Genomic DNA, 133,642 nt, shown 5'->3' with positions numbered 1-133,642 from the left:
CTTCTCTTATTGAGTGAAGCAAAAAGCCCTCGTGTGGCTGTTGTCTGGGATCAATGATGTGAATACAAGATGTATTGCTCAGTTCAACAAGCATAGTTTTGCAATCATAGCAGTTTTTTTTCTCCTTTTTTTGCCCTGATGGTTATTCGATGTTGGTACAATGAGGAAGTTGCTAAGAGGACTTTAAAACCTCAGTGTCAATTTAACTTAGTAAACTCAGTAAAAAATGTTACATTTCTACACTCTGAGTTAGATTAACACAATATAAGTTTCTGTGCATGGAAAGGTGAATAAATGCAATCCTGTTATCATCGTAATAACTAATAAGAAATCCATTGACTGTTGGTAGGGCATTCCACATTTTGGAGGCATAGCAGTAGAATTAATTTAACCCCTTGTTTGAGCTAAATCTGTGTACTGTGATTTCTGGAGCTCCCTCTGCTGTTGTGTTTGTGGACGTCTTTAATGTTTTTGAAGTAGTTTGACAGGTACATGGGTGTCTTCTAGTGGTGTAGTGTATCTTGTAGATGGGCCTGTAGTAGTAGTAGTAGTTAGTAGTAGTAGTTACTTACATACTTAAATAGCACCGCTCAAAAACATACAGCATCAGGGGGATTATTAGCATGATGTTTCCACGGCACCACTATTCCATTTCCAATTAAGTAACTCAACAGGTGCCACCGTGCCATCTGAGAAAGAGAATATAAAAAGAGTATAGAAGGAAATTGGCCAATATCACATTGATCATCGTTATTTTGTACAGTGAAATTCAAAGATCATTTGAAACAAGAAATCAGGACATTCAAATTAAATATCTGACAGCAGTGATATCTAAACATAAACACATCAATGTGCCTCCTAATCTTACTCAGTACCTCAGTACTGCTTATACATAATGTTCTCAATTAAAAAAAAAATCTTCTTCAAATAATCTATTTAACATGTAATAGCATATTTGTGTTGTCCCTCTGTGCTACTTTCTGTTGCACTGGATACGCTGATTGTACTTTGAGGCAAGATATTGTAGTCCACTGTCATACATCTCCCTTATGCTCTGTCTTGGGATTTCATCACTACTATAGTCGTTTCTAGGAAACTAGACTGAGGAATAGCAGAGAACTCTTGTCTGAAAGGCCCTCTATTCAAATCCATTACAAACTAATTGCAGTCTGGAGATAGGTGGTGTTATGACGGGAAATTGAACCGCACACACACACACACACACACACACACACACACACACACACACACACACACACACACACACACACACACACACACACAGTATGTCAAAAGTATGTCTGTAACAGGAAACCGAACTATAACAGAGATATATTATACAGCAATCCTACCACATGTAATGTAAATGACTTATTGTGTCACAGCAGTCATCCATTAAGCTGCGAATAAAACCGCTACTGTATTTGATACAAATTAAATATCACTATTGATCTCCTTATAATAGAAGAAATTTGTTGTTTAAAGTATTGATTGATATGTTTTATTTGATACCAAAGCAATAGTTCCAACTCATCACGATGGACAATGGCCAGCTGTAGGAGGAGTGTACAGCGTTGTTGACTTACTGGCAGCTGTTTCTTGTTATTGTAAGTTATTAAATCTCTTTCCCTCCCACAAGCCCACAGTATTTATAAATGACCGTATAAATGTGTATAATCTGCGTGAGTGAGTGTCCACCCAATCGAGAACCACCCGACAAATCGACTTCAAACTCGCGTGCGTATCACAGAGGAGAGGACCCGAGGGATAGGCACTTTAGGCAGAGTGGGAAATCGGTGTCATGGTGTCAATAATATGACCTCATAGTACTGATGTCATAGACTGGCCTGGCCTGGGACACACAAAACACTGAACACTGGGGACACAAACAGATGGGTACAATACCCATCTGTCTGTGTCCTAGGGTGATTCTATAGGTTTGTGAGAGATCGGGGGCTTAGACCAAGCCGTTGTGGTGGAGAGGTAGCTTGCGGCCGAAGGCTAAGGCAATGGAGTACAAACAAATAAAAAGTTGGCCAATCAGTTAAACTGATGGGTCGGGTTGGCCAATCACAGAAGCCAACACATTATGCTCGCCGAAACGCATCAGGTGTAGCCAGATGGTAGCCAGAAGGAGCGAAGTGAAAAATAAATAAATGAACAAGCGCCTCTGTCTGGATTCCAGGCTACATCTGGTGCATCCTCCATAGAATCGGTGCGTTCTCCCCAGGCCCCGGGACAGATATTCTTGTTTTTTGGTTCTCGGAAACCGTTGAGGTACCCAAATTGCCACTCAGCATTTATATGGGATATACACTCTGAGTTTTAGCCTGTTCGGTCGGATGGCGCACCCGAGGTATGCCTAGGACATACATACAAACATACATACACACACACACACACACACACACACACACACACACACGCACGTGCGCACAAACACGCACACGCACGTGAAAGAGAGAAATCAAGCGATTAATAGAATATGTGAATATGAACAGGTGAAAGTAATCACTGTCCATCCCTCAGATTCCATTCCAGCATCCTTTAAGCATGAATCTCAAATTGTCACTTGCCTTTTCGTCAAATCTGCCCAACCTGCCAGTAATCAGAGCTAACGTTCAGAGGCTAATAACATGTGACAGATGTCTGACCCTCAGTGCAGCATGTTGTCATGCCTGCCTGCACCCGTTACAGTACCTTTTTCCCTTTCGTTTGAGTTTTCCCTAAAGAAGAGCCTGTCCAGACCATTATATACAACATGTCTTTCTGGATTACTTTTTGTTTCCAATACAGCAGCCTCCACACTCTTTCTAGTCTGATAATTAGTTTTCAACCCAATTTAATTTCTCAACGCAGATGCTCCAGGGATCAGAACAGCAGACTAACACTCGTCAAGGGCATAATACTATGGGAGGGCTAAATTTAGCAGGGGCTATTTCAAAGGGGTGCTTATATTAAATTATGCAATTTGCATTTACTGGATACATTTGTGATAGTGTTTGACTGTATTAGGTGTTTCTGAAGGGTGCATCTGTTTAGGTCTACGTATTAGTTTAAACCCAGAAACAAGGAAACTTATTTTTTCCTAAAGCATGCAAGATAAATAGCCTATGTTGTCTTTCATTCAACTAAAATGTAACACACAGGTATCTTGTGAGAATGTATAATTTACAGAATTGTTTATAGATCAACCTCCTTATAGTTTCAAATCCATCTCTGGTGTGTGAAGGATTTGAATTGTAATCTCAGAAAACATGGCTTCCAAATGCTGGTTAGATTGACAGGTTTTCATTCCCAGTCACCCAGTGAGACTCATGCATTTCCCTCCTCTGCGTCTGGTTGATTGAAATGGCTTCCCAGGTGGAGGACATGTGACCAGGATGAGGGGAAATGCAAAAGGTTGATTTATTGAAAGGGACTCGATTACGTCTAGAAAATGTATTTTAGAGCGCACACCTATAAGTTGTATACAGTATGTTTTGTCAACACATTTGGTTTTCTCCATGTATTTCCTCTACTCTATGTAGTCCCTCATGGGGTCATTATAGGTTCAAGGTTCAAGGTCTTTATTAATGTCCCAGAAGGGCAATTAGGTTACATTACAATGTTTTAATGTTGTTATCTCACAGAAGGACAAATTGTCCTATCTGTCTTCCTGTAAGATCATTAGATGGCAACAGGCCCCACAAATGATTAATTGGAAAAGAGCTTCAGGGCTTGTATACTGTGAAATCAAGTCATGATTATGAAGCTGGCCAGTACTGAAACATACTACACAGCCCTATCACAGACGCTATCATATATAGAGTGCATTAATGCAGAAATCATCGGCTAGGCCAGTACGTTTTTCTCAAATGAGCTGTGAGTTGGTGGGTGTTTGAAGTCTGTATAAAGTATTTTATTTAATTGTAATTTATTTTTAGATTAGTTATGTATATCTTCCAAAAGACAACACACAAATTGGCAGCATCTGTTTTTGTTTTCCACTGGGTCTTGTTGCTGTCCTACGTTGCCATGTGAATGACCAGGTTATTTTTTTCCTACCATATCATTATTCACTTTCAGGAAACACATTATCAGAGAGAGAGAGAGAGAGTGTGTGTGTGTGTGTGTGTGTGTGTGTGTGTGTGTGTGTGTGTGTGTGTGTGTGTGTGTGTGTGTGTGTGTGTGTGTGTGTGTGTGTGTGTGTGTGTGTGTGTGTGTGTGTGTGTGTGTGTGTGTGTGAGAGAGAGAGAGAGAGAGAGAGCTGCCAACCGACCAGCCATTTCTAACCTGGAATTAGAAATATGCCATTTTCAGAACCCTGGAAATGTTTTTTCTACCAGCGACTTGAAAAGCGCTGGTCTATGAAAGCCAATGAAAAGTTGACGACTGATCGGCATGCTAGTCTGATGAGAATTTCGATTGGCTGCCTCGTCTCTACGCAACCAGACACTTTTAATATGCCATCGTTTAAATGCCATCGATGCCATCGTCTAAACGCCATGATGCCTCAGAATTCTTTAGGTTAACTCATGTCAGCATCAACAGTGCAGCACAGCAAAACAGTGACACCCGCTGATTTAATGGGTAACAGTAACACATTTGAGTCTCAGTCGAGACACTGTAACCCCGGACCCCCACGCAGACTACCGCGGACCCCCACGCCGACCTCCGCGGGGACCCCGTTGGACCATATTGCTCACATATGAAAGAGGATTTATGACCTGCCAAGCCAATGTCAATACTACAACCGACAGCTGTGCGTGAGGTGCGACATATAATGTTTTGGAGAATGTGCTACCTGACAGTGTACAAATACAACCAAATGGACCCATTTGTACAGTCTCAGAGTTTGTTGTTAAAAGGGTCCTTTGGTTCCATTTGTAGGCTAAGGCTACACTGTCACAGTTACAGAGTCACCTCGACAGATCCTCTTGTTGTGTCCGCACACACATAAATACAGATATTTACATTTCATAGCACAATTCTGGAGATAAGGCAGCCGCTGGTAATTAACTGATAATTGATCAGTTCTTGTTTTATCATGCATGATCAGCAACACAGCCTACATCAGCACATATGGAGACAAAGGTATCACTGAAAAAAACTCTAACTTCATATTAGACCCCACAGAAATAATTATGGTACAGTTGTCAATAGCAACGGGGTGGATCTGCTGCAGCATTGTGGAAACCTATACTAGGCCTGTATACTGTCAATGGTACAGTAGCCTCGGAAACCCAAAAATGCAGCAAATTAAACTGCACAAACAAAGCTTAAAACAAAGCTCAGAAAAAATAATAATTCATGTAAAAAACATCTGATGTAAAAAACATCAGATGGCCAGCTCAATGACATCTAGCTATTCCCCATTTTTTGGTCGTACGTCAAAGAGGCCGGCTTGTGAAGGCCTTCTGAAGGTATAGGGGGGCAGGGGCTAATTATATGTTCGGCAGTCGGCTCAAACTCGCCACACTGGCATGCTGCGCCCCACTTCTTCATAGATGATTTGAAACTGACCCCAGTCAACCAGAGTCCACAATCATCAAAGACAAGTTACAAAAACTGGAAGCAGATGATAGATAGCAGATAAAGCAGAGAGCGGCCCTAAATGATCTTCTCTTTAAAAAAAAAAAAATCTAAAATCCTCATCCACTCTCTCATCCATGTCAAATATCAAATTCTCATGGTTTTACTTTCTGGGGAATACATATTTACTACACTTTCCCATGTAGTAGTTTGAGCATGTTTTTGTCTTTCTGCTCCTTTTAGACAAGCTGAACCTTTTAAAGGCTTGCTACCTCGATAATAACCATGCAACTGACATCGTACCTCAGTCAACCTGACAATTTTCTAAATGCCACAAATTATCGTACTTGCTCCTAAAAGGTATTTGTGGAACCATCCAAACCAAATACAACACACCAGCACCGCAACGGTCCAAATACAGCACAGCAGCACGGTCCAAATCAAATGCAAAACACGAGTGGCAGTCAAAATGCTCCAGACCAATTGCAGAACTGTGTGTGTGTGTGTGTGTGTGTGTGTGTGTGTGTGTGTGTGTGTGTGTGTGTGTGTGTGTGCATGTGTGTGATGCGTGCATGTGTGATTGTGCGTACATGTGCGCACGCGTGCATGTGGTGTGAATTTATTCTCCTGTCCCTCTTGTGAATTTCTGCTTTTGTAACAGCAGCATTGTGATTTTGTGTGTGTGTGGTTGGGGGTGGGGCCACACACGTGTGCGTGTGTCTGAGTGCCTGAGTTGAAAGTGTGTGTGGGTCACCCTATATGTCCATCGCTCAGGGCTGTAGGAGTGAGTGACTGCTGTCAAAGGACATCAGTCCTGAGAGGCATGTACAATGAGAAAATCATAGTTCTTTTGAGTCCTACGATCTCTTTTATGTTGCTGTTATCCGTCCGTGTGTCCGTCTGTGGGCAGCTAATCTCCAGCACCGTTGGCTTGTTTGATCTATTTTGTCCCACATCTAATCTGTAGTGTAACAATATATACACTGTAAAATCCTGGAACATGTGACGTGTTTAAAACCAAAACATCAATGTGCAATAAATAAATGCCAAATGTTTGTCATAAAACTAGAACACGAGTACACCTCAAACAGCGATTAAACATGTACTGTATATAATCCAAACACTGTGACACGTTTAAATAGTGTTACAAATAAGTGTTCAGAACCTAAACCCTTGGATTTAGTGTGTATTTAAAAAAATCTCTAATCTCTAATAATCTTTCAAATGCACAGACAACATATTGCACGTGTCTGACATGTGACATGCAGCCAGACATTCAGCATTGCCTTATGAACGAAGGTAGCAGTTGGAGCACTGCATTCTCCCCCTGCCCTGGGGGGTCCTCCAAAGGAGACCAGCCCAGCACTGGCTCAGATGTTCACGCTGAGCTGGCCTAGCTAACAGTGTTGTGCGTGCTCACTGCTCATGAAACTGTTCTCTGAAACAACTATGAGTTCATTTGTCCACTCTCATTACCACGAGCTTCTGCTTTAGAGAGAAAGACATACTGAGCCAAGCATGGATCATTAATTATCTTTAGTTTAGGCCCTGTTTACTCATTGCAAATGTCACTGAATTACTGTGCCTGCTGATGAAGCCTGCCATTACTCTACTGTATGTGTGCCTCGATCTGGCTCGTAAAAGAGGGGTCTGTTTTGCCTGCTTTTAGCTTGCTGCCAAATCGGCAAGTCAGTTAGTGATAGAGTAGTGTTCCTCTCACTCGCTCTGTGCGTGTCAGTTAAATCTAACATATGACAAGGCAGTGGGTAGCTGCTCACAGCAGTGGAAAATGCCATGGATTTGTACATATTGATTTTAATTCTACCCTGCATCTCTGAAATGAAAACTGTGGGGATGAACGCGAGGGGCAGATATTGGCAATGTTGTTTGGCAGCGTGTGAATTTCAGCTGGAGTCCATACCAGTGACCACCCCAGGGATTGATTGGGTTTCTAAGCAGTCTCTGATTTGACGGCGGATGGATTCAGTGGAATAGGCTTTCAGACTTGGAGTTGGTGGCCATTTTTAGAAAGCAGATACTGTAACATTACATCGAGGAAGTAAAGACATTTCTAACAAAGTGCAGTACAAGTGGAGCTCTGTATAGTGTAGAGTGTACAGTGAGTCTACAGTGTTGACTGACAGAACAAAATGCTAAGTGAAATCTACCTTATTGCTGGACCGTGGACCGTGTAGGCTATGGGCAAAGTATGAAAGTGAGATCAGTGATCAGTGCAACTGAAATGAGAAGAATCACTGCAGATTTTGTTGAGCTGCTGGAGTTAATATAAATTGCCTTGAAGACGGACTAAAAGATCACATATTCGTCCATTATTCTGTTGTAGTTCACACTATACATGTATACATTATTGGAACTTCATACTGTGAACTCATTACAGGTTACGGACAAATGCTCAATTATTGCTGTTTTTTCTTTGTTCTAATTGGTCAGACAGAGAAAAGCATTTGGAGTGTAGATTGCCTGTAGATAGAAGTTATTACAAATCGGGGAGAATAATGAAAAAATGTGTCAGCGGAAAGGAGAATAAAATAATTAATATTAACGTACTTCATCTGGCATTAATGGCTAAATATCTGATCCTGATCTCATTTGCAAGTTGAAGTTGCTGTACTCTATCCTCTACCCTGAGCCATCCCACCTTGGCAAAATGAGCAGGTTGTAGATGTAAGGGAAAGGGAGAGCATCCATTTCACTGATGTGCTATCAAAACCGATTGCTTTAAGCTTATCAATCAATATGATTTACGGTGTAAAATGCTTTTTGGAGATCCAGCTTGATCATGCCGCAGTATTTGCCTGCATCCACCTCGTGTTTGATGTGGTCTCTGAAAAAGGGGTAGGGCATGTGTCAATGGAATGGGAGTTTCTGAAGCCAGGTTGGATTGGTCTGTCTGTCTGTCTGTCTGTCCGTCCCTATGTCCAAATGAGTATGGAAATAGCATTGCTTCACACTGTTGGGCAGCCTAACACACACACAAACACACAGACTCATTGACAACACACACACACAGAGAGAGAGAGAGAGAGAGAGAGAGAGAGAGAGAGAGAGAGAGAGAGAGAGAGAGAGAGAGAGAGAGAGAGAGAGACTAAACTAAGAATAGAAATAGGGCGGTAGCTTATCTTCGGGGACGTGTCCCTGTTTGATGGAGATGTGTATTATGTGGGCAATGATTGGAGCAATGGAGGAGGCTGTGTGGGGACATTCTCATGGTCAGTGGCCTTGTTTTGTTGTAGTGCTCCATTTTTTAAACACATCATCAGTTGTCACTGTGGTGAATTTGAAATCATCTTGCATGTGCTTTACACCATAAAGCCTAGAGTGAGAGGGCAGTTTGTTAACCAGTGTTGTGGCAATGGTTCTAACGAACATGTTTAAACAATTGTAGTAACTTCCAAAGCTCACATGGTTTGTTTATGTTTTTGTCAACTTCATCAGCAAGGTAGTTATTATTACCATTAAGACGCTGATGGCGACCCGTGCACACATCCGCCTGGGTGACAGCAGACTGCACTAATAACTTTGGGGCAGGCCCGTCTAGAGTTTAAATGGTATCAGTCAAAAGGGAGGCATCGAAGAGGAAGGATGGAAGGGGAAGGATCAACATATAGAATGTCAGGTCAGATCCATATATGGAGATCTAAGGGTTTGAGGTCAGATGTAGAGTTGCTGGCCGACTCCATATATGCAGATCTAGGTGATGATCCAGTCTTCTCCATGTATGGCTATCCAGGTTTTGATGAGGACAGTGCCATGATCTTCATATGGAGACGGCCATATAGGGAGCATGTCATGAGGCGTGATGGACTGACGGCCATATATGGTGACGTGACGGATCGACGGACGGACTGACTTTTTCAGGTTTCCATAGTACTTTTTATGGCATGGTCAGACTAATATCAAGGGCAATTCTTATTAAATTTTTTCCACTGGCAGATTCGTCTGGTTTCCAGGCTAGCCAATTCTACCAAAAGTGATAATGTGTGCAGTGAACTGAAACTGAAATAACTTGATTTGATTGATTCTATGAACAGTAAACTTGCATGTTACAAGGAGTTGCGTTGCAAATCATTGGTGTGGACTGTCTTTAAATAAGGCTTCTACAAATTCTCTGTTTTATGCATGCAATGTGTCAATAGCCACTACTTCTATCTAGGGTATTCACTGATGTCATTGATACTTGTCTGCAGATGTTTCTGCCTCGCTAGAAACATTACCATCAGCTACCAAAGGAGCTACAAATAGTGACAAACATGGGCAAATTGTGTTCATATAGATAGACGATGGACAAAGCTGGATGCGCCACGGTGGATTCGAACCCCCGGACTCTGTGGTGGTGGGCAGGTACTAGGTAGGCTACTTTAACACTCCTTCAAGCGCCTGACCTTTGTGACTAACCTTATTTCTAACCTCACATACAGTATAATGCCGGATTATGTGTGTACTGTAGACATTAGATTTTTGGCTACATGAGCCGATACTGACACCAATATTAGTTTATTTAGTTTTTGTTGTTTTTATTTCCCCCTTTTGTGCCAGGGAAACAAATACATCTTCAATACAATAAATAAATGTTCAGAATCTACAGCTTGGTAACAACAGATAAATATCGGCTATTGCCATCGGTTAATGTCAGTTTTATTTGCAGATACCGACATTGACTGATAACGGCAAATATGTGCAGATATGTGGCTGATACATCGTTGCATTCCTACCGACATGTTTATTATTATTTTTAATCCTTGCTCTCCCAGCCCCGGTCCAATACACTATTGGCTTTTGGTGGTCCAGGCAAAAGTGTTTCATGCTTAGGCAGTGAAGTGTAGACAGCCAGTTGTTGTGAAATGGATATATTTCACCTCAGTGATAACATTGCCCAGCCCAAAACTTCAGTGGGCCTGTTAAGGACACACACAGGACAGATGCTCCTTGTCGAGAACAGGAACAAGGGTAAAATGTGTGATGAGAGGTGTACTGAGAGGAGCTATCGGTCACAGGTGCAGCCCTGAGGTGCAGTCAGGGGACGGGATCAATTCTGCAAGTGGCACGGTGGAGGAGGTCATACTTGAGGTCGTCGAGGCAGACTAAAATGGCAAACGCCGGCTGCAGATGAGATGGGCTGTGACTGGGACGCTAAGATTAATGACAGCCGAGGTACTCTTACACCTCTCTCATAGCAGCCATGCCCTGCATGCCAGGTTGGCTGTCAGCACTCTAAGCACCTTTCTAACTGGTCTGTCACAACCACAACAGACATACTCTCCCTCACCACTCGCTCGCTTACTTAAAGGCATCTCTCCTGTCTGTGGTCAACCTCCCATGCAGTTCTTTTTGGATGCCTAGCACCTCTCCTTTTAGCGTTTCCTCTTTAATCACTGATCAGTTCCTCAATCAACCCTTTAAAGGGAGCTGGGGAGCTGTATAATCATTACATAAAGAGAGAAAATGAGCAGAGGAAAACATCAAAGCGTCTGTAACCCCAGCCAGTTGCAAAGCTTTGTGATGAGACCTTTTATCTGGTCAAGCCGTCGCCTGCAGCTGTCTGCACAATACTATAATTGAACTTCCTTTTTAATAGGCGATCCAAAAAAGGAAGTTCAGACCGTACACACCGTAAATACAAAAGCAGATGATCAATTCTAGATTGTAAAACATGTACCCGGTATGTTAGATAAATTATGGAACATATCACAGTTACTGTATGATTTACATACGTGTTACATAACACACGCACGCACACACACGCAACGCATGCATGGTTGCACGGTCGCACGCACGCTCGTGTGTGTGTGTGTGTGTGTGTGTGTGTATTCAGACAACCCGCTTGGCCATGACGTTCTTTACTGGGTTTTGCCATCCACTCGTTTACTGGTCATGTGAGGCACCTGACCTTTTATTCGTAAGAAGAATAATAGCTCTCAGGACAACAGAACAGCAGAGGTCTCTCTGAAGGCGGCTCCTGGTGTGTGGTGGGCTGGATGCTGATCCTTTATGACAGCTGTTGCGCTTCTAAGGTGTGGCCCTCTACTGAGCTGGGCTGTCATTTCTCACACACACACACACACACACACACACACACACACACACGCACGCACACACGCACGCACGCACGCACGCACGCACGCCACAAACACACAGAAATTACACCGTGTAAAAGCAGGGGATGGAGGTTTCACAAAACAACTGGAATCATTATTTTATCAAAGGAGACTAGTAAGTAAACCGCAGCTCAAAACCTCTGATCTCATCTGCAAACAAATTCTTAACCTATCCAGTATTTTGTGCTGTTGGGTTGCAAAAATAATTAATTAAATAAATGAAAATTAGATACGTATAAGATGCATTAAATCTCTGCGTATGTTCATGCGTGCATGAATGTGAGTGTATCTGTCCTCGTATCTCGAGAACCGTCTGACCACTCGACTTCAAACTCACCTCATGTATCGCAGAGGGATTGCAATGCCAACGGGTATTGCATAACCGGGTGGGGTCATGTATTCCCAAGTAGGCTGGTGATATGTATGTGTGTGTGTGTGTGTGTGTGTGTGTGTGTGTGTGTGACCAGCCTACTTGGAACGATTCATACATACAGTATATATAGTTTGTTCGTTTGTGTAGAGCTACACAGGCAATATGTAGCTCTACACAGCCAAGAAGTGGTATATATATATATATATATATATATATATATATATACGTACACACACACACACACACACACACACACAGTGCTTAGAAATATATTATGCATAGAGTGAATGATTAGCTAATTGCTTTTGCTACGTATGCATGTTTCTCTATTTTTGCACAGTGGCGTTTGAGCATGTCATTTGTCATCTTAAATGGTTGTGAGCTCACACTCACAGCATGTGAGATGGATGATTTTGACATTGAGTGACTGAAACTGTCTTTCCGTGTTAAGAATATATATTTCACATAGAGTGACTTTTTCTAATGTAGTCTAACTTTCGGAATCTTTTCCCCCTTACAAACTGTGTGTTATTACCTACCTCCCATTTCTTTTTTACGTCAGTAAAACCATTGATTTCTCCTCACAGTCAACCCACAAAGGGTTCTGTGTGTTCCACAAATCTGTCTCTTCAATCCAAATCTGAGAGTAATCGTTCCCTTCAAAGAAAAACGGGAAGTGTAAGGTGTCCCTATTTTTAAACGGTATCTCTTCACTTGACTCTACCCATTTTGTAAACAACATAATCAGCACACAAATCCTATCAGAGTTCAGTATTATTGCCAGCAAAACTATGGATGCCATTAGCCCCTACAGCTACCAACTGAACCTGTATCTGTTACATCTGTGTTGATGTGTTTATTTTGGGTCAGTTGTTTATCACCAACAACACCGTGGTTTTGTGTTGCTTTCTAGAAGTTAAGCTGCAGCATGGTTTAAATGGACGCCGACAGTGGTGTGATGGCAGGGCACCTGCAGACATTTCCAAGTGATAATGGAGGCGAGGCTTGGGAGGGGGCACAGCGAGAAGCAATCTGAGGAAGCTCAATAAGTCATGACCCTGAAGCGGTTTTATCATAGAGCACTCAGACAAACTTTCATGTGCTGTGACAGTACCAGGGAGCGCACCATTAGGCATGAATTCCCAAGGCCGTACCGCAGCTCTAAAACACAGGACACTTTGCTCAGCTGGCAAATCAGATTAGAGCTGGTATACCTTGCTTCTCTACGGTGTCATGCACTCAATGCTCCTCCTGTTCCGCTTATCTCACAGAGCATTTGTATTGCTTCCGCATTCTGTTTTGGAAAACAACAGAGTGGTTATTTCAGTTATCTCTTCTGTATTTTATCATTGCAAAAATATTTACTGCCCTAGGAAAATGGTCTATAGTGTAATCCCAACATCATTAGTTTGTACAGTCATTTAGCCATTATTTGTATTGAAGGAAGTTGATGTCCACTCCATAGGATAATAAGAGAAGGATATGTGGGTAATGGCAAAAGATGGTTTAGCCAAAGGTTGTTCATTACTGGTATAGTGACGGAGTGAAGCTGACAGCCAGGGCTCAGGAGTGCACTGTGGAGACAGCCAGGACACCACTAGTTGGCAGGCAGGTCCGAACTGTCACCAGCGATTTCTACGGCTGGGTCTGAAGAGAACACTATTCATCAGTGTATCTTTGCTCACCCAGGAGTTAATTTCTTCGGTACAGATGCTGGGGAGAAACATTTCATTGTTTTTTTCTTCTAAAAGAATTGATGTTGAATGGCTTTGTTTCGATAGGACAATGGAGAGAGAGACAGGTGAGAACTGGGAAGCAACATGCAACAAATCCGCTAAGGAATTGAACTCGGGGCATACTATCAGGTATCAAAGCCTACTGTATGTGGTACTGTACACGCGTCTTTAACCAGATGGGATTGTTCAGGAAGCATACAATCACACATCAACCATCACTTTTGTGTATAAACATGCCTTCAAATATCAACAATAAATGTGCCTTTGCTTTGCCAGAATTCAGCACTGAATTTACATGCAGCATTTGTAGTCATGTCTTACTCATTCTTTGGTGGTAGTCTGGGAACAGAATAATATCTTCCCCACATCAGGCCCCAGGAGAGCTGAGATGGCACTGAGATAAAGAATGTCTCTCTTGTGAGGATGGCATGGAGATCCTCTGGTGGCCTTCAGACACTGAGACAGCCTGTCAGAGCTCAACACAAAGAGCTCCGAGCACAAGGGTCTCAACGGAAGACCTTTTCAACGGTTTGATGAAAAATACATGTTCCAATACACTTGAGTCATGGTGGCAGGTCAGAAGACAATGTGCCACAGAAAGCTATAAAAAAGAGTTGCCAGCCGGACCAGGGTCTTATGTTCAAGTAGTGATCACTTGAAATACAAATGATAATGTGCACAGGTTATGAACAAAAGGTACTTCAAAATGTTGGTATGGTATGCCTCTGCTTTTGATACCCCCCCTCTGGTCATTCATTTTTATCACTGGTGAAGAAATGTTTTATTCCTGCTTCTGGTCAGACTGAATTAAATACATACATTTCCTTTAAAAAAACTAGCTCCATATTGCACTCAGCAATGGTCACTGAGTTATGGTGATGAAGTGTTAAACACTAATGTAACAGGGATGTAGTGCCCACTTTTTTTGACAATTCTCTTGTGTGCTTGTGGTCCCCAGCTAGGTGCTCCTAACCTGGCCCCTGGGGTGACTATATTGTCATGGCATACCCCTGTGACTAGTTTGGTGCATACGGATCAGAGCAATGCTGCACCTGTGGCACCCGGGTTGGTGCGTCTCCCAAGTCCGCATTATTACGTTTATGATGTCCACTGTCCACCCATTAGGCAATTTCAATCCAAATCCAAAAACGTAGGAACGTCACTCTGGAGTACATGGTCTGATTTGAAAGATGACAGCTACTGTAACTGTGTCTTTACTCACTTTCAGGGAAATGAAGATCAAGAGCGAGCTTGTAGAATATGTTGCATGTAGGTCAATCAAGTTTGTTATGCACCTTCAAAGAACGAATGCTGAGGGCTGTGAGAAGTGATGATGAAACATCTGACCCTATGGGAGACAATGTATATGCAAAATACGATAAGGTTATCGCAACAAGCCCACCTTTGCAAGTACTCGCTCCTGCGCCATCTGTGGGCCAGTGGCATCGCTCTCTCCGTCTCTCCTTCCCTCAAGGCACCGACGGGACTCTGCATGGCAGGGGCGTCCTCCTCCCTGAGCCAAGGCTATAGGCTTGACCGCATACCTCAACTAGACAGAGTTGGGTGGCTTCAGCAGGTTATCAAATGGGCACCCCCCTTCACTGGTGTTTCGTTGATTTAAGCCCATGACACCTCGGAGGGGCTCAACGGCAGATCCAGCATCCTGGCTCTACCCCCGTTGAACACCACCCAACTCTATGTCTTTAGTCCTTCAGTAGGTCGGCTCTGCACCTCTCTTTTTATCCAGATCCACCGTGATGCTTCCTCTGTCTGCTTAGTGATGTTGGCTACCAGACGTTTCCTAGCCAGCCCTTCAATCCCCAGCAGTCCGAGCTCCTGCAGCCCACCTCCACCGGCAGATTCCAGGCCTTCCATCCGTTTTGCTGGCTCTCGAGGATGAGAGCTTGGTATTTCTTGAGCTTGCGCTCGTACGATTCCTCCATCCTCTCTTCCCAGGGTACCGTCAGCTCGATAAGCACCACCTGTTTGGTACCTTTAGACCAGAGGACAATATCTGGTCTCAGGCTAGTGTGGGCTATCTCCTCTGGGAATTTGAGCTGCTTCTTCAGGTCGGCTCGCATCTCCCAGTCGCTTGCCGTGGCCAGGACCCCTTTGCTTCTCCTGCCCTGACAAAATGGATAAAGCGGGGCCCATCAGAAAGCTTTCTTGCCCTTGCCAGCTCGACACCCTCTGCCAACCGTGTTAGGATCTGATCGTGTCGCCACCGGAACTTGCCATCTGCTAAGCTTGAGCGACATGAAGAGAGGACATGCTCGAGGTTAGCTATCCTTCCGCAGAGTCTACCAGTCCCCATGTGTGGAGGTTTGATGGAGTAGGCAGGACATCATATACAGAACACAACAGGAACTTGATCCGGTGGCCTTCCATGCTCCAGATGTCCTGCCAGGTTAAAGCCCTCTCTCTCACACTCTCCCATCTTGCCCAGCTGCCTTGTTTGTTCATGGCTACAGCCTTGACATGCCGGTTTTCCTCCTCAGCCTTTCGGACCTCTCTCTGCACCATGCCTCGCCGCTCCTTTGGGTCAGCTTTGTTCCAGCTTGTTCTGGTGGAGCAACCCAGACTCAGCCTTCCCTGTTATATTGACCCAATGTACAGTATATCCATTAAAAGTGACCTGTCTGTCAGTGTTTACGCAGAATAAGCAATACCATGGAAAAGGCTTCACAGTCTCATGTATGAAATAAAGGCCTATTTAAGTTTATCTTAAGACCAACAGAGAAATGTGCCTTGAGGCCTGCCTGGGGGTGGGGGTGGGATTACCCTTGTAGTAATATTGTTTGTATCATTCCTGTGAAAAATAGAAAGGAAACATAAAGTTCACTTTCAAATGTTGAGATGAATCTGCATGATTACGAAGTCAATAAAGCAAGGATTTTAATGGATTTTGTGATCAATATCACATCATTACAGACACTAAGAAAAGCAAGTGACAAGTACTATTCCTGTTTTATGACAAAAAGACAAATGTACTTCTGCATGGATGTCTCTATTATATTTCAACAAGAGGACGATAGACTAACATGCCCAGAATGCATGCTAAACAATACAATATTTAGATCAGTAATGATCAAGTGACACTACACAGTTCTAATGTATTACATTACTGATGGCTTATTGTTAAATAAAGTTATAATAATAGCATGCACGCACACACACACACACACACACACACACACTCACTATGGGATTATGGGGGAGTTAACAAGAGTAGGACTGGATTGTTCAGATGTTATATTTCACCGTGAAACAATCAACAGTGTATGAGTGCCATGACTCATCCTGTGGCTGGAACCCAGCTGAGACGACAAGTAATGGAATTATTCTCCAAAACCAGTCCATGGAGATTTATCACAGCTTGAGCCCCCTGATTACTGATGCTGTCATAGAATCACGATGCCACATAATGCTTATTTTAGATCAACTACCCTCGGATCCCCTGATGGAAATGTCTGTGTTTCGCTGGTAAGTGCATGACCTGTGTCGGCTTTTTTTTAAATCTATGAGCTACCACCACTGAAATGTTCAGCTCCTACCGAGGTCAGAGTATTTCATGGCTTTGAAAGAAATAGCAAAGCAAAATCAATAGAATACATCAGATACAATTAGCTACAATAGGACTTGTTTTAATGAATACATTTTAATTTTAACCAGTCTTTAAGGTAGATTATATTATTTAATACAATATAACTATAGCACATATGCAGTGCTTGGAGGTGGTCTACCTACTCTTCCAATAACTAGATATAGATAGGTGCCACCATTGGGACATCATTACAATTACCCACCTGTTGGGAGAAGAAGACATAAAATGTATGGCCTGTTGCTTTAACACGAATAAATACTGTAAAAGAAAAATAAATAAAAATAGTATAAAATCCCATAAACGAATAATAGCCGTATGTAATTGTATTGTTTTATAAGCTAGGAGCATTGATTTGCAAAACCTTTCCTACGACTTGGCTGAAAGAAAAAATAGAGAAGAGTAAAAGCAGCAGAAGAGAGGAAGAGTTTGAACAGAAGTGAACTGGCCGAACAGATGATTGTGGCTCTGCCACGCATCTATCTGCTACTCTCAGTAGCTATCCAGTTCATCAACTGAGCTTCTACCAGCCAGCCAATCATAGGAAGGCAGCCCAGGACCTGGGGCCATTTTTAGTCTATAATCAACACCCTGCAGATGCTGTGTCTGTGAAATGGAGTTCACATGCAGTAGACACGGATAGGGCGTAATTTCATAATCGTAAAGTAGTCCTATGCTGTTTTGAGTAGTCCTATGCGATATAATACTACTGGCATGGGGTATAAAATGGGCTTATACCTACCTATACTGCAGATACATACTGTACTGATTAGGCTGCTTGTAGTTTTTTCTTTTTAAAAGAAGTGAAACCATTAAGCTTGGCTGTGCCATAAGAGGAACAATGCCTGTGATTACGGCACCTGCTGAATTCTGAGCAATTAGATCAAATCTCAAAACTCCCTCATTAATCAACGGCTCAGACTAGAGATGCAAGGCAGTTTCTCAAATGCCCATTGGTGGACTATATGTTTGTTTATAGTAAGAGAGAGTGCCATGGGTGTTTTTGGTGTTGTTATCCTCTCAATATCTAGGCAAGCTAAGGAATTTTGAGTTGTCTGTGTCTTCCACCTAGATAGGGAACTAAAGTGGATTTCACATTTTAAAGAAATCTGACGAAAGATTGCTTGCTATGATACAGGTCTCCTCCTATTCAGCGTCAATATTTTAGCCACCTTATGAAGGCTCTCCAAAATGTTAAAAAATAAGCAATATTTTTCCCCTTCTGAGACAAGTGCATAAGAAAGGGGAAGGAAAACAATAATGGTGTTATATATCACCATGAAACACAGTTTACAATGGTGCTGCTGCAGACAGAAAATTGTTCTCTGCTGGATATTAAACTGGCACAACACTTTCCTGGAAGCTATTCCCTTGCACTCCTTAATGAAACAATCACAAGGTGTACATGGTAACAGTCACCACCATGTACAGAATATAATTGTCTGCTGTTTGGCCTGAAATTGATCATTTCTGTCATAGCCATTGCATCATGAAGACAACCTACGTCAGGGGAATTAGATATGGGAATTGAGATTCTATTTATTTATATTATTTATACTGTACGTGTATACTAGCCTAGGTCCCCTGTATATTAGGTTTGGCTTTCATTCAAGCTTCAGTTCAAGCATGCATCAAACATGTATCACACACTCCACAGAAATGTATCTCAATAGTATACGTGTTTTAAGGTGCATTAAATTGTAAGCTACGTAACATACGCACGCAGACACAATGCTTGGTACTATTAACTATGCACACTTCGGACCTCTTCTGTGATTTTTACATTTATTACAATACTTTAGTTATATGCTTTTGCTTTTCCTTTTCTACTCCAGAATGTTCATTTTTCAGGAAATGAAAAATGCAAAATTTTCAGGAAATGAAGAAAACCATATATTAACAAAATAAATGCAATACTGCCCCATCAAAGTCTGACTTTATATATTGTCAATTAGACAATTGCATGAGAGGGGGAGAGGTGCATGGTGGAGTTAGCTGCTTTAGCAGACAGTTTGAGGGTCCAATGGAGTTGCGGACACAAACGTGAAGGGAGTTCAATAACATTGATTTATGAAAAAAACAAATCTTGAGGAATTTATTTATGGAGTGCTTTATAAGATGGTTCTACTATAAAAGCATTTTTTTATAATTGAACCCATACTTAAAGGAAATACACTGAACATGAATTTAAATCAATAATAATTGCTAACATATTGGAAAATTATTTAGGCACAATAATGTCATATTTTCATATCATTTTCATGTAGGCCTAACCTACTGTCCACTTTCCTTCCTCTGGTGTGATTGTTACTGTGTGCGTTCAAATTACAGTCAGTAATACACACTTAACAAATAATACTTGCATCAGCATAAGACAGCAGCCTCCATGTTGTATAATACATCATAGGACTAAAATACACTATTGTGATAAATCAGGTGATTTTAGGCAGGAGGAATTGAGACGGTGGTGTTTACCAGGTGTAAGTGGAAACAAACTGTATCGAGCACAGGTGGGAAATCAGACTGCAGCATATTGCAGTGGCTTCAGTTCATCATCCCTGGCTTGACAAGGCAAGTCATTTCTGAAGCTGTTAGTTTTACCCCCGGGACTTGGCGACCAGGTGAGCCAGGGGCAGATGCTTCCGCCGAAGGGAGAAAATATGCTAAATGCTTCATGGATCAACATGATGTACATTTGTATGTAACTTTGTACGAGCTTACTGTATACAGTTTTTGCTTTGCACCGTTTGTAATTGTTTTAATCTTGACCTGCCAAAGGGACTGCCGATGAAAATAAACTATAACTCTGGTACCGATAGTCCCTTACGAATGAAATCACAGAAAGAAAGAAAGAAAGAAAGACATGCAGTGTCTTTTTGAAAGTGTCACTTTCAAAAACAAGTAAGAAACTCAGTGAATCAACTGAACAGACGTGACCAGTAATAAAATCTTTCAGGAAATACATTATTTCAGGGATAATTGCAATATATATTACTATAACTTCAGTCTTCTCAAATAGACGGTGGACTGCATTCATTGGAATCTCACAAAACCTATGATTTCCTTGCCCATGCATGCTACAGTTGTCACTTTTTGTTTTTTTGCCTTTTATTTTCTCTTTTGCTTGCTCGCCTTTAACTGTGTGTTATATATTGTGCTGGTGACATTATGGATTTAAACTGTGGCCATCAAAGTATAGTCTAATCCATTCTCTTTTCTTATTCTTTTCAACTATAGGAAAATAGGTCTACTTAATTAAAACAAAATATTTAATGACACAATTAATTTATTCCAATTATTAGGCTACCAAGATACATGGGTATATGCTGGGCTTTATCTAGCTACTGCCCATGCTGTCAATAATGATTTACAAATGTCGCCAGGAATAGGCGAAATTACATTGATTAACATAATGCAAAAACACATACAAAAACACATTCATTATTTCCTCATTACTTTAGCAATATGCGGCAGGATTTAGCAGCAAAAACTACCAATTTATCACTGCTATATGGCAATAGGATGCTGCTAGACAATATAAGGAGTTCCATCTACTCAAAATTACAACAGTGATTGAATACTTTATAAGACCAGGTGTTTAAAACACACCAACTCATCATGGATAATTTGTTTGTCGGCATAGATTCATAGTCACGTCACGGAAAGCAACCTGTGCCTCAGACCCTCAGTCATCTGCGGGATTCAAAAAACACCATATTGACACGTTGTTCTAAAGTTATTTTCCAACAAGAAAACATGTTCATTTGGAATTCATCGCCGTCTTTTCTCCCGTGTCTTCATAGTAATGTGGGACGTCAGTTGCCGCACAGAGGCTACCGTTTTACACAACTTTAACGCCATATGGTCCACATCAGTAGGCACCGACAATAACGGCTTCCACTTCTTTCGATGGTCTCCTGTCCGTTACCAAAAAGTTTATCATTCCCTCTGACTTTATGAGAAGGTTGCAACCCAAGAAGAATATGCCAAACACAACTGTGAGCGACAACACGCACATGACGGCTATCTGGACAACCCTCATGATGAAGAGACTTCTCTCATCCGGAGCGGTTGCCACAAAGCCATTATCAGTCACCACGGAGGAAAAGTTGCAGCAAAAAAAATCCTCAGTTTTATTGAAGAGCCCAGCGTCCGTCAGGTTGAAGCCGGTCGAATTCATCTCCAAATCTTGAAGTTTAAGGTATCACCGTCCGATATGCGAATTATAAAATAATTAAGTAACACTTGACGCGATACCAGAAGAAAATGTCTCCAAGAAGCCTAAAGATGGAGTTGATGAAGTTTGATTTGATGCCGTCAAATCGGGTACAGCTCTTGTGCAGTTTATGAATCTGCTTTGGCAGCGCATTACTGTTGGTTTCATGCGCTCTCTACCCAGTTTCAGTGCAGTATGAACAGCTAGAGCAACCCGTGGTTATTATTATAGCGTAGCCTACCTGTTTGGGTGAAACCACATAGGGAGGGCTCGGAGGAGTCGGAGCTCAGTGATGCGTGAGTAGCCTACGGACTCGGAGCGCACATCAAGAGCGCCACCATGAGACTGCATGAACCTTTGGGATACGTTTTTCAAATTTTAGGCTACCAAAAAATGAAAGACAAAATAGAATGTTCATCACTGAAGAATCCTGTTTGTTCCTCTTGATACTGAAACATTTAATAAAATAATATTTAAAAAAAAAATATATATAGGCTATAGCCTATATCTTAAAAAAAGAATAGGCTAGTTTTTGGCTTTTCTTCCTTTATTGACAGTATATCAAGTGAAGATGGATATAGGAAAGAGGGAGAGGGGGAGCGATGCAGCAAATGTCGTCATGAACGGGTTCGAGTCCGAAAGCCTATATTTTCAAGTCAACTACATTGTTGCACTTTGCAGCTTAGTAAAATCAAATCAGTAACCTAAAGCAAAATATCATCAAGGGGTACACTGACATCTAGTGGACGTTTTCCATCCAACTTGCATTTTTAAGTGGTAGGCCCGGGGGGTTTGGTAGCCTGGTTAATAAACCAGACCGAATCAGCCGTTGGTGGTTTTGGTCCTCCTTGATGATGATATATAAATGTAAGATATGCAGCATGGGCAAAGAATAAAAAAGTGCATATAAATCACTATAGTTCACTACAAAAAGAAACGTTGTATAATTGATCATACAAATTTGATCAGGTTAGAGAGGAAACTGAAGATTCATAAAACATTTACACATTGAATAGTTTTTATCTGCCTGCACTGCAGTTATCATTACAATCTCTATGGTAGCAGTGATGGCAGCATTGTCTACACATGATGTCAATGATCCAACAAGAAAACATGATGACCGTCAGCAATGAAACTTCGATAGGCACATATGCGTCTCCTCATGCTGAACGTGTTCTGACCTCTGACCTTTAGATCACCCACCATTTTTAATTATGGGTGCGTTCAGAAATGCGCACCGGGAGCGCACTCGCCTATTAGTTTGCATTGCACAGTGCGCTCAGTGCGCTATTTCCGAACGTGCCCTAAATGAAAAACAGAAACACACAAATCTATCTACTCCTGGGATCTTTGATCAAAATTCACAAACAATTTCTACACACAAACTTTGACAAATATCTAATGAAAATGTTGGGCTTTTGTTTTTGTTTAGAAATGAAGGTTTTATGAGCCAATGAAAATTGCAGTTATGAAACTTCTTCTTCTGCCCCTAATACATACATGCAGAGTCACATGTTTATGAAACTTTACAGTATGGTAGAGTAGAGGGTCATGCCAAATAGCACTGAAACCTGCAGTCTTACTCCAATTGGCCAAAGGGGGTCGCTATAGCAATCGCGTGTAAATAAAAACCATGAACAGGCACAACTCATGTTTGGCCAAAAGCCATGGACCTTGTTTACACATGTGCCTTGACTCATGCGGAACACATCTGTCACTTTGACCAGTAAGCTCTGCCCTCAGATTTTTTACGCCAATATGAGCAGTTTGAAAATCCCTTAAACCTGATTTTCTGTCAGGATTTTTTAACAATTTGTGTGAAACGTTCTAATCTATGGACAACTAGTTGAAGAGAAGTTTGCACATTAAAAATTGTAAAAGAAACTCCTACCAAACCACTCCGTTAGCACACATCTCTCCATGCACAAAAACAACCTGCATGCCGCAGGAATTCCAATAGGCTACATTGCATCCATGCAACTGTCATATTTACTGTACAAATATTACTTTTGTCTGACACACTCTTATTTCACAACATTCCGCTGTGATGCAAATTACATCACAAATTCCCTATTCATCAACCCCTCCCCTTTTCACTGCACACACACACGCAGTACGATACAGTACAGTATGGTACAGTATACAGTATGTGGGCACCTTGGACAACTGGCCACCCTGGACAAGTGGGTACCTGGACAACTGGCCACATGGATGAGTGGGTACCCGGACAACTGGCCACCTGGATGAGTGCAGGGTACCCGGACAACTGGCCACATGGATGAGTGGGTACCCGGACAACTGGCCACCTGGATGAGTGGGTACCCGGACAACTGGCCACCCTGGACAAGTGGGCACCTGGACAACTGGCCACATGGATGAGTGGGTACCCGGACAACTGGCCACCTGGATGAGTGGGTACCCGGACAACTGGCCACATGGATGAGTGGCCACCCGGACAACTGGCCACCTGGATGGTGTAGCGTGGCACTAGAGTTCGACTGGCCTTGTGTACAGCGATAACATGTACTTTGAACAGGGATAACACATCTGTCTGTCTGTATGTGTATGCTTAGGGTACGAACAGCTGCAATACCGCTGGGTGACCTAAAGTGCAGTGGAGTCATGCTCGTAGAACGCAGTGCCACGGTGTGGTATACCAAAACAATAAGGGTCTTTCTTTGCCCCACCCCTCTCCAATTGTTACTTGCGCAAGCAGAGCGCGCAAGTAATAATTTCGGCCTATTAGCTGTTCTGTGCTCATGCCACGATGCACACATGTATAGGCACGTGCGAGTACTGGGGGGAAAATCACCATTACACCACTGCTAAAGTGGCAGCCATTTCTGAGCACTATAAGGGCCATTTCTGAGCACTATAACATAACTGCAGCCAGACAGCAGTGTTTTGAGTAGCCTGCACCGCTCAGTTCACACAGGTGTGATTTTTGTTATTGCTTGGCCCCGTCTTAACGCTGCTTGCAGCTATATTTTAGCATTTTCCTTTTGTCAACACACAATTGTAGACTACATGTATAACTGAATTAAAACAATAGTACTAGTTATAGTTTGTACAGCCCATAAGGGGTAAAAATAAATCTGCCTTACATGATACAAACTTAATTGCTTTAGGCTTTAACTGAATCTACCTAGAGATCAGTAAAATACTGTGTGTTAATAATTAATAAGCAATTATAATATATTTGCGACTATAGCCTAGTTGTGTTGGGGTTGGTTAGTGATGCTTGGCTTGGGACGGAGGTCCGACGACAGAAATGCCTACATTTACCAGATCCCCGACGCTTCGAGGGTTTTATGATCGACACCATTTACAACCAATGACAGAGGAGGTATTTTCTCCTCTCCATACAGTCTCCACTCGCTTCTATGTTCGGTGAGCTGAGGTTAGATTGTGCTAGAAGCATACAGTGTATCGCCTGCTGTCCGTTATAGCTACATAGATTATTCTGTCGAAGAACAGGTGCATACTTTAGACATATCTTTTTTGCACTGACTGCATAGAACTGGAACGTACAAAATGACGCTGTGCGGCCAACTCATTGAGATACTGTACGTGACGGGGCGACTGCAAAAGAACTAGGGACAAATTGTATTAAGGAGTGCATAAATAGCTTTCATCTAGTCGAACTGGACTATCAATTGACTGTGGACCACCAAGATGGACTGTCTGGCTAGTGAAACTGCGTGGTCGCTACGCTAATTTATTCAGTTTTCATTAATAATTGATGTCTATTATAGGTTATGTTTTGTTATGCCTATTCAACACGTTGTTGGAAAGCAAGACTGGAACAGGTCATTTATTCACTGCACCAGTATTTTCTGTAAGTAGGCCTACTTAAGTAGCATGTTGTTATTTTTGCTTTATCAAAACAATTCTTGAATTCATAGCCTATATGACATAGGCTAATATAAGTTATGACAGTGATGAATATGATGATGTTGGTGGTGGTGGTTGTGGTGCTGATGGTTAGTTTCAAGTTACCGGTACCCTTTTATCCAGTGTGGGCTATGTGTAGCCTACAACAGGTGAGTACCATACACGTTATCTCACCCCCATCCCACAGCAAATGATGAAATCAACATGCATCAACATTATGCACATTAAGTATAAATAAAATAGATGTTTGTATAAAAAATAATATTCAATGTTACACTTAGCAATGAGAATTATGTTGCAAGTTGCACATGGTTTCTTATTAAACAATATACTATTATCTATTGGTGAGAAAATGGTGTGAAGCCATGTTCAAGACACACTCATATGACACACCTGTACATTTGTTGTTGTTGTTGTAGTAGACTAGTGGTGAGCACTTACATTTGGTCTTAAGAGGATCATCCCTCGAGTCTGATAATCACCTGCTGTTCCTGCTGGTGGTGGTAGTAAAACTAGGGAAACAAAGGAAGCAAAGGAAGGTTGTTGGTTTGAATGCTGTGTTGTGGGTCGGCAAAAAGCACAAACCAACACATGCCTAAAGTGTGCCACTAAAGGCGCCTGCCTTTAGCAAGGCATTCAAACTTCAGTCTCCTCCATGGGAAAACTTGTTCACTGGCCATTTGGCCAACCATGAAGGTTGTTGTATTGGGACCACTCCCACGTGTGAATGTGTTACTGTATGAATTCTAAATAAGCTATTGGGGCGGCTGTGGCTCAGGAGGTAGAGCAGGTCGTCCATGAATGACCTGTGGGTTTGCGGTTCGAATCCTGTCTCCTCTTGTCTACATGTCGAAGTGTCCTTGGGCAAGACATTGAATTCCACGTTGCCTCCAGTGGTTGCCACCATTGGTGTGAATGTGGTAAGTGAGGACGCTGGCGTTGACTGTTCGCCGCTTCACCTCCAAATGTATGAATGAATGGACCATTGTAAAGTGATTTGAGTAGGCAGTAGAGTAGGCACATAGTGCATAGAAAAGCGCTATAAAAATGCAATCCATTATTATGATTATTGCTGGAAAACTGTTTAACTGAATGCATGCACAGCACAGCCACAGCACAACAAAGATGTAGGCAGTGGCTACTGTAGGCCTATACTATTCTAATCTAATTGGTGGAGAGCACCATACATTTCAAACACCTCTCTCATTAGGAAATTGGTGTGGATCTAGTTATGCATGTTTAGATTACTCAGGGATACTAATTACTATTGTTAGCAAAATCACGCATTCATTTTGCTGTACCATTGTTAACTAAATCATAAATAAATATATAAATATCACACTGGTGGCTCACGCACGCACACACACACACACACGCACACACACACACACACACACACACACACACACACACACACACACACAGCAGCTCTAGGATGGCATGCATTAATGACGTCTAAGGCATGTTGGTGTTTTCAGTGGGATATGTGGCTGGCTGGTAATGAGTGGAGACCTCATTGTAGCACACTGCCCAGTGGACAGGGAATATTCATTTGTACAGATGGTTGGACTAATGACCCAGGCTACTTCAGGGGAGGCCATGAGTGCGGCATCTTGAGCTGCCTGTAGTGTTGTTGTTGGTGGCACCAGACCTAAACACCACTCTGCCACTGATAGGCCAAGCAGATGGTCCAAGATCCAGACAGACATGGTCAGATTGCTGAGGTGGAATTACCATACAACTCAGTATGATGAGAGCGCAAGTGTTTTATACATTCATCTCTCACCATCATTTCAGAGTCAGACCAGAGTTATTCTGTTCATTTTCTCTCTCTACCTATATTTGCAGTTATAGTTATAGTATAAGTTCATAGTGCCCATGTTTGGCTTTCTTAATTAAATCAATTAGTTGATTAGACTGTGATACTTAAGAAAGTGTGTGTTAAGACTGAGCCCATTAAAGCATCCACTTATTTAGTGACATTGGAATACAGTATACATTTTTTATCTGTGATTTTGTCTGTGATCCTTCCTTTGTACAGTGTGATCTGAGCTCTTGATACGGACGGACAGACACAGTCTTGCTTTTGAAGGAGATAATGGTTAGCCCAGGGCCATGGTGACAGCTCTTGTGATGGACATTCAGACAGAGACCATGGTGTGTGTCAGTGTGTGTGTGTTTGTGGAGTGCAAAGGCAACAGTAGTATATGGTGCAGAAGTAAGATAAGGACATTTGTCAAATTCCCCTCAGGAGATGCTCAAGGTAGCGTGTGTTGATACGGAAGGTAAAGAGGAATATGGGAAGCTATTGCACACGCAAACACTTACATTAACACATCTGCATAGATACACACAGGCCACAGCATGATGTGTGTGTATATATCTGCGCAAAGCAACAAACAGATCTCACATGCACACACACACCCACACAGCAGGAGTTATATTGACTATTGAAATACAAATATCGATCGAAAACAGCCTTCTCAAAGTATGCATCTTAGACATCAGAAATTTGAAAGGGTTCTGAATAGAGTCTATTAGCCTGACAGAATTAATCTGAATGAATTTACTTTGCTCTGATATCCTTTGATATTCAAATCAGCATACTGGATCTTCAATTTACTGTTCTATGCACTTTATATTGTGGCCACAGTAAAATCCTCAGTGTTCATTTATCCCTTTAGACTCAGAGTGTATAAATGTAACGAAATGGACCCTAAAGCTAATTTGGTTACATTTGTAAACTCTCAGTTAAATGAACACTCCCTGATCTTGGTAACACAACCATTGTAGAGACAGAATCCTCCTAGCGAGAATTAGCTTTCTCTTTTTCCGTTAACCACTTAAACCCTATATACTTTGTTGAACGGGTTACCCCAGGGGTCTATACATGGTGTCGTGAGCTGTCCTCCTTTTCCCTTTCTGCAGTAAATTTCTTCTGCGAAAATAGCCGATTTACTTGAACTGTACAACTGCTATTCTTGCTGAATGTTCCTCTGTTATGACATGCACATAATTGGGAAGCTAGGGTAAATGTGGTTAAAAGGAAGTAATCCTTGAATGTACTGCAATGAATTACATAAAGTAATGGAACACACAAGGGTGAAGCAGACAATAATATTGATCCATTTTAAAAGTAGTTATTGTCAGACTTAAAGGACACATTTTCAACATATCTTCATATACTTATGAATATATAATAATATGTGTGCTCAATGCTCATACTGTACTGTAGCAGGTTGTACTATACCAGGCTGTAGTACTGTACTGTACTGTACCGTACTGTACTGCACCGTACTGTGCTGTACTGTACCGTACTGTACTGTACAATACTGTACTGTACCATACTGTACTGTACGGTACCACACCGGTACTGTAATGTACCATACTGTACTGTACCGTACTGTACTGTGCTGCTGCCCCCTGTGTGTGTGTGTGTGTGTGTGTGTGTGTGTGTGTGTGTGTGTGTGTGAGAAGACGAACAAAGGTGCACGTATAAACAGGGGCGCGCGGCTTTAATAAGTGTGGCAAGATAGTTCAGAAACCTGCCTACCAGTGACATCATCGGTAGGTATAGGTTTGGTCGTTTCAAACAAGAATTCAACTTTGTATTTATTATTATTATGTAAGAGGATAGAAACAGAAGATTAACCACCATTGACGTCCCATGACATCATTTTAAATCCAGCACTTAACTGCCAATGATGTCCCCAGACATCATTTCAGTGTTTTCATTGATTACCTTAGATTGCGCTCTTCGCCAACGTATGAATTCTGGCTCTAGGTTTCTAGGAAACCGATAAAATCGGAAATGACCCGGAAGCGAAATGTCTGTCTCCCATCCGCTTCAATGTAAACAGATTTACTGAAATACATCAGAGATAAGAATCAGAGATAAAAGCTTTATTCACAGCTCTTAACTAAAGAACCGATGATCGTGGTTACAACATTGATTTTTTCTTGTGAAAGAATATACGATTGTGCAGCATTTTACACAGTAATTGTTTACTTCTGGTTCTGTGACAGTGGCGGATTAATTAATTCATGAATTAATACCTGGCAGTCATGTGTTGTTAATAAAATAAAATAAAATACCAAATGTGCTTGCCAATTATATCACTGGTAGGGATGTTTCTGAACTGTCCACAGCACTCATCAGAGACACAAAGTGAATAGACAGAAATTATGCCATCTTAATGAACATTAGTGAGAGCCATTTATATGAAGTTAGGTTGAAAATAGGTGAAGTAGTCCTTTAATTGTCATGTTCCCTCATGCAATTGGCATGGTATTTTCATGTATGTAAATCATTTGTGTAGCAAGACTGAAATAATGATCAGGATCAGAAAATGTCCCATGGAAGGGGAATAAACACCTTAACCTAAAATTATATTTATTATTTTACCTTATTTTTACCCTCACTTTCTCTCTCTCCCATTCCACAGTGGGATGACGGCATGACGCCCATTCGACACCCACCTTCTCTCCCCTGTCTCCTCACCCTCTCGTCTCACTCCAAAACCCCCATCGGTGGTTGATACGCTCCTGAGCACTTCAACCGCCTGCCCTGCCCGTCTGTCTGCCCTCTCTCTCTCTTTGTCGGACCACCCAGCTTGGCTGACGTCCCAGAGAGGTGATGCGGAGGTTTGTCTACTGCAAGGTGGTTCTGACCACCTCATTAGTGTGGGTTCTCGTGGATGTGTTCCTGCTGCTCTACTTCAGCGAGTGCAACAAATGTGACGATAGGAAGGACCGCTCGCTGCTCCCCGCCCTCAGAGGTGAGTGCTCCTCAGCGAGCCTATTTCACCTCTGGCCTGGAGACGCAGAGACCCATAGGGGCCTAAATAGGGATCCATCCATCAGTGTCCAAACTCAGGTGGGAGAGATTCATTTCTCTTTCTCTTGAGACTGGCATTAGCAGTTCTATGATGACTGTACTGTAGCGTTGGCCGCATCTCCAAGGGTTTGGGACAGATCCAGGTCCTTTCCTCTGCCTCCTAGCGCGAACAAAATCCCAATCGACCTGAAACTACAGCAGTGTCCTTCCCTTCTTTAGCACTCAATTTCCTTTACATGTCCATTCAAGCAGGTTTCCAAGAAGCTTGGGGCAGAAACTTCCCGGAGACACACAAAACTCTACTGCTGCCGAAAAAGAGCAATTAGCATTACAAACGTCTTGCTTTAAGACAAGTTTAAATGTGTCAAATACTTGAATTCATGAGCTGTGTTAGGTCAATAGTGCAGTACTGTGATTGCTTTGAGGGGATTAACTCAAAATGTGTCCAATGAGTCTCAATTAGACATTCTGTTCAGGTTCAGGCTGCTGACAATTATGCAGCCATTCACTTCTTTGCTTTTTACATTTTCAGGCCATGGAATCAATTAACACCCACTTGATTATGTATTGAATGCAATATAAAATATTGTCCATTCAGTCTATTGTGTCTCTTAAGGCTAGCTATAGTAGTAGTAGTAGCTACTAAACAATTTTAGTTTGTAAATCCATTATAAATCTAATGTATTATATTATTGAGTTCAACAAATAGATTGAATTGATCAGTCTAAAATAGGCCCATTTAACCACATGGTCTGGACTAATGTATAAATACTATGCCCATATTGTATGTCATATGTCTACATATAAGCTACGGTGACCACATGATGTACTGAATATTCATTGAGATGATCAAATTACCATTGACACTGAGTGAGAATGTATTGTGCTTTCTACACATATAGATTTCAAAAGGATTTTGTTTCAAAAACCATTTAGTGGTTTTACATGATGTAGTTGAACTGTTCCATTCCATTGCTCTGGTAGTATTGCCATGTGTCAGACAAAGTGTTTTCTGTCACTGGGGCTGGTCATATCTCATATTATACTCACCAGGTGTGAAACAGTTTTGCCATTGAAAAAGCAATCATCAAGCAGTGATCAATGTGCTGCTATGGGGCTGGGATTTGCTTGTTGGCAGTGAATCCTCCCCTCTTATTCAGAATGATAGCTTCATGTACTAACAACGTAACATAATGTCACATTTAGTTTCTATAACTAAACCCATCAGCTGTATTATCTGAGTCTCAGCAAAGTATATGAAATGGGTTTTGTGAATTGTTTGTACAGGTGACACGATAGAAATTATTATGGTTTGACACCCACTACCCATGTGTAGTGTACTGATAAGTTCTTCAGTGGTTGGCAACCATTGTGACCCCTGAAATACTGTCGAAGATCTTTTTGGCAGGTGCGAAGCAGGCTGGCCTACATTTGCACGCACCACTACCGACGACCGTAAAGACTAGCAGCCTAGTCATGATTGGCTGCCGCCTAAGCCAATGGGAGTCTGAACGGCATAAAAACCCATACTCTGAACACCGCAACGCGGAGCGAGTGGCAACAGCAGCTAATGAGCTTGTTGCACCTGGCAGTTTTAACTGAGTAATTTTCTTGTTTTTTTTTACAAAACACATTTTGAATGTGTGTAAGAGGCCAGGGCCTAATGAAACGAAATGTGGTCAGCTTTCAGCTTGCCTTTAGTACTATACGTCTATAAATGGGAGATTATAGTGTAATGCTAAAGGAAAGAAGTCTTTAATTACCATAATCATCATGTGCAATGACTCCTGGAATTAATCTTTTCCTCATAAAAGTACAGATACAGAATTTGTGTACCTTCAGTTATAGAAAAGATAGTTGCAATGTACTCCATTAGCTATTGATTTAAATGTGATACTAAAGGGGTTACGTCACTATTAAGATGGAAAGGGGAGCTGAGGTGAAAAGATCATACCACTCTTGTAAATGTAATATCTGGGGTGTGTCAAAAAATCTGAACAAGAGAATGTATGCTCTCGTTATTCTCAGAATACAAAAAAGAACACCTCCAAAAACCTCAAACGCATGAATTATTTAGATACAGTACTGAGGAGAGTTGTGCACCACACAAAGCTTGCCCTCGTTCCACACGCAGGCACGCACGCAAACACACCAAACATACTTCACAACTGGTCGATCTACTGCAAATCATCCTTTGCCGGCAGATTTTGTTTGTACCCCGCTTTTTGTTTTTGTTTGTCGCTAGAATTCCATTTAGCACCAAGGGAGGAGCGGCATATGATGCAATTCTGGAGGGCGTTGAAGCCTTGGATTCTGATATGGCAGGGGATGAGTACGAGTTTATTTGATACTTGTATGTCATGCCAGCTGGGTCGGACTGGGAGGAGGAAGAGGTTTTAAGAGAGGATGAAAGAACAGGTTGCTGAGCTGATCCAGTCTATAAAGAAACCTAAAACTCCTAGCAAAGATTAAATTAAATCGAGCATGAAAATAGCCTGGAGATGCTAGAGGCCATCCTATGAGAATCGGATAACACAACGTGAGCTGCCTGCACATACTGTACAGACAGAAGTTTTACACTTGGAATGAATTTATTTGAACTTATTTTTTGATGTTGTTCCAGTTTTGATTTTATCCATTTTAAACCTGGCCTCCAAAAAGATCTAAAGCTCCCAACTAAGGATGTCCCGATACACTTCTTTTGTTTCCGATCCGATACCACAATTGCTGTGTTAGCTGATACCGATACGGAATACCGATACGAGAGAATAATATTTATAATAATACAAAAAGAAAAAAGATATTACCGACCGGGAATAATGTTTATAGATATCTAGCTGAATATCTCATGTTGTGTTTATAGCAGACTCCTCACTCCTCACTGTGCACTTGCAGTTTGGGAAACTCGAAAGCAAACTCCACATGTTCCAACATTTTATTTACCTGCCATAGTGTCAACCCCTTACCCCTGTGTCAGATCGGAGGTTAGATTGGCATATTTGCAGATACCGATATGACCTGATATGACCAAATAAGGGCCGATCCGGTACTTTTCCGATGCCGATACAGTATCTGGACATTTCTACTCTCAACGCGTCAGGATGGCTATTTCCACGTGACGTGATGAAGTGTAAAGTGGTTTTAAAGAAATGCATTGCTAAAAATCTCAATTCATAATAATAAACTCACAGTTCCAGACGCCTCCGCATGTGCCTCATCACATGAAAACACAAAGAAACGGGTGACGATGTCCATCTTTGTTTAATACTACACCTGGAAGTGATCATATCTCTACAGAGTGTCAGGGGGAAGCTTTTTGATGTAATGGCCCAAGATCAAGCAGCAGCCAGGGCCAATGAATTATGTTGGTAGACCTTAGGACAAAGCCACTGTTTTCTTCCCTTAGTTATAATTTGTGGTTTGTAGTCATCATTTATAATGAATGCTCTTTGTCACGAGGTCAGTAAGGGTGTGTTGGGCTGGGATTCCTTTTCCAAGGGTAGCCAACATGCGTTGCTAAGGGAAAACAGTTTACATTTTGGGCCTGGGGTTACAGCCTAGCCCTTGACCATTCATCTTATTCCAAATAGGCTTAATTTGATAGTGGCAGTTAAAAAACACCATGCGGTCACAGTGAAGGTGCCTGAAAATGAATATTAAGTTGGTTCTCTTCACATCTGAAATACATATATATTATAGACTACTGTATAAACATTATACCTCCCTCTTTATACACGCACGCACGCACGCATACACATGTGTGCGTGGCTGCGAGCATTTGTATGTATCTATGTACGTATGTATGTATTTGGTTAAAATGGGTAGGATTTAAAAAAAGGCAAGAGCTTGCTCTGGTGCACTGGCCTAAAAGTGGGTCCTTAAAAACTGCTAAAACTTCTGAAATGTATGTACGTAGGTATGTATGTATGTATGTATGTATGTATTTAAAAGGGGGGCTTTTTTGTAAAAAGCCCAGCCCACAATACCTTCATATATTTAAAAATAATTCAAAAATAGGGTTACCCAAAAATAATCATATTGGACCTGGGGACCCTAGAAATTTACAAGCTCACAATGCTTGATGGTTTACTGCTTTACACTGTAGCTCTTCCCTTCTCTTGTCATAAAACCTTCTAAAGGCAATAATTACATCAAATGTAGGCATTTCCCTGTAAACGGCTGATCTATGATGATCCGTCCCTATAGGATGATGGATTGGCGAGTCTGGTAAGAGCATGTGTTTGATGGACAGTTTGGTCAATAATTCCACTCAGCTCCGTAGCCAAGCACATCAGGTTAAAGCCTATGTCCTAATGGAGAGTGTCAGCGGCACCATAGAGAAAAGAGCTGGATCAGTCCAGGCCAACACTTCGACATACACCAGCCCGTCTCCAGGAAGGGGTTAGAGGGAATCCTCTTAACCTGAGGCCATGGCAGCCAGTGTGAATTGTGTGCCCCCTTTCATGGAAATAACTGCCTCTACTCTAAGAGATTATTGAAGAGAGAGAGAGAGAGAGAGAGAGAGAGAGAGAGAGAGAGGGTACTGTCTTATGTACGTGGGAGGTTATTTACCTTTGGTGCAACCCTGGAGTGATGAAATCAGATCTTATTTTGTTAGGGATCGATTCTACTTTTTCAATTAATAGAATAATCAAAAAAATGTATTAGATCTTATCTCGCATCTTACGACTGTACGATGACAGGTTTATTTTCTGTTCTTTCATCTTTCTCTGTGTTAAAGCCACACTCTCCACCTACAACAAGGGTGAGTTCATTCGGAGTTCATCCCATCTCCACTGGAATCTTTATACATTATATAGCACTCTTTCTAACAACAGTAGAACACCTACAGTCGTGTGATCTGCAATACCTGACCTCCGGCACCGAGAAGGAGGGTGAGTTGGCTTTCATGTGCTGCATGTAATATTCTCGTCCTTCCCCCCACCTTGTGTTACAGCTGTGATATCGCGGAGCCATGAGGGCCCAGGAGAGATGGGCAAATCAGTGAACATACCCAAGGATGACCAGGAGAAAATGAAAGAGCTCTTTAAGATTAATCAGTTCAACCTGATGGCCAGTGACATGATCGCACTCAACAGGAGTCTGCCAGACGTCAGGCTGGATGGGTGAGTTAAACCACAGTTATACTTAATCCATTTTGGGGCGGGAACCCCTTTTGGTGTTAGCATTATGTTATGCTTTAGCTATTGAAAAATAGCAGATCTACAAGCTCATAGCGGGCGCGCTACGAGCTTGTAGGTCTGCTATTTTTGAAAAATCTGAAAATCTGAAAAGTTCAGAAAACTGTCAGGATGTAGAAGACATTTTTAGAATCTGATCTCATGTCAAAATGGGTTAATGCATGCAGGTGTTTCTCACAGAAAGTAGCCAATCTACAAGCTCACAACACTTCGTGCTACAACGAGCATAAACGCATAAACTTAGGAGCATTTCCACGCACGCATGTGCACAGTACACGCACACAAATCCCCACTGTTCGTTTCACAGCCTCTTCTTCCATATCCTATGCTTTGATAGCTCAGTGGATGCTGTGGTGCCTTTATATTATAAATGAGCTGACATTTCACACAATGCTTTGTGCTTTTATGCTTTCTCACTACTTATATGTTTCTAGACTCTTGCCGCTTTAGCGCTTTTATGTGTTGAGAGACATTGGGCTCTGGGTTGGTGCTGGGTCATTTGTTTTCCGACGGCTCATTATTCTGACTGGCGCGTTATTCTGCTATCCCTAACCCTATCCGAACTCTAACATACGTAGACGTAGTCAGAGTAATGGGATGTCAGCGTTATAAAATGCTCCAGAATCCCATCTAGTTCATTCGACAGCTCAGCGTGGCAGCAGGGATTGGTGTTACGACAAATGAACCATTCTTACTGTCAAGATCTACGAACACATCTCTATACGTGTAAACCAGAGTCAGATTCGAATGTTTTCTGAACTGGTTTTGTCCGATGTTGACAAGAATGGACCAAACAACAACACTGAATAATTAATTACGGGTACTGGTTTTGACACTGGATGCATCAGATCCCTCAAGTGTATACATAATGGCTGACAGGTTGATGCGAGCGAAGCTTTGTTTACAGGCGTCTAAGATCCACTTGAGGCACATAATGAAAGCCCAAAGAGCAATTTGCGTGAAACATGAGCACATTCATCTCCAGCAGCTGATATGCACAGGCATTCTCCTCTCCTGGAGAAATGACCAAAGTGATTCATGTTTATGTATTCCAATCTAGCATGAATTCTCAACAGCGCTTTCATTAAGCACAGTCTGAGGTGTCTGCCAGCCAGCGTTGAGAGAAATTATGGAATAGCTTTATTGCACACCACCCTCACAGCTGCCCTTTACGGAACAATTTCGCTGTATGATGCTATTTAATTTTTCAAAAGTAAAAATGTTGATCATATTTGCCCATACAGTCGAAATGTTACACTACATTTGAGAGAGAATTAATTTGCATAAGGTACCCCGTATTTCCTTCTACTGGCTCGGTGGAAACATTCCAAGAGTGATATTACAATACACAGCTTGGCTTTGCAAAAATGTCACCAGTCGCATGGAGAAAACTGTCCAGTGGACAGTAGCCAGCAATAGCCAGCAACCACTGCCTCTGGATGGGGAATAAGACATTGTCAACTAGGCCATCCTCTTGGGCTAGTTTGTGTCATTCTGTCCTTCCTGTCACTGTGAATGGAACCCATAGTATGCTGCCTGCTTGGCCAAATGCTGCCACCCTCTGCCACCTCCCACTCTGCCACCACGCAGCTTCATTCTGTATTTAACATTGCTCCACTATAGCACCGTCACAGGCCCCTGACCTCAGTCATTGCTTTTAATAGACACCCAGTGTCACCCACCCAGTTCAGCTAAGGACACGCTGACATGACTATCAACCCTTTCACATACTGGCTACGATTTTTCACACCACATTTCCAACTAGAAGGGGAGTTGTGCCGCGAGGAAGAACCAAAAAGCCACTGACTGCGGTAAGACCTGCAAGGAGGGTTTGAACATCTGCCTCGACCCCGATCGTGGCAGGCTTTAGATTGACATGTCAAATAAATACAGACTGGACATCCATCAGTTTATTTCTGTGTTGTACTGTGCAGGATCACTCCCTTACCCAACCGGTGAAGTAATGTGTAATAATAATAGGACATGGACATTTGCATTATAATATGCTTAATTCATACGTGCCGGTGTTGCGCTGCAAGACTAGCCAATCTAGTACAGTGGTTCCCAAAGTGAGGCCCGGGGACCCCTAGGGGTCCTTGAGGGAGTTTCAGGGGGTCCCCAGCTAAATGATTGTTAGTGACCAAATGGACCCTTATGTGTCTGTAACTCAGAGAGTGTACAAATGGAAACAAATGAACTTAGATTTTATTTACGATATACATTGGCGTCTCAGAGATAGAAATGCCATTAAATAAGGGACCATAGCCTAATTCAGGTCAAACTGGGGGCCCTTGAAATGAAAATGGTTGAAAATCACTGCTAGAGCCGTACAAATCCTCTCTTATGGGGGTCCTTGGCATATATTTTCAAATGGGGGGTCCACTGAACCACTGATTTAGTAGCTTGTACAGTAACGTGTACAGTAGATCATGTTCATCAGAGATGTCCCCATGGATTCTACTCCCCAACATGATTCCATTACCTTAATGCAGCTCGCCTGTACTTCACTGCACTCAACCCAGTCCTTTTTCCATTGTTGATTAGATGTAAGGCCAAGGTGCACCCGGACGACCTCCCAAACACCAGCATTGTGATTGTGTTCCACAACGAGGCATGGAGCACCCTGCTCCGCACAGTCCACAGTGTCATCAACCGTTCCCCCAGACACCTGCTAGTGGAAATTCTGCTGGTGGATGATGCCAGCGAGAGAGGTAACTTGGTACTAGTATGCACAATAAATAAAGGGTCAATAGTATAAACACTATAAAGCTCACAAGAGCTATCTGCAGGGGTTGATTTTTTTCCCTATGAATTAAATTGTCATTTGCTTGTATAATTTGTTTCACTAAATTATGTATACGAGTGTTGTTATTCCTTGGCACTAATGAAAGGAGGGGGGCCTAGTATAGAGCCCCTCGGAATCCGGTCAGCTACAGTAAGCATAGGGTTTAATGTGGTTAATGTGTTTCTGAGGTGTAAACAAAGCACACTGCAACAACTGTTCAGAGAGCTTACTTCTGCAAAAGGGTGGCAATAGCTGAATGGGTAACTAGTAGCTACAATGTTGCAAACTTTGTATGCATTCATATTGTATGAATGCACAGCAGCACAAAGAGAAACCCACACCAGCATGCAGGTTTGACATCGCGAATGACAAGCAAAAGGAAGAACTCATTTGTCTTTGGAGTTTGGAGCCAAGCATGCAGTGATGCACACAAACATGTCGTCCCTGCAGACTTTCTGAAGAAGAAGCTAGATGACTACGTGCGGACACTTGAGGTGCCAGTGAGAGTTCTGAGAATGGAACAGCGCTCGGGTCTAATCAGAGCCCGACTGAGGGGGGCAGCCGCCACCAAAGGACAGGTCATCACCTTCCTGGACGCCCACTGTGAGAGCACCGTGGGCTGGCTTGAACCTCTTCTGGTCCGGATCAAAGAGGACAGGTGGGAACTGCATGTTACATGCCTGATGTCTTTTAGGGTACAGAGTTCACACCATTCATTTTAGAATTATTGAGACAGAGAAACAAATGAGGTTATTGTTATTGATGCAAATGTATCCAGAACCCAGTCTCCTGTGCTCTCTTATCTTCGCACAACACCGCATCAAACACACTACAATTACAATGCAAAGTTACAGGCTGTGTAGAGAGGCCAGAAGCACTTGTGACTAGTTACACAAACAATGAGATGTTTTATTTTGACATGGCTGAGGGCAGTACACACACAATCTTGAGTGCATCTTTGCGCCTTCTGAGTTGAATTAACACTCACGTTTTCTGTTTGCTGTGCAGTACTGCTGATAAGAGTGATTATTCATTCTGTTGTAGCTTCTGTTGCTGCCTCAGAGGAACATCTAACCCAAATTAGCTTTTTGTTTGGGTGAGCTGTGCTAGAAGTGACGCAAATTGCAGATGCCAGCTCCAATCCAGAGTAAAGAATAAGTGGATGTGTGATAGCTGTGACATCTGCTTTTTCAAAGCAAATGCTTTTCCAGTACAATGCTAAATCTGATGGCTTGTTTTGACTCTAGTCATGATGCCAGCTATGTCCATTATGATTGACAGGTCTTATATTGTGTATTATGTCTGTTGAGCATGTGATATATCACTTTAGTCTTGTTTCATAACTGTGCTTTGCAAGAACAGGGGGAAGGTAAGGTTCCTGTGTGGAAGTGTGACGCTATAATGGAGAGAATGATGATAATTTTGCAATGCCTCATCTCTTATCTGGGGTCAGACATTCATTTGCCGCAGGTGCCTGGCAGAAATTAGTATCATATTACACAGACTATTATATTATAGAACCATTAAACTTTTATGCTCCTGCACATGTATCGATGTGTGTAAGTATGTTCAAGAGCATAGAGGTGCACATGCATTATTTTAGAGTTTGTTGTTCATGACATTTGCTGACCACCCAAAATTGTTCAAATAAGAGACATTGACATTGACTTGAAATCTTTGGTGCATTTTATTGTTCCACTTGTCCAGAAGCCATGGTTCTGACAACATGGAAAGACAGAAAAAGTGTAGATCAGACAGTTTGCAATCACTTTAGCTCAAAAACCAAATGCAGTCAATTTAGCTCAAAACATTAAGGTATAAGTATATCCACTCATGATTCAGAGCATAGCATAATAAGTATAACACATAATAATATAGACAAGCTGCTTACATTTGGTCATGGACGCATGGTCTGGAGTGGAGAGCTGTGTGAGTAGAGTGACTGTGTGTGGGGTGAGTGTGTGTTTGTAGTGGAGCACACCTGGGCTGACGGTGGCAATCAGCCCAGATGGCAGATGGCAGACACCTGTGAGTGATGGGGGGTGCAGTGATGGTGTGTGTGGAAGGGGAGTGTCCACCAGGGGCTGCCATTTAGGTTGCCTTTGGAAATTCTCAACAGCCGCCCCCACGGCAGCCCAGCTGCTGTGACTAGCCGGAATTGTCCAGAGGCGATCAAGGTGGCAGCGAGGGTAATGGGATGAGGCGTGCCACTGGTCGGGTGTAGATCCGATCCCGGATGGCGACGTCTGCTGATCGGACCCGTCCGTCCGGACTGGGATGGACCTTTGTGACCTTGCCTATTGGCCAGTGTGCCCTAGGCAGTTGGGGGTCCATGACGAGGACTATTATGTCCTCTTTGAGGTTATCGGTTTCGGTTAGCCATTTGTTCCGAGACTGAAGGGTTGGGAGGTAGTCCCGTATGAATTGAGACCAGAACTGGTCCGCCAGGATTTGGCTCTGACGCCAACGCCGCCGCCCCATGGACTCGGCAGCGTACGTGACTTGAGGTAGGTGAGAGTCACGCCGCCCCATGAGGAGCATGTTGGGAGTCACAGGGTCCAGGTTAGCCACATCAGAAGATGTATATCCCAGTGGTTTGGAATTAAGGATTCCTTCAACCTCCGTCAGTACTGTGTTAAGTACGTCCTCCGATACGGATTGGTGCCCAACCGCAACCTGCAGTGCAGTTTTGACTGAACGAATCTCCCTCTCCCAGAGGCCTCCGAAGTGGGGGGAGTTTGGAGGATTGAACTTGAAGGTGAGTTGGTAGGCACAAAGTTTTTTCTGTAGTTCGGGTTCCATGGCCTGAAAGGCTTCCTGGAGCTCTCGTTCGGCACCACGGAAGTTGGTGCCCCTGTCCGAATGTAGTTCCATAGGTTTGCCTCTGCGAGAGATGAACCTCCTGAGGGCAAGGAGAAATGCATCGGTGTCCAGGGAATTGAGGAGTTCGAGATGCACTGCCCTGGTTGTCATGCATTTGAATATCACACCCCATCGCTTCTCCGTGCGACGTCCGATTTTGACCATGAAGGGGCCGAAGCAGTCAACCCCTGTAGAATGGAATGGAGGGCTCAATAGCCTGAGGCGAGCAGGTGGTAGGTCGGCCATTAGGGGGACTTTTGGCTTGGAACGCCAACGATGACAGTCTGGGCATGAAGACTGATGGCGTTTCACTGCCTGCCTCCCTCGGAGGATCCAGTAGTGCCTACGGAGTTCGGCAAAGGCTCGCTCCGGACCAGAGTGGAGCAGTCTCTCATCAAAGTCCTTGATGAGCAGTTTAGTGATGGGGTGTAGAGGGTCCAGCACAACAGGGTGCAAGGGAGACTGGAGGGGGCCCTGAACATTCCGGAGCCTTCCGCCAACCCTTATGAGGCCGGTCTGCCCATCAAGCTCGGGGGCAAGGGTTCTGAGCCTGCTGTTGCAAGGCAGGAGTTTGTTGGCATGTAGGGCTTTCAGCTCCATGGGGAAGCTCTCAGCTTGGCATTGTTTGAGGAGTTGGAGCTCAGCATCCGCATAGGTTGGGGCTGGTGAACTCCCAGGAGTTTGACTGTGGAGCTCATCGTAGGTGAGTTGTACCAAGTCCTTCCATGAGGAGTACTGAGTGGAGTTTGGGGGCAGCTGACCCGGAGTTTGGATGGTGGTCAGGCTGCAAAAGGTGAGACCTTTGACTTCCGAAAGATCTGGTTGGGTTGTGCTTGCAGGCCGGACGGGCCAATGGTCGTGTGGTTGCTTAAGGAAAGCCGGTCCAGTTTTCCAACGACTTGGCTGGGATAGGTCAGCAAGGGTTTTTCCTCTGGTAATGTCGTCAGCAGGATTGTTGTGGGAATCCACATAACGCCAGGAGTGGGGATCTGTGAGCTCTTGAATTTCAGTTACCCTCACGCCAACGAACACCTTGAAACGGCAGGATTCAGATTGTAGCCATTCAAGAACCGTGGTGGAGTCTGTCCACAAAGTTGTATGGCGAAGAGGGATACTGAGCTCCCTTTGTAGGAGATGAGCTAGTTGGGCCCCAGCCAAAGCACCGCAGAGCTCCAGTCGTGGCATAGACTGTTGCCTCTTAGGAGCAACTCTGGATCTGGCCATGACAAAGCTGGTATGAAGTTCTCCGTTGTACTCATCAAGCAGATATGCAACTGCTCCGTAGGCCCGTTCCGAGGCGTCACAGAAGACGTGGAGGTCTTGAGTAAGGACAGTGGGTCTATCGGCTTGTGTGTAGCATCGAGGAATGGAGATGGACTCAATATCGGGTAGCTCTGCCTCCCAGGCTCCCCAGGCAGCCCGAATGTCCTCAGGCAAGTCGGGGTCATCCCAGTCTCTCTGCTTTGACCATAGCTGCTGGACAAGGACTTTGGCTCTGGTGAGGTAGGGTGTAAGGAACCCTAGGGGGTCATACTGTTGAGCAAGCACTTGATAGATCCTCCTCATTGTTAAGGGGGATGATTGCAGGGGCTTGTGCCGATAGCTCAAGATGTCCGGGATGCATTTCCACTTCAGGCCCAGAGTGGATTCAATGGGTTCGACCCGGTCCTGCGAGAGCCAGAGCTCTAGGCTCTGTGACCGGGCTTCGGGAGGTAAGTGTTCGACCACCCCTTGGTGGTTGCTGGCCCACTGTCGCACCTGGAAGCCACCTGAAGCTAGGAGTCCGCAGGTACGATCCACCAGGCATTTCGCTTCTGGAATGCCAGGACAGCTGGTCAGGCAGTTGTCGACGTAGAAGTTGTTTTCCACAGTCGACTTGATATCCTCGTGTCCTTCACAGTGATCCTTGACATGTTTCTGAAGGGCAAAGGTGGCGCAACAGGGGCTGCTTGTGGTGCCAAAAGGCAGGACTTGCCATTCATAGACGTCAGGTGTCGCTTCCCGGTCCATGTTCCGCCAGAGGAATCTGAGCAAGGGCCGGTCATCCGGTAGCAGTCGGACCTGGTGGAACATGCCCTTGATATCGCCGCTAACTGCCACTGGATATTGGCGGAAGCGGAGAAGAACCCCTATGAGGGAAGGGCTCAGAGTTGGACCAGGGAGTAGTTGGTCATTCAAGCACATGCCCTGGAATCGGAATGAGCAGTTGAAGACCAGGCGATTCTTGTTGTTATGATGGACAAGATGATGAGGTAAGTACCAGGATTCTGTTGAACTGTTAATAGCCTTGGGAGGTACTTTCTTGACATAGCCAGCTTCCTCCAGCTTGGATATTTCCGTACTGTAGACAGTGGCCTTATCCTGGTCCTTTAGGAGCCTCCGTTCCGTACTCCGTAAGTTGGACATGACCGCTTCCATCGGGACTTTCAGTCTAGGAGCATCGGCCATGCGAAGGAGTGGGGTCGCATAGCGCTCAATGCCGTCGACATTCACCCTTTCTGTTCGGGCCTCCAGTATTTCAATTGCCTGCTTGTCCTGTTGCGACCTTGTGATGTGTTTCTCACTGCGGAAGGGTAGGACGTCCAGCTTCCATAGCCTTTCGACATGGCCAAGTAAGGAGTCAGCTGGGTTAAGAGAAGCAGTGAACAGGCATTGATGAGCTGAGGGACCGCTTTCAGGGAGACCCTCGTGACCTTGGAGGGTCCATCCCAGCTGTGTGTGCACCGCCAGGGGGCCTCCCTGAGGGCCTCTTCTCACCGGCTCTATAGGTGAGATCAAGTGAGAGTTGTCGGATCCAATCAAGACCAGGGGCTGGACCTTTCGGAAGGATCGGAGGGGGATATCCCTCAGATATGGATAGCGCCGCTTGAGGGACTGGATTGGGTAGGTTTGGTCGATGAGATCAATACCTTCGGCAGTGAATGCTTGCTTGAGAGGGTATCTGACTGATGGTGTGAGTATGGGCGATATCTCAAACTGCACACTTTTCCCTTCAAGGTGGGTAAGCTCTGATCGGATGGTGCGAAGAGCCAATACCTCCCTCTTCCCCTTCAACTGGAGATGTTTGACTGCAGCCGGGAGAATCATGGACCGGACTGAGCCATCATCCAGGACGGCATGTGTACTGAGTGACACATTGTTGTGCCATAGAAGTACTGGGACAACTTTAAGAAGTACACGGTCTGAAGGATTGATATGAGAGAAGTAGATCTTGCTTTGTGGGCGGGAAAGATCCGACCTTGGCTCTGAGTCGGCCACGGGATGCAAGACCCGAAGATGAAGTTGACCGCAGTCAGGGCAGGGCTTCTTCAAGGTGCAATCGCTCGCCAAGTGAGAGGTACGGCCACACTTCCAGCATCTCTTGTCCTTTAGTATCCATGATCGCAGTTCCTCCTTAGTCTGAGACTCGATCTTGGAACATCTGGTAATGTAGTGGTCGTTGGCCCGGCAGAACAGGCAGTGAATGTTAGGTTTGGTATTGGATTTTCCTGGGGATTTGGATTTCTGAAAAGACTGGGTCTGAGGGACATCTGGTTCCGAGCCATGATAGACAGCTGCTTGGCTCTTGTTCTTGGTTGTCTTAGGTGGCCTGGTATTGGGTTGCTCCTGCTGATGGCCACTGTGGTACCGCTGAACGAGACGGTTAGAGAGCCTCTGCTGTTGAGCCTTGGATTGCAGCCATCCGGCCAAGTCCCTCAGGTTGTAGGGGTTAAGTGTGGCGACAGTGAGTTTGCCTTGTAGATGTAGGAACTCGATGAAGCTCTCCCTCAGATATCTTGGCAGTTTGCTCAGCAGGCGGTCGACATGTGAGCAGCAGTTGAGCTCGTAGCCGGTAGGACCCTCAAGAGACTCGAGCATGCTGACGAGCAAGTGAACCTGGAGTGAGAAGTGCTGGACAGCTTGGGGGTCATTGGATTTGACGTCCGGGGCTGTAAGGATCGCTGCAATCTCACTCTGAGCCAGCTGGTGGGGTTGACCGTACTGCAGCTGCAGGGCCTGCATCGCCGCAGTGTAGGGCTCCACATGATGGCGGCAAGACTGGGCAATCATCTGAGCCTCAGGGAATTTGAGGTGCTCAAGAAGAACATGATATTTATATTTCTCACTCAATTGAACATGAGGATCGAGCAGGTTGTCGAGTGCCAGCTTCAGGTTGGCAAAGTCTCTTTCATTGTCTTGAATGAAGTCAGGGATTGAAGGCTTTGGGATGCCATACACGGCTGGCCCATAGGGATGATGAGCTGGTGGTTGACATGGTACCTGTACACAAGGCACCTGACCGGGAAGAGGTGGTCGAAGTTGGGCCACAGCATAGTGAAGAGGCGGAGGTGTGGGACATGAATTCCCAGGTCTGGCTGGCTGAGAGGGAGGCAGTGACTGAAGATGGCCAGCAGAGGGAGCCAGATCGTGATGAAAGGTTTGAAGGTTTGGTGACAGAAGTGGCTGGGAATAGGCAGGATGCGGCCGAGAGGGGGTAGAGTGGGAATGGACCACTTGGACTGGGGAGCGGATGATCTGCTGAACTGGGCGTATGGCTGGAGGAGGTTGAGTGGGGGGAGGTGAAGCTGACCGGTTCTTCTTAACTGTACTTGGAGGGAGGTTGTAGAGTTGGTAGTTGGTGAAGTGCTCCTCTGCAGAATTGTCCTCATTAGTATTTGAGGTGTGTTGAATCCTGACAGCCTTCTCCTTCCTGACGACCAACCGTCTATCCTCCGGTGTGGATGTTCCCACATGCTGAAGCCTGTTGCTCTGTGGAGCTTCTGGCCCCTGCCGGCCAGTGAGCCTGTATTGGTCTCCTAGGGGTAGCAGGGCTCCTCCTGGTGGCTCAGCCCCCCCTTCAGGCCGTGTTGGGCCGTGCTGAGTGGGGGATTCAAGGTATTCATTTGAATGCACAACCACCTCGTCGGGGTAGTCCTCTGCTTCGGAGTTGAGGGGGGGGGCACCTTCCCCTAGCTCCAGTGCACCTCCCTGTGCCCCAAGGAGGGGGCCAGTGGGGAGTGCTCCCCCCACCGCTCCAAGATGGTGGTCATCTGTCTCCTCCATTTGTTGGTTGCCACTCATTAGCAAGGTGCTAATGTGAGCTAGCAGGTTGGACCTCTCTCTCCCTTGCCTGCCAAGCTCCTCCATTTTCTTCCTCATGGCCTCCATTTCTTCCTTCCCCTCCATCTCTGCTCTTTTTAGAGCTTCGGCCATGCTGGCCAGGGACCCAATGGTCGGTGTGGCCTTTTGTGCGGGGGGGGGCTGTGCCGTCCCATACCTCTGGGGTTTCTGTCTATCCCTTCCAGGGTAGGTCTTGGGCACTGTTCCTTCACTTTCCTCTTGCAGCATATTTTCAATGCAATTTCAATGTTTTTAGTGTAGTATCAATCAAGTCAATGTCTTATTTGGGCAGTCAGCATCCGGTTAGAAGGACCATATTTTAGAGTTTGTTGTTCATGACATTTGCTGACCACCCAAAATTGTTCAAATAAGAGACATTGACATTGACTTGAAATCTTTGGTGCATTTTATTGTTCCACTTGTCCAGAAGCCATGGTTCTGACAACATGGAAAGACAGAAAAAGTGTAGATCAGACAGTTTGCAATCACTTTAGCTCAAAAACCAAATGCAGTCAATTTAGCTCAAAACATTAAGGTATAAGTATATCCACTCATGATTCAGAGCATAGCATAATAAGTATAACACATAATAATATAGACAAGCTGCTTACATTTGGTCATGGACGCATGGTCTGGAGTGGAGAGCTGTGTGAGTAGAGTGACTGTGTGTGGGGTGAGTGTGTGTTTGTAGTGGAGCACACCTGGGCTGACGGTGGCAATCAGCCCAGATGGCAGATGGCAGACACCTGTGAGTGATGGGGGGTGCAGTGATGGTGTGTGTGGAAGGGGAGTGTCCACCAGGGGCTGCCATTTAGGTTGCCTTTGGAAATTCTCAACATGCATACTGATTAGATTCTGTGTGTAGGAAACGTATAGTACTCTAATCTCGCGCGCCTGCGGTGCACTCTCATCTACCGTCACGCGGTCAGTGTTAACTTGTTGTTTCTCTGTGAATTTCGTTTGTCTGAGTGAGAGGCACACACAAACCGTACATTTTGAACGAAGACAGACAGCGATTTGGTGTTGTTCCGGGTTGTTGTTTTTTTCACGTGAATAAGAGAGACGGAGAGATAATCCAAGCGGGTCTGTGGTGTTGTTGTTGTTAAACCGCAGTTGTGGGAAAGCCCCGTGGTGGCGGTGGCTACTGACCATCTTGTGTCCGTGCTGGTTACCTTTCCCTTTTTCGACGGTATACAGAAAAGGGCTCTCTCACACGTTCACATTTTCAACACCGAGCGAGAGAACTGCAAAAGCCACACTGTGATTGGCCAGTAGTCACAGACCCCACAATGCTAGAGGCCAAGACAGTGACGTATCACGGCGACAAAGCACAGGTGTGAACGGCACAGAAGGGCCATTTCGCCACCCCCGCCTCGGGTAGGGAACACGCCCCCCAGCGCCCACAGCGTCCCCAGCGGGAATCGAACACAGGACCTTCTAGCTGTGAGGCGACAGCACTACCGACTATGCCACCATGCCCCAGCTTTTTCAAAGATGGCTACTTTATTTAAGATTTAACTCAACTCTAAATCAATAATGCAACAGCGAGATTCCACTAAGTGGATTTTCTCCTTAGCAGTCATGTCTGGAGAAATGACAAGCAGATGCCTTTCTCTGTGTATTGAGTTGGTATTAAAGCAGTGAATTATGCAGCTACAGCATAAAGCAATATGTGTGGTCAGCAGTTGGCAGTTAATTTCTCCTCTCACCTAAGGAAAGAACACTTACAAAACCATTAGTTATACAAAAGGTTTATTCACAGTCTGAGAATGAATAGAGGCTGCTGGCTACAGTCTGGGGAAAATAGATGTGAAAGGAGACATTAATAACTTTACAAATGTGTATGATTTTTTCCCCCTTTCAATGATAATGGCAAGTTTATTGTATAATACGCTTGACATTTACAGTAACGTAAATCCTTTTTCATAAGCTGTCAAAAACATTTTTTTTTTTTTTAACTCTTATGAATGTCCGCAGGAAAGCCGTGGTGTGCCCTATTATTGATGTCATAAGCGACGAGACCTTTGAATACATGGCAGGCTCTGACATGACCTACGGCGGATTCAACTGGAAGCTGAACTTCCGCTGGTACCCGGTTCCCCAGAGGGAGATGGATCGACGCAAGGGGGACAGAACACTTCCTGTCAGGTACACTTAAGGAAATGTGCCATCCTATGAAGCCATTTCCAAAGCGTTTTGTCCAAAGGTCTTTGTGACTGACCTGACTGTGGCATAATACCCAATACACCAATCAAGTGAGGTTACACTCAGACGTCAGAAAAACGATTTAAAGTCCAAATCGATGTTGGCTCTCAGTTAATCATCTCAGCTGAGATATAGGTTGATTGTAATGGTGGGAGGCTGCAACACAGACATGGCTGGTTTACACATGGTTTACACATGGTTGTGCATCTTGTTTCACACTAGAAATAGCTGATCTACAAGCTCTACAATGTCTCGCAGCTCGACGTGTGCCAAGCTTGTAGATTGGCTATTTCCGATGCACAACACCGGCGAGCAACTTTGTCTAAAAATCTTGATGAATTGAATACCCAGGACCACAATTGAAACTTTTTGTGTTATCCTTTTAACAATCACTAACATTGTACCACTGTACTGTTGTACAAACTACACAAAAATGTAATTAATCAGGCATTAGATTCATGCTCAAATTTCTCTGATGACCATGAAACTTCCATTTTCACCTGCAGATAGAAATTGATGTGTTTCCTCTAAATATAGTATACCCATCCAGTCTACAGTAGCAGCAAGCCAGTGACTAAAGCCCATCACACACCGTCTGCGACCGCCGCGCGTCAAAACAGCCGCCTCCATTATTTTCAATGAACCTATCGCACACCGACTCTTCTTTGCCTTTTTTACTATTTTGAAAAACATTTTTGACAACTAGCCAATCTACATTACAATTTACAATTTAGGCATTTAGCAGACGCTCTTAATCCAGAGCGACTTACATTAAGCAAGAACAAAAAAGCATGGGTATACATCACATAAAAACATTTATCATGAAACATGCGTAAGCTAAGAAAGTAACAGTGGAATATCTATAATGAAACTATACATATAAGCTATACATCTATACTACTATGCTATACATATGTACTATGACGTGCTATGACAATAGCACATACAATGCACTTATGCTGTCTACATAACATGCTATAAGACTGTATCAAATGCTATCTAAGTCTACAGAATTGCTATCTAAGGGGGTGGGGTAAGTGCTATGGGCCATGATGGAGTCTGAAAAGGTGGGTTTTCAGACTACGGCGGAAGATTGGGAGTGATGCTGCAGTTCTGACCTTCCGCCGTAGTCTGAAAACCCACATTGACACGTTGTGAGCTTGTAGACTGGTTTAGGGATAATGGAGCCCTGCAGAGTCTATATCATCTTAGATCTTACAAATATCTGGGGGTGATGATAGATGCCACCTTATCATGGTCCTCTCATATTGACTATATTTGTAGGATGTAGGATTTGAGGATACAGCAGCGTATCTACTCCTTACACAGTCTTAGATTGTTTGGTGCTAGCAGTCAGAACAGGTCGTGTTACATCTATCTATAGGCCAGTGCCCAACGGGCACCGCCGTAGAAGCCCCATAGGCACCTCTCTAGTTCCCAAACCAAGATCATGCTTAGACTGGCGAAGAGTATCTCTTCTGATCCCTTACATGTTTTAAATGATGAATATCAACTCATGCCCTCCTCGAGGTGATTTAGAATCCCTACATTTAAGAAAAACAGACGAAAGAACTCTTTTGTACATCAGTCTGTCTTGCTTTTAAACCAAATTAGTTAACCAGAGGATATGTTCTTGTTCTTTTCTGTTACTGTGATTTTTGTTCTGTAAAGTCTAACGTTTGTTTGGTCTTGCAACTCTATTGTTGCAAGACGCGATGCTCTTTTTCAGGTGTCGAAGCTTGATGTAAATTTGTCAACATGAGTGTTCCTAAAGGAGAACTTAGTGGAACATAAAAGAAACTTTAGGCATCAGCAAAAGGGGGTATAATGCTTTAAAAGACGTGCACCCAGGCAGCAATCTACAGCCCCAACTGATCTAGGTCCCATCCGTCCATTACCAGCTAATCTCCGGCACAGTTAACCCGGTCGATGCCAAGCTTGGCACACACACTCCCTGGATGCCAACGATGAACGGCCACAACGGCCTGTTATAGCGCCACCAACAGGAGGATTTTTTTTAAACATAATTTTGGAACAAAATACCTCAAATCATCCAATTGCCATCAAAGGCATAAGAACAAATGGCACCCTTTTCACATTGGCCTATTATAGCACCACCAGGAGGCCACAACCTGACCTGCCCTGGTGGAGACCTGTTAAAAAACATAATGGCATTGTTTCAAAGCATCCAACATACTTTAAGGTTTATTATATCCTAAATGGGTGCTCCTCGGGAGTACATTAAAATGATTTCTATAATCATTATGAGGAAATATGATACTGTATCGCAAAAGGCATTTGTGAAGCCAGTCTTTTAACGTGCTTTGTCTGTTCTGCAGGACCCCTACAATGGCTGGGGGTTTGTTCTCAATAGACAGGACATATTTTGAAGAAATCGGAACCTATGATCCCGGGATGGATATCTGGGGTGGCGAGAACTTGGAGATGTCTTTCCGAGTAAGTGACAGAAATGGAGAGACATCTTGTCTAGCATCCTCATACGAAATGTGTTTCTGAGCCATGCAAATAGTACTACCCCATATTGTCCTTAATCCCATTAACTCTGCTATAACTATTTTGGACATGCCAGTATAAATGAAGAGGTGAAAGAGTTTAAAATAATTTGTAGCAAGCTGGGCAAATCTTTGCAATTCGTTCTACTATGTAGTATGTAGTGCGATTCAAGGGGAATACCACGCATTTTCAACATTGAACTATATGTCATTAATATACCTTAGAGTTGTGTGGAAATAATAAAATCACACCCGTGTGAAGTGAGGGGCGCTCTTATCATCGTACATCATCATGCATCATCTCACACTGGCCAATCAGAATGCCTGTTGCCACAAATTTACGTCATATTTGACGGACATTTGACCTAATTTCTCCTTTCATTGTTGATGGCAAATATGAAACATGTGGGGACAAGATGACGTAAATTTTCCCTTCATTGTCAATGGCATTTAATGTAACTGTTGCAGACATTTTGTGGGGACAAAAGCTGTGACTAGCGCCCCTCGCTCTTATTGTACAAAATTTGCGTCCTCACTTTTGTCTTCAATGTTTGTGTTACACAATGTTTGTGTTTACACAAACACTCAAAATTGTCCTTTCATTGTCAATGACATTTAATGTTTGTGTTTGTTTGTGTTAGTACAATTTTTTTTGGGTTAGACACACCAAAAGCTGGACATAGGAGCGGCCATCTCCCCTCAAAGAAATAGCGTAGAACTGGAGGTCTAGAACTTGGGATCATGTGATCAATGATATCACATCAGTGTACTCTGCAGTCTGCAGGCCAAACAGTACAACAGTTCTAGGCTAAACAGAATGGATTATATATCCCACACAACAACTCAAATTTATATGAATGACTTAGTTCAATGTTTAAAATGAGTTGTGGTTAATTTGTGTGTAGATCTGGCAGTGCGGCGGCTCATTGGAGATTGTCACATGTTCCCATGTGGGACATGTGTTCCGGAAGGCCACCCCATATAGTTTCCCCGGAGGAACGGGCCAAGTCATCAACAAGAACAATAGGCGTCTGGCAGAGGTCTGGATGGACGACTTCAAAGATTTCTTCTATATCATATCACCAGGTACACCGTTCGATCAAAATACACTTGCTAAATGTACATAATATCTTAGGGCAAATTTGTTAGGACAAAATGGTGCTGTCACACGCAGGAAGCCATTCAGTCACTGCCATGCATCACTGTTGATATGAACCCATCTTTTCCCATTACAATACTAGCCTCCTGTCCTGTGCTAGTTATTATGCAGCATTATCTAACATCTAACAGACTGGTATGATAAGCAAAATCCTTGCTTCATTTAATCCTTTGCACTGTATGCCTCGGTCATTAATGAATCCAACTTTATTTTTTCGTCCTCTCCATCTTACATTAGTATTCAGTGGTGCTTTCAACACCCCAGCCTCTATATCTCACTGTACAGCCACACTTTCCTTCCCCTACTTGATCTTTTATTTATGGAAAACACAGTACAAGAGTATTTTTCTAAAGTTGAGCTCCATAAAAAATGGGTTGGTTTCGTATCACATTTTCACTGAGAAAACAGAGCTCGGTCAGAAACAATCATAACACAGTGTCAGAGGCGAGTGGCCCTCCAACCAGCTGGCACAATGCAATGAGTGGCAGGCCTCAGACGTAGTATACAGTAAAACGCTTTTTTTACTACCTTTTTGGAAGGTAGAACCTGTAGAAGCCCTGCTTCTAGAAGCACACTACTTTATCATCAATTTAAAAATGAATGGGACCATAATTTACAAAATAATAATAATAATAAGGGAAGTTGGGAGGAGACCCCGGGGCAGACCAAGGCGCAGTTGGAGGAAATACATCAACTCACTGGCCTTGGAACGTCTCGGAATCCCCCAGGAGGAAGTCACTAATTGCTCTGGAGAGGGAAGTCTGGAGCTCTCTGGTGGAGCTGTTCCCCCCGTGACCCGACTACGGATAAGCGGTTGAAGATAGATGGATGGATGGATAATAATAATAATAATAATAATAATTGAAAGACTATAAACTAGCGACTGAACGCATAAAGAATTTATGACAATGTCTAAGCCTAAGAAGGTAATAAAATCAAGTATATAGTTTGGTCAATTCTCCATTGTAATCAATGGCGTAGTCATTCTCCTGCAGCCAGCAGGCGGGAAATAGCAACATATTCTACTCTAGGCCATTATCAGCTTCATATCCAGCAGAGCTTCCTTATAAATGCCTGATATAAATTTCATGGCCTACCCGTAATTCGAACCTGGCTCCCATGTGGGAGTTCAAATTCATACAGCTCTTCTAATACAGAATCCCCGCTTGGCCATTGGGCTCATGAGCTCACTCAGGCAGTATTGTCCTATACCCGACACCATGGTCTACTCTCAATGAAAGAGGAGGGATAGTGCTAGTTACAGTATATGTTGTATTAACATACTCATTGGATACCATACAGATTGGTTAAAATATAACTGTATTCATTAAAACAATTGAATGAATAAAGCTTTAAATGAACAGTCGTGATTTGACACGGTCTCTGGCTACATGTGGAAGGTGCCTGGCCACCTACAATATAAGGGATCGTTCATGATCTTACGGTATGACAATGACCTCTTCCTTTGACCACTAAAGTCTTCCTCAGAGTGGCAGCCAGGTGGGATTATCTGTGGGCGGTGCCGAGGCAGTGATAGATGAGGCTTTCTGTGGACCATGGCCCGACATCGACAACCCCGATCCGCCAGGATATTAGGAGGAATTATATGGGCCGTGCTGATGCTCAGCCTGTTCCCCATATTGGCACAGAGGAATACAGCGTGGCTATCAGGCAGAGCACAGTAGTATTGGCATCCAGTGACGCCATTTAAAAAGTGTATCTCCCTCCCAGTCCCTATTTTGCACTGGCGATTTCACGATCAAACACGCCATTCGTCATCCGCAACATATGAGGCTCAGACCCTACTGAGAGAACGCAAAGTGGGGTCGAGGAAGCGAGAGAGATTTTCTGCTTATGCCTAATCTGATAACGTTCAATGCCTAATAATTCCCCAGATGAAAGCACTGGAAGTTGTTGAGATAACAGCAGGCGTTCTTTGCATTGTCTCGGGTCTGTGGCTGATGACTGTGCCGCTGTAAGTCTCATAGTTCGGCTGAAACTGCTCTCCATCGTCAATCATCACAATGTGCTCTTTCGTGATAAATTACCCCCTGGATCTAACTACATGCATTCTATGATTCCTCCAGAGACACTGTGGAGAAGCCATCTGCCTGGTGTGTTAGAAAGTGTCTCTACCCAGTTGCTGACAAATCCTATTTCGATGAATTACACCTCGTGTTGATACGTCATGGATAGCCTTGAAGTAACAACTATGATAGCCTTTTATTTTATTTTTTTTAAATAATTTTGCAACCCATTTTTCCACCCAGTGTCAATTATATGATAGCCTTTTATTCATTTGAAATACTGACCCTCTCCTTTAGCAATACCTCAGCTACAGTATGTATCTAATGTATGCTATGTTTATCACCTAACTCACAAACAAAAAAAACTTTGTAAACACCCAAATAGTTTTCAGAGAAAGAACAGCAGGGTGCTTCACGAGATCTGATGATGCAGAAGTTCCCTCTTGTGGTCAGCTTTGGCAGTGCAAAAAATTAGGACCGGACTAGACAATCTTAATTCTAAACAATGTCCTTTGTCTAAACACTACATAAATATGGCAAATCCTGTCTCCTGGCAGCTGCACGCTATCATTTAATGTCCTTGATTTATCCATTTGTAACAGAGAGTGTACAAATGGAACCAAATGGACCCGTACAGTTTTATATTTCTTTTCACAGTAGAAAAACTACAAGCTTCAATTTTATGCGCTGTGAGCTTATGGATCGATCGGCTATCATCACAATTTCATATTTCATACGGGCGACGGAGGCTCAGGGGTAGAGTGGCTGGATGGTAACCGCAAGGTTGCCTGTTAGTGTCGAAGTGTCCTTGAGCAAGACACTGAACCCCTACTTGCTCCTGATGTGCTGGTTGGTGCCTTGCATGGTTTCCGCAGCCATCGGTGTATGAATGTGTGTGTGAATGGGTAAAGCGCCTTGGATAAAAGGCGCTATATAAATGCACCATTTACCATTTATATTGCTTTTTGAAATAGTAATAAAGTGAGTGGTGCTGTTGATACTGTAATGTACTCGTAGTACTGTACTGTTCTTCATAGTACTGTACTGTACTGTACTGTACTTCATAGTACTGTACTGTTCTTCATAGTACTGTACTGTACTGTACTGTACTGTACTGTACTGTACTGTACTGTACTGTGGTGGTGAACAAAATGTACTTCTGTGCTCAGACATACATACATACATACATAGGTAGGTTAGGTATGCGGTCTAGCCTAACTTGGACTCAGGGGGGTGGACGCCTCTGCCTTGCATAGTCCCCAGTGAATAGGCATTTTGCCCTTCACTGGTAACCCTATTTTGGATTAGTTTTAAATATATGAAGGTATTGTGGGCTGGGCGTTTTACAAAAAAGCCCCCCTTTTAAATACTACACATACATACATACATACCTACATGCATACATTTCAGAAGTTTTAGCAGTTTTTAAGGACCCACTTTTAGGCCAGTGCACCAGAGCAAACTCTTGCCTTTTTTTAAACCCTACCCATTTTAACCAAATACATATGCATACATATATACATACATAGCTGCGTGTAGGAGTGGTTAGCACCACTCAAAAAGGAACGGTTTCGGTCATTCAAGGTTTCCACCCGACTTCAACGATTTGCACACTTTGGGACTTCAGATTTGATTGTGTGTTGTCTTGTAGGAGTGGTGCGGGTGGACTACGGAGATGTGTCTTCTCGCAAAGCCCTGCGCGAAGCCTTGAGATGCAGGCCATTCTCCTGGTATCTGGAGAATATCTACCCAGACTCGCAGATCCCAAGGAGATACTACTCTCTTGGCGAGGTATGAACTCTTCTTGTACTCTGAATCTGATCCCCAACAACACAGCAGCCACTAGCCCACTACACAGGCAGAGCCTGGCTTTCCTAGTTTAGAGCTGTGTTTTCCGTATCACAGTGTTAGCGCGCCTCAATAAATCAACATGAGACAAATCTAAAATAAACCACTAAAAAAATCAGTCTTATACTCGTATACGTTGTTCTACAATCTACAGTGTCACGCAAAAATAACAAAAAATGATAATAGTATCTACTGTACAAGCTCACAACGTGTTGCATCGTGTTGTAAGCTTGTAGATCTGCTCTATATTGCAGTTTCAGTACCCTAGATTTTCTTCAAACCCCATCTTTAAAAACAATTTATTTTATTACAGTACATACGGAGTGCAGGTGATATTACATCTGCGAGCAGAGTGTGGGGGGAAGCAATTGCTGACACTCAGCTTACTAATAGAAAAATGTGTCTACTGTGTGTGTGTGTGTGTGTGTGTGTGTGTGTGTGTGTGTACATGCGTGCATGCATGCACACCTATGATAAATGGAGGCCATCTAAAAGTAATGTGAGTGGCAGTAAAGGAGTTGATGGTCAGATGAGGTTGTAATCCTCAAACTTTAATAGTGCTGAGACTCCAGGATTCCTCAGCTGCTGCAGTACCATAGACTGTAAAAAATATGGAGTAAGCGTTCCCCGGGTCTAACACGGGTCAGTCCTTGTATTGTAAATCGCCATCTTTCTAGATCCGTTTGGGCCCAGCTGGCCCATTGGCTGGCCCAGACAACGAGACGGGACTTCCCCCCTTCTTAGTTGGTTTTTATTTTGACTCGAGTGGTTGGGGAATCCCGATCATAGACTGTAACGGTAGCCATGCCCCTCAGAACATACGCGACTTTATGGTAATTTTTTTAATAAATGGGACCATCATTTTCCAAAAAGAATATTATGACATTAGAAATGAGACTTTAAACTAGTGACTGGAAGCAGAAAGTATTCATGACCATGTTGATTAAGGTAAGTCTAGGTGAAGTTGGGCCCAAATACATGGACTTATATGGGGCTATGGGTTTTTTTGGGCCCAATGACAGCGCCACAACAGGCCATTATATGAACTTTCAGGAAATCCCGATTTCCTTAGTGGCTTCACAAAATATCTGTCTGACTGCCCCCCTGCTGCAGTACGAAGTGGTCTCACTCTGTTTCTCTGCAGTACGAAGTGGTCTCACTCCGTTTCTCTGCAGTACGAAGTGGTCTCACTCCGTTTCTCTGCAGTACGAAGTGGTCTCACTCCGTTTCTCTGCAGTACGAAGTGGTCTCACTCCGTTTCTCTGCAGTACGAAGTGGTCTCACTCCGTTTCTCTGCAGTACGAAGTGGTCTCACTCCGTTTCTCTGCAGTACGAAGTGGTCTCACTCCGTTTCTCTTTGCCACTGCGGCATTCCACTCAGCTCCTGTCGTCCTCGTACGGATTCCCTCCCTCCATAACATATGGACCTCTTTTAAGGCGGGAGCAGTTAGGTTTCATATTACCCAATTATGAATGCCACCGTCCTTGCATCATAGGAATAATAAGCCTCTTATGCAACACACTGTATAAAGGCGGCTCAATATTAGAGCTAGCGCAATGTGCTTGTTTATTAGATAGCACAGTGAATTATAAAGTCGTAAAGCACATTTTATGGCGGCGGTGGTGGAGAACTGTGTTGTCCTATCATTTTCATCTGTAAATGTGCCATGATTATGAGTAATATTAGTGCCACTTCCTGCAGCAATATAATTAATGGGTTTAGATTACACCTTTCACTGAATGGTAAATATGTAATTAGACTTGACATCTGTGCCAAAACTATTGTGGAAACAAAAAAAAGGAACAGCAGGAAACGCTTTAGATTGTCGTTTCCTGGAAAGAGTTTGCTGTCATCATGTGTATTCGAAAATTAAGCAATAAGCCACGAGAGGTCTCAGCTTATCGGGTATTTTACAATGGCTTAGACGCCCGCCCCGCACGGCATGGGTTTGTAAGGCAATTAAGCGCTCCCCTTTCCAAGTACAGCTACAGAGATGCAGAATCAGCTGCGAATGATATGAAGTGATCGAAGTGGGTTATCGGTGAAATTTACAACGGTCATGTGACGGTAACCAGCCAATCAGAATTAAGTATTGGGACTAACTGTTTTAGAAGTTAATTTTTATGAGGAACATATACTGTGAATAACAGTGCTTGTTTACTACCCGTAGATCAGGAATGTAGAGACCAATCAGTGTGTGGACAACATGGGAAGAAAAGAGAATGAGAAAGTCGGCTTCTTCAACTGCCATGGCATGGGGGGAAACCAGGTGAGGAGCTGAATGCACTTTGCGTTGCATTTGATCCAGGATAACAGGAATATCACTACACGCAATACCTGCATTGTGATATTTTTCCACAATAGCAGCAATACATGAAAACTAAACTAAAACTAAACGTAATGCATATTATGCAAACCAACCCTTTACAATTGTATTATGGTGTCCCTAAAAAGGAAGCTAGCAAGCGAGCAAGCCATATTCAATCAAGAGCCCGCCTACTGTATCCATTAATGTTGCACACACATACAGTACATGCACGCACACACACAGAGACCATTTCCGCATCCGCTCTTCACTGGATATGTAGAATGCCTTTTCAAAATGTAAACTAAACTAATCTAGCAAACCTTTAAAAATTAATCAAAACTAAACCAAAATTGAAAACAATTCATGAAGACTCTTCAGCTAAGATTGACCATTAACCATGTATTGCAAAGCTATTGCATTTAGTATGGCGGTGTGGCTCTGCTCATGATATCTGCTTGTGATATCCCAGATTATCTGTGCACCGAGACACATCTCTGATATCAACAACAAACCGCAGAGCATAAGATAAAGGCATTACATCAACAACATAACTTTCAATGCATTCCATATACCACAGTTATTGTACATATACAATACAATCCATAAAACACATTATAATCACAGACACCCATAACAGAACTAGATACCACATATAGTACAATCCATTGATCACATTATAATCACAGAATCACCCATTACAAAACTAAATGCCACAGGGAGGAGGCCGGGGAGGTGGAGGGAATTTGAACATCTGAACAACCACAGAGTCAGCTTGGCATGTAGACTGAACACAGAGTAGTGACTGCTTAGAAGGACCATCTGATTGAATGTGGGCGTGAGTGAGTTAGCTGGCAGTGAATGAGAGTGAAGGGAGTTGATGTGGAGAGAGAAGGCTGATTTAAAGGAGCGGAATGAATTACTGATAGAGAATGAAGGGGCTTATATAATAAACTTTCTGACTGACGTCTGTGTCTCAATGAACAATCGCTGCACTGGATAAAGTCAAAACCAACTAAAAATGAATGAAAGATTCAAAATGATAACCTTGGTTCCCCAGGTGTTCTCGTATACAGCAGATAAGGAGATCAGAACAGATGACCTGTGTCTGGATGTGTCGCGTCTCAACGGCCCTGTGGTCATGCTCAAGTGTCATCACATGAAGGGCAATCAGATGTTTGAATATGATACCGAGGTAAGATCTACATAACAGGCAGTGGTGGACAGTAACAAAGTACATTTCCTATAACTAAGAAAATAATAAGAATAGATTTTCTTTGCATAATCTGACTGTACTTTACTTAAGTATTTGTATTTTTTGGTTACTACAGTATGCCTTTCACTAGCTCTGGTCCATAGCCCTAATGCCCTTTTCTGCCGTTGCATTAAGGCTCTGCCACTCTTTGCTTCTAGCCCTCGCATGAAATGCAGACCAGCCTCTCGTCTGTAGCAGAAATATAAAAAAAACATTTTACCTACTCACCAATACAAAGGCGGTTTGTGTAATTAGAAAGCCTACTTTCCTTAGTGGATGCACTCTAAGCCCCCCATGTATAAAATGCACTTTTTGGCCAGAAAGGGATTGTTTTTCCACTGGACATTTTTTTACTTTTAGCTACTCCACTGCGCCCTCTAAATCTCAGACAAGATATTCCTTCCGGAGAAAAAAATCGCCAGAAAAATCGTCCAGAAAAATCTTTCTGGCCAAAAAGTGCATTGTGGTGGGGGCTCAGAGTGACTCCTCTAAGGAATGTAGGCTTTCTAATGACACAAACGGCCTTTGTATTGGTTAGTAGGTAAATGTTTTTTTATATTTCGCTACAGACAAGAGGCTGGTCTGCATTTATGCAAGCGTAGGAAGAAAACAGTTCCATAGCTCTAAGCTATAGACCAGAGCTAGCCTTTCACTACACTACATTTCAAAGACAAATATTGTACTTTTGACTCCACTACATTTCTAGAAACGGGAGAATTTTGTTATGAACACAATTTCAAATCCTATATTTAAATTGCCTAATGGTTGAGTGAACCACCCTGTTGAGGCCCCCAGGGGTGTTAAAAGCACATTATATTATGCATATAGTGCCCGCCAAAGCAATTGGTGCCTGTTAGTCAAATGATAATGATATGGAGATCAACATCCACTGATGTCACACTCAACATAAACCATTCAACATGAACTGGTGTCAGACACAACAGAAATCGCGTCAAATGCACATACCTGTACATAGAGGTTTTCAGCCTGCACTGACATCAGACACAACGGTGGTGAAACATAGATGTGAGGGCCATGTAGCAGTCCAAACTCTAGATGAGAAGGCTGCGTAGCGCATGGGTTCCCGAGGCTACCACTGTACCACTGTAGGTAGCCTCGGGAACCTGACTGAATCTGACTATAGGTCCTATACAGTCAGATATTTTGGCTAAAAGGTAGGAAGACAAGGTAAGCAGGACAATGTGTCATACAGTACATGAACCCTCTGAAATTATAGGTAGGCCTCAGATTGTGATTTCACTGACATATTACTGACTGGACTTTTTTATAGTACTCGAAAGAGTATGCTGCAGACTCAGAAATACATATTCCACAGTCCCATAACAGCGAAGTGGACCATGCATTTCTTCTAGCCAACAGATGGTGCTGTGCCCCAGTATTTGCCAATTACTTCAGAGATAGCACTTGAGCTGCATATTGCACCCAGCTCTAGTTGTAATATGCCATATGTTGCTCGTCGTTTCCCCTTATATAGCATGTTGGCAACTGGGAATATGATTTTAAGGTGAGCTGTCCAAGAGTCTGCCTTTGAGTGTCGTCCTTTTATTTTCAGTAGCCTTCAGAATCTGTAGAGATGTCTGTAGCCAATGATGCTACTGTATCTATTGCACCCGGACACACCATTAGATAGGCCTACTGTATAAAATATTATATGTATATAATATGTACATAATACATATGTACACTGTAGGTACTGACTGTTATGTATAGAAACCAGAGTCAGAGTCGCAATCTGCTGCACATAAATAAACATTTGCTCGACCAACCCAATCACCAGAGGATAACTAACATTCTATATGTTTCGGCAAATAACAGATAGCCTACGTATGTTGAACGTCGACGTTTGTGAATCAAGAAAATATAATAATAATAATAATAATAATAATAATAATAATAATAATAATAATAATTTTATAATATAAAAATCACACCCGTGTGAAGTGAGGGGCGCTCTTATCATCGTACATCATCAATAGACACTGCCTATTTGCTCAGACACTATGACATAAAATTATCCATTCATTGTCAATGGGAATTTTTGTGTAGAACAAAAATAGACACTAAGCCGATTTGCTCAGGACACTATGACGTAATATTTACACATTTACTTTAAAAAGTACTATGTGTAGTTTCAAACTAGATAAGAACTGATTTCCACCCTTTTAGAAAGTCGGACAGTACTGCTGAGTCGACAGCACGGTCATCACACTACTGGGCGCAGGCACTTGCTCGGCTGGTACCTCGCTTGGGTGTACTACCTGGCAGGGCTCAACTCAACTTTAAATGTATTGTCAATTGCAATACCAATCACAGAGTAAAAGGCACATGCAATTCATTCAAATCAACAGCTACATATGTCACAGATATTTCAGTGCCAAGAGAGTGAATGAGCTTTTAACACATGGAGCACTTAAGTGTTATGTCAGATTTTCACATGTCCTCCTCACTATATACAGTAGAAGGATTGGATTAAAGCAGCACTATAGCTTTCCTCTTACTCCGGATTTGAACCCGGTTTCCTACTCCTGGTTTCAAGTGCTGCCATTTTTCAGGCGATAAATTGAATCATGAACACAAGGTCAAAATTCATATCAGATCCTGTTTCTAGGTGAGACATGAAATCTACTGTAAATGACAAAATAGAAGAGCATGGAGACTAAATACAACCACCCCATATGTATAAGTTATATTGTATTAAAATATTTTACCATACAGATTGGACAAAACACAAAAGAATGACATTGTATTCATTAAGAATCACCCGTGTGAAGTGAGGGGCGCTCTTATAATCATATGTCATCATACATCATCTCATTCTGGCCAATCACAATTTACGTCCTCACTTTTGTCTTCAGTGTTTGTGTTTACACAAACCCTCAAAGCTGGACATAGATAGGACAGGCTAGCGCCCCTCAAAAAAGTGACATAGTGAGGCTTCAAATATAAATATTGAGGCTTCATAATAAAGGTATGTTATTTACTCACTGGTAGGATACAGTTTTAGAATAAGATGGTACGTATGTCACCTATCAATGATAGAGATGTCCTCATCTGCTGACAAGTGCCGTACAGTAGAAGAGGATAAGAGAATAATCTGGGGGCCTTTCTATCAAGCCCTGTACAAACCCTGGAGAGAGCCCAAGTCATTACGCTTTGTTCTCTGGGTACATCCTTAATATAAAAAACTGAATAATTCATGAACGAAGAAGGCTTGTCCCTGTCATAAACAGCATTGGGGCTTTTCAACACTGTCAATGGACATGGTTATTCTTAGCTACAGTGTGACAGACAAGAACAGATATCCCTGAACCCTTGGTGGCTACAATCCCATTAACATTTCATCTGGTCATCAGTTTGGGCTTCACAGAAATACCTGACTTTTCCATATTCCTGCTGTTCTGATCTGCCATCGTGACAGACAGACAGGCCGCCCTTTTTTCCGCCTACTCAGCTATGCTTGAGCCAGCGATGTGCTGTGCTGCTTGTGTTCTCACCAGCAAAAATAATATACCAAAACACCACTACAATGTTTGGCGGCTGTCAGATAATTTCTCTAGATTCAGACACTGACATACGTAGACAAATCTAGGTTCAATTCATGTTCTCTGTGTACATTTTCAGCAAGGCTTGAGACTTGGCCCATAATCTGATTATTATTCTTTGGTCTTGCATACAGTTACAGTACACCTGCTTGTTACGTTCTGTAATTCAGCATATGAACCCTACTGTCCCTATTCTGGTAATGTCATAATAGACAAACATTCAGCAAAAATAGTCAAACATTCTGCAAAAACAGAGACAGACAGATACAAGCTCACAACGCATCACAAATGTGACATACCTCTCGTCCAAAAGGTCCTGGGACATATTAGGCTCCTGGGCTACAGAGTAACAGATTGCTTTGCTACATTAGGAGCCAGCAGTCAAATCCTAACCCAATAATTCCATATTATTGAAGGTTACACACACACACACACACACACACACACACACACACACACACACACACACACACACACACACACACACACACACTGTCCGAAACTATTACATTTCACAGGCAAGAAAATATGTCACAAAATGAAGAATCATTATTCTTGGTCAGGCTGGGCTTTAATAGAGATGACCTGTCAGATCTCACCCGTCTTCCCAATCTCCTCCCGGGCCACTGCCATCATGGCCAAATGCAGAATCACACATTCGTCCACATCACCACCCAGTCCTGTCTGACCATCAGCCGCCTGGAGGATGGCACCTATGGCCCCACCGTGGAGACATGTAACAACAGCCCCGTGCAGACCTGGATCCTCCGCAACCACACCCGGCTGGACGTGTTAAAACGCCGCTACTACAAGACTACTGATTAATGTTTGTAGCCCCCACCACCCCACCCTCCGGGTCTGGGCCAGTGGGGGTCTATGCCGGGGGTCTTGAATAGGAGCAGGTCAGTGGAACTAGATTGTAGTGTAGTCTGGGGTCTCAGTTTAACTCCTGAACCCTTTGTAGTAGTCTAGACTAGAGGTGTATTTTACTGACATGTGTGGGCCGGAAATAGATATGCATTGTTCTTGCTGTGGACTTTGATAATAACAGAATGTTAGCTGCTTTCAACCTGGCTTCCCTATTTTGGGCATTGTAGACAAAGAGATTTCATAAATAGTGAAAATAGCAGATCTACAATCTCACAACGAGCTTGTACGTTGGCTATTTTTGTTATTCTCTGTACGACAAAGTATATAGAGTTCAAGTGGTTAATTGAACTCTTGATTGTAAACATCGATCTACAAAATCACATTTTACTTTGTAGTTAGTAGTTTCATTTACCTGTACAATATATACATGTGCTAAGCTCATCATGACGTTGAGCTTCCAGGTACTTTCAGGTAGTAATGGCCCAGAAATGTATTTGCATGCATATTGTCTAACAATATGCATGCAAATACAGTAGTTTTCTGGGCCATTAGTAGCTATTACCGGTGACCTTTGGGAATGAATGAATAAAGAGAGGGAGACAGACACGTAAGGCAATGACAGACATCGCATCAGAATGCAGCTGTGTACAAGATGGTATCTGCAAGACCTTTAGCTAGCCTTCACACCAAATTAGATCTCATTTGACATTTATTTTCCAACATAAATATTTTATTTTGATTTGAAAATTCACAGGCTGTCCCTTGGACTGCCAGTGCCAGCCCTTGGTGAACGGCGCCTGCAGGCGGAGGACATGTTTATTTTTAGCAGATTATCTATGCACCGGGCAGATTGAAATGGGACTGCCATTGTTTACAAGTTCTTTTGAAGTGATCCTCCATTGTGAGCATAGCTTTCATGGTCCTGTCCTCTCGGGAAGCGAGCGCTGCATTTGAACACTACTATAGCCACGGAGCAGCTGTGTACACTGTGCGTTGTGTCCCTATTGTCAGAGCAGTGTATTTCAATTATCACCCTCCTCTACCACTCTCACTCTACCTGTCTATTCATGTTTTGTTTTTTTAAAGGAAAGCTCTTTAGCGCTGCATTTTGAGCCATTAAATGATTACGATTTATTTAAAAATCTAATTAATCTAATCAAAGCTCTTGAGATACACCATCTCATTTTCAAGGTGGTCCTCGGGGTACAAAACATGGACGTTAACAAACATTTAAAAAAAGGTAAAAAGGTAATCTTCCCTGTGACCTTATATTGTTCTCTTCCATTTAGGATGCCTAGTCATGCTTTTGCAGTTATTGTAGTGAAAAGAATGCAAAAATAGTATATTAATGAATCTCCTCTACACACAGACAGTAACATTGTAATGCAACTTATTATTTTGAATGCAACAAGAATTAAACCAAAAATAATAGCAATAGCATAGTTTATCAAGAAGAAGAATGGTCAACCAAATCAAAAGTAGTAAGTAGCCGTGGGATCCAATGGTCACAGATACAGAGGCATGTGGCCCATAGCTCAGGACTATTACACTGGTCACAGATACAGAGGCATGTGGCCCATAGCTCAGGACTATTACACTGGTCACAGATACAGAGCCATGTGGCCCATAGCTCAGGACTATTACACTGGTCACAGATACAGAGGCATGTGGCCCATAGCTCAGGACTATTACACTGGTCACAGATACAGAGGCATGTGGCCCATAGCTCAGGACTATTACACTGGTCACAGATACAGAGCCATGTGGCCCATAGCTCAGGACTATTACACTGGTCACAGATACAGAGGAATGTGGCCCATAGCTCAGGACTATTACACTGGTCACAGATACAGAGGCATGTGGCCCATAGCTCAGGACTATTACACTGGTCACAGATACAGAGCCATGTGGCCCATAGCTCAGGACTATTACACTGGTCACAGATACAGAGGAATGTGGCCCATAGCTCAGGACTATTACACTGGTCACAGATACAGAGGCATGTGGCCCATAGCTCTATTACACTGGTCACAGATACAGAGTCATGTGGCCCATAGCTCAGGACTATTACACTGGTCACAGATACAGAGCCATGTGGCCCATAGCTCAGGACTATTGCACTGGTCACAGATACAGAGGCATGTGGCCCATAGCTCAGGACTATTACACTGGTCACAGATACAGAGCCATGTGGCCCATAGCTCAGGACTATTACACTGGTCACAGAGTCATGTGGACCATAGCTCAGGACTATTACACTGGTCACAGATACAGAGGCATGTGGCCCATAGCTCAGGACTATTACACTGGTCACAGATACAGAGGCATGTGGCCCATAGCTCAGGACTATTACACTGGTCACAGATACAGAGCCATGTGGCCCATAGCTCAGGACTATTACACTGGTCACAGATACAGAGGCATGTGGCCCATAGCTCAGGACTATTACACTGGTCACAGATACAGAGGCATGTGGCCCATAGCTCAGGACTATTACACTGGTCACGGATACAGAGGAATGTGGCCCATAGCTCAGGACTATTACACTGGTCACAGATACAGAGCCATGTGTCCCATAGCTCAGGACTATTACACTGGTCACAGATACAGAGGCATGTGGCCCATAGCTCAGGACTATTACACTGGTCACAGATACAGAGCCATGTGGCCCATAGCTCAGGACTATTACACTGGTCACAGATACAGAGGCATGTGGCCCATAGCTCAGGACTATTACACTGGTCACATACAGAGTCATGTGGCCCATAGCTCAGGACTATTACACTGGTCACGGATACAGAGGAATGTGGCCCATAGCTCAGGACTATTACACTGGTCACAGATACAGAGCCATGTGGCCCATAGCTCAGGACTATTACACTGGTCACAGATACAGAGCCATGTGGCCCATAGCTCAGGACTATTACACTGGTCACAGATACAGAGCCATGTGGCCCATAGCTCAGGACTATTACACTGGTCACGGATACAGAGCCATGTGGCCCATAGCTCAGGACTATTACACTGGTCACGGATACAGAGGAATGTGGCCCATAGCTCAGGACTATTACACTGGTCACAGATACAGAGGCATGTGGCCCATAGCTCAGGACTATTACACTGGTCACGGATACAGAGGAATGTGGCCCATAGCTCAGGACTATTACACTGGTCACAGATACAGAGCCATGTGGCCCATAGCTCAGGACTATTACACTGGTCACAGATACAGAGGCATGTGGCCCATAGCTCAGGACTATTACACTGGTCACAGATACAGACTGTCCAAAACTATTTCATGTAAAGGACCCCAAAATCGACACTCATTAGCCCACGTACCCCATTAGAAAATGTATGCCAAGGACCCCCAAAAGAGAAGATACATTTTTTACAGCTCTAACAGTAATTTTCATTTCAAGGACCCCCAGTTTGACATGCATTTGGCTACGGACCCCCATTTAATTGCATTTCTATCTCTGGGACCCCAATTTATAGTTAAGTTAACTCTGAGAGTGTAGAAACCACCCTAACAGGTCCATGATTTTGATTGATTTGTAGTAAAAATTTCATTTTCCTTTCCTACATTTAAAATAAATATATTTCAAAAGTGTTTTTTTTTAAATAAAACAATGAAAATAAGTGTATACATTTTAAAACAGACAAACAAATCTAAGAAATACCATTAATTTAATTAAGAAGTAGTGAAGCGACGCGTTGTGTGCAAACGTCTAGTCTCTCTTTTGGGTCTCCACCTGAAAAGTTTGGGAGGCACTGTGGCCTGCGTCTCTGTGTCAGGCAAAGAGTCTTTACTGTATCATGATTCATGCCACTGTTTGGTCAACAGGCACTGTAAATTGGGTAAATGACTCCTGGGGCCGGTGTTCCGTGTCAAAGTTTGCTGTGGTGAAGTGACCTGCTGTTAGATGACCTGATTTTCTGCTAACTCTCAAAGTCCTTCTGACACACACAGCCAGGCTCAGACAGAGAGTGAGCGACCTCGCAGCATTAAAGCTTAAATTATGCTTTGTCTCATGACCGCACCACTCTCAAAAAAGATTAGGCGTGTCAAATTTATGCTTCAGCAGAGAGGTGTTCTTGGGCATGTCACCGTGACAATGTTAAGATATATTCTTTTACTTTACTTTAGTATTTCCATTTTCAATACTTTAGTTTATACTTCTACTCTCAGAGACTACATCTCAGAGGCAAATATTGTACATTTTTCTCCACTACAATTATTTGAAACCCTTAGCCTCTAGTTACTTTTTGTATTTTATTCAAAAATATAACATTTTTGACATATTATTATTATTATTATTATTTTGACATAAGATGTCAGCACAAGTGCACATTAAACAGGGTTTCAGTAGCTGTCAGCAAGTCCAATGTGCTCCTTGGTGACAAAGGGGAGGGGGAGGACTTTATTCCTCACGCAGGGCTGATGGTTAGAAACTGTCGTTTAATTAGCTGGTCTCAGCTGTGCACACACACGTGCACACACACGCACGCACACACACACACTTGCTCTTGCAACACTGGTTGGTTTTGCTGGGAGGCTGAGATGGGAATTTTTACTGCCTCAGAGGAGCCATGAAATAATTATGAGCAAAAGACAAGGGCCCCACATTTCTAATATTTTCATTAAATATGGAATGGCTGTTCGTCCTCCCTCTGTTGTAGTCTCTCCCCTGTCAGTTATGCAACCAGAGTGGGTTGGATCCTTGAATGAGAGCAAAAAGGATATCTTCATTAGTGCATTACTGATCACAGCATGCATTTAGTTCTGATATAAGGCTTACAGTATGTTAAATGAAACATTAATAAGTCTGCAATAACGTTGCCATTATGAGTTGTTATGCTGGGAAGTTTTATTTGATCTCATTGATTGTATTTATTCCAAAAGTGCAAGAAGACTGAGGCTAATGGGGCAGTGATTACATCAGGACAATACTTTGAATAAGACATTGTCAGTGATGATGAATGAATCACAGTTCTACATTTCTTCCATAGGTCTGCTTCACTGTAATGGTTGGCAGGTGTTTTTAACAGTGCATGCCACATGCTCTCTGTGATGTCGCTTTGTTTGAACAAAGTGCCCTGTAAGTCAGGTGTGTGTATGTGAGTGTGCACAGTGCACACGCAAGAGAGAGAGCAAGTATGTGTATCCACATCCAGAATGATCGTCAGAGATTTGTATTACAAACTGGGTGAAGCTCAAGCTCAAATATTATGGTTTGAGCATATGATTAGATTGGAAATCCTCTGTCAACAGTCAACTCACAATCAAGGTTTTTAATGAAGGCTTAAATCCACACTGTCTCACTGTAAGAAATAAGAACAAGTGGTCTGTGTCTGTGTGAGAATGCAAATTATTATCCCTGATTACTTTTGGTAATGTTCCTTCCTTTATTTAGTTTGGTACTGAATGGCTGCTGTGTTTAATGACCAACAATCATCTCTCATATTGTGAGCGAATGTATTAGCCTCTTTAACACTTGAAACCCTTCAGCAGCAGGTCCTTTAGAAGCTATAGGGGTGGGGCCATTTATTCTTTATTTCTTCATCTTTGTTCTCTTAAGAAAGCTTTTACAGCACTCATTAGCTCATTAGCATCAGGACACAATTATAGCATCGTGTCTGTATGGGCTATAACTCACGTTTCGTCGCCAGTCGAGGGCACTGGTGACAAAATAATCAAAGTGATCATTACTGCTACTGAGGCCCCTGAAGTCACTGAAGTACAAAATTGCAGAAGTACCGTATGTTAGCGCAAAGGACATGGACATAAATGGTTAATTAAGGCCATTGAGTCTGACCCCCTCTCCCTCTTTCTCTCTCTCTCACTCTCTCGGTGTGTCGTTGCCTGTGATGGTAGTCAGATGCTGAGATTCATATTATCTCACTGTAATTGAATTAAACTCATCGCTACAGGTGTATTTGATAATGTACATGGCATTTATGGCATTTCGCGTTTTGTTGTTAGCACTGACGAGACGGAATGGAGAAGAAAGAAAAAGGAGGAAGAATGAAAGGGAATGGGATAGCCTACAAAATATAGGTCAAATTATGGGTTTGCACTCACATCATCGCAAATACACAGCCTACACAGCAAAGATACCAGATCAGACATATTTAAAAGTAAATTCCTGGGGCAATGACAAACTATTTTTTCCAGTGTGTGTGTGTGTGTGTGTGTGTGTGTGTGTGTGTGTGTGAGAATGTGTACTGTACCTGTATGTGTGTGGCTGTGCGCTGTGTTTGTATGTACAGCCCGTGTCTGTGTGCAACTGTACGTGTGTTCAGTGTTGTTGTTTCTTGTCTTTGCAGCTACTGACCCTCCTGCACGTGAACAGTAACCAGTGTCTGGACATGCCCTCAGAGGAGGATAAGATGGTTCCCACATTGAGAGACTGCACAGGGAGCCGCTCGCAGCAGTGGCTGCTACGCAACATGACTCTGAACGTTTGAGGCCATGTTCAGACCAGAGACAAAGACAAGACAGAGCCGTTTTAAGCCCAATTTAAACTTTGTCATGTGACAATGTTGTGCACCAAAAATAGCCGATCTGCAAGGTGCGACGCTATTTGAGCTTGTAGATCAGCTATTTTTGGCACGTGACAGTGTCGTAGCGACGGAGCATAAATTAAGCATTAGAACGTTGCAGAAACAAATCCCAGTGTGGTCTGAAATGCCCTTGAGGCCTTGCCTCACCAGTCCTCCCCTTACCTCCCTAGTCCCTACTCACTGGCTCGCTGCACCTCCACAGACATCCCATGCCTTCTGCTGTGACTGCCTGGCCCCAGGCTACTGTACCTGGTATCTGGGCCATAGCCGCCTGTGTTCCTGTGCGTCCAGAGGACAATATCCGCACAATAACGACTGTATACCTCTCATTCGGTCCATATCACAGGCTATGCTGGATAAAGTGCCTGCCTCAACTTTCCAGACAATGGAGAATGGTTTTCAGGGCCTGTAGTTGTCTACAGGATAGTCTGATATCGGAGGACTCACACCGTCTACCACACAGTACGTGTAGCTGTGAGCGAACTCTCAACAGATGCATCTACTGAGCTGTGCAGGTCCTGTTCTACTTCTTTTTGTCCTTGGCATCCAGTATTGTTGCTTTATCACCACATGTGCAGGCCACTTCTGAATCCCAGGACTTAAACTGCATATCATATATAGATCATCAGCTGGGTGTTGGTAATACCGAAGGAAAACACAAATGTAATCATTTGTTCATCACATACCCATAGCCTTATTTAGTCACAAAGATGAGGAGAAAATAGCATGTTTGATTTATTGAGTACCTCAGTTCCGTAGCTCAGCGTGCGCCGTGTTGGCATTTTGTTCCGATTGATTGGTCAGCCTCTGTCATATCAGCTCCAGCTCAAGGTGTTATTGGATATGGGATATCACCAACATATCAACATCTCAGTGATTTCATCCTCATCCAGGTCAAGTAGAGGCTGATTATGATCACAAAGCATCTATAACAGAGTGCGTCACCATGTACATCTGTCCATACTGTAGGTGTTGACTGCACATGACCTGTGTTGTGCTCTGTATATAGATAGAGTACTGTACATTAGTCTTTAGGTATATTGTACGGACATTATTAACAGACGTTGGGATGAGTGATGTTGCTTTGAATGATGTGTAAAAATTTAAATAACAAAGCTGAATAAGCCATCATCTGTACACAGTTCATTCAAATTAACGCTGCTTTAATACCCCTGTTCTTTTAAAAATAACAGCATAAGGAATCTTACAAGGTTCATGTTGTTGGAAAGGAGTATACTGTATGCAGCATTGCAAATTCATGGCCACATTTCCTTGGAAGTGTCCCTTGAATCGATAGAATGTGAATGCCTTAAAGTACAAGATTAATTTGTTTGAGGAACTGAGAGAGGGAAAAGAGCATGATTTGGAAGTACGATAGCTCTTTCTGATGTCTGCAGATAGGATTGAATTCTGAATGTAATTGCTTCCCTACATGAACATGTGTTCTGAAATACTTTGTACTGCACTGTGGCGCTTTTTAATCCATTTGGTATCATCAAGTCCCTCTAAGAACTCTCATTGTTTGGATCCGGTCATATTTCAGTATTTAATATTAGGACATTTCCCATTTCTTTACAATATTAACGAGCATAAATTATGTCTAGGAACGCCTTTAGAATTTTGGTTGGTGTATTCGTTTATTTAGATTATTTAATCATTCTTTCATTATAAATGTTGAATGTTTAGACTGTATTAATTAAATTAAATTGCAATAGTATAGTATTCAATAGGTTGCGAGGATCATTAGTTCAGTGCTTCCCAACCTTTTCTGGATCAGGGCCGACTTGAAAATCGGTGTTCAGGGCCCACTAAGTCATCTTTTTGTTAATGCTATATTATCATTCAAATCTGTGTTTTGCCAAGCACAATCTAGCTGGATTCTGGGAGCGTGCAGATTTTTTTTGCCATGGAGAGATGTGTGCTAATAGTGTGGCTCGGTCGGAGATAGACCACAACGGCTGTGCTGTCTATTAGGAGACACACACACACACACGCGGCGCCAAATTGTATAGGGCACATTTTGTTGTGTTGCAGCGGTAGCTAGAGGAAGCATGCCAGTGGGGTAACGGTGATAACGGTGGCCTGTGATGCAGGTGTCGCTAAGGGACAGAGGTGCGAGGTTAATTCACTAATAAATTCATTATTAATCATTAATGTGTCAAATGGGGAAAAGGGCTCTGTTAAGACCTCCATATAATTATGGTCCATGCCTGTGTGAAAAGTGGGAGTGATTCGTGCAGTTAATGATGAGATAACGCGCTGTCAGTGACATTCAGCCAGACATTCAGACATTGTTAGAATTATTATTTAGATGAGCGGCCACCTGCAATACCCTCACGGTCCACCAGTAGGCCCCGACTCATAGGTTGGGAATCACTGCAATAGTTTATGCCTGACCAAACATGCAATCCTACAGTACATTCCCAAGCAAATGTGACTATAGGTACTCAGATTGCCAAGTAGATTGCTGCCCTAGATCAGGCAGGAATCACTATTGTACATAATACTGTTAACATGTTTCTACCACCCTTGTTATTGTACATACAGAACCAATTATTTTTCTAAGACTCTGTAAAACTTGAATGCTCCTTCTCAGAAAAGGAAAATTGAATGGTAACGGATCATGACATGATGAGGTATTGTGTTATTTTATTATGAAATATAATCATAAAATTCCTGGGCTTTTTACACTGCAATGTGCTCGGAAAATCTCGAAAAAATGAGTCCCATGGAAGCCAATTGACAGACCTACATTATGGACCTTAAGACCAATTTACAGTATACTTCATCGTACGATGCTGTCGTGCTGCGAAAAATAGCCAATCTACAAGCTCACAACGTGTTGCATTACAACACGATCTGTGAGCATGTAGATCTGCTATTTCTACAAATGGGACACAAATAAAGCATTAGGCAATTACACATGAAGGAACGTCAAATAGTGGAACACTATCAATGCTGCTTGAATACTGAATCCTTGCCGGCTGTCTGCTTGGCATTCAGACTGAAATCCAATCAACTCTTTCATAGTACGTATACGTAAACATATTTATTGTTTTCCATTATGTTTAAATGCATGCTACTATGATAGGAATGTAGTTTGTGTTTCAGTGTTCTGGTCGTCACGTGATATGTTATATGTTTGTATATTTCTGTTTTTCTTTTTATAAAAAATAAAATAAAAAAAGGAACGTGTATTGCATTACCCATCTTCTCTGGGTTGGAGGAGGAGAGCTTTTAAAAGTGGTAATTTGCAACCTTGTTTCCTGGTGGCCATTACAGGAAGAAACATTTGATGCCAAAACAAATGCATTATAATGAATGACCTTGCCCCTCTGTTCAGCAACAACTGTTCTTACCTGTTGAGATATAACTATTATAAGGCTCGTTATTTTTCCACCATGTGAGCAAAAAAATATATTTGACAGGAAATAACAGATGTAATCTATGTGCCTGAATGGAACATGGTCAGTTTACAAGAGAGATTAAGTGTTGGAAGTTGCATAGTTGAAGCTGGTACTAGATTACAAATATTAATAGCACAATGTATTGGCTTGATCAAGATTTTGTCACTATAATTCTGGGCAAATTGAGAAATAGGATACCCGCAAACACAGTGTTGTTTTAATAATCAACAGTACCTCACTCCGTGTTACACACATCTTTTCCCCAATTCCTCGCTTGGGAGGGAGGGATGTCCTGAAAAGTGCTGCATTGGTCATTACACAGGGTACCATGCCGTACACCCAAAGATTTTTCAGGAGCACACACACACAAGCACATGCACTGATTAAAAACAACCTTACATTCACACCTCAACATCGTTTACAAAGGTTGCCGAGTGCCGAGTGTCACACAGCGCAAATTAATGGGTCACATGGGTCCATTGTGTGACCAGACACCTATAGGGCCCTATTCCTTGAACTTTTGATTGAGTGGTGCAACTACTCCAAGGAACAGCAATGTCCGTGTCTGCCTATGTGTCCGCCTATGTATGTGACGTTAATGAGCACGAGTATGACTATTAGTACCAATAGGGGCGCTGTTGTGCCAGAAACAGAGATAGTGCTGATAGTTGCCTGCTAATGAGAGAGAGAGAGAGAGAGAGAGAGAGGAGGGGGGGGGGGGGGGGGGGGAGTTGCACCACACAAATAGCCGATCTACAAGCTCACAACGTATCGATGTAGATCGGCTAGTTGAACTTTTTTTTTAAAATATTTTTCAAAATAGTAAAAAAAAAAAAGGCAAAGAAGTTTAGGGATGAGGGGTAAGGCACTGACGAAAATAGGCTCTGGTCAGTCTGGTGTGACCTGTAGTAGGTGTTAAGCGACGTGCTCGTGACGTCATTACAATAGCGTACCACCAGAGATCAAATCACCCATGGAACACTGCCTTTTAATACATATTTTGTAAACCTCTCTGAGGTAGCCACACTGCAGTCATTAATGGCCTCTCATGGGGCTTCCATTAATGGCACAACACATCAGCACCTCACCACAGCCTCTGCAGGGGCCCTGTAGGACTGGGGCAATCAGGCGGTCTCACACCTGTATGAGGCAGAACCGATCACGGCAGAATGGACCCATGGGGATAAGATAGCCAGGCAGTGGCCCAGCAAGGGTAGTCCATTAGTGGGTGAGATGGTTTAAAATAATACGCCTAATGGAGCCTTATCTGACATGGCTCACTGTGGCTCTCAGAGGTAGAACATGATCTGAGCTTCTCTCACCATGGAGACTGCCAGAGAGTTAACTCTATACCTTCCATCACACACTCAGCAGCAGTGTGTGGTGTGGGCTTACATGAAGCCTAATAATATATAATAACGATGCCACTCACAGAAAATAACTGCATTTTCGAGCAAAGATGTGATACCGCTCATAGAAAATTACAGCATTTCCAAGCAAATAAAATGTGACGCATCAGCTGAAAAACTGTAGTAGTAGATGTAGTATATTAACGGCAGGTATATGGTTTTAATTGGAGACAGTGCTAAACCAAATATAAAATTCTAATAGCCGATTTATCGTACCGAAAATAGCAGATATACAAACTTGACGTACGTGTTGTGAGCTAGAGGGTGCACAACTCCATTGTACTATGGTCCAAGTCATACGCTCACTGAAAATAACTGATTGCCCTTATCATCTGACTCTTAGCATATCTACAACAAGAGCAGCTTCTTAACACTGTCAAACAGTATTCTCCACACTTTTGTTCTTCATTCTATTTGCATGCGTCTCTGGTGTATTTGATTGTGTGCGAGGCTTCCCCTCCGTCTCTTCCCTGCTCGATATATGGGATTCCATCTAGTCTCCAAATCCAATAATAGGCAGAGGGAGAGTGGGTGAGAGAAGGGGATAATCAACACTCTAGATGGGGCCTATTCTTCCTACTCAAGACCAGAAGAGAAAGGCTGCCCTTAATTGTTGAGGGGACCTGGGGTTCCAAAGCGCCTGCATTGAAAAGCAGCTTTAATTAGACATGGTTTGAGGCTACAAGTCTCGGTGGGGGTCAGTTATTTTGCCATATGGGGGGGGCACACACACACACACACACACACACACACACACACACACACACACATCTGTATCATCTGTACATCTAAAATGTACAGATCCTCACCCAGCCTAGGATTCCACTGAGGTTCCTCTGATGTTTACATCCTCTTGGGAATTTATTTTTTATTGACTAGCTGGGGAGGAAGTAGCCCTAACAAGCTTCTCCTATGTGATAATACCCTTTTAGCGACCAAAGCAGTGATTAGGAGGAGGGGCTCTCATGCTTTCAACAGTAATTGTGTTGTAATCAATCACCAATCACCAGGAACTGCTCCAGAAAATAACCCAGTTGTGATGCTATTTTTGACCGTAGGAGCAACCTTGTCTATCCTTGTACTGTATGTGAGGGATGTACTGCTTTCTCCCTTTGTTTGTCCTATACAGAATTTCCTATTTTACCTACATGTGTGCAATCCCCCCCTGTGAAGCTGTTGTGTTGCTATTATTATAACCATCCTAACTACCAGCATTATTTTGCCCACAGCCAATATATAACTAATAGTATGGCAGTTTCCGTGCGGCTGCCCCAGGCAGTCCCGGTTTGTAAATGGTAAATGGTGAATTTATAGGCTATAGCGCTTTAAAGCACTTTACATAGATTGTGCGTTACATTCACCCATTCACACACATTCATACATCGATGGCGGAGGAAACCATGAAAAGTACCAACCTGCACGTCAGGTTGGTACAATTAGGACTCAGGCTGTATTTTGCGTGTCTTAAGTACCAGGTCTTATTACCTAACTTGAATAAACTAAAGACCTGGAGGCGTGATCAATGCCATTTGGCTATTCTGAGTGGCCAAAGAGCATTGATCACGCCTCCAGGTCTTTAGTTTACTCAAGTTAGGTAATAAGACCTGGTACTTAAGACACGCAAAATACAGCCCTGAGTCTTGCTCAAGGACACTTCGACTCAAACTCTGGGGGAGCCCGGGATCGAACTGGGAGCCTCACAGTTGCCATCCAGCTGCTCTACCGGCCACTCTACCCCTGAGCCACTGCCGTTTGTGGGCAGCTATAAGGAGCTGCCACACTATCTAAAGAGCCGCGCACGTTCTCATCTGCGCACAGCAGCTGCACACAGTTTTTAGACAGCCGGTGGATGGAAAAGAAGCTCCACTTCCGCGGACGACTTGCGCGACGGCCAGATTCCCGGAAGCTTAATTCCTATCCACCAGCTGTCTAAAAACCAGCTGCGCACACGCCGCACAGCTTCTTCTGTCCGCGGCGCAAAACCGGTGTGGAAAGGGCTTTTCAATGTCCTTTGATTGCCACAAGATGCTGACAGTTTAATCTATTCCTCGGGGCCTCCATCATTTGATCCAGTTGTCTTCATGGAATCACTTTAGTGATGCTGCTGTGCCCTGGCCTCCGCCACATGGTTTCGCATTACACGGTCAAGGATGGAGGAGGACCTCTTATTCCTTCATCCATGGTTCAGATGACATTAAGGACCTCATTTTTACCAGGGGGGGGAATCATGGAGCACCCTCTCAGATGAACAGAAGATTGTTTGATTTAAGGATTCAAAAATCAATACTGTGCCAGCACAACGAGATTATGTGGACTTTTGAATGCGGAAGTAGCGAGATGGCGAGAGGATGAACAAATCCATCAAGCCTCACATCAAAACAGTCTTATTGCTCATGCTGTATCCCTGATTGTGGAGATTATGGGGAGATGGAAAATTAAAGGAGATCGGCTAAAGTGATTGGCTGATTCTCTCAGAGAGTGACCTCAAGTGTCATGCTAGCCGATACAGAGTGCAGGATAAATGCATCTCTTCTACACTGGTCCGATTAGATTAATAAATCAATTCCAACTCCCCGCCATCAGGTCTTGCCCGTGCTATTTTGAAAAATACAGGTTACACAAGAACATCAAATAGTTTCTCATCAGGGTATAATGGGAGTGTGTATATTGGCAGGAGCTGGTAGTGCCTGCTACATGCCCCTTCCTACCATTTTGTAATGATGTTAGACGAGGATGGCGTTACACCAGAACAGAGCAATGAATCAAAATAAAATAAAAGCACAGTGTAATTTTCAAAACGCGGTATCTTATAGTGTACTGTTGAGTGTGGCTCGCTAAAGGCCACACATCCTTGGAATGGCCTCAAGATAGAACTATAATCTGCATATCCTATATTAAAGTTGGCTTAAGGGAGAACTGGCTGGCCGGCAGGCGGATAGGAGTGTTTTTGGAAAAATGTCAAGTGGCATTTCTTCCTCACCCTAGTGGGAATATACGTGCACAGTTTCACCGCAATCGGACGCTGTGTTAATGATTTGCGGCATTTGGTACAAAACTGGCCAGTCCTGAGAAGTTTGCAAGCCAATCTTAGCCAATCAGGATGGAATATAAGAAATCAAACAGACTCGTCTTGATCACATGACTATAGAGATCATGTGTACTAATTTGCTTGAGATTTGGGTAAGATCTGAAGGAGTAGACCAAAAGGTTGGCCTCCTGGTGGCGCTATAAAGAGCAGATGTGAAAACTTTTCCTTGCGGGAGTGCCATACAAAGTTTTGCACAGATTGGTGCAGGTAAAAACACAAAGAGGCTCAAAAACTCCTGCGCGCTCAGATCAACCGACGCAGGAAGTACCTTAGCTAAAAACGCTGTTACAATGCTCCACACGTCCCAAACGCTTCTCCCTTCTGACTACAAAACTGTGAAATGCACTTCCCATAGCAATCAGAACTGCAGACTCACTCCCAATCTTCCGTAGCACTTTCCGTAGCACTTGCCCTAGCCTCGACGACCTTACAGGCGTATGCCTGTAAGGCTCAACTTATGTAACTTAAATAGCATTTTATGTAGACATAGCACTCTATAGAGTATCCTACGCATTAAGCATAGTTTAATTATATAGATATTCCACTAGCTTACGTATGATTCATGATGACAATTTTTATGTACTTGATGTATTGCTAGAATTTTTTTTCTGTCTGCTAAATGCCCAAATTTAAAATAGTAAAACATACTCTCCCCATGCCTTCAACTGGTGGAGACAATAATACAAAAAAAAAATTCCATTTCTCTGTTATCTTGCTGGGAGCATGCCATAAATAGCACATTCCTCTTCAACATGTATAATTGTCTTCCTGTGACTGAGTTATCCTGCTGAGTTAATCCACGGTGAAGAGTCCATGCATGTGTCAAAAAGGCACTGGAAAAATATTACATTGTGTGCATGCATTTTTCATAGACCATGCTTCAAACTTGTGAGTTTCCAATTAACCATTTCTGTCGCTATTTGCCACAAATAGGGGTATCACCTAAAATGTCTGTGCCGTAAGACAGTAACAACACACTGAAACAAAAGAATATGCTACAGACAGACATTTTTCAATGTATGTAATTACTTTTTTATATGTGGGTACACAGACACACTGACAAGAGCAGGGGATTTGACTTAAATGTATGTAGCAATTAAAAATGTCCAGCTCAAGGTACTGGCTGGGTGTTCAACAGCTCACACTAATAGCTGTTGCTCCACAAAGTAGTTCCTTCCTCCTAATGAGGGGCTGAGGAAGCACATAGTGGACCTGTGTCCCCCTGTCCTCATTATAAAAGTGTACAGTCCTGCAGCAGTGGCTGGTGTTTCCCTATGATGAAGACCTGGTGATTGATGGGCAAATCTTTTTCTGCCCTCCCCCCTTGAGGGGATTGAATTATAGAGCTTCACAGACAGCAATTGGAAGCACATTAAGAGTGCACTGACACAATCGCCAGCACAGACCTGCACTGTTATGCAACCATCCTGGAAACAGTTACAGGTTTTGCCAATGACTTCTGCTCTGTTTTTAGATTTGTACAGTATAGCGATGTCACACTCAAGCCATTTGTCATATAACCGTGTCATTCACCAATCTAGGAGCTCACTATGAGCTGGTACATGTACTATTTTCTGTACAGTGCAACACTGTTATATGACAGAGCATAAATTAAGCATCAGATTGTCGGTGAAATGATCATGTCGAGGAGTTGTAATGAGTCTGGTAGGCTCTGCCACAGACCAGACTACCGCTTTATTGATCCCCCGGTGGGAGCTCAGACAGGCGGGAAACCAAAAAATTGTTAAATCGGTTGGAAAAACCACTGAGTGAGACATTTTACAACAAAGCTCGGCATCAGAAAGTGGAGAACAGAGCATGCTTCCTGACATGAGGGAGGAGGGTGAGAAAAGCAGTAGGTTTCCGCACTCACATGTTAGTTCAGTGATACATAATGTTACCTTGTGGGTGGCTGTCATGCTTGATTCAGAGGTGAGGCAGGGTTGATCACACCGCAGCACATGCAGCTCTGGGCAATATGGGCAATGGCTTTTCAACCTTTTTTATTTCAAGGATGCCGGTTTGATTAGTCCACACAGACCCCCAATCGATTTTTTTGTTTTAATATTTTATCTCTGGGATCCCAATCTACCCTATAAAATCCTGGTATTGCTGAGACTGTACAAAGAGATGGACATAAGTCCATTTTGGTTCCATTCGTACAGTCTGAGAAACCTACAAACCTGTAACTCTGGACCCCACATTGAGAACCACTTATTTAAACCATGCAGGGAGGGGAGCTTCTTTGAAATTCAACAAAACTTTGAACCTAAAGTATATATACACCCAGGTTTAGTATAATATGGAAAACAAATGCTCCCAGTTCAGTTAAATAAAATTACTGAAATGAAATGAAAGTGAATTGATCACAGCAGCACTGGTTCCTTATTGATCCATCATGGTTCCTTATTGATCTATCACCAGTTAATGAGGAATTTAGGAAGACAAAAGGACAATGCACTAATCCTCAATGACTGATATATTGATTAAGTGATGATAATGGCTTATTAGCGGGGATGGATAACACATTGATTTGGGAGTGCTCAATACTTAGAAAGAAAGAGGGGAAAAGAGAGAGAGAGAGCTAAGGAGATGGGGGAGGGTGGTCATATTGCCTTCTACAGTATGTTTGAGACGTACAGTGTGAAAAAGCTAGGGTAACCAGGGTGTGGGTGTATATTCCTTGGTGGCAGTTGGCTTGGTAATATGATGAGTGAATCGTGCTTACTGCATCGCAGTTGCAGCACCACCAGAGTTCTTTGAGCCCCTTGAGATTTAAAACGGTTCATAGTTGAGTGTCAGCAGCTTTCCTGCACAACCTGTAACACTATTCAGAGCCTCCTCTGTTGTTTGGAGGGAAAAACATTCAGGGAATAAAGCAGGTGCGCTCATCCATGGGATTGGGGAACGAGGGGGGGACAGGCTGTTTGTCAGTGCCTGTTAGTAGGGGTGACCCAGAGGAATAGTGAGTAAAGTGGGTGTATCTATAACTGTCTACTAAAACATGGGAGGTATCTTCCTTGTACTGAGGCTGATGTTGCCTCGAATTGTGAACTACAGCCTATGAATTACAGTACAATAATGATGAATAATAATTAAACAGACCAGCTCTGCATAGTGCAGAGCTAATGAAATGGATCGAGTAGGCTACTGTCACAATGATGTTCTGATTTCTTGGCATCTGCCATCTAGTCAGATTTATTAACAACAATGATTTTCACAGAATATTTAGTCTACATATAGTACTCTACTCTACTGTATTTCTTTCCCAACATCTCATCTCTTTTTCTCTTTTTCTTTAATTAATATCTTTATAAAACTATAAATCTTAGTCAATGCTCCAAATAAATGAAATAATAATAATAATAATAATAATAATAATCAAACTGAAACTAACACCATTAGGAAATGTTGCCTATTAATGTCGTGGCTATATAATTAGCCAACAGGCAGTAGCTACTCTTGATACAGATACACAATAGATATTGATTATTTCAGCAACATGTTCTTTTTCAATGGAAATCTGACAGTTGAACCACGCGCTGTAAAAATGGACTGAGTAGCAGATATCTTCCCTCCCCCTCTAATTCGGTCTGTAGGGCCACTAGGCAATAGTGAGTGCATCATTGCATACGAAACGTGGAAGTGCGCAGGAGCTGTGTGCACTGTGCAGGGAAATCGAGGGAAAGAAAACTCGAGGAGCTGAAAAAACATCTACTGGATCTGTCTGTATTAGGTAATCACAGGAATGTCCTCGAAATGCCACGAGAAGACCGACAAAGAATAAAGAAAGTCTGGCGAGTAACAGTGACGCGCGCAGGCAAAATGACGACGGGGCAGTGATTTTCTTCCCAATCCACAATTATTTTGTACTATCATATGAGTGAAGACAAACCCAGCATATGTATACGGATCTTCAAGGAAGACTTGGGGACCGAATCCTGCCCAAGACGATCATATCGGTCGGAAGTGCGCACAGACCTGTTTCATCGAGGAAACCATTTTCCATTAATTACGCAGAGAAGTGCTGTTTGTAGGCTACTGAAAGGTTTGAAGTTTCAAACAAAGAAACGGGAGGGTAGATTTGGGCAAATGATAGATAGACTGCATAGAAATGACAAATTCACAACGCATCAATCCGTAAAACAAAACTGTTCGACCTGGACTGCGACTGGCGCGTTTGGATAGCTCATCCTGTGCGTCGCCCATTTCTCATGGCTCATCTCCCCTGGGTTTATAAATTGCTGGTGGTACATTATTGACATTTCATGGCTGTGGAGTGCAGCAGCAACAGTAGTGTGTGGAGAAAGAGGACGATGCGTGATTAGTTAGACGTTGCACTTTGCTCGCTTTATTTCCAATTGGGCGATAATTGCGCACGGACATATAGGGACAACCGCAGCAACCACAGCCACGTCCTGCAAATCTCAAGTCTTTGAATCCTTTAATATTTCTTTCGCTGCTGTCATCGTAGTATGTCTGCACTCCGAAAGAAATTTGGGGACGATTATCAGGTAGTGACCACCTCATCCAGCGGGTCGGGATTTAATCAACCTCCCCCAGAGAAGAAGAAGAAGAGACAGCGCTTCGTGGACAAGAACGGGCGATGTAACGTCCAGCATGGAAACCTGGGCGGTGAAACCAGTAGATACCTCTCAGACTTGTTCACAACACTAGTAGACTTGAAATGGCGCTGGAATTTATTCATTTTCATCCTAACCTATACGGTTGCATGGCTTTTCATGGCGTTCATGTGGTGGATCATAGCATACATCAGAGGAGACCTTTACAGAGCCCACGATGACAAGTACACTCCATGTGTGGCCAACGTTTATAACTTTCCTTCAGCATTTTTGTTTTTTATAGAAACCGAGGCCACTATCGGATATGGTTACAGATATATCACAGACAAGTGTCCCGAGGGGATCATTCTATTTCTGTTCCAGTCGATCCTGGGATCGATCGTTGATGCCTTTTTGATCGGATGCATGTTCATCAAGATGTCTCAGCCCAAGAAACGGGCCGAGACTCTGATGTTCAGTGAACATGCCGTTATCTCTATGCGAGATGGAAAACTAACTCTTATGTTCAGGGTCGGCAACCTGCGTAATAGCCATATGGTCTCCGCACAGATCCGCTGCAAATTGCTTAAAGTAAGTGCCACTAACTTTGGTCCAGGATGCCCCATATGTCCAATTTTCAATCACGAGTTGTGATTTCTATTTCAGTTCAAACAAAACACACCCATTTCACGATCAAATACAAATGAACTTCCACGCCCACGCTTTAACATTTACTGAGTTAAACTGCGCAAATGACAGGTTCTTATTTGTATTGATCCAGCTAGCATCATTACCATTTCGCCCACAGGCAGACCAATATTGTGATGAGATTTCTTAGATCCATTGGTTGAATTGAATGGCTATAGTATGGCCTAGAATTTCCCTTAATCCTTCAATTAGCTATTTTGTAGGCTATTACCTTTTTCTCTGAGAAAACAGATGAGGGCTATAGGAAGTGTGTTTAAAATTTCCCATTGTGTACCACAACAATTACAGTAGGATTACAAAGTGGGGAGTAGGCTATACGAGGAAATATGCTTATGATTTAGGCTACTTTATTGGCCGTTTTCCTATGCTGTCTAAAGTAAACTCCTCAGTGTTCATTTATCAATTTATAACTCAGATCAAAATGTAGGTTACCCTTTGTACACATTTGTCACATTTGTACACTATTAAATCGTTGATCACTTTTGATTGTTTACTATAAATGTGAGGCTGTCAGAAAGGCTCACTGCATGGGTCAGTGTAGTTTAACCTTTATCTTTCTGTATGCTTCCATAGTCTCGTCAGACGCCTGAGGGCGAATTCCTTCCACTGGATCAGCTGGAGTTGGACGTGGGTTTCAGTACCGGGGCAGACCAGCTCTTTCTTGTCTCACCGCTCACGATCTGCCATGTGATTGACACCAAAAGCCCATTCTACGAGCTCTCTCAGAGGTCCATGCAAACAGAGCAGTTCGAAATTGTGGTGATACTAGAAGGAATAGTAGAGACCACAGGTAAGTAGGCTATAGCTACTCACACACCTTGTTCACTGGTGATACTGGGCCCCAACCTCGAAGAATAGCTATACATCTGGCTATAGCCTACTTGTACTATTGACTTTTATCCAAATATTTGAATATAATTTGGACATGGCAAAATCAATGTAATCTATAATTGCCACAGGAATAATGAATAATGCAAAGCATCAACTGCACCGGTCTGTTGTAGTGGATTGTACAAGGGCCATATGGGCCATAATTGTGTACTTTATAATGTATAGTACTTAATTGGCACATTAATTGAGACAGCTTTTAATTCATTAATTCCCTTTCTGGCTTTAGGGATATTAGATATTGGTGAATTTTGAAATATGTTTAAAATACGGAAGCATGGACATACATAAACAGCAAAATCTCATTTTTGATTTAACTGTAATGTAACTCTGAGAGTGTGGCCACAAATGAACACTGATGATTTTACTTTATACTACAGTATCTACACAGACATGCAGTACACTACACGTACATATCAGCGTAGGTCACTCACAGGTTAGACATTTGGCAAAAATAAACAAACATTTGAGGTCTACAAGCTCACAGCACTTTGTGAGCTTGTACATTGGCTATTTTCGGCATATATATTGTAGAGGGAAAAAGAGGGGACCAAGTATAGGGCGACCCCAGCCTCAAAACAGTCTATATAGAGCGTCGCAGTCCCGCCCCCTTTCATGACGACGACCTTTAAGACCTTTAAAGCCGCGAACAAAGCCAATTCGGATCGTGACAAATCATGACAACAATTACAATCTTTTGGGCCCAACAAATAATTACAAAAAAGAAAAACAACCAAAAAGTGTTGGACCCTGCCCTTTTTCTTCTTCTTTGTAATTATTTGTTCGGCCCAAAATACTGTGTTTGTTGTCATGATTTGTCACGATCCGAGTTGGCTTTGTTCAAGGCTTACAGATCTTCAAATAAATACTTTTTGAAATGTCTATGTGGAAAATGCATGGGGAATTATTTCCTGGGCCAGTCGTCGTCATGAAAGGGGGCGGGACTGCGACGCTCTATAGGTAAGTGGTTAAATGTTCTTTGTATCTGCTAACCCCATGGCTACTATTCTTGGAGGGTATATTAATTTGCTTTCTACGATGCTCTTCGAAAGTGCAATAATTTCAATGAGTAATGCCACTGGCATCTACTGTAGCTGTGATCATTTACCACCTATATTTCCATATAGACCATTTCCAACCATTTAAAAAATACTGCAAGACTCAGTCACATACTCACTAACACACTCACTCATTATGGAATCAAAAACTTGTGAAGCTGCAGGGTTACTGAAAACCAGCAGTAATATAATGGGTCCATTCTGGCAAAGCTGCTTGTGTGAGGATTTGATAAGTAGTACAATGTCTATGCGATATGCTACAAATAGAAAACACCATTACATTTGTGTTGAATATTTCTTGTTGACACTTTGTTATTAAGACCTAGGGGCTGGGCAATATATTGCTTTTATATTTCTATTGTGATAGGAGACTAGATATTGTCTGGGATACTGGATATTGTAATAAAGTGATGATAAAGTGTTTTCTTTTCCTGGTTTAAACGGCTTAAGCCTTATTATTATTATATTATTATACATTACATAACATATTCCGATATGGAGGTATTTGGACAAAAAATAGATTTTGTCAATATTGCCCAGCCCTGTCAAAATAATTGCAAAGTTATCTAACTCAGAATATGTCACCTTGGAAGGCGGCAGATTTCTTATTTGAACAATATAATGAATGATGATACCCTATTTAATAGATGCACCCTAAGTGCACAAATAACACACCCTCGTGCACTGAAATCAGGGTATTTGGGGAGATATTTAGCATGATGTTACAATCATACTTAAGATTCAATCAAATAATAATACATTTTAGATTAGTATATTGGTATAGTGAAATATTCAGAAATGTGCTCAGTCAGGTGGTTGTAAGCATTTTAAAATAACATTAGTTTTGTGTTTGCTTCCATTGGTCAGAAGTGTCTCAGTCAAGGAGCACACTGTTTATGTGAAGTTAGTGTTGGTGCGGATGAACATCCATGGTTAAAAATTGATGTACAGTGAAAGTCTAAATCCTCAGACGCTTTCATTTCTGGCCAATGTAACTCTGTTTCCATGGCAACCTTCTCCTTGAGCATTCCGGATTGCAGCACTGCACCTAAACTTAGATTTTTATTCCTATGGTATAGAAATCGTAATGCAATTCCAGTGACACACCAGTAAACATGGGCGGTAAACATTAATTTGAATATAAATAGTATGAGCTCGTTACCGTACAAGCGTAAGTGTGCTGCTTGCCAGAACAGGTGATACCACAGAGACCACGAATAAGATGAAATATTTATGAGTCTTGCTGTTTACTAGTGAAGAAACTGCCCAATTCTTCAAGTGCATGTTCTCTGTGTCTGGAACACAGTCTTCACTTGGGGTAAAAAGTGCATGTTCATGGTTTCTGCAGTTCATCGTTGAGGAACGTGAGATATGCCATAGTACTACATTTGTCATGTAGTATCTAATCTTTAGTCATACTTGCAAGCATAGAGAATCAAAATATTTGGTTTTTCAGGAACCTGTGACGTAACAACTGATTATTTTAATTCAATGAGTTTTATGCAACCAAATCAACAACAGTAGTTACTGTAGTCTCCTGTGGATTTGAGTCCAAGAGCCTTCGATCCCTAGCCTACCCCCCGGGGGAGGGAATGGGGGGGATGGGGGATGTGGCGGGGTTCGATTCGATCCCCACCGTGTGGCATATTCCAGCGATGGTGCACAGGATCTCTTGTAGTAGCATACAACTCTCTTGGAGAAGAGATGACTACAGTACAGTATGTCTATGTATGTATCTGGCTGAAGTGGGATAATATGGAGGATACATAAATTGCTCGTCACATTAGTTGTATAGTATACTGTTAATGCAGTCTGATTAATTGCAGTGAAAAGATAGGGAAGTTTACTTCCCTAACTGGTGGCCACACCCACCAGTTCATTAACACATTATGACTGCAGCCTGGTGGCCACAAGTGGTAAATAGCTTGCACGGGGCCGGGAGATTACTACTCATGTACTTCTGTTTTCCCTGCTCGGAGGACCTCCATTGTAAGAAAAGGCTAATGTTAGCATGAGTCAACGCTAGCTATCTTTCTCGAGAAACGTTTATATTTCAATCGTGATGCGATGAAAAATCTGAAATCAGATCCAAACCTCGGATGTCTGATCAGCACAACGGACAGCGGTGTAGTTTTCGAGTTATGAGCTAGAGGAGATCCAACAGTAGTCTACGCATGCGTGAGCACGTTCCGTGCGTGCAAACCGGCTCAGGGCAAAAGTTTTTAGCGGTGCCGTTTCAGATCTTCAGACACTTGCCCTAGCCTCGACGACCTTACAGGCGTATGCAAAGGCTCAACTTATGCAACTTAGAAACCATTTTATGTAGACATAGCACTATATAGTTATATACACATAGTTTAATTATATAGATATTCCACTGTTCGGTTCTTACGTATGATACATGACCATTTTTATGTATATGATGTATTACCATGTTTTTGTTATTGCTTACTGTACTGGATTAAGACTGTCTACTAAATACCTGAAATGTAAATTGTCAATCGCAGACAACAGATGGCTATTAAATATGCCTGGTTTTCAGGCGGGTGGTGATCCACCTGAACTGAAGCCGCACCCACAGCTGTTGTTGTATGATAATAATAATAACTTGGATTTATATAGCGCCTTTCAAGAAACCCAAGGGCGCTTTACAAGACAAAAAAACTAGTTGCCAAAAGCCGCAGAGTGAACAAATGTAAAGGGGGAAGGGATGATATTGTGATGTCACTAACATGGTGTATTTTGATTGGGCCTTTTGACTCCAAGCCAGGCTTTCAGGGTTTGTTTATGGTTATGTCTGAGTCATTGTGATGGGCCCTGGGGCCTATGGGGGCATCAGGTTTGTTTGTGAGTTGTGACCATGGAAATGGTCACAGGTTTGGCCAGTACAGCGACTTTGAGTGGCAATCAGGGCAAACTCTCGCCAGAACATTATTTACTATTCTGTCCATAGCTGAGTCATAGTGACCACGAGCCTGCCCTTTATTGTATATGGGCGTATCGGGTTTGTTTTTGATTATCTCTTTGTCATACTGACGTGGCGGTGGTCTGCCCGCCCGCTTTCCCTCCCATTAGCCAATCCTAATATAGGATTAGCTAGGACATATTCAGCAAAAATGACCAGTCAAATTATTTATTTTCTAATTTCAAATATATCAGTTTGAGAAAGGGGAGTATTTTTTTACAAGATTTAGAATGATAGCTTCAGTATTCCTAAATACCCATAATACCTTGATACTATCAAAGCATAACAATGATCATATTTAATGCAAGATGTTTAGCTATCCCTGAACACCACACTATCAACAAGCATTCCAAATTAAATGATATAGCTATTTACAGATTCTTGAGAGGAAACATATTTTCTACATACTGTATCCGTGGCATGCAGAGATGTGCGCAGTTAGTATCCTATTAATAGTAAGGCAGGTTTATTCTCTCTGTACTGTTACTGGGACCTTGATGACCTGATGTTGAATCATCATCAACTGACTGTAATCTGTAAATCGATACATATTTAGAGCAGTGATCCATTGTCAAATAAATCAAAAATTTAAATGACAAGGCATAACCTCTTTATTCATTCATAAGCAACAATAGGAACCTGTAAACCGCTGTTAAAACGCCTCCGGCTGCGAAACCAATCAGTGAACTACAATTGAATTCATTTTATAATTTACACTGTTGAATTTGCACAGAACGCAATTACACCACAATGTCTGTCTGAATGGTGCACCAATTACATACTGTATATCTAACATGCAATCTTGCACTTGGAGACCATGTTTACCTATAGTGTACCATTGAAATCAAAGGAAAGAAATTGTGTTCAGTGGAAAGACAAACAAGCATGCATTTATAATTTCTGTTCAATATGACAGAGAAGGCTAAGAACTTTGTCAGCACAACAGAGTTTATCCCTGAAAAGATGTATGGCACTATAAGCCTATTGCAGATGCACAACGCAGTGGCAGGGCTGAAGAAAGAAAAAAACGTATGCAAAGCATTTTCTTAGTTTAGTCACAGTGTCAGAAAAGCACCGATTCATCAACATACACTTGTGTCATCAGAATAACACCTTTCTGTCAACTGTGATGTGACTTTCATGCAGATGCTGTGATCAATGTGCTTTCGGGAGCATGCAGGAACATTTACACAGTGTTGCAAAGCCATTTGCTGGCTGTCTGAATACAAAAAAAAAGAAAATAAATAGGTCATTAAAATTTTCACATATTATTGCTTATAGCAGCTTTAAAACCCATTTAGGCCTGACCTCAAAATTAAAAAAAGAATCTTCTAAATCCTCCAGTTTCATAGCGCGCTATGAGCTTGTATATCTGCTATTTTTCAATAGCTAAATTATAACATAATGTTTAAAACACCAAAAAGGGTTCCCGTCCAAAATGGGTTAAATGAGGGATTTAATATCTTCACTCACTGCGTCATGAAATATATATCACAAACACATTACTCTTGCTTGAATACCAAGTTGTCTGTTGATTTGTATTGTTTTCACAGATTATCAACTCCCACTTTCTACTGCCACAAGGCGTTCACTGCTATAGAGAAAAAAAGCTGCTCAGTATAAAATGAGTGTGGGAGGCAGAAGACGCTTGTATAGGCCTGATTTAATGCTGATGTTTATTTATGTGTTTATGTGTGCAGAAACGAGCAGCTCTGAATAATGACACATCTCCTATCTTTTCAGACTAACATGCATTATTTTTTTAATGCAAGGAATACAGAGATCATCTCTTAAAAAAATAAAAAATAAAAGAATTTCAAATGTAACGTTCTATGAATTCTGGATGACTGCCAAAGACAAGTAATACCCTCGGTATGCATTGTGCTCATGCACAGAGGTAGAGACATAATCCTATAAATGCACAAATTGCTACGTATCTTGAGAAACGTCCGACCGATTAACTTTAATCTCGCCTTAGAATACTTTAGTAGACAGCAATGTAAATGCGTATCTCTGAGGAGGGGGTGATGCGGCGAATGGGAATTCGGTTGGGTCGGTTGTCCAAAAAGATCAATAATGGTACGTACTAATAAAGTCACATGTGACCGGGGTGACCTGAGCAACCTGTATAAGGGGGCCAGGAACACAGCAATAATTTCCTATAGAACCTTCACGACAAGACTCAAGAGTGACAGGAAACCCAGAATTAATGTTTGTAACTCATTCTATGTCACTCGTTCTAACTGCCAGATGGCACATACTGTCGCGTTCACGTCGCCTGAGCTGAGATCAAACCCTGATCTACAGGGTTGATCTGTACAGCGCGACAACCCACACTTGCAACCTTCTGCGCCAATAGAGCTGAGCTCAATAGACAGAGCCGTTGCAGATGCTACAGTATTGTAGAGGCCCCACAAAAAGACCTGACCCAACAAGGTACAGTATTGTACCTCCTGTGCCCTACAAAACAGACACATAGTGCATCAGACTTATTGAACCCAGACAACACATCTATGTACTTAGAGCCAGAACAAGATACATCAGACTGACACTAGGACAAATGCAGTAACCCTGGCTGATCAGGATTTGAAACGCTGAAAGCCTCTAGGAAGAAAAGGATCACATGGTAACCTCAGACGCATCAAAATTCCAATGCAAACAGTCCCTGGCAATGGACAGGGCATGAAGAGCACCAGCACAGTAGATAGAGGAGAAAGGCAGTGCTACCAGACAGCCATCTACAGTAAGATCATACCAGAGCTTAGCTCTGGTCCAGGGCCTTACTCTGATTATGCCTGCTGTAAAGCAGAATCAGAGTAAGACTATGGACCAGAGCTACCCAGGGCTCAACGTTGGGAAACAAAGGTTTCTAAAGTAGAGGTGTGGAAATGAATCTACTCTAATTTCTTTAAACCTGGATTTAGACAAAATGTTTAACTGGAACTTATGTATAGTACACATTATATTTTGTTCTTATATTGTATAAATAACAAGACAATTTCAACTTTACAAATAGAGAAAGAAAATCACACATCTGAAGTTTTTAACTTACTGTAGGTATTGGAGAAAAATGTAATGTAGAAAACATTGAGTCTTTTATTTTATAAAACCTTTTTTTTTATTACGGCTTTTAATAAGTTACAGTAATTAGTGTTAAAATGCACATAGTTAGTACATGTATATCAGTCTATACTGAGAATGTGAAATTGAGACTAATAATTGGTTTGATGGCTCCTTCATCTAGTTATAGTAGTAATGCCAGCCAGCATTATGATTGGGAAACATCCATTGCCACACAATATTAGCAAAGCAGCCAATGGTGTAGCTTGGTCTGTGTTTTATCATTAGCAGCAGTAATTGAAATGGTGATGGAGCACTTTCTGTTGGGGTGGGCCTAATACGCTCAGGCATATGAGCAAAAGGCCATGGCATGGGAGGGCGAGGACTGCAAGGTCACATGAAGTCAGGAGCTGCAGAACTTAGGTAAACACTGGCACAAGTGAGCATCACATATGAGCCAACTGTGAGAATCGAGAGAGGTCCCTGGAGAAAGTGAACATAATTCATTCTGAATCATTACAGTAGAGCGTGTCCTCTCTTTGCTGTGCCATGCTCCCGGCTGCAGCTCTGCAGTTCATAGGGTTAATGTGGGTTAGATAGGGAAGTCAAGCTTCGGGAGCAGGTGAGAGCAGGAGTCTCCAATTAAATCTAATGTGCCCAGGGTTAGAGCAGGGGGAGACAGTGGCCTTTCGTGTTGAAAGCAACCCATATAGCCTATAGACGTTCAGAGATGTTCAGAGATGTTTAATAGCTCATAGCTCTCTTGTGTCTTACAAGGTGTTTCATTCATTTGTTTCATTTGCTGTCATTAACATTACATTTTTCAACTAATTGCTTTTGTGTGTGTGTGTGTGTGTGTGTGTGTGTGTGTGTGTGCCGCCCCACGTCCGAAACGGTTGAGAAATGACAGTTACCGTGTGGGGGTCCCTCTACTGTACTGTACTGTCACTGTACTGGCACAGCCAAAATCACCATATATACAGTTAATATGTGCGTGTGTGTTTGTGTGCGTTAGGTTGCACACAGGTGGTGAAAAACAACCATGCTGTTTTCGTGCTCAGACACACCCAGACACCCACCCACACATAGCTCCGTAAGGGAGTGGTTGCACCACTCAAAAAGAAAAAGGAAAAAATGGTTATTCACAGCTTGTTGCCGTTACTTGTTGCAGTGATTAAAACAAATCAGGCTTGCCTTGCTTTTCACATACACTTGGCAAACAATACTGGATTTTATGTCATTCACCATGAATTCTTTTCATCTTTTGTAATTTTTGCATGCGTCACATCTCATGACTACTGTATGATTATTATACACATTGAAGTTGAACTGAATGAGCATTGCAAAAAAGAGGCTTTGACATCGAGGATTCATTATCCCTTTAGATGAACTGCGCTTGGTCTCCCACAGGGAAACAAGGTAATTGTGTCTTTAGGGATTTGTCAAGTCTCTGTTGGATTGTAATAAATTATTGGTAGAGGTGGTGTGATGGTGGTGGTGGTGGTAGAGATGGTAGACCTGGGATGAACTCATTTGGTGGCAAAAGCACCAGCAGCACCTAACGCCTGCCGAGAAGGCTGTCCTCATCTCGTCACGCTAGTGTAGAGCTGAAATTAATTGACTAGAAATAATTATCTTTGTCCTCGGGAGACTTGCATGTCATTGTAATGGTGCGGTGAGAAGGACAGTACAGTGCCTTTTCTTTTGATAATAGCATGTGCAGCCTGCAGGCCTCAACATTAACCCCTGTCATTGTGTATGGGACATATCGTCATAATTGACACAGTATAGCGGCTCCACTTGTTTGACAGGTTATCCTTTTGAGAAACATTGCGCTGTACTCCTGGTGCTTGGCTCACTGGCCGTATTGATTGGTAGTGCCTCGACTGTCCCTAAAGTGCAGGTGAATCGATCCGCCCACAGCCTAAACACAGCTACGTGAACATTTGGTTCTTAGGACTAGTCCTCTGGTAAGACCCTCCTCTGGGAAGTCTGCTTCTATTTCTGTTAGTCACACTGTACGCTTGAGCTCATATTGCACAAGTTTGTTGCACAATGTAATATGCTCCTTGTTAATTTAACTCTCAGGGTCCTATCTTGCGCCCGGTGCGAATTGGCGCTAACGGGGGGGGGGGGGGGGGGGGGGGGTGCATACTTAGTTTAGACTAGTCATTGGTTAGACATGGGTTAAGGTTAGGTTTAGGTGTGCTGCCCCGTGGGAGGTTAGGTTTAGGATGAGGGTTTGAGATAGGTTGTAGATGTAGGACTAATGACTGGTCTAACCAATGACTAGTCTAAACCAAAAACTGTCTAAACTAAGTACTGCACCCCTAACGGGCAGCCCAATTGCCATTGCTAATCTTTACACCTTACGCCCCCGTTGTCTAGATAAATTATCTTGTATGTAGGCCTACCTATTTAGTGCGGTGCCCATGGCCATATCCTCGTTCTCAGCCATACTCATCTGCGAATAGAAAAGCCTGGTCATGAGTCATGACCTAAGGCAGAGTGTGTCTAGCCAGAAGCGAGGCTTCCAGTATTTGAACTTCCCCTAGAAGTATTCATTTCCACCAAATTCCAGCACTTCTGACTTTAGACAATCAACAATCAACAGCGCCGTAGATCTTACCCAGCGTGCCATGGACATATTGGTTTTAAAATGAAGTGTGGTCTGGTGCAACCAGGACGCACTGCTGTCTCATGCACAGAATTTATGCCATTCGTTTAGACCAGCTCTGAGGTGGTCTTATCTTCTGGCGCAGTGACAGCACAGGTGCTTCCTTACTATTTAGACATACTATTAAAGGTTCTTTTCATTTCCTGCTTTCTTTCGTTTTAGGGATTTTAGCTGTTTTTGACAGGGGGGGTTGGGCCATTCAAGCATGGGGCTAAATGTGTATTTTATAGCGATTTACTATAGTCCTACCAGACCCCAAAAAATTACATCTGGCCACAAAAGATCACGGGATCTACTGAATGTGTCAAACTGACATATTGAGCCAATGACACAGTATGACATCCCCCCAGTAGGCTACCTTCACATTCAGTAGATCCTGTGATCTTCTGTGGCCAGATGTACTGTAATTTCTTGGGGTCTAGTAGGACTATAGGAAATAATAAAAAAAGAAATCACTATCAAATTTTGTAAAAAAAACAAACATAGTCCCCTGTCAAAAACTTCTAAAACGAAAGAAAGCAGCAAATGAAAAAAAAATGATCACTCATCTTTTACTTTGTCAAATAACAACCTAAAACATGAATCTTGGTTGAAAAAAACTAAAGTTGTCCTTTATGTAAGAGTTCCTGATGCACGGAGCATCCATCATGTTTTAATTTGTTTTAAAGGGGAACTGTGTCACAGTCGGTAGCACTGTCGCCTCACTGCTAGAAAGTCCCGGGTTCGATTCCCGCCAGGGACGCTCTAGGTGCTGGGTGGCGTGTTACAAAATCGTGGAACCTACTGTGTTCAATCAATAAAGGCAAAAAGAATGTGAAGGTAGCTTACCACAAAACCAGTAGTACTAGTAGTTTATTTTCTCAAGGGGTGAGGAGAGAGAGGTAGAAAAATAGAGAGAAAAAGAGATGCATTCATTTCCGTAAGTAGTCTATCTACATTTTATTTATGTGTCGGCCATCCATAGCTTTCCTCATCTGTCTGTCTCCAAAGCTACAGTATGGCCATCATCAATATCCAACCGGGGCTCCGAGGGCACATATAGCGTGTTCCCTCTGTGTCTCATTTAATATGCAGTTTAAAAAATAGAATGGGCATGTGATTATTAAACTGATGTGTCAAGATATCACAGATGTCTCTTGGGCATGAGAAGACATTTGGTTACTGTGATAAAACAAGAACGACACGCATATCATTAACTGCCAGGTGAAACAAGCGCTCTCTGTTGTGCATCTGTCCCCCCTTTTTTATTTTTTCCCCCTATTATTATTATTTTAACGTGTATGTTTCTGTCACAGCCTTGCGGTCGTTGTTTCCGACGTGCTGTTGTTGGTTCAATCACAGTTTTCTAGTGGCTTTCCTGCTCTCCAGTAGCTTCGAGCTGTGGTGTTGCATGCAGTGTGGGTGCAGACTTCCGCGGTGCGGGGCAGGGCTTAGGAGGCAGCCAATCATGACTAGCTTGCTACTACGCGATTGGCTACACAAGTGGTGCAGACTCCCATTGGCTTAGGCGGCGTTTCAGAGTATGCCATTGGCTTAGGGTCAGCCAATCATGACTTGGTCGCCAAAGCCAACAGCAGAGGATGTAGGCCAGGCTTCACCTGGCAAAAAGGGGTAATGATGAGAACCAACCAACACTCATTCATTAATGTAACGACCAAAACACATACCTCATCTAAATATACACCCCTTATAGCGCCATGTTCCAACATTAACACTCAGAACACCCCAGATGCATTTTGCGCCATAGATAGTCTAAATTGGGCCCTCACTCAGAGTGTAAAAACTTTATACTTAAGTTCAGTTTTACAAACACAGGATATGATGTTATTATCCAAAGTGCCTTGAACTCTGCATGGCAGCGGCGTCCTCCTCCCTGAGCCAAGCTTGCGCCTAACCCAGGGGGGCAGTCAGACAGATATTTTGTGAAGCCACTGAGGAAATTGGGATTTCCTGAAAGTTCATATAATGGCCTGTTGTGGCGCTGTCATTGGACCCAGAAAAACCCATAGCCCCATAGAAGTCCATGTATTTGGGCCCAACTTCACCTAGACTAGTGTATTACCTTAATAAACATGGTCATGAATACTTTCTGCTTCCAGTCACTAGTTTAAAGTCTCATTTCTAATGTCATAATATTCTTTTTGGAAAATTATGGTCCCATTTATAAAAAATTAATAAAGTCGCGTATGTTCTGAGGGGCGTGGCTACCGTTACAGTCTATGATCGGAATTCCCCTCCCACTCGAGTCAAAATAAAAACCAACGGAGAAGAAGGGGGGAAGTCCCGCCTCGTTGTCTGGGCCAGCCAATGGCCAGCTGGGCCAAAACGGATCTAGAAAGATGGCGACTTACAATACAAGGACTGACAGGCTTCATTTTACGTTCATGTTAGACCCGGAGAACGCTTTTTTCCATATTTTTTACAGTCTATGGCCTAACCGCATACCTGAATGGGACTGGGTGTATATAATATAATACTACTATAGATATAAATCAATACAGGATTGTCCATGGTCAGTCTGTTTCTAGGAAAGAGTAGTTGTATTTGTACAGTGTAAGTATAATATCTGTATTACCAAAATAGAGCTATCTAACATCTCAGTCTGAATGGACAAACTAAAATATTTCTCATGGCCATTAGTGGGTGTTTGGCCTAAAGGCAAGCCATTGATTGTCATTATTTCCTTTAAAGCAGCATTGGCTTTGTTTGGAACAATGTGTGCGGCTATGCGCTCTCCTGGCAGCGTCAATGGCGCGGAGCCATGTGCTCCAGTGGCCAGTTTTTCACCCCACTTTGAGAGAGGGTTTGGCAAACACTGCTTCTGCTCCCATCCCATCCTTCCGTCTCCATCTACCTCTACGCTCATGCAATCGCCTCAGCATCCTGGCTCCCTGAGCACCCCTCCCCCATAGCTATACACTTCTCCAGTTTTTCACATACTGCTCACACCACCAGTGAATGGGAGGGACAAACTGGAACCATCCATTGCAGATTCTGGGAAATGTTAAAAACAGCACTCTACTGAGTACAGGTGTCGTAGAGTCCTATAGGCGTCCGAGGCAACAGTGTTTACTAGTATACTAATATTAATTTAAAAAAATAGCCCCATATCTCTCTCTTCGGCTCATGTTTTACACCCAGAAATGGGCATACAGTACGTCGAAATCACCACAATTTTCCGCATTTATCATTCCAACATGACTTTGGACTTTGACATTTGCCACGCCAAAACTCACGTCTGGTTGGGAGCTGTCGTATGCTTTGTCTGTCATAGACAAGCGGAGCAGCATTGTCTGACCAGCTGACAGGCATCTAAACATATTTATTCACTCCAAAATGTATAGCTATAAAACTAATACATAATGCATGTGAAAAAAATATATTTTGTCTGTCATATGAAATTTGTAGGATATTTCCAAGTGTACATGCAATTAAAAACAATGTTACAAGATGCTTAACTTGCTTAAGCCATTTAAACAGTGCTTTGCATGAGCGCAGACATGCAATGATTTTGTGAGCGGGGCGCTGCCTGTGCTGGAATATTTTCATGACACGGAGACACATTGGAGACAGCTGAAGGTGGAGAGTGAAGTCTCCCTTGGGTGCTGTATCCTCCTCGTTTAAGGATAAACCCCATGCAACGCTCGAATGTCAACTGTGCTGATCCAGTGCAAGTACTGGGGACAACATCGGGAGAGGTAACCCATAACCAGCCCACCACACACCAGGTTACTCATATATAATAATAAGCATCATCATCATCATTTTTCGACCGTGGTCGAGATCATGGATTTCACAATGCCACGCAAGACTTCCCGGTCCTTCATTGCCATCCCCAGTTCCTGCTTACTGATGCATGTGTCCCTAGCGATGACATCAGGGAACGACAGTTTTCTACCTCTGGACTGCTTTGAGGCAGGATTCCAGAGAAGAAGGGAAGGTATAACCTCATTGTTAGCTCTCAGGCCGGCAAAATGTGTTCTTCTGGATCGGACTAATGAAGAAACACAGGGATTGCCGTATATTAGATTAGTCGATGGGTGGCTCTTCCAAGAGAGATTCTGCGCTCTCATTAGAAAGGTGTAAGTGCCATCCAACCATTTCTCTAGTTTCTTTGAAAGTGTCCATGTCTCGGAGCCATAGAGTAGAATCGGCTCAACAGTCGTCCTATATATTTTTACTTTGAACTTACTTACTAAGCTGGGATGACCAGATCTTATGCATGTCATTGCAGGCTGACCAGGCCATACATACCCTTCCTAGTTTGAAAGTCCTTTTGGGAAGAAGATATATATAAACCCAAATACTTGTAGTCATCAACCTGTTTCAGAGGAGTGTTGTTAAGTGTTTATATGGTGGTTATTTTAATTATTGGTTCAGATTTTCGTTCTCTAATATATCTAATATATATATTTACAACACACAGTTGGGCTTGCAAGTTGCACGTGTGCGAGCGTGTGTCTGTATCTGTGTGTGTGTGTGTGTGTGTGTGTGTGTGTGTGTGTGTGAGACTGTGTGTGTGTGTGTGTGTGGGGAGGGGGGGGGGGCGTGAGACATAACAGTTGGGGAAACTTTTTTAAATTGGCTTTCCATCATATACCTCTATACTTTCCATACATTGTTTGGTCATATTCCGGTTAATCAATCAAATAAAATCAGGGCATTTTGCAAATATTTTAAGAGCGTGTCATTTAAATGATGCTTGGTTTCACCCGTGACAATTTACAAGCTCACAATACGCTGCAATGCCACATATTTCGAGTCGACACGTTGATATTTGGTGTAGAGGGAAAAAAGGGGACACCCGGGGGAGCAAAATATATAGAGTTACCCTTAAATGTAAAATGATATTGCCTATCAAAAATATATTCTGCCTCTGCAAGAAGCAGCGGCAGAGGAAGACACTCAAGACAGACACAGAGAGAGAGAGAGAGAGAGAGAGAGAGAGAGCGTAACAGTTACAGGGCTTGTCATTGTAGGCATCTGGTGGTAGCTAACTATCTACTGTAATTCACTAAGGAAAGACATGAAGGATATAAGAAGCTTTTTCAAAAATAAAAAGAATGAAGGCACCGAGGCAAAGATGAGGCTATAGCCTAGAAGGTAGAGGAAGAGGAAGAGTTCTCTCCCGTTGCTGTAGCAGAAATGAGTCAAGATGCGAGCATTCCACTGCCTCATCTACAACTCAGGTTGATGAGAGGGCTACTGTAGCTGGTCTAGCTCAGTGTTCCTCAAATGTTTTTGCACGCAAACACACAATTTATTATTTACAATTTAAGTATTTCCAAGACACATTTATGTCAAATGTGATGTTGTATTATGATCATATAGCTATAATCATATACAGTAGATTATTATAGCAATGTAAATAATCATGAAAAGACTAATTACACAGCACACTTGACCATCTCCTACGGCCCACAGTTTGAGATGAACTAGTGTAGCAAGCTTAAATGGTAAACGGTGCATTTATATAGCAAAGGCGCTTTACATGCATTACATTCACCTATTCATACACCGATGGCGGCGGAAACCATGCAAGGCACCAACCAGCACATCAGGAGCAATTCGGAGTTCAGTGTCTTGCTCAAGGACACTTTGACACTGGCAACCTTGTGGTTTCCATCCGGTCACTCTACCCCTGAGCCACCGCCGCCCGCAGTCACTTGGATAAATGTGGAACATGGGCTATTGTGGGCTAAGCGTAGAAAGAAAGTGGGGTTGACTTTGAACACCTATTGTATCATGAAATAATTGGTTATGTCTATGTGTATGATAATTTCGTCTTAAAAAAAAGAAAGAAATTGGTTAGATTTAGTTTGGCATTAAATGCACCTTTTTGTGACCAGGACAGGAGAGAGGAGAAAATAACATGAGAAGAGAGCAGAGGAGATGAGATGAGACACCAAAAGAGTTACTGGAGAGGTGAAGTAGAGCAGAGTGTGAGATAGACAGATAAGACACATGGATAATAGTACTTTGTCAGTATAGTAATACTTTGTCGTATGACACTGTCACAAAAAAGTCTACAATCTCATAATGTGATGTATTTTGAACTTGTAGATCTGCTACTTTTTGCTGTTTTTGATTTGGCTGAACCACACTCGATGTCGCCCATCTTATTTAAAAAAAAAAAGAAGACCTACTGCATACTGTACATAAAAAGGAAACGTGTCATGCTTTGTGTCATAGTTGCTGTCCATCTAGGGCCGGCTCTCTACATTGATGGGGATTGGGGACGCATTTGTGCCACGGAATGTTTTGGACACAGCAGGAGTGCGGAGTGAGCAGTGCGCAAATCAAGGTGAACAGTGTGGACTGTGGAGCAGCGTTTCTCTCTACACATAAGGTTTCAGACGTGTTTCTACTTAAAATCTGCTGCTGAGCCAATCAAATAAACCTATGAGAAACTGAAGTGGAACGGGTAACGGATCGGGTATGCCATCGGTCGCACTCAAGCCCATTGTGAGCAAATGCTTTGAGATGTCAGAAAGGAGATTAACAACAAGCTGCCACCCACACTGGACCCCCTGCAATTTTCCTACAGACAAAACAGATCCACGGATGACGCCATTGCAATATCATTCCACACCACACTCTCTCACCTGGAGAAGGAGTATTATGTGAGAATGTTGTTCATTGACTATAGCTCGGCGTTCAACACCATTATCCCGCTTAAACTAGACACCATGAAGCTAAAGAGCCAAACCTCTGCAGCTGGATTCTCAACTTCCTGTCGGAGCGCCGTCAGGTGGTACGGATGGGAACGACGTCCTCTGCCCCCCTGACCCTCAGCACAGGAGCCCCTCAGGTATGCGTTTTGAGCCCCCTTCTCTACTCCCTGTACACCCACGACTGCGTGGCCTTGTTCAGCTCAAACCAAGTGCTCAAGTTTGCAGATGACACCACAGTCCTAGGCCTGATCACGAACGATGATGAAACAGCTTACAGGAAAGAAGTGGAGAGCTGCCGCATGGAAAACAGTTTCGCAGTCTTAAAGCCACTGGAAATAGACTGCAAAGCTTCTTTCCCCGAACAACCAGATACAGTACATGAACGAACTGATAAGAACTGAAAAGAAAGAATCAGGAAAAAGGAAACCCCCCCCCCCCTGCACTTTTACCCTCTTCTTGCACTAAGCTCGAATTGCAACTTTTTTGTTGTATATTGTTGTATACATAGCCTACTGTGAAGTTGCTCACACAAACTTTCACCTAACTTTGCTACTACAGGGAAAACATGCACATATATGATTATCTTTTTTTGCACTCTATATTCCATCCCTCTGTTTGCTGTGTTTTTGCTGTTTGCTGTTATATTATATATTTTCTCCTGCATTATATGAAGGAAGCCAAACAAAAATAAGTTTTACTCTTATGTACCTGTAGTATGTAACAATAAAGCACAACCTTGAACTTCTGGAAACCGAGAACATATTATACACACAGAACCTATTATTTGGTAAAAATCTAAAGATTTTCTAGGCTGGGCTAAGCGCCCAATGTCACAAGATCCTAAACTCCTTTATCTCTGCAAATTAAAGTAAATAAAAACATCAACACATTTTCTATGTCTTGCCACTTGATGGTCACCATAGAAACCGATTATGTGACTTCTGGCGACAACAGACATATGTAGGCTATCTGTCTCAAAATGAGAAAACATGTTTTCTTTTCATCCTTTTACAGACAATCTCTTCTGTCCTTGACAGTTTATTGAAAATGGGGACCACTCAGTTATGAAGGAGCCAAAGTATTTGCATTGTTCTGTCCGGTGGATATTTAACCTCTTAACCCCTTAAACCCCATTATATTTAGTTGAGCAGGGTCTCCCAGGGCTCTATAATTGGCCCCACTCCTTTTCCCATCTATCTCTCTGCTGAAAATAGCTGATTTACAAGATCTACAGAATTGCTATTTTTGCCTAAGGTTTTCTCACAGAACATGGTTGCTAGGGTTCATATGGTTAATTGACCCTTTCTAAAATGGATAGTCCCAATACTTCATTCTGATTGGCTGGTTTCTGATCAGAATACTACTGAGGTTCATCTCCATTCATTAAATGTTGTATACAATAGCATCTGTAGATTTGTTTTGAGGTGTCCTTAACGGACACATCACTGTGTCATGTACGACACCTTAAACTCCTCAAGCGAGGAGGCATTTCCACTGGTTGCTTTTCATTTTTAATTTACTTTAATTATCCATCATATTTAAAACAGTAATTAGTTACATATAACGCTAGATACCCTCTTGACATACTCAACAACTTTATTTTCCCGTACCCACAACATCTAATGAAATTGGGAGACATGCTTTTCAGTTTAAAGGTACATCTGATTGGAACAACTGGTTATATCATTTAACATTTTCAAGGCTGAAACCCATTTGTACTTGTTTCTGATTTTTTTTATCTTGATTTGATTTTTTTTAATTTATTGTTTGGGGAGAGGTGTGTACTTTAATGTTTGATTATTCTTTTTTATTTTATTATTATTATCACTATTATTAGTATTTTGTAAGGTGTTTCAGTGCAGTTGCTACTGGTCTTGCTGTAGTGTTTTTAGTGGATTGGAGAGCCTCTATATGTTTTGTTGATGTTGTAAGTGTATTGTTGTGTGTTGACATGTTTGATGTATTGTGTTGTCTATGTACTACAGTACTGTATTCATTGTGTTGTGTTGTGTGTTGACATGTTTGATGTATTGTGTTGTCTATGTACTGTATTCATTGTGTTGTACCCCCTCTAAAAGGAGATGATGCATCTCAATAAATAAAATGTCAATGTATATTAGACCACGTAGTAAATCTCACGATAATCCACACCTTCAATCACTTTACATCATTCCCACCTGCGTTACATTGATCCCGCAGCTCTGTAGCTGAACTGGGGAAGGGGAGCACTTGATTGCCTTACAAACCCAGGCCGTGCGGGCGTCTAAGCACCGTTCCCACTCTTATGACTGTGAATGTGTGGCTCCGGGCAGCCTTGTAAAGACTTCATATCAAGGCAACTCTAGTTTTCGACCCGAAAATTAAGGCCCGAGGATGCAAGGGTCCATGTGGTTACTCTCTTCTGAGGCACATTGCTACACATGCTCGTCAAACCCTCTTCTATGGCTTTCTGCTCAGCACTGTTGATTTCGCTCCGCACAGCCCTTTAATATTTTACATCACAGATCGTAAATGCAGACAAATGAGAATCCTTTCTTCGTGCATCGCGGAACTATAGGAGCCACAGAATTATCTGCCACTTCATTTTTGTTCCCGCCATTTAGGAAACATCGTCATTTAAGCCATCTGTGATTGTGCTGCCAGGCATTTTGTTGACTGTGGCGGGTTGTCTGACAATGGGATAAAATGGTGAATCGGGGATGGCGTTGTGTCGTCAGGATATATTCACCATCCAGATTCTTATTTCTGCCTGCATTTTGCTCATACATAACTTGTGTTGTTGCTACAGCTCTGATAGACTGTCAGGGGACTTTGCTGACAGCGCTGCACTGGTGAGTGAGGCTGCATGGGGGAGTTTGTGTGCGTTTGTGTGTGCTGGTGTATGGGAGGCTTGTGGTTGTTTGTGTTGCTGAGTGAAAAAGAAGATCAGCCAGACAGTGAGAGAGAGAGAGAGAGCAGTGAGAGAAAGACACGACTAAAAAGAGAGTGGGAGTATATTTGGTGAGGTTACCGTATCTCAAAATGGAAGTCAGGAGAAAGACTTTTATTATGAGACTTCATTCAAAGAATAATTATCATTTAAATAATAATTCTCAAAGATTTAAGTTTTAAATGTAATTTTCTGTGCAGTGCCTCTCTAGCTCCAGGTCAGGTGGCTGTACTGTAGCTTATACAATTGTATAATAGAACCTTTTTCATAAATTATTTTTTTAAACAATTCTTTAGATGGACTGACAAAAACCTACAAAGGTTTTATAGTTTGACTCGTGAAGACCCCGACTGGCACAATCAGTTTGATGAGCTAACATAATCTGGTGTTTGGACATTATTCTCGCACACTTTCTTCCCTTTCAATTTACAAATATTTTTATTGGATTTTTTTTGCCAGCATCTTCTACAAGTGACTGTGTGTATAGTATGCCCGTCTGTCTCCATGCAGCATGAACACCTGCAACTGAATCCAACACAAACCTGCAACTCATTACAACGCAAACGGCAAAAAGTGGCACACACGTAGTACAGCACTTAAAAAGTAAATGCACGCCTTTGCACAGGAAGGCAAAGTGCGGATACACATGCACGCACGACACACCACTCATGGACAGACACAATGCACACGCACACATGATGCACACGATACAGGTAGAAGAAGCCTGCTGTTTCAAACTTTAATTCGAAGACACCTGGGTGTGATTTACTACTACAGTAGTAGGCCTATGAGTCCAAATGAAATAGATACATCTGTTTATGCTGCAGTAGGCTTTTTTCCCGATCACAACTGAGTGTACAAATGGAACCAAATGGACCCTGAGCTCCACTCCCCACTCTCAATTTATGAATATTCAATGAACACCTGGCAAACGTAGTCTAATCAAATCTCACTGGAACAAATGGTGTTTGAGACTTGGTTGGGGATGAAAGAGGGTGAGGTGATGACACAGAGATATTCTATCCAGATGTTAAGTATTTATTTAGCGACCATCTGTTTTGGCGACTAGGACTGGCGCTTGGGACTGCTTCCGACCTATTCCAAACAATTTCACGATGTGAACCTGTGTTTATAACAGCTAAACATGACAAACAGAACATTAATCAACATTAGATTGTGACGTCCTATTCTGTCGAAGGGGAGAGGGAGGGAGATTGAACGAATCAATTAAGTTACGTTGTGCTTCTCAGGCTTTACGTGTGCTCTCCTGGAGAGCCTTGGAGATGGCCATGACGTTATGCTGCGGTGCCAGTCGCACTGTGCCACCAGCACGGCTCAGGGGTAGAGTGGCTGGATGGTAACTGCAAGGTTGCCAGCTCGAACCTGGGCTCCCCCAGAGTTACTGTCGAAGTGTCCTTGAGCAAGACTCTGAACCCCTAATTGCTCCCGATGTGCTAGTTGGTGCCTTGCATGGTTTCAGCTGCCATCGGTGTATGAATGTGTGTGTGAATGGGTGAATGTAATGCACAATCTCTGTAAAGCGCCTTGGATGAAGGCGCTATATAAATGCACCATTTACCCTTTACCAGCACTGTAATGAGCCTTCCCTGATGTAGACATGCAATGTTGACATTACAGTGGCGGATATGCATAAAAAAGCTGGTGAACTTGCAATTAATAGAAGGAAAAAAAGACACAAATTCATATTTTCTTCATTACCGGTACAGTATGTACTATTTTGCCTGCATGGAACCGATCCGCTATCTCGTGTAGCCAGTACATACATAAGAGTATTCAACTTTCAACTTTAACTATTGCAGCAGCATATAATAGTAATAACAGTAACATGTAAACAGTATATATCGTATATACAACAACAGCATAGTATATACAGTACAACTAACAGTTATGTTAGTATGTTACTTATATAATCAGGGCTGTCAAACTGTTTTCTCATTCCCATACAGTATGAGATTCATATTTCCATTCACACAAAAAGAGAAAACTAATTTTGTGTGAACGGAAATATGAATCTCTCTCGTTCTTACACCATTGACCAATGTGATTTGAGCCACTGCCTAGGTACTGTAAACCGTGCAGCCTGTCTGGCAATAACTGACTCTTCCCCCATCCAGATAAGACCACGCACAGGTTCTCTTTCCATCACGTTTGGATCTATCAGCATCCAATAACAGAGCGACGACTAGAGTGGGTGGAATTATAGGACGTATGGGACGTCATTCTGCACGTAATTAATACATTATGTAACTAAATCAATTTACACATTTTTACAGATTATGTGGCTGATGACTAACACTATAGACCTTTGTCTTATTCTTTGTGGACCTTTGTATTTGAGTACCCCCTGCTCTAGTTCATATATAGCTGAATGAAATAAGTGAACCTAACGATCTACAGGTGCTCAAAAGTTCTGCTCTTTTGTGATTTGGGTATGAGGGAAGTGGAATATACAATTGTTCTTTTTTTTTGTAATTAAGTTAGATGTTATCTAGTACTTTGTTTAGGCACAATTAGTAGCATTAGGTCTTGTTTGATTTATGACTTCCATCTCTTTCTTCCCCTTTATTCAGAGAATGTAGAAAATAATATGTAAAAGGCACACAGAAGAGAAAAAAAGTTTTCTTGTGATGGGTTGTTCTTTTTCATTAGACCCACCTTTTTAATCCACCAGCTGTATTGATTGCACTGTTGTGTCAAACTGCAAACCCATCAATTGTGCAGCCTCCAAACTAGAAGCCTATGTATGTCAAGTTCTGTCAACCCCAGATCTAGTGTTGTAGTCGAGACCACCTAAAGCGAGACCAAGACAAGACCAAGACCTAGGAGGGTCGAGACCAAGACCAAGACCAATACCGATGCGAGCCTATGGGGCCGAGACCAAGACCAAGACCAAGACCTAGGAGGGTCGAGACCGAGACCAAGACCAAGACCGCTGCTAGCCTAGGGGGCCGAGACCAAGACCAAGACCAAGACCTGGAGGGTCGAGACCAAGACCAAGACCAAGACCGATGCGAGCCTAGGGGGCAGAGACCAAGACCAAGACCAGGAGGGTCGAGACCGAGACCAAGACTGCCGCGAGGCGAGACCGAGTCAAGACCAAGACTATTTTTCCCTCTTATTTGATAGGTAGTATTATTAGGTACAGATAACAATCTTGATCTGAAACACTTCCCCCAAATTAAACCATGTGCATTGCGCATGCACTGAATTAACCTGTGAACTGTGACCTCACCTGTCACACTGTCCGTCACTGTCAGTTTGACAGTTTCCGACCAAAACCTTTCAGATTAATGGCTATGGGCGTATGGCTCACCTTCAAATTAAAACAATAGTTAATTAGTTGGTTTTGGTTGCTGCTGTTTGAGCCTTTTAGTAAATAAATCGGTAGTGAACCAACAATGTCAATGAGGCATGCATGCACGTTATACAACAAAGGATTTGCACATGATCGTTTTTATTATAGCCTGGCCCTGACAAGACATGATCACATAAGGTGGACGATGGATGGATTTTACTTTAGGTATAGATGTAACTAGCCCTGAAACATGACTCTCGTATAATCATCATGGCAGTCATGTTTCAGGGCTAAGATGTAACGTCAGGTAGGTGGTGGTTCTTTACTCTTCTCATGATGAAACTAAACCGAGGCGATGCTTCATAGTTCATACATATGTCGCGGTCGCGCTGCAGTGCAACGCGTTGTGAGTTGTAGATTGGCTATTTTCAGATCAGTATTCAGATCACCGCTCAACCTCGTTTATTAAAACGACTACAGGCTACAAGTTACAAGTTACAACACAACACACATTATTAAAAAAACCCGGAAAGCTTGCAGTCTTGCACTGTTGGTAGAATATATTGAAATGTAAATGCCAGGCTGTAGCCTATGCCGGGCGCTGCATGCGTATTGCCGTGCGTAACTCTCCGCCTCCCGGCCGACACTTTATTTATTTATGCCCATTGCCTGAGACTGATATAATTTCATGATAGAATGATCATAATAACATCAACATGTGCTCTTCTTTGGACCTGTATGAACGTCATGCAGCGCTGTTCCCCTTAACAGCTGTCTTTAATTAATTAATGTGAATGGTCTCCTCTCACCCTCTCAGTCCTTGCGATCGGGTTGATATAATAGAACGTTTTGCATCTCGTCTCGAGTGGTCTCGGTGGGGGAAGAGACCCGAGACAATAAGTCCGAGACCGAGACAAGACCAAGACAAATGAGGCGCGAGACCGAGACGAGACCACAAGACAAAAAAAGGCGAGAAGCGCGAGACCGAGACAAGACCAAGACAAATGAGAGGCGAGACCGAGACGAGACCACAAGACAAAAAAAGGCGAGAAGCGCGAGACCGAGACAAGACCGAGACCACGAAAATTTGGTCTCGAGACCGGTCTCGAGACGAGACCATGTCTCGAGAACTACAACACTACCCAGATCTATAGCAGAACATATGACCTTACTGAGCCAGGGTGGAAACAGATATGATCCTCAGCATTTTATATCCTGGATAAGCTTCTTTTTGCCAACTTGGTCTGTGAATACCACTTGGCACTATCAAGAAATACTGGCAAGCTGCCTCCCAGTTTACAGTTCTTTTCTTTTCCAGCCACCAAAGAATCCATTTTATCTTAGTTGTCAGTCCACGGACTCAGGTGCTGTCTCACTTTGTTACGTTAGACGACAAAAGCGGCCAGCTCTGTGTTATCAAGGGAAAGTACATTTATTTAGAGTCCTGAGCCGAGATGGATTCTGGGTTTCTGAATCCTGGGGGATGTAAGCACCTTATTTCACTTCATGTGTGTGCATGCTGTGAATGTGTGCAGCACTGTCATCTAAAAAAATGCCTTTAACCACTTAAACCCCAGAGTCCGCTTTAGCTGAAAATAGGAGATAGACCTGCTCACCACTCGTTATGTTGTGGTGACGCGTTGTGATCGGCTATTTTCAGCGAAAGCTTTCTCCACAATTACAGAAAACAATTTAGTAGATGATGATCCCTGAGGGACACTCAACCATAATAGAGTTTAAGTGGTGAAAGCTCCATATACAGTATGTACAGTATTTGATCACACTGACAACCGACTGAATCTGCCTGATTGTTGAGAAAAGGTGTTGCTGAGGTAGCAAAAACTATCTGCATATTGGAGGGAGACAGTAGAGCGTGCTGCGTCTGTTTTACACAAACATTTCCCATTCAAGTCAATGGGTAATATTTATGCACAAATAAATTAATATCAATTAAACTATACAATATATGTCACATTCCGTGACCTGTTCTGCATTTTGCATGCGTTTCTTGGTTTTTAGTTATTTAGTGTTTTACTTTACTGCACAACAGTGACCGGCATGAGGACACGCATCGCAAACTACCGCGGGGACCCCCGTGCCGAACTCCGCGGGGACACCCCTTCTCCACAGCCCCCCCACGCAGACTATCGCGGACCCCCGCTCTGACCTCCACGGGGACCCCCACGCCGACCTCCGCAGGGGTCCACGGTATTCTGCGCGGAGGTCTGCGGGTAAGGGGGGTCCCCGCGGAGGTCAGAGTGGGGGTCTGCGATAGTCATGTTATGGTTTAAACCTTTAAGGGAAGATGGTCAGCTTATTTCAGACCTCGCTGCGTGACAGCCTAATTGATCTGACCTGACCTATAGGCTACTTCTGCACAGCTGGAATGATGCAATGAATTACTTGAGAGCAGTGTATCCAACAATATAGGCTATGCACATTTTAAATTTATTAAAACATAACACGTAATTGTATTTTTTCACATGAGATTTGAGCCTTGTAGATGAAAATGTAGGCTACTCAGTTTTGGTTATTTTATACACTCTTTACCAAGATATATGAATATGTCTGAGGAGAATGTAATGTCCCTATGCTGTGCTGTGGAAATCGCTTGGTGAAAACACTATTTTCGTGCTCGGACACAGCCAGCCAGGGACCCAGGGACACAGCCAGGCAGCCATGCAGGGACACACATAGCTGTCTATAGGAGTGGTTGCACCACTCAAAAAAAGGGCAACCACACTACAAAGTGTGACAATTACTATAGTCTGGTTGTCCTGTTAGGGCAACCATACTAATAACACATGCAGAAGGCTCGCAATGCATTTTGAGCTTTCGGTGCATGACACTGTCATACAACTTATCAATATGGCTTTAATATCGCAGTGAGTGCTGGCTTGCTAGCTTTTCTCTACCAACCTGAGCTTGTAGATGAGATGAGACAGTAACAGGAACTGACTCATCTGCTACAGCAACATAATATCCTCTAGCCTCGCTTGATATTCATTGCCTAAGTTATTGCCTTCATCCTATTTCTTGTAAATGTTTCTTATATCAATATACTAATGCCAGATGATGACAAGCTCTTTAAAAGGTGCGCTGCCCTTTCTCTCACTCGCTCAGTTCATCCACACAAAATGCATAGGTGCAGTGCCAAGTCTGAGATCTGCTATTTGAATGACAAATACATAGACGGAAATGTAGCCTATGGGAGTATAGTTTTTGATCAACAATGCATTATTGGAATGACAGATTAATACCCCCGGAACTCAAAATCCAGGGTTATTCATAAGAGTCGGACACCCACCCCTGATGACACCCAAGGTGTTCAAGTGTGTGTCATGGGGACAGTGTACACAGCAGCACATGGTAACCAAGCTACCATAGCTGCCAAGACAAAATCCACTATGTGAGTGATGAGCCAGGGGGAGAACATCACTCTGTGCTTTATTAAAGATGACATCTATAATATGAGCTCAGGCCTTTCCTGATGAAAAGTTACCAAAATATATTATTCCAACAGAAGAATAGCACTTTGAACAGGGCTTGTGTTGTAAAAGGTCATGATTGTGCAGACAATCTAAGACACTTCACCAATAGGGCCTAGAAGGCCTGATGGATGGTCTTGTATTGTGTGATAAAACACTGGAATGATTTTGTACTGGGGGACTATTGTTCTCAGTTTCCTCTGACTGAACGATATGCAAATGGTTGTTTTCTGCTTAGACAAATATTAGGTGTTTTTGTCGAGCATTGCTCGAGGGGGGGGTGGCTTTGGGTACGATTTGATTTCATGTCGATTTTGATAGCATTACATCAATTTACTAGAGCTCCCAGCGTAATATTAGAAGAAGTGACATTAACCTTCTATGCACTCTGTGTTGCTGCTCAGCCTTTTACAATTGTGGCACACAACACACATTTAATAATACAGCACAATCCGACAAGTCTGGCAACGGATTAGTGGCGGTAACAACATCATTAAAAGACCAAAAAGTGGTTTCATTACACACTCACTATAAGATCATGATGTTAATCATGTTACTAAACAAATTATTTTGTGACCGGTGTTACAAACTTGTTTTCTATTTACACACATTCAGTCATTTAATCCCTCAACTGACTTCTTTACGGCTTCAGAGTTCCCCATTAGCTCCTCCAGCCTTACTCGCTGCGACACTGTTCCATATACCTAAAGCACTTAGGATTCTGAAGTGATCATGCAGAAGTAATACTTTGAATAACCCAACCACATTTCATGTCACAGCCTCATGCACATCTGTGATTTTGTACAGAGCAGTTATTGGCGAATTATTTCATGACCTTGGGAATTGGGTGGAAACACAGATGCCTATAATTTCCACAAAGACAAACACATCAACGCAACGTGTGAATCAGAATCAATCTTTGTCACATCACATTACAAGAAACATGGGTGACATTCTTGGTTGTGCAGGCGCATCATTGCAGTTAAAAGAGAGAAAAACAAAGTGTGTAGTACATGACTAATCTACATGATACAATACTGTATGTATGCATAATACAATTAAATGCCTCAACATGAGTTCCCCCCCAGCTTTTTATCAGCCCTTACTCTGGGCTAAAATAAGTCATTTACTGTGCTCAGTTGATAAACTAAGGTATAATTCAACAAGTACATTGTTTTAGATGCCTACAGAATTATGAGGTGTTATGAGGGTAACTATTCACTTCTTGAAAATCATATTAAATGTATTAAAAGGGCTTTGTTATTTTCTTTAGACGAATATATGAAGATATAAGAGTGACAAGTAGCAAGTGGATTAGTGATAATCATTCCATAACTTGGTGTGAAACAAATTAATGTTGCTGCTCATTAATTCAAATCTCACAATTTCACTAATTGTATTAATATGTTTATGGGGATGTGAGGGGATTGTTAAGCATGCAGTGCTATTCCATCACCCTTGTTTTCTAATATTTCTGCCAAATATACACCATAATGTGGAACAAACACAAGCATGCACAAACACATGCTTTTACAACTGGACAAATGACTGGAAGATAGTAAATAGATAATCTTAATTAGGTTTTGTGCTTTTGTTTAGTAGTCTTGAAAGCATGCAATTAAGGGCTTTCAGCAAGGATTTTCGAACTCGCCTCAGCTTAGAAACAGCTGAGAAATTCCGGAGAACATAGGCTTCATGTGTAAATGTTGGTGCTTTGGATTAAATCTATCTTTGTTGTTTAAGAAAGCATTAACTTTCCTAGGAAATATTAGTGTGAGCTTAATCTCCTACCCTACTACTGTATCTGCAGTCAGCACCCCTGTGATTTGCCTCCTCAGTAATTTAACTATTATAATCTTTTATCTGCTGTAGTGACTAACCATGGTTAAGGTGTGGACTGAATTGCTAAGTAGCTGGATTTTGGATGTGTACGGTGCTGTACATTTAAAGCTATATGAAATATCTTGGGCATTTTAAACAGAGCCTTTGCCTCAATATTGAAAGGGATCTGTCATTTATGTGCATCAAATGACACAAATAGGTGTTTTCTATGGCTGCTTGATTCAGTCCCTTGAGTAATGATTATCAGTAAGTGCAACAGTTCTGTATGCATAAATACAAATATGACACTTGAAACAAATGTATACAGCAGTGACAGCACAAAGTCAAGGAAATACATAATTTAAGTATACACACTGCATTAAAATAGCTGAATGCCCCCATTCAACTATACTTTAATGCAGTGTGTACCGTAGTTCAAATTATGTATTGTATACATGGCAAATGATTAAGCAGCACATTTGCTTCTTTAGAATGTCTGGAACTTACTCATAATTGTCATTTTTGCTCTCGGAAAATCAATTAAGCATTTTATATAAGCAGCTGCCTCGGTAATACTGTAAGTACTAATTTATTGATGTAGTTTTGTTTGCAGTTTGTTTAGTCAAAAGATCACACCTGTGTGAAGTGAGGGGCGCTCTTATCATTGTACATCATCATGACGAAAAATAGACACTGTCTATTTGCTCAGAATTCTCCATTCATTGTCAATGGGAATTTAATGTTTGTGTATCACAAAGTTTGTGGACACACACACACAAAAGCTGGATATAGGAGGGGCTAGCTCCCCTCAAAAATAGGAACACCCATTGTTGAAGCTAAGGGCACCAGGCCATGAATCTAATTGAATCAGGCCTGTCTCATTTTTGTGTTTTTAATGATTTAAGTGAAGATAGACAGTGAAGAGGGAGAGGGAGAGAGACAGGGAGAGACACACACACGTAGCAAAGGTCCTCAGGAACGGGACTCGAACCTGCAACACATTAGAGCCTAGGTGCCTGGACCAAGTAGGCCAGCGGTCCGAGCCAGGCCAAAACAACGTCTTACTTCTTGTGCACCCTAACCCTAACCCTTACTTCTTCTGCACTCACAAGACAATGTCATGTCATTTGCCACAGTTAATTTGCAGTAAACAATTCATCCGTTCAAGTAAAATTTCTTCTGTGCATTGTTTGCGTGTGTCTTTGACAGGGATGACATGCCAAGCCAGGACATCTTACACTGAGGACGAGGTTCTGTGGGGTCACCGCTTCTACCCCGTCATCTCCTTAGAGGAGGGCTTCTTCAAGGTGGACTACTCACAGTTCCATGCCACGTTCGAGGTGCCCACGCCGCCTAACAGTGTTAAAGAACACGAGGAGGCATTGCTCCTCTCCTCCCCCCTCATGGCTCCGTCCCTGTGCAACAGCTCCCTGGACTGCCTGGAGACCTTGGAGGACAACGAGAGTGCCACCAAGCTCCCCACTAAGCTGCAGAAGATGCACGGGGGCCGCGAAGGTATGCCCAAGAAGCTGCTGAGGATGAGCTCCACCACCTCGGAGATGACGTACAGTTTCGGAGACCTGCCCATGAAGCTGCAACGTATCAGCTCGGTGCCCGGGGTCTCCGACGACAAGCAGGCCGGCAAGGCCTCCAGGATCTGCACGGAGCCCATGAGCAAGTCAGTGGCAGACTTACCTCCCAAGCTGCAGCGAATGGCGGCGGGTGGAGGGGGCAGAATGGATGGACACCTGCCACCTAAACTCAGAAAGATGAATTCCGATCGCTTCACGTAAAACAGGCTGAATATTTTATCTCACCCCTAAACCCTTGTACCATTCCCAATTTATTAATGGACAATATTCTTTTATCAAAAGAAATGTAGAATATAAATAATGTGCACATACACCTTATATAAAGTAGGGTGATGGAATACAGCACACATGTTCCTGGATGTAAGCGTACATGCTATGATGAGAGACCTGATTTTTGGCAGGATGTACAACTAGCACAATCTGACATGTAAGAAAACACCTAGCGCATGTAGAACAGAGTTTCACTAATTTCTGGCATGACATTTATTGATATATTATTTTACAAAGATTATTTCTATAGTGAATTTTACTGACAGTGAACAGTTGCACAAAGCCATATGGTTTATGATGCTGAAAACCTACATTACATGGTTCTAATTTGGTGGCGAAGGGCACATACGTTTGTTTTGAGTTGATTGCTTTTGTTGTTTAATGTAAAATTGTGGCAATGTTATGTTGATTGCATGCTACTCTTATTGAATTAGCTAGACAAAGGTAATAGACAAAGATGTTTAGCCTTAACTATATTACCTTGTTTCCATTTCCATGTTTGTTCACAGCTGTATTTCTTTGGTATTTCATGTATAGAATATTTTACCATGTGAGATTTTAAGAGATTATTAGTTGTTTGAGCATATGCTGCTGGATGATGCATTTTATATTGGCATTATTCATGTGGCATATTGGAAATGGGCACAATATTGAGCAGCTTTCACTCACTTAAAGTAGCACTTAAGTTGAAAACATCAATATCTGGGCCTGCCTTATTATAAGCACAAAACAATCCTTATAGCTATTTAACATTCCATAGGTATTTTGTCAATACTTTACTAGTTACTACAGCTGCTCTTCACTCAACTTGACTTACAGTAGGCTTACAGTACATGGTCACTATACTACAAAAAGGATCATCGATACTTACATTTTATTGTGTTGAAGTTTCAACTTAAGTGTTACTGTAATCATAGATTTAGAGGTGGGGCTATAATATTAGGAGTAGTCACCACATTTGGCTTAACCACTTAAACCCTATATACTGCGAAAATACCTGATTTTAGATCTGTCCTATGTGATGTTAACTAATTATAACATGCCCAGAACAGGGACGCTAGGGTTCATGTGGTTAAGAGTTCATATTCTCCCTCCAATGTAATGAAAGCAATAATGTTATGACTATAATCTTTATATAGCCACAGGGTCTATCACAGCCCCCTATTCATTGTTTTCCGAATTCATGCCATGAAATCTGGTTTCTCTTTAAAGGCATCAGACATTGTATGATACTCGACCTCTTCAGGAATAAAGATCTAAGAGAAATATTTAACATCTTGCTACTTTTACTAAATGTAATGCATGCCCCCACAACTCTTATGAATGTTAAAATGGAACGAATAAGCCTAATAATATACATAGGGCACTGTCAAAATGATGAAATTACCAACCAAATTGAGGTGATTTCTCCATTTATTGTCTAGGGCTCAGCATATATATATATTCACTGAAATAAAATACAATTTTGAGTGATTACAATCACCATTTCCTTAACAAGTATTTTCTGATGGAAACCCATGAATTCCAATATCGCGGTGCCCTTACGTATGTACTGTACAAAGCACATGTGCAGATACTCTCCAGCAGTTGTGATGGTGTGTGTGTGTGTGTGTGTGTGTGTGCGTGTGTCTGCGCGTGCATGCTTGTGTGCACAGATTATGCAAGTAAAAAGCATCCTACACATTGTTAATGACAGTGGCACTGAGAGATCCCTTTCTTCTGCTGTCTCCAACTCCACTATTTTGATCATCGCTCCCCCAACCATGGGAGGTAATCAAACCTCACAGTGCACTCTTAGTCAGTGTCATAAAAAGCCTGCATGATGATGGCATTATCCATTCAAGTTTTGAAGACCTGTATGTAATGCTTAATTTACTATACACCATCGCACGACAGTATAAGTCAGGCTTAAATCCTTTTAGTGTACCTTAACTTAGCTCTTCCCCAGAGACAATCTACCTTTATTGCCAAAGCGATCTTTACTCCAGATAGCAGTTTGCTTTTCTCCTCTGAGAGGAGTGGTGCCTTTCGAGGAGCACCGAAAATTCATCTGAACAGAAATAGCATTTCACAATAACTGCTCTAATTGACTCACGGCTGCAAGACTACACAGAGACGGAGACGATGTGGGAAGAGTGTTGTGGTGGAAACTTGTTCTTTAGAGTTTGAAGACTCATTAGCATTTTGGTGAAAATAAACAACTAAATAAAACATTTGAGGGATGTTCTTTGTCAAACTTCTTGAATATGGCATTGAATTATGGCATTGTCCAGACAGCAATTTATCATACTATAATTCTAACAATGTCTGAATGATTTGAACCATTAATGATTAATAATGAATTTATTAGTGAATTAAAAATGCAGAAATGGGTATTGTACTGTAAATATGACATGAATATGAATGCAAAGTAGTGGTTTATGTGTGGACAGGCTAGCTTTTCGTGTTGTGCATGGTGAGATGTGTGCAAACGGTGTGCTTTGGTAGGAGAAGACGGACAAAGGATGCAACATTTATTAGTGAATTAAAAACACACCGAGCGCAAGGGGGGGCAAATACCTCACAACGGGTAAGGGCTAGTAATTATAATTCCACTTGGTTTTCATAACTGCTAAAGTGGCAGTCGTTCAGTGCATGTTGACCTAAGATGAGTGGCTGTTTGCACAACCCACTGTCCTTTGGTTGTGACAGGTAAAGTGACAGGTAAACAGACATTTTATTAATGCTAAATATAAAGCCGTTGCAGTAGTTTACTGTCCCAAACAAGTGTTTTAGGACAGATATGGGTCTATTCCTGACATCTAGCAGAAAAGAAGCGCTCCATATAATCTCTGCCACAAAGCACTTGAATGGGTATAGGGTATGAAGAGTGGCACTTACTTCATAACAAGGTAACTGCTATAGTGGCTGCATGTTGCATTTGACATTTTAAAAGAAATCCTGTATAATTGTAATGATTACCTAGTTGTCTCTGCCATTTCGAGCATGTCAGTGTTTCACACAGTGAACTGAAAAAACGTTTTTTTTTTTTTCAATCCTGGGTCGACATAAACCCAGCTTCAGCATAATACAGAAAAATGTAACTGTTGTCAGTCAATGCACAGTATACCATTTCCCTTTACCTTTGACCTAAATATGATTGGTGGTGATTTATGTTAACTCGTTCCTCAGCTAAATAATAGGCCTGGCCCATACAGGTAAAACACTTGGGAAATGTCAAGTGGTTAAAATATGGTGATCTCCTTAAAGTGGTGGATATAAGTCTGAAATCATTTAGCTTAAAAGAAGATCTACTGTAAAAAGGCATGCACTATGCGATTTTCTCATTCATTTCACGCAACGGCTATAGCTTATGACTCATGAATGCTTTATGTGATTTACTGAGGTGCAGCTTGGGTCAGGGGAGCTGGCATTTAAGTGTTTGTTCTTGCTCAAGGCACTCTCTGTGTTGGTCAGAGGTTCATATTACCCTAGTACAATGAAACAAATATATATGGCCAATAGTATTGCTTGTTGTATTACTTGCCTTCTAACACTTACACTATACTTATGCGCTCAAAAGGGTAACTATGCCTTTGGACTAAAAACGCTATAGATTGGTATCAGTACACACTACACACTGATAAAACAAACTAAACCAACAAAATTAATAATGAACTACAGCAACATGGAAAACGCACTGTACCCTCAAAATGATGGGTTAAAATGTTTGCGGCTTTGTAGACCATTACAGATTCACAAAAAGACCATGCAGTGCCATTCTACAGACAAGAGCAATTTAACAAAAGACAAAACTGACAGCAAGTTGAGAGAAGAGCATTACAGACAGAAGAAAAAAGCTAAACTGGTGTGTGTGATGAATAATGTATGTCTGAATGCGTCCAACCCTATAAGTTTGCAAAATGACAGTGATCAAAGTTGAGTCTGCAAGCCAGGGATGGTATTATGGGCAGATTAAAATGGTTGAGAGTGTAAAATAGAATCCCAGAGGGGGAAGGGATTTTTCTGCCTCTTGTCAAATTCTGTCACGGTTTATTTTACACTCACACTTTGACTAAATCCCATACGTAGCTCATATGTTTCCTGACAATACAAACAGGCTTTATAATCCAGCGTGGAAGTAGCAACCATGGGGTCTGATATGTACAAGTGCTGTCAATAATTATGTGAACAAATTAGAGATTTTCAGATATAATTTTCTCCTTTAAAATATCAATATATATATATATACTGTATACACACACACACACACACACACACACACACACACACACACACACACACACACACACACACACACACACACACACACACACACACACACACACACACACACACACACACACAAGCACTGCATGTGTTGTTGGTAAAATGTGTCATGTCAGCTAATTTATACCTCAAGATAAGATATTGTATCTGTGCATTTAGACTTGTATACTCACTGATAACAGATCCATTAACAACAAAATTGCAGTAGACATCTCGTATTGTGTACATTTCGCCGTGACTTATCTCCCAGGAATGATGCTGGATGTTTCTATTTATCTGTCTCAGTGTTGCCATTATGCAGGTCAACTAAGCCTTTAGCGTCCCTTTATTCCAGGAATAGAACTGTACACACTCAAACAGTTCAGAGTGATCACATTTCTGGTGTATCATCTTCAAGCAAGGCACACACACACACACACACACACACACACACACACACACCCCTCTCTGGTGCATTGTGGTTGTAAGAACAACTGTGGAGGCGCCTGACTCAGACTCAGAATCCATCTGTGATTTGGTCACCAACAGAGCAGGGAAAAGGAGCCGCCAGATCTCACACCCAGCCTACTCTCAATGGAGCTCTGCCTGATGCCCTCTTTATCTATGACCCTCCACCTAATGTTTCTCTTAAGACTAGTGTGCATCCGTCAGCCTCCTTGGCTAAAAACCTCTGCTCCGAGGATCTATCTTTACCCAGGCCAGGGGAAAGCACTGTGCGTTGCTTGGTAGAGTGGGTGAACATCAGTGGACAATGACATATTATTTGTTTACCATTACCACAGTATTCAATGGATATTTGACAGGCTGCCCTTCGCATTTTGTCATTTGTCACTGAAGAATGCTCTGCCGTCTAATCTAAAACCTTGTTTGTTCTCTTTGCTGTCATGCTGTGTGATGTGTAACGAACTGCATCTCCTGTTTCTCTGCACCTTTAATTCACACACACACACACACACACACACACACACACACACACACACACACACACACACACACACACACACACACACACACACACACACACACACACACACACACACACACACACACACACACACACACACACACACACACACACACACACACACACACACACACACACACACGTGTTGTTGGTAAAATGTGTCATGTGATGTTAGCTAATTTATGCCTCAAGATAAGATATTGTATCTATCTGTGCATTTAGACTTGTATACTCACTGATAACAGATCCATTAACAACAAAATTGCAGTAGACATTTTGTATTGTGTACATTTCACCGTGACTTGTCTCCCAGGAATGGTGCTGGATGTTTCTATTTATCTGCCATTATGCAGGTCAACTAAGCCTTTAGCGTCCCTTTATTCCAGGAATAGAACTGTACACACTCAAACAGTTCAGAGTGATCACATTTCTGGTGTATCATCTTCAAGCAAGGCGCGCACACAAACGACAAATGACGTCATGACAAACTACCCCATTACTCAAGCCAGTGATATAGAATAAGCTACGGTGATGCACTACCTGGTCATACAAGGAACCCCTACAAACCATCACTTTTGCTTGCATTGGATGTAAGCTAGGGAGGAAAATGGACTCTGCAAACATGGAGGGCATTGAATAGTGGAATTGTGGTGCTTCAAGCAGAGCCAGTAGGACTGAAATAAAACAAGTGCACTGCTCACTGCTCTCACATAATCCACGACTGCTAAAAATAAGCCTGTTCAGACGAGGGTGGTGGATTCTCTGCTGCATACACAGCAAGATGGAGTGATAAGTCTGAAGAAGCTACAATCTGAGAGACAGATTGTGTATGTGTGTGTGTGTGTGTGTGTGTGTGTGTGTGTGTGTGTGTGTGTGTGTGTGTGCATGCGTGGGCATGGGCATTATGTGTCTACGTGCCATTGGCTTGTTTGTTGGAGATAGGCTTTTGATTTGGCAAGCGGTACAGTAATAACCCTAACAATCCCAAGCACAGCCTATAAGCAAAAATCCAGTGATTACTTGGTTGACTCAGACTGCCATACAGTAAGCAGTGTCTGTGTGTAACAACAACACTTTCCTTTTCAAGCACATCTGTTACACAAATAAATCAATGTAAACATATATTGTGAACTATACATATATTGTGAGCTATTTTAAGGTGAATGATAGTAATCAGATTATACTGATCATTTGTCTGAAAATGCGTAATTAATGAGGCATTTTACATTTTTAATGATGAGGGTTTCCCCATAGTTGTTACCTAGCAACTGCAAACTGCTATCGAATTAGATTATGTCCTCTTAATGCGGAACTTCTGTTTTACAGGCCTTATGGTAATTCAGTTATATTTATTTTGTGCATGATTTTCATTTGAAATGAGTGATTTATGCATTTATTTACTTTTTCAAAGAACTGGAACAGTTGCACACCCCCTGAAATCCACCGAAATTTCAACTCCAGGTCCTGAGTGGCCTGTTCAATCTACTATGGCTTTTCATTTGGGTTTGTCATTTCCATATCCATGTTTATGTTGACGGTGAGATAAATATCCAGTTTATACAATAGTATGTAAATATTCAACAGTTTGAATGTGCGTTCTCTCTTCTCTTTGCTTGTAAAGGGTGTTGAGTTCCCCTGGATGGTAATAAGGTGTTCAAACTTTGCCAAGAAAGGTTCAGTTCACTAATTTGCAATTAGAGTAGTAAATAATGTATGCATTCACACTAGCTTTTTCTTTTACTCTGCTTCTTCAATTGGTTTATTTGTTTTTGTATGACCACAAGACTGTGACAAATCCTTAATAACCTATCCATTCATTCACAAAGTGGATGCGTGCATGCGTGTGTGCACGTCTGTTTGTCTGTGGGTCCCGGCCATAACTTGGTTGCCGCCCGACCGAATATCCTCAAACCCACTGTGTGTCCCATATGACCTGGGGGTGCGCCAAGTGCCGAATCGGTCAAATCAACAGTTTCCAAGAACCGATAAAAAAAAATCTGTCCTACACTTCAATATCTTTGTACTGTATGCACCAAAGCTCTGCGCATTTGGCTTCACCGAATGGCTTCACTTCGTTTGTTTGTTTGTGCTGACAGCTGATCTCAAGTGATAGAACTCTACACCATACAGAGTTTGATTGTGACAAACTGGTACACCTGACCATTTCTCTTCTTAAGGGTGAGTTATAATTAGTTGCATGCCATTGTCGTGCTGACTCGAGCACCAAAAATAGCTGATCAATGAATAAAATAGAGGAACAACTGCTAATTTTAGTGCCCAACACAGCACACAAAATCAGGCATTAGGGAAGTTTTATTTTCTGAAAATGTATTTTCTGAAAAGTAAAGCTTGCTAGTAGCAATGCTGGAAAAGAGCATAGCAGAACACTTTAGCAATTGCTTTAGCTTATATAGGCTGTGTGTCTGACATGTGTGAGCCTGCCCTGAATGCACTTCACCTGCATGCATATTTGATGCAATGGAGAATTACGGTAAAGCACAGTCATAGCCTGCTGTTACACAGCAGGAGTCAAATCTCCCCCACATGCAACCACAGAGAGCTGATTGAGACAAAATGTTGCAGAATTAAATGGGAAATCTCACTGTTTACCTAATTTCTGTCTTCTCATGGTTACGTCATTTAAAAGTATTCACTTCTGTGGTTTTGAATTTGCGATGACATAAGGAAATTAAAATGAGGCCATGTTGTCTGACTGTGTGGGGTCATATTAAGCACTGTCAATCACTTAAGCCCCATTTTTTTACTTTGTCTACGTATATACTAGCTCACAACCAAACCAAACTCAGCTTCTTCTACGCAACGGTAGAGTCTGTTCTCCTATACGGCAGTGAATGCTGGACCTTGAAGCCAACCCTGCAGAAGTCTCTCGATGGGTGCTACACCAGAATGTTGCGTGCAGTACTCAACATCAATAAGAACACACATGTTACCAACACAAATCTGTATGATGGAATGCCAAGGGTGAGCCAGAAAATAGCAGCCAGGAGAATGAGACTAGCAGGACACTGCCAAAGACACCAAGAGCTGCCAGCCAGCAAACTAGTGCTGTGGGATCCAACACACGGGCACCGATCACGAGGACGTCCCACGCTAACATACGTGGATGTACTCAAGAACGACGCAGGAGCGCAAAGTACCAACGAACTGGCCAGATGTATGGAGAACCAGGATGACTGGAAACGACGATGGAGGGCTCGTCTGAGGACGACCTAGAGAGAGACAACGACGCACCACATCGCTTGTAGATCAGCTGTTTTTTCACATTTATTAAATGTTTTCGTGAACAATCTGCCTCGAATGACATACCAAAAATTATGGGCATGTCATATATTGTATGGGCGAACATTCGTCCAAAATACCAATGATAAATATATGATATGTATTTTTTCCCCCAATATAGTGATAGTGATCTACAGTCATAAACACTAAGGTTAAATTCAACCCTTATTTCAGCTTACTCTCACTGCTGTATGTGTTTTTCATTTGTAGAGTTATATTGAAGCATAATGACAAATGTCAAAACAATCTTAATTGGGGCAAGTTCGGTGAGTAGGCTGACCGTGTCTTGAATGTGGGCGAGTCTGACATCCTTCACTGCATGGCAAATGAAGGCTACATTCAATTATGGGCTACTTGTCAAGCTGGGTGAATCATCCAGTGTCTTTAACAAATAATGCTGCACAAAAAAAGGATTTTGCTTAACATATATTCCACATTTGGATTGGTTGTTTAAATTGGCTTATTCAACCTCAAGGGCCTCGTGGACAAATAGTTCCCAAAATAAATAGATGAAATTGTACCAAAAAGCAATAGGCCTACCTAAAAACGAAATAAGATGGAATAGTGACTATGTTTTATGAGCACTGCATGGTAATACGTACATATCCATATTGAACCATATTGTCCAGCTACTGTAGTCTAGCAAGCAACTAACTAATTTGGTTTCCAGTAGAACATGCGATTGCCAAGGCAGAACAGAAGTGTGTGTTTTCTACACATTTTTGCCACATATGATTTACAGACTGTTGTTAGTGGAAGCATTTGAAAATGGCCGAATGGTTTGCGGAGCAGTCTTGATATGGGAAGGTTGCTAGTTCGTATCCCCGGACCGGCACGTTCAAATTACCACCACTGAAGTGCCCTTGAGCAAGGCATTGATCCCCTACCATGAAATGTTCTATAAGCAGGGCCTGGCTGTAAACAAGTTATTGAGCTTAGTCCAGTTACCCTGGGTAAACATGGTAACTTTGCTTTGCTTTGCTTAGCCAAGAGTCTAACCAGCCAAACTGAGCTACCAAAAATTTACCTTTTCAAGGTAAATTGTTCATGGATGATATTCATTGATCTTTAGAGAATTATCAACTGCTCTCACGACTGCTTTCCTGTGTGTTGTGTCCATGATTTATGGAGAGAACACTCATAACTGTCCACCTCAATACATACAGTGAGGGTCACGTCTAGTCAGGTCACTAGTTAAAAAATAAGCTTTATACTGTGGAAGTGAATAGTAGTACAAATATTTGCTTAATTCGTGGATCCAGAGTAGGATTTTTTGTTATAGAATTCTTAAAAATGTGTTGGACTCAATAGACACAAATAGACAAAAAAACACAAGGCAAAGACTAAAAAATGACCTTTTTCCACAGAGGAACTGGACAAAATATTTTCCACTGAGGCTTCCATATTTTAGATAATTATGAACATAAACCGCCTAAAATGCCATTCCAAGATTTCGGAAATAAGAACAACGTTTGGAAAGGCAAAATACCCAAATTCACTGTAAAGACACTCAGTTTCCAGTGAAGCTCTCACAGCAGCTCTTGAACAAATGGACTGGTCAAACATTATACATTGCACCTCAGTTGAAGAGACCTGGACTTTAAATTACTTTTTTGATTATCCTAGATAGCATTGCTCCCACAAAAGTGGTGAGTATCAGGGCCTGTACAGAGCCATGGATGAGGGGGGAAATATTAATAGCCATCAATCAGAGAAATAAAACTACTCAGAATACATCAAGAACAAAAATGAACAATTACATGAAAAATATAAAAAACAACGAAACGTGGTAAAGAGCTTAATCACAAAAGCCAAAAGAAACTTAAACAATGTTGAATCGAACAAAAAACACCCACAACAAATTAGGCTGTAGCATTAAATTACAAACTAAATTAGTATAGTGGCATATATTTTAACAATTTTTTCACCAACATCGCTACACAGTTAGTAAATAAACTCCCCCCGCATTCTGGTCTGTATGGTTCTGATCACATCAATACTCATTATGCAAAACTAGGGGCTGAAAAAGACTCCTTCTCACTAAAATGGTAAAAAATGAAGATGTACTGAAAAAACGAATCGCCCTGCAGCCAAACAAGGCCACCGGTCATCACAATATCCCCACCAGATTCCTCAGAGACGCAGCTGTCTCCAAAGCCCCAATAATTAGCCCACATTGCAAACCTATCCATCAGTCAATGCCACGTTCCACAGGAACTCAAGATGGCGAGAGTAATCCCCCTATTCAAAAAAGGAAGCAAACTAGATACTGGCACTACCGCCCTGTTTCCATCCTGTTCCACCTCAAAGGTCATATAGAGACTAATTTATGAACAAATCAGCACTTGCCTAACCCTAACTGAACGCAATCTGCTGTTCGAATTCCAATCTGGTTTCAGAACATCACAGACACACTCCACTAACACATGTCTACGGAATTTGAACGACTACATGTGAGGATGACCTAGAGAGAGACATCAAACACGAGGTAGACTCACTGAGGCAAATACTGTGGCATGGTCATGCTAGACCTCCAAAAGGCATTTGATACCGTAAATCATTCAATCCTACTGGACAAACTGAACTGAAGGCGACTGGTTTTGATAGTACATCAGTTGGATGAGGTCCTACCTTGAGGGAAGAGAACATCCATCCATCCATCCATCTTCAACCGCTTATCCGTAGTCGGGTCGCGGGGGCAACAGCTCCACCAGAGTGCTCCAGACTTCCCTCTTCAGAGCAACATTAGTGACTTCCTCCTGGGGGATTCCGAGATGTTCCAAAGCCAGTGAGTCGATGTATTTCCTCCAACTGCGCCTTGGTCTTCTCCGGGGTCTCCTCCCAGTGGGACGTGCGTCGAGGACCTCCCTAGGGAAGAGAACAAATGGTTCAAATTATGCAGAGCATCTGGATAGCATTGGCTGGCTCCGGGTAGAAGAGTCAAATAATTGAAAATGGGTCTGACATTCAAAATGCAACTCTGCCCTCCATGCCCACTTACTTGACAAATTACGTAATAAAGTGAGCAACACCCACAGCCACAATACTAGCGGGAGCGTGAACAATGATCTGGTGCTACCCACTTATAAAATGAATATGGGTAAATTCACCTTCTGCAGCATTGCTATTCAGGTGTGGAATGCCCTGCGCCCTTCCCTTAAAACAAGCAAATCACTGGCTTCCTTTAAAACAGGCCTAAATGTTCACCTGTCAGCAGGTCAGAGGGAGAGGAGGTGATTGATTGTTGTTTTAGATTATTGTTCATGACTGTATATGTGTGAGTGCATGACCGCAAGGTGTGAGTGCAAGACCGCAAGGTCTTTCTTCGGAAATCCTTTTGGACCAAAATGCCTGACTGTTTGCATTTTTACGTTGCGTAATAATAAATTCAATCAATCAAATCGATTTTAGATCATCAAATATTCTTAAAATGTTCTGCAGTAGAATGAAAAAGATTGAGAACAGGTTGACATTTACACTAAAAACGGAATACATGATACTAATAATTACTATCAAAGGGGACATGATGTGATCCTTGCCGTTCATTTGAATAATCTCAGATAGAGATGCTCCAATAATCGGCCAGCGATCGGCCATATCGGCCGATATTCACTCTGATCGGTAATCAGCCTTTACCCTATCTGTGATCGGCAACCCTATCTGGACAAACTGATCTTTTACACCCTTTGAGTGGTGAAATATCAATCAGATATATACGTAGTAGTACAACATCATTTAGCATTTTTGCAACAGGCCTAAAGATTTTTTTGTGTGTTTGTGGGTTTTGACATATAATCATTTGGGAAATATTAACATTTGCAACATTTCAGATCAGTATCGGTATCGGACCTATTGATATCGGCCGATCATTAGAAAAACAATCAGTGATCAGTCCCAAAAAACCTGATCGGAGCATCCCTACTCTCAGAATTATATCTTACAGTACATTATTTGTATCTTGTGTCCCGACATCTTTTAACGTGACAGGAAGTTCTAAAGGGCAACTCCTATCCTCAAGAACAAAATGCCAGTATCTGAACCCGACATGCTATAACCTAACCTGTTGTCACAGCTTTACACGTGGAGACGGGCCATCAGCCTGTCACAGCAAAAGATATGGTCACAAGGACAACATGGAGCTTCTGTGTGTGGAGAGATTATGAGAGACTGATGATCATTTGTAAAGTAGGTGGTACCTGGCTGAGTGGATGATTGTCTTTCACAGCAACAAATGTCTTGATGTCATATGTGTCATTTTAAGCTAATGTATACTAAGAGAAGTGAGAGAGAGAAAAAAAAAAAAAGTTTGAAAATCATTTGTTTTGTGTTGGACACCACAACAGACAAGCAAGTATAAAACAGAATTTTCATTTTCCAAGTTTGCTAACTGCCAAGTTACAGATGTGTCTGATATTTGACCAGAAAACATGAATCCGAACTAGCAGTTGTAAGTTGTTGGTCTGTGTTTTGAGAATCCAGTATCGCCAGAAGAAAGCATCATTCAGTCAGGCACAGCTGAACATTCTTACCATCTGCTCCATTTTATTACACTGCCTGACTCCTGGCTCATGTTTAATGTATCTGTGCTAATTACATCATCCACCTACAATGGCCATCTCTACATCAGGAAATCATTCAAAGAGAGCCTCACCTCATAAATGTACCGTATGAATACGTTCAGAACAACACAGAATTTCAATCACTTGCGCCATTGCCCCTATACTTGATAATGACCAGTTCATGAACCCCACCCCCCAGCCTACAACTCCTCCAAATCAAAAATGATTCTTACGAGACATGCAATTTCAGCCCTTTTGACAGAATAATCAATGTTACATTCAGCAAACAACATACATGTAACATATCAATGATTTGAACACATTAGTGCTGTATTTATGATCTACTTAAATCCTCTGCAAGGGAGGTCAAGTGTGACTCAATCTAATATTATTATGCCCCTGGGGGGAAATGGGAGACGAATATGTAATGGGCCTTTCTCTCCCATACATACGGTACGCTCATATAGCCAACAAATGCAAACATACACACACACACACACACACACACACACACACACACACACACACACACACACACACACACACACACAAGTCACCCCCATTTTGTGTTTCCTAGAACTGTAATTATGAAAACACATCTTGATGACATCATCAAGATGTGTTTCACCATGTTAATGATTTATTTCAGACCTGTAGTTCTAGGAAACACAGAATGGGGGAACTTTTTTATTATTTCCACACAACAGCTCTAAGGTACATTAATGACATAGTAAAATGTTGAAAATGAGTGGAATGCCCCTTTAAGCAATAATAAAAATAAATAAATAAAACATCATGACAAATGAATCCATGTCCTGGTGCTGTGTACTGCACATATTTACCAGCTTGTGGAGCAAGCTGGTCTAGTAGTGATCAACACTTTCTCCTCATTGGCTGTCCTTTAAGCCAGTGGTTCCCAAAGTTGTGTCCGGGGACCCCTAGGGGTCCTTATGGGAGTTTCAGGGGTCCCTGCAGCTAAATGATAATTAGGAACCAAATGGACCCTTATGGGTCTGTAACTCTGAGAGTGTACAAATGGAACCAAATGGACCCTAACAGGACCATTTGGTTACATTTGTACACTCAGTGTTACATTAACATTGATTAAAATATACATTGGGGTCCCAAAGACAGAAATGCCATTAAATGGGGTTCCATAGCCAATTTCATATCAAACTGAGGGTCGTTGAAATTAAAATGGTTGAGAATCACTGCTAGAGCTGTAAACATATTCTCTTATGGGGGTCCCTGGCATATCTTTTCAAATGGGGGTCCGTGGGCTGATTACTGTCAATTTGGGGGTCCTTGACGTGAAAAGGTTTGGAAACCACTGCTTTAAGCCAATGGGGAGTCCGCAATGCCTTTCCATACTTTGAACAGGCGTAAGACCTCTGGTCACAGATTCAGCGCAACATTCTCTAATTTACAGTCATCAATGTACAGTAAGGCTGTTAGATTTTGCCTAAAATTAATATCCAGATGTTTTCTCTGAAAACAAAATTTTAGATTTCTCAAATATGTTCTTTTTATACAAAAAAACTAAAAGCTAAAAAATGCTAATTTTCCTGTTGAGAATAAAGTCCAAACCTATGACCTTTTTTTGGTGGCACATTATGTTAAACAAGTTTACCTCTGTTTGGGACGATGTTCTTCTGTATCTGCGTGGATCAGTGCACGATAGCACTTAGCACACATGGCAGATTACATAAATGTGGTGTGTCTGACTCAGGTTCATTATGCTTTAGCTGGACCGGGCTGGACTGCTGGCCCCGTGCAGTGCTTTAATGAGCGAGATCCGTACTGTAATTACCCTAATTTAAGTTAAATCGATTTTCTAATTTTCTCCAAACCAATCTTCCAAACCAAAATAAAACAGATTTTGATTTAAATTTGATTAATCGCCCGGCCCTAATGTACAGTAGACAAAAACACACGCTACTCCTCACCCCCCAGCAAGCATTCAATATGTTTTTCCGCAAACTAATAAAGCAAGGGGAAACAACTAAGAATATTCTTTAACTCGGTTTAACTCAAATGGACTAGTCTGTATTGCCACGGGTGCTTTGAATTTACCAAGGCTACTCTGGCACCCAGAGCAACCTCTAGATCGGTGCCTCTGCATGTACAGTAGGCACATACAATCCAACATCTAACTGTAAACGTAAACAAAAATAACATTGGGCTACGCCTACCACTAGGCTTCTAATAAAAACTGTGGTATTAAACCATATTCAATTCCTTTGAACACTGTTTCAGAGACATAGCTAATTTCATTCTTATTAATCAATTAATTCTTGTCTAATATAATCCTGACCCGAGTGCCTCATGACGGCTGCAGAGTTTATAATGATCTAATAATTAAATGTAACAATTTGTTTCTTGCTCTGGACATTTTAAGTAAACATTAGATGCGAAAGGCACCTTAATTTAACAAACATGTTTAGCTCTGCTTAACATCTTAAGAATACATACTGTAATAGTCTAGTCACTCTAGTGTATGTTTTCTACAATTTATGTTGGGGCTTACATAGTACAAGACACATCAAGACAACAGAAAAAGAAACCCTCCATATGGATGGCAAACGATTTTGTGATCTTTGTCGAGCAACGCTGATTTATAAATTATCTCTAGTCTAGCCAGGCCCATATATAACCTATGCTGCCACCCCCTCAGCAGGAGACAATTCACTGATGCATTGCCAAACCAATAATTAGGTTGCCTATAATGATAGCCAATCTCACCAAAACATATTTGAATATGTATATTTATATTTGATTTATGATCTTCTGTTGCCAGGAAACGTTGACTTGGCATTGAGGGGTAGGCAATCCCAGGGAGGGACCACATCAAATGATTGTGACTTTGAGGGAGATGAGAGAGAATTGGTCTTTTCCTCTCTCACTGCCAGATAGGGTGCTTCTTCACTGATAGCCCACCTTAAATCACCTGACTGAATTACACCCACCGAAGCCTAATTTATACTTGTGATTGTCACAGCCGTGACGCCTTTACCCTGAAAAAAGCTGAAATACAAGCTCACAACATGTCACGGTATGTGTTATTTTTTGTGTGAGATGTGAGACACCGTTGTATGACAGAGCATACAGGGGCAGGCTGAGGAGACTATCAATACCAATTTCATCCTGTTTGATGAACAATTCTGCTAATATAATAGGTTAACTCTCATATTAAAGTTCCTTTATAGACCTGCATGGTCAAAGAATGTTCCAGTCATACAAAACAGCGATTTTGAATTTGTGGGTGCGTTTCAGAATGTGCCAGCATCGACTGCTCATGTACAGTTGACTTCATGCTGGCACACACACAAAATTCTAAATGAAACAGACCTGCAATTAACAGTAGCCTTGTGTATTACCTTTACTTGAATTTTATCACAATCCCAAGCGAGAAACAAAATAAATGCAGTAGCCTACTCTCCACAATAATGTCAACTTGTCAGCCTATACTTTGATCAGGAGACTGGGAATAGTACACACACACACACACACACACACACACACACACACACACACACACACACACACACACACACACACACACACACACACACACACACACACACACACACACACACACACACACACACACACACACACACACACACACACACACACACACACACACACACACACACACACACACACACACACACACACACACACACACACACACACACACACACACACACCATCAGCAGGTACTAACTAGCCAATTTCAAAGAAAAGGAAAAGTGCACAAACAGTTAGGCTCCGATATTTCTGTTTATTTCAACAGATGGTTTGGTAAATGTATCTTGCCAGCAAGTCTTTCCCCACACATGTCCCCGGAAGGTTTCAGGTCCAGACACGATATGTGGCCGGCAGCTGCATTCATGCAGTCAGAAGCTAGCGGAGGCTTGGTGTCCCATCTACCAAAAATCACTGGACTCATGTACTGTTCCGCCCACCTGGAAAGACTCCATTATAATTCCTGTTCCCAAAAAGGCAGGCTGCAAGGAAAATAATGACTACCGCCCAGTCGCTTTGACTTCAGTAGTCATGAAATGCTTTGAGAAAATCATTATCAGTCTGCTGAAGGCAGCAGTAGGCTGCTCATTGGATGCTTTTCAGTTTGCTTATAGGAGCAACAGGGGTATAGAGGACGCAGTCTTGACCTTGGACTATTTTCTTTTGAAACACTTGGACAATAACAAAGCCTATGCACGCCTTCTTCTTGTAGATTTCAGCTCAGCATTTAACACAATACAGCCATATCTCTTAATAAAGCGGTTGAGGGACCTTAATGTCCATCCTCTTATTAGATGGTACCATTCATTCCTAACTAAACGTACACAAAGGGTCAGTGTGAATGGCACTATGTCAGAGCGCAGAACCATGAGTACTGGAGCACCTCAAGGCTGCGTTAGCTCACCTGTCCTTTTTACTCTGTATACAAATGAGTGTAGAAGTGGCAACCCGAACAATTACATCATTACATTCTCAGATGATACTGCCATCTTAGCCCTTCTGGATAAGGATAGGTATTTAGCTGACTACTTTTTAGAGGTGCAGAACTTTGTAAAGTGGTGTGATGACAACCACCTTATTCTTAACATTAAGAAGACACAGGAGATGGTGTTTGACCCCAAGAGTATTGGTGATCACAGGCCTGTGGTCATCCATGACTCGACCATCTCACAGGTCTCATCATATAAATATCTGTATTGACAACTCACTAACTTGGAATACACATGTTGACAGTCTCTGTAGTAAACTACAGCAAAGACTGCACTTCCTTCGGCATCTCAGGGTTCATGGTGTTGACCAAAGATTTATGTTAGTGTTCTATCGAGCAGTCTTGGAAAGCCTGGTCAGGTTTGGCATCACAGTTTGGTCACGGTAATCTCTCAGTGCAACTGAGGTCCAAATTGTTCAGATTGGTGCAGACTGCGGGGTAGATCATAGGGGTAAGACAACTCTCCTCGTCTATTTATGAGCAGGCTACATTAAAACAGGCTCAAAAAATCATCAGTGATGTTACCCATGTTTTTAAATGGCGAGTTTGTACTTCTGCCCTCTGGGAGAAGATACAAAGAACCAAATCAGATTTAAATTAAAAATCGTTTGTACCAGCATCAACCAAGATGTTGGAACACCTATACAGCAATCTCATCAAATTCTACTTCATTAAACAATTTCAAACATAAGTTAAGTTTAGGACCCACTTAATTGACCAGATCACCTAATTATATTTCTTTGTATCATCTATTCTTTTCTCTAATCATGCATACCAAAAATTCTAATCATGTTCTTGTTGTGTTTTTGTTTTGTTGTTTTGTTTATGTTTTATATACTGCAATCATGTTTTCTGGATATTCTATATCTCATATACAATGTTTAATTTTAATTTATATAGGTAGAGGCCTCGTATAAGCCCCTTGGGCTTTTTTGCCTCAGCCTAGCACCTTACCCTTCTCATATTTATATGTTCACTGTGTTGTTTTTATACTGTGCTGAATAAATAAATACAAATACAAATGTTGAACGAGGCTCTGAAACAGCAGTAACTGTGTGAGGCTAGATATCCACATCATGTGTGCAATGATGCAATGTTGTGTCTCCCTCTGTAATGTAGTTTTGTCTGTCATTGATGTTTTATGTGTTGCTGAGCTGGGGTGAAAGCCCAAGACAAATGTTGACAATAAAGTTTACCTTGACCTCGACAGTCAAAAGGCGCACAATTGTTTGGTGCACAAATGGCAATGCAACACCCAATGATGTACTCACTGTATTAACTTTACAAATGGATCACATACATCTACATTCTACAGTAACAGAAGTCAGATATGAAGTGTGTGTACTGTATTGTATACATGTTGCAGAGTGGCTCAAAGCCAGATCAGCTTGAAGACCAAAAAGTCTAATGTGGAGTAATACTGTAGCCAAGGGTATAGAGCGTCACAGTCCCGCCCCCTTTCAGAACGACAAGGGCATCAGGAAATAATTCTCCATTGATTTTTACCATAGACGTTTCAAAACTAATTTATTTAAAGACATGTAAGCCTCGGACAAAGCCAACTGCCAAGTTGACAA

General features: G+C 42.3%; 2 protein-coding genes across 2 annotated transcripts; both read left to right on the top strand.

The window, feature by feature from the left end:
• Window positions 1–30,086: 30,086 nt before the first annotated feature.
• galnt13 (polypeptide N-acetylgalactosaminyltransferase 13) lies at window positions 30,087–70,449 on the top strand (the record flags this gene model as incomplete). Its single annotated transcript, XM_080785692.1, has 11 exons — window positions 30,087–30,228; window positions 35,245–35,413; window positions 38,033–38,199; window positions 38,724–38,931; window positions 48,213–48,383; window positions 50,780–50,897; window positions 51,859–52,039; window positions 55,791–55,930; window positions 58,159–58,257; window positions 59,354–59,488; window positions 70,309–70,449. The coding sequence occupies 11 exons, from the start codon at window positions 30,087–30,089 to the stop codon at window positions 70,447–70,449; spliced, it is 1,671 nt and encodes a 556-aa protein (XP_080641818.1).
• An 11,697-nt stretch (window positions 70,450–82,146) lies between these two features.
• kcnj3a (potassium inwardly rectifying channel subfamily J member 3a) lies at window positions 82,147–115,644 on the top strand. The gene is made up of 3 exons (XM_080784981.1): window positions 82,147–83,602; window positions 84,293–84,509; window positions 113,805–115,644. The coding sequence occupies exons 1-3, from the start codon at window positions 82,925–82,927 to the stop codon at window positions 114,386–114,388; spliced, it is 1,479 nt and encodes a 492-aa protein (XP_080641107.1). The 5' UTR covers window positions 82,147–82,924; the 3' UTR covers window positions 114,389–115,644.
• The last annotated feature ends 17,998 nt before the right edge of the window (window positions 115,645–133,642 follow it).

This window comes from Protomyctophum bolini (assembly GCF_963924005.1).
Source record: "Protomyctophum bolini genome assembly, chromosome: 16".
Taxonomy (NCBI): Eukaryota; Metazoa; Chordata; class Actinopteri; order Myctophiformes; family Myctophidae; genus Protomyctophum; species Protomyctophum bolini.
Note: the sequence above shows the minus strand (reverse complement) of the source record. Positions and strands in the feature narration are given on the sequence as shown.

Bases quoted from the DNA above. Each gene is read 5' to 3' on its own strand.
- kcnj3a (XM_080784981.1), top strand. From the start codon at position 82,925: ATGTCTGCACTCCGAAAGAAATTTGGGGACGATTATCAGGTAGTGACC. The intron at 83,603-84,292 runs GTAAGTGCCACT...ATGCTTCCATAG, and splicing joins TCCGCTGCAAATTGCTTAAA to TCTCGTCAGACGCCTGAGGG. The intron at 84,510-113,804 runs GTAAGTAGGCTA...TGTCTTTGACAG, and splicing joins AGGAATAGTAGAGACCACAG to GGATGACATGCCAAGCCAGG.